The sequence below is a fragment of the Medicago sativa genome, chromosome 3 (assembly GCF_051527215.1).
Source record: "Medicago sativa cultivar Bolivia chromosome 3, Bolivia_mono, whole genome shotgun sequence".
NCBI classification, from domain to species: domain Eukaryota; kingdom Viridiplantae; phylum Streptophyta; class Magnoliopsida; order Fabales; family Fabaceae; genus Medicago; species Medicago sativa.
Window position 1 is genome coordinate 27,352,518 of NC_140751.1, and position 144,179 is coordinate 27,496,696.

Consider the following 144,179-nt stretch of genomic DNA (forward strand, 5'->3'; position numbering starts at 1 on the left):
TCTATTGGACATTGATATTGTGACCGCATGAATTCATGAGATCTCTAACTTCATATAATTCATTCCTAAATCATAGTGTGATTTGATTACAATATATTTTTATTCTTTAACTTTTTTTTTAATTTTATTATGTTGTTGATTTTGTGATATGGACAGAGATGCAGCCAATTGTAGTGGAAGACCTAGAGACAAGGACTTGTGATTCTTTAACAGAAGAATTTGACGGAGGGGGTAAATTAATTAACGTTGTGCAATTTTAGGGTAATTGAAATTTTGTTAATGTCAGTGGATAATTGATGAAACTTACAATTTCGGAGGTAATTGCTTATTTAGTCAATATCATTTTCATTATGTTTTAAGCATAGTTTTAAAAACCGGACCGGCCATCGACTCGGTGAGGGTTGTAGGTCACTGGGTCATTTGTCGAACCACTGAGTGATTGGTCGAACCGCTTGAAAGAAATGGATGACTCAGTCATTTCACTCTGTCTCAAAATATAGTTTTGATCTTTGTATTAAATAAGTTGACTCGGTCTAAACAAATACAAATAACACTAATAAATATTAAAGAAATCATCAAATAAATTAACATAATTTCTCAAATTTGTTCTTCAATTTTAAGTCCATCTGACTATAACATAATTATCTGATCAAACACATAAATTTATGAGTATAATAAATTAGAAACACTTGTTTTTACTATATATTATCAAGATAAAATTAAATTGAAAAAAAAGTGAGAAAATATACATGTTAAAATTTGAATTGAAGCATATATAATCATAAAGCCAGAAAAATAAAAAATAAAAAAGATGCATATATAATCAAAACTTTTAAGTGTTAGAAGTTAGTAGAACAATGGAGTTTCCAATGCTAACCCAGCTTGGTCTTGCCTATGGCGTACTTTCCCAATCGCATGGCATAAAATACATCGTCACATGACACTCCATATCTTTGTCCTCTCCCTCTTTTCTATTTTAAAACACTTCAAAACCTTCTCCCTTTCTCTCTCACATCTACGTGATTTCTTCTTCATCACATTTCATTCCATACTCTCTAGCATTTCATTCACTTCTGATTAAAGCATTTCAAGCAATGGATTTGGCTTCAAATATTGGTGGAAAGATTGAAAAGGATGATGTTCTCTCCGCCGTTGAAAAGTGCGTCTCTCTCTCTATATATATATATCCTTCGTTTTCTTCTTTCTTTCCTTTTTTTTAAATTATGGTCTCATTGTGATTTTTAGACTTTGATCCATGAGTCTATGTTTTGCTGATTAGTTTATGTTTTAGTTACATGAAGTAATTAACTTCTATACTCTATACACCATGTATGTATTTTATTTCTAAATTTTCTTTTTACTTTGTCATTAGACTTTAATTTTTTTAATAACTCAACTAGCTAGTTTGATATAAAGGAAGATGAGTTGGAGATCTTAGGTTGAAGATAAGTCGCATTTTTTGTAAGAGATTGCACGCTTGTTTGAACCACTTCAGTCATATCTTGCAAATATATCGTTTTTATTTGCTTGTTCCACCAATCTTAATTATTGGTGTCAAGACTTGGTAATTTGCCACCGAAACTTTTGCCAAGATTCTCCATAGAGCTTGTCATCTTCACTAAATGATCAAAGGATGAATGGACACTTAATCTCGAGTGGTATTATGTACCTGAGCTGAGAGCTTGAGTTTCCCAATACCGGTTGTTAGAATTTAGTAAATCACACACACACATACGAGAAAGAAAGAGAGAGAGCTGAAATTCTTGGAATGGTTATGGTTGTTATGCACTTTACTCCTTCATTCATTATCATAATGTGATTACTTATACATTTTATGATATGAATAAGGTTAGGCTTACAAAGTACTAGTGACGCCCAAGACATGAAAACCAACTTAGTAAGTTATTTGCACACCAAGTAACATAACTAACTTAACTAACATATGAATTGCACTATATATATACAATACTCTTAAAACCCTTGAATTACCTTTCAACATCACCAACCAATCATACCCATTGAGAAACCAAGTATTATTTGTAGCCTCTACAAACTTGTATCATTTTGACCAAGTCTCACCAGATCAATATTCTTTACTTTATTCAATATTTTTTACTCTTAATAATTCAATTAATTTTTCATTTAAATCTACATAATTTAATGAACTAATGCATTTAAATTGCACTATTCAATTAATTTTTTATTTTGTTAATACATATAAATTACGAACGATACGTTTTATGAAATTTTGATTTTGAAAAAAAAATAGATGTATAAATATTTTTCACTTTCATATTGTAACAAACCAACTTATATTTTTGAATGACATCAACAATATAGCAAACATAATATAAATTCTTATTTTTTTAATCACATGAACAATATAACAATCTTATAGATAAATTTGTTTAAGGGTATAATTGGAAGTGAAAAAGTCAGACCAAAATCATGAATTTGCATAAAATCTCAGGTTTTCTATTGCACTCCCTGAAAATACACTTTTTTTTTATATAACAAACTCTGAGAAAATTAAGGATTTCATTGATCGTTTTTCCACTAGTGAATAATAGAATTTATACATAACCAATTAGATCAAACATTTACAATAGACTCGTAGTAATTGCACCTAATCCCAACAACAGCGAGGTTTAGTTAAACATAACATTGCAATAAGAACAAGAAGAAAGAAAATCTGATGTTGAAGTCGATTCGTCGTTCTTCTCCGATGTATCTATCTCCTCTAAATCATTCCCTCTATCTATTTTGCTTTTGAACTCTTGGAAAATTGCAAAGAACCAATCCTTTTTGTTATGTAATGTAGCGTGATATCCCAAGTAGTTTTCAATTCTCATATATCTCTATGTTTATATGCAAGAAGAATGCCAAAAACAATATCTTTTGAACATTCTCTTTAATACTTAATCTTTTATTTAACTTGATCAATATATTTTCTACCATTTTATGTGATTTAACCCAAGTAGCTTGCTTTTACGTAGCTTTCTAGCCACTTAAACCATGGGATCAACCAAACAATTTGTACTTTTACGTTACAAATTTGATTTCTTCTTTGCTTTATCTTTATGGATGGATTGTTTGTTGCGACCACTTGCTTTTTAAGGTGGTTTTCATCATGATAATATCACTAGTTTTTATTAAGGTGTGTTTTAGCAAAGATATAACTAAAAAGTTGTTAAATACACCTTAAGGTGAATGTTGCTAAAACACTCATTCTAAAAAATAAGTGGGTGTACGTTATCAACTCCTATATGCATTTGCTATAATACACCCACTTATTTTTTAGAAGGTGTGTTTTAGCAAGTTATAACTAAAAAGTAGTTAAATACACCCTAAAGTGTAGCTTGCTAAAACACTCCCACATAAAAATTAGTGGGTGTGTTCTAGCAAATCCCATATATATATATATATATATATATATATATATATATATATATATATATATATATATATATATATATATATATATATATATATAACCAATAAAATGACAACCAATGAACGACTTATACCATTTTTATGGGCTATGTACACTCCTTGTCTTTAAATCCTGAGGTGTGTTAGAAGTTGGAAAGATATCATCACCGTATACTTACATACATTAAGAGGGTTTTATAAAAGGGTCCTGTTAACCGGTGCTCCCGGGGCACTGGTTAAGAAAACTAAAAAAGGAAATTTTAAAGTGAAAATAACACTTTTTTATCTTTTTTAGGAGTTGACAACACAAGTTTCAATGCAAAACTTTCTACATTTGATTCCTTAACCAGTGCCCCGGGGGCACCGGTTAACATTTCCCATATAAAAATACCACCACCACGTCCCGAGGCTTAAAGCTATATTTATACTGTGTATAAAGAAAATAAGGGGTTTTGGGGAGACTTTGGGCTGACTTTTTTGTTATTTAAATAAAATTCATAATCATGTCATATTGTTGGTGTTATTATAAAATATATGAATTTTTGTTATATTATTGTTGTCGTTGAAAAATATAAATATGATTTGTTGAGTTTGTTACATTTGAAAGTCACAAATATCTATACTTATAATTTTAATATATATCAAAAAAATTATATAAAATATCGTTTGTAATTTGCTCACAAAATTTCTATAAAATTCATAGATAATATACATGTGTTAGTGCAATAACAAAAGCGGAAACAAATTTAATGTGTTGTGAAAAGGGGTTTTATTTGAGATTGATCTAGCTTCATACAAGTTTCAATAGACAAAGTACACACAACAACAATGAAAAAGAAAGCAGACAATGAGAAAATAAGGAAAAGGAGAGGAAGATGATGGTGAGCGATCCAGAGAGATGAAGACAAAGAGGGAGAGAGAGAGAGAGAGAGAGAGGGAGAAAGAGAGAGAGAGAGACGAAGACAGACATATATAGATAAACGAAGATGGAGATACTTTAGAGCAAGGGAGAAAGGTTGAGCATAAAAGAGAGATAAGAAGGTTTCTAGTTGTGTTGTATCTTCGGTGTACGTAGAGGCGTTAAGGGAAAAAATAAGAAAAAAATGATAAAATAATTCTAACCTAACCTATACTCAGGATAAAAAATACAAATGCATGGCAGGATAAGATTAATAATATGATTAATGATTAATGGGTGTTATTAAAAAAAGATCAGAACCTCTCTCTAAACTTTCTCCAACCTCTCTCCAAACCTAGCTCCGTCGTTTCCCCTTTCTTCAAAAATCCCACCTGTAAATATGTAGCAGTAGAACTTTGGTGGTGTGACGATGGTGCAAAGAGTTGATGGTACATGATATGTTATGTGTTGAGAGTCGGTTCATTCGTCAACTTATATACTTGGTTGGTGCTCGCAAACATCATTTGTTAGAATTGACTAGGGTTGAGTCGAATGTGCTACTGTTATTGTTTGTATTTCCCGTTTGGGTTCATGCACTTGAATTCACTAGGCCAGGTTTTATGTCCCTCAGTTTTTATATAATTTTTTCCTTTTAATAATAATATATGCGAGCACTTGACAATTGTAAGCTTAGAGCATCCACAATGGAGACTCTCATCTTTGAGGACTTGAATGGGTCCCACGTTGACACATCACTTTATAATAATTTTTTAATAATAGTACCTAATAGGTACTCAACCACTCCAATGGAGACCCTCTAACAAAAGGTCCAATTGGGTCCCACCAATATTATTTATTTAATACTCTATCTATTTTAATACACTTTTTAATTATTATTTTAATAAAAAGGTGATGTGGGTCCATTTAAGAATGATATCTTAATTTAGACCTTGCATCTTTTAAGACCCTCACTTTTTTTCCACAATGGGGGTACCTATTAGGTACCAGGTCTTAAATGTTTAAGACTCTCCCATTGTGGATGCTCTTATAGTGAAATGTCAACTTCGTTAGGATGTCCTTATTCCATGTCATTTTGTTCTTGCTTCTAAAAAAAAAAATAGGATTAATGTATCATATCCAAATGATATATTAAATGAAACATATGAGTATGATATAAAGATTTATCATACCATATCTTCTTATCCTGACCATCAAATAGACAATAAGAGACATAATGTTACACCGTTCAATATCGTTTTATTTATTATATATTTTTTAAATTTGATCGTTGGATTATAATTTTATATCATATAGTCCATCTATGTAAAATTTCACACAAATCTAAAATCATTTGGTATGTTATTGAGACTCATCAAGATTAATAATGTTCAATAAAAATCCATAACTCCTTAATTTTGGTAAGTCTCAATAACATTAACATATGATTTTGGATTTGTGCAAAAATTTACCAAGATGCTCTATATTATATAAACTTATTTGACAATCAAACTTAAAAAATATGTAAAACAATATTGAACAGTGTAACATTATATAACGTCGTATTAGTTTGAGTATTTTTTTTTTTTTATTTGTAAGGGAATTAGTTTGAGTAACTTATTAACTGAGCTTAGTTGGCATAATTATTTTTAGTGTTAAAAAACAACTGGATTGTCGATGCCAACCCAACCAACGTGCTGATGGGGCGTACTTTCCCGATCGCAGACATAAAATACATCGTCACATGACACTCACTCCATATCTTTGTCCTCTTTCCTTTTTCTTCTTTTAAAACACCTCTAAACCTCTCTCTCTCTCTCTCTCTCTCTCTCTACATCCACGTGAGTTCACCATCTCTATCACATTTCATTCCATTTTCTCTCCCATTTCATTTTTTTTTCATCCTTTTTCTCTTTTGTGTGTAATTTAGATCGAAACGAGGTCGTTTTTGAGTTCTGCTTAAAACCTTTTCAACCAATGGATTTGGCTTCGAATCTCGGTGGAAAGATTGAAAAAGCTGAAGTTCTCTCCGCCGTCGATAAGTGCGTCTCTCTCTCTAAAATTACGTCCACATTGTGAATTTTGACTTTTATTGTGTTTTTTAATTTTAATATTTTCAATTTTCTCAACTCTATTTAGCTTATTTTAACTGTTTCAGCTTTAACTAGTTGTTAATCTTCAATTTTGAATTTTTCATATTTTTTGTTATTGGATTTTGAATGTCTTGGATTTTCTGTTCTAACCTGTTATTTTTTTTTTTACTGTAAAATGTTTGCATATTTTGTCATGAAAATGCAATTTTATTCAGAAAAATGATAATGAAAATATTGAAGAATTTATTTGATGCTTTTTTTTTTTTTACTCAAGAATCTCTATGATGCTGGGATCAATGAAATTATTGTAAAATGTTTTACTAACTTTCAATGAATTTATAAATTTTGATTGAAAATTATATGCAACTTTTCTGTAAAATTTTATTGAAAAGTATGCATATAGAAAAGCTACTAGTATTACTTTTCTGTAGAATTGACTTAAAAAATTTTGTATCCTTGGATCTAATCTAAGGGAGATTATTAGTGTATAGCTTTGAACTTTGGGGATAAATTTTATTTTATTTAGAATTATAATAGTGGAGATAAGTTATTTATATTTTTATTTAAGTTTATGTTCAGTATCATGGTGAGTATGTCATAATCACGATAATTTACAATGATTTTTCAAAAGCTACACCGTGTAGTTTCTGCAAAATCACAACAAGTGATTTTGGCATACCCACCATTATACAAAACATACACGAAGTACAAATGAAAAAATGAAGCAATAATCCTGTGGTAATTAATAGGTTCCAGTCTTTATCATCCTGCGTGGAAAGATTCTGATTTGAACAATGTCATGTTGGTCAATAAATGCACTATTATTCAAAACCACCGAGCTGGTCCAGTTTTGGATTTTGCTGCTGATAATACCTCACCTAACATCATATTGTTGACAGTTGTAAATGACAACCTAGATTTTGTTGGAGATGATATTTATGATGTTACACATTTGCTTTGTTGCGGATTTGGACCGTTTGATTTTGATCAGACGGGGTCCACGTTTTGGTTATGTAAAGTTGTTCATATGAGATGTTTTAGATTTTGTAGTAAGGAGAATAGATCAGATGAAGATAGTCACATCGGTAGAGGCATAGGAAGATCTAGAAAAACTATTAAAAATGATTTAGAGATTAATGAGTTGAATCAAAATATGGTGTATATTAAATTGGATTGGATTTTGCTTCTTCTCATAATACCTTACCTACCAACAAATTGTTGTCAGTTGTAAATGACATCCTAGACATTGTTTGAGATGATATTTATGATGTTACACATTTATGTTGTTGTGGATCTGGATCGTTCGATCTTGATCATATGGGGTCCATATTTTGACTTCACATTGTAAACTTGGGCCCTGTTTGGATAAATTTCTTTTTTGCATTTAATAGCACAAACCGTTTATCATGATAAATGCTTATGTATAAGTTTACACAAGCTATTTTTATCGCAAAAGATAAAATAAAATAAAATTATTTTTGTATGTTATAAACTATTTTCATAAGATATCTTGGAGAACCTATGAAGAGAATCTGAAAAAAGCTCAAATGTCATAAGCTATGAAACAGTCTCTGAAGACTCATGTTAGGTGATAAGCTCAAATAAGCCAATCCAAGCAGACCCCTGTTTTGTAACGTTGTTCATGTGAGATGCTTTATTGACATCGAACGAATTAGATTGTATGACTGTAAATGTGTGAGGTCAATTTCAATTAGCAGGGAGTTTTACCTTAAGTTAACCTGAACAGTGTCTTTGAAATTTCATCTTTGTAAGCTGTTGTAAGATGTCAAAAATTTTAATAAGTTAATGGAATTATTGTTTTTTATTATTGTTTTAAAAGCCTGATAAAATGTATTGATCATTTGATTTTCAGGTATGAGAAGTATCATGCATCCTATGGAGGTCAAGAGGATGAAAGGAAAGCTAATTATAGTGATATGGTGAGAGATATCAACATTTAGCAACCAAAATATTACTGATAATTAGCTAATTATAGTGATAACAGTGCTACACAGATATCAACAGTGTCTTTATATTACTGATAACTAATTATGTGTGTAGCACTATTATCAAAACAATACAATCTGTAGCAGTAACCTTTTCAGATTTGGATTTGGTGCGGTCGCAAAAACCACGCAGCTGCATCAGTCAACAAAACGCTGTTATTGGATGAAGATCAACGATTTATATTTTTATTTCACCAAATCAAATTTAGAATGTACTTTCGTAATATGAACAATCCAATCTTCATCTAACAATGGAGATTTATTGACCGTAGCTGCTTTGCAGTTTTTCAACCGCAGACAATCTAGGTCCTTGTCAGATGCATGCTACATTACACGCCTTTATGATATTTATGTTCACTCTTTTTCAATATGGGAAGCAATTTCCAATTGATATGGCATGGAAACAATATCATGGCTATTGTTTCTAGTTTATTTTTCAACAATTAATGAATATTGGCTCATTAAAGCTATCTTCCTTTTCTGATGTTGTATAACATGATTTGTATAGATGGGAATGCCATGTTTTAAGTTTTAATTATATTCAATTTGATTACTTGCAAAAGGAACATCATAAGATCTTCATATATTTTCAGGTTAATAAATACTATGATCTTGCGACAAGCTTTTATGAGTTTGGCTGGGGGGAATCTTTCCATTTTGCAACAAGGTGTCCATTTTATTCATTTTTGGACATAAATATTCACAATTTCAGTGTTAATTTGTTTGTGCTGATACTTTTCTTCCGCTGCAGATGGGTAGGGGAATCTCTTAGAGAGAGCATCAAGCGACATGAACACTTCCTTGCTTTACAACTTGGTCTTAAGCCCGGACAGAAGGTTTTCATCTTTCATGTTCAATAAAGCAAAATAGCATACTGATTTATCTTGTTTGCAGTATGTTCTTTCTTAATAATTCACGAGTCTTTTTCTTTATTTGTTTTTAGGTTTTGGATGTTGGTTGTGGTATTGGGGGACCATTAAGAGAAATTTCTCGATTCAGGTAAATTGAAAATCCATCTTACGAATTCTTGTCAATCCAATGCTGTCCAATAGTGATGCTACAATGCTATAGCATAGTGGAATTTGAACAAATCATTGTTGTTCCGCGATATGCTATTTATTACAAAAATATTGTCAGCGTTATAACACTGTAGTGTAACGTAATTTGAACAAATTGCTATTTTCTGTAATCCGCGATTGACGATAATACTGCATTCAAGCACTCACCTAGTTGCCAGTTTTGTTGTCCTAACAAGATCAGATGACTCGCGTTCTTACTTTGTATTTCGCACTTGATTTATCAAGTCGGAACATCAAGTGACAGCGTGATTCTCTGACTACAGGGAATTTGGATCCATCCTCTATGTTTCCTCGTCTTTTGCTCTTCCTTGTTTGTTTTACCTTTAGTTGCTTACAAAAATCATTAAGGGGTATTTTTGCAGCTCGACATCTGTTACAGGATTGAATAATAATGAGTACCAGATCACCAGGGGAAAGGTATGTGTTTTGAGATTAAATGCATTGACACAAATTTCTTAACCTTCTCATATTTAGTTTTTAAAGCTTTATAGGTGCTGGAACTGTTACTGTTTGTAATGTTCCATTTTTATCACACAACCATGATGCATTGTGTTTAGGCATGAAAAATGTACTTATACGACAATCCTCTGGCATAAATTTTATACACATAGTCCCTCTAGAATAAATTTAGCCTTATTGATGAAAAGACTATTAATTATTTTGCATGTTTTATGAAATGATTACAGTTCATAACTTTGAAATTTCTAAAATACTTTGTTCTAACTGGTTGATTTTTGCTGATTAACAGGCACTCAATCGCAAATCTGGAGTGGACAAGACTTGCAACTTCGTCAAGGTCGGCCTTTTATAAATCAATGATTTCTGTTTTTTAGGAGTGGGATGTCTTTTATTTCAACACATATTGTTCCAATATTTTTAAAATTGTTCTATTCCAGTTATAAATGTCACACCTGGATATTTTATTTAGACGTTGTTTGGATGAGCTTATTTTTTATTTTTTAAAGAAAAGCTTATTGTTGTGTGTGCCTTGCCTTAAAATCTCACAATGCAAAGTTTGGAAGTCTGGAATTTTGGTATGCCTCTGTCCCATCTGCGAGACGGGTTGAAAAAAGGGGTTTTAGGCATTTTGACACTGCGTCATTCGTGAGGCACCCGGAAGAACGTTGCAGCAGGCACCATATTTCAGCCGTATTCTCATTTTTTGTGTAATCTTGGGAGACCAAAAGTGGAAACTTTTGGGAAACTTAAAGGCTAAGGGTTGAGATTATTGGGTTGGGAAACACATTATATTCACCTTGGGTTGTGAGATCTCATTATAAGGAAGGACCTAAGTTTTTTCTCTTGATTTCTCTTAGGATCTTCTTGTGTGTTGAGAGAGACTTGAAAAAGGGGTAGAAATTAGGGTTTGCTTTTGGAGAGCTCCTGAAGCTAATTTCTTTGTATCTCTTATAATGACTCATTCATAGTGGACCGGAGAGCTGCTCTCTCCCCTAGACGTAGGTCAATTTGGGCTGAACTGGGTAAACAATCTTGGTGTGTTTGTTCCTCTACTCTCTTATCTTTGTTCTTTGGTTTGATTGTGGTTTTTCTATACACATAAGTTGCTAGATTTGTTCTAGGTTGAATATTGTTGTTTAGACTGTTTGGTTGTTGGTTGCCATTGTTATTTGCTCCACATTTTTGAGCTTGTTGGTTTTGACAAAGGGTTTGAATTCACAACACTTATAATTGAATTGTTGAAGAGAGAGCTTTTGGCTTAAAAGCTATTTCAAATTAAACATAAACAAAAATGTTATCATAACCTAATAATAAAACGATAATGATTAAGAATCATAATTGACATGGTTAATCTTATTTGATAATGCAGGCTGATTTCATGAAGATGCCATTCGAAGACAATAGCTTTGATGCAGTGTATGCTATTGAAGCCACCTGCCATGCACCAGATGCTGTATGTGAAATATTTCTAACTCTATTTAGTTTCACATCCCTACTTCTTATTTTTTCCATACTATAGGTTTCTATCTACACATGCACCCATGTATTGTTGTCAATTATTTTGGATCAGACTGTGATTCTGGCTGGTCCAGGTTTTTGATGTCTCCACAGCCTTAATTAGGCCTTCATACTTGACCGCAATATTAAATATTGCGGTGCAAGTGCATCCACTATTTAAAATCTTGGCATAACTACACATTTATCTGACACTAACTTTTTTTGTATTATGCATAGTATGGATGCTACAAAGAGATTTATAGGGTGTTAAAGCCTGGCCAATGTTTTGCTGCTTATGAATGGTGCATGACTGATTCTTTTGATCCCAATAATCAAGACCACCAAAAAATCAAGGTATGATATGAAGGTATAGAAAGAATTTTTAGGTTATCTTTTGATTCATTTTATTATACTTAAATGAAAAAATTCCTTGCTGCAGGCAGAAATTGAGATTGGCGATGGGCTTCCTGACATTAGATTGACCACAAAGTGTCTTGAAGCTCTAAAGCAAGCAGGTTTTGAGGTGAACATCAGTTTCTTATGAGTTATCACCTTTCACGAGTATTATATATTTATTTTTTTCGTTGAAGTTGTGGGATTTTATTAGATAAAATGACGAGAGAAAATAATAAGAACTTTGAATATTATAGGGAAACATAGACTCAATCCTAAACAAATAGTGAATAATCTAAGGTACGCTAAGATTATAAACTGATCCTAAGAGATAATCTAAGGTACACTAAGACTGTAAACTTACTCTAGGGGATAAACCAAGATATTCTAGAATAATATCAAGATAATATCAGATGCTATTTTATTTTCTGACAAATTTTCTTTGAATATTTAAGAGATCAGCCTAATTGGCTAAATGGGAGTTTCTTTTCTTTTTGTTTGTGAAGGTCATATGGGAGAAAGATCTAGCATCAGACTCTCCTCTTCCTTGGTACTTGCCTTTAGACAAGAGTCACTTCTCACTTAGCAGCTTCCGTCTAACGGCTGTTGGACGCCTTTTCACCAGAAATATGGTATTGCTTCTGAACATAACAGCTAATGTATATTTCACTTTACACAATTTCTTAGAATTATTTCCCTATTATGAATTACTTGCAACACACTTTTAAACATTCTTTCTGTAATACTTTGTTGCTGGGTGAAATGAATGTGGATCTGATTCCCATAGTGAGATCTACGTGAAATTCAAACGATAATCAAATGTGTTGGAAATAGGGTGTTAGATTGTGTCTCATGCATTTTTGTTTTTGCATTTTGGATGATGCACATAGCTGAGAATTTTCGGATTCGTAACTTATCGTGCTCAAAACTCAATGGTTGTTTGGTGTTATGAATTTACATTTGTAGGTGAAGGCTCTGGAGTTTGTTGGACTTGCTCCGAAGGGGAGTCAAAGGGTTCAAGATTTCCTTGAGAAGGCTGCAGAGGGTCTAGTTGAAGGTGGAAAGTAAGTTTCTCAATTCCCATTTGTCTCATGGAAATAACTTTTCAACTTAAATGAAAATACTCTTAGCAAAATATACAATTCTCATGAATAAGGCGATATTTTTACTGTTAGGTCTCTACTCTTGGTGCATCTGAGCCTTGAGTGAATTGCTAATAAATTAGGCTATGGCAAAAACTATATACATATTGAACAGTTAAATATTAACTGAAAATGATTAGATGAAAGCTAGTGAGGTAGATATCTTTATTTACCATAGTTTGGTCAAACAAATTTACAAGCTAGTCAAGTAAATTATAAGTTAAGATCAAGGAGCATACACTATCAGTGTACATCAGTTTTACATTAACATCAAATGAAAACATTAACATCAGTTTGACATGTCGAAATAATATATTCCAACTAGATGTATCATGCATGTATAAAGTTGTTTACATTGACGGTGCTTGATCTTTAAATCTCTTTTAAATTAACCTTAAATCATTAGCTAAACACACCCTAAATACTAAAATTGAAAAACGCTGGTGATTTTTTTTTTAACCGCATCTTCCCTAACACAACTTACTTATGTTATATTTTCAGGAGGGAGATCTTCACACCAATGTACTTCTTTTTGGCACGGAAGCCTGCTTCAGATAGCAACTGAACAAGTGGAACAAATAGGTTGCTGTTGTCACGAGTTACTGTGATTCTAGGAAAAAGAATTATAACTGTGTTTGGCTTTTCCACCATAAGTCTTGCTGTTTTAAGTTGCTTGATTGTTTAGGTTACCAAAACTTCACTTGTTACTTGTTTGCTGAAGCAATGTGCTTCCTGCATTAGTGGATAGTGTAGTACTTGCTTCCTTTTTTAACTATAAAAGCTGGCCAAGTTATTCAAAAGTTGAATCGAGTTTATTTTTTATTCAATATGTTAAAATTGGACCGGCCGTTAAATTGATAAATTCATTAGTTTACAATTTATTTAATCAACCATAGTTAATTCATGATTAAATTTGTGATATGCCTCAAATAAAGATTAAACTTGTGAAATGTGTACATTTGCACACATAGTATAATGGTCAATGGCGGGTGGTGTTAACTTGTGCTTTAAGAACACATTAAGGAATCTATAAATAATAATTATATCTTAAAAAAAATTCCTTATTTTTTTTTAAATGCAATGCGCACTTTCTAATATAAATTTTCTATCTTTAGTACGAATGAGATCTTGCTAAACAAGGTGAGTTTACATGACTTGAACAATCAAACCAATGTCGAGTTGGATCTTGTGAGCTAGTAAAGTGAGGATATTACAATCCACCAAACTTCAAGCATGTTATGTCCTAGATGTTTGTTATTCATTCGGTTGCCCTATACTAGTCTATAGTCCACAAAGAGTCAAACATGTTAAGGCGTAGACGCTTGTTTTTCATACAATCGACCTATACCAGTCCATAGTTCATCAAAGGTCAAGCATATTAAGGCGTAGACGTAAGTGTCAAGGCTGTTAAGGAGTAGACATTTGTTCTTCATCAAGATCGATCCATACCAATTCACTAGTAACTACTTTGTAACTGAGTTGCAAATGCTAGTTTGATTCATGTTTTCCTTCATGTCATCTTGTTGTGTCCCATCAATCGATAGTATTTACAACATCAATTTTTCTTCACACTCATAATTACTCAATTTTTCTTCACATAGTATTGGTGCTATAATTTCATAGACAACTTTTAATGTTTTATTTCCTTCCTCGGGTTCTCTCCACTAAGAATCATATTCAAATTCAATTAAACATGATTCAAATTCAATTAAATGTGGATATTTCTCTCAACCAAGATACGAACCTTAATTCTTCACGTTATGAAAGTTTAACATCTTATGTCAGACTCAACCACGGATCGGTTGCACAACTTTGGTATTATTAAGTCGATAATTGTCTCTCATACTACCAACACATTCACGCATCAATTTAAAAAGTTTTGAGCCATGTACAACATTCAAATCACACAAGAAATTAATAGCCACGAACATGATTTTCACCATGCAAGTTAAGTTTTCAGTCAGGACTTTCAACAAACACGTTGCGTGCCCATTTATCCTCAACAAGTTTAAACACAATCTCAAAATCAAAACACAATAAAATATCAAAATATCAAAATATCAATCCTCAATGCAAATTGAATCAGTCTTCAACAACAACCCTCTCCTCTGAAACACGAGAATCATCAATCACAACGTTATCATTTTGTTGCTGATTTTGTTGTTGTTGTTGTTCTTCAGCGTTCATGACATTTTGAAAGTCTCTTATACTGGTTCTCATCACATTCGCAATAAGAACTGCAACAAGAAAACAATAAATAATTAAGTAGTTTTTTTAGGAGAAAATAGAGATTTTTTTATTTAATAGAAGATGGAATGGAAGGAAAAGAAAAGTACTAGCAGCGGTTCCAAAAGTCCAAATCCAGAGGATCTTCAAACCAGGACTTTTCTCTCTCGGCTGTCGCATGATGAAGGGAATTCGAGTATGATATGCAAATGTAAGGAAAAGGATTATGTCTCTCCAACTAAGTCGTATGTAATTTAACAAACCTCTAATTAGATTTTATTTTTAATTTTCTTTGGCTACACTAATTATATTTTTTACTCAACCTCCGATTAAATCGTAAAATTGTTATTTTGAGTTTTGACACAATTCTTTTAGTGGTTTTTTTGGTTAATCCTCCTATTGGGACTAGTAATCTCTGGAGTTTGATTGTAAAGTAAATAAATATAATCTAAGCAAAAGAATTAAACTCAGTTTTTCTTGAATAATTTATACTTTAGTTGAGTTTATTAACCATTTGGATCATTCACTTAATTATTTACAGTTCATTCTTTATTATATGGGTAATATATAGTTTAAATTTATGTTTAGTAGATGATTAATGGATATCATATCCTTAAAAAAAACATTGTTTGTTTATTCATTAGATAGTTAATGTAGTTTAAATACTTGTTTAATAGAGAGACAAACAGATATGATTTCTAGTCCTCTTCTTTATCTCCATTTTTTTTTCATATTTTTAATTTAATAAAATTTATTGAATTATTTTTTAGGTTTTTAATGTTTTAATTTATTAATATTCATGTTGGCATCGTGACAGTGATGCCACGTAGTTAAGAATTTGCCAACTCAACATGAAATTGGGAAAATTGAGTGGGAGACTGAAATTAGAAAAGGTGGAAATGTGAGGGATACAAATGCCCCCAAAAAATTAGAAGGATTTAAATTGCACAATTGAAAAAGTTTGAAGTCAAAAATGCAAATTAAGCCTTCAAAAGTCCAGATTTTCCCTTCAAAAGAAATTACATAATTTTTTAAAAGGAAAATACATAAATTGTTCATGAATACATGCTTGCTCATCATGGAGAGTCTATAATGAGAAGTCATTCTTATGGAAATTCATTTTCTCTACTGATACAATCATAAATGCAACTTGAATTGCAGTTTCAAGAAGGGATGATGTTGTTCCTTTCTATAATCTCGATAGTGGTGTGATAAACGGTGATTCTTCAGCACGAATACCACAAAATCCTTGCAATGTTCTTTTTTTGTTGGTGGCCGGGGTTTGAACCCCTGACCTTGCATATATTATGCATTGTCCCCACCAACTGAGCTAAGTTCACGAGGACTGTCTTGCAATGTTCTTCCACAGAAGTTTGTGGTTATTGTCATATTTTCACGAGGACTGTCTTGCAATGTTCTTCCATAGAAGTTTGTGGTTATTGTCATATTAACATTGCTTGTAATTTTGGTTCAGCTCTTTGTTGGGGCTAGATACTACTTGAAAAAGAAAAATTTACCTGAATCTCTGAGAAGAAAAATTCTCAGAAAATTTAACTGGTATAAAGATATTAAGTTTTTAACGAATAACTTCTTTATGAAGCTAGGTCAAGGGTGTTTTGGGTCGGTACTCAGTACCTGATGAGACTCAATTGGCTGTGACGAAATTGGAAGGTATTATTGGTCAAGGGAAAAAAGAGTTCAGAGCTGAAGTTAGCATTATTGGTAGCATTCATCACCTTACCCTTTAAAATTTTGCAATAATACTAAAATTTTACAATAATTTCATTTTTCAAATTATTAGTCCTGTCTTACTTTGGTAAACAAAACTTTTATTTTGGCATAAAAGAAAAGTACTAGTGATATATAAACAACAAGTTTCCCATTTATATGAAAAGTTTATACTGGTCATTGCCAGCATAATATATTTTCATTTGAAGTTTGATCTTTATGAAAGCATGATTTAGTAGGATATACAAAGTTTGAGTTATGAGTCCTAAGGTTTACAATAAATTAATACAGTAAATTATGGTTGGGAGGAAGCAAAGGGTTTTGAAGCTTCTTAAGATACTTACCAATTGGGAAGCAAAGATTGTAGGATTTTTGAGGCATTGTTGATCAGAAAGGTTACTAAAGGGTCGATTTTTTTTTTTTTTTTGTGGTAAATAAACCAACCAACAAGAATATTTAACAGAGAAGAAGTCTCAAACTAAAAACTGCATTGTTGTGACTCTTGGAATTACTAGTTGCAGCAAAGACTAGTTGAAAAGCAAGTTGCCAATGTTTAGAACAAGAACAACATGGATTTTTATTGATCTACTTCAACTTATTCCATTTACCAACAAACAAAGAAGTCGAACCAAAGATTTCAAACGGTGAATGTTAATAGTATTGCAAACCATACTGTATTCTACTCTGTCTGACCGGCTCATACAGAATGCAGCAATATATACTGCAAGTTTACAAGAAGAATCGTGACAATATATATTTACTTTCTTCTTCAATTGGTAATTCCTTATACAGCAAGGAACAAACTTAAAAAAATAAAAAATTGGAGGCATTGTTTACGACAAAGGTAACAAAATTAAAGGGTAATTTGTTTTGTATACTTAAGACACTTTACCATCTCAGAAGACAAGTTTTGGCCTTAGCAGTGAAAAAAGATGACATATACAGCAAGGAAGTTGTTTAGCTTGTAAGGGTTTTGTCAATGAAGAGGAATGCAGATTCCTTAGCAGTGAAAGAACCAGTTATATAGAAGATCAAATATTCATTCAGATCATTCTTTCATGAAACATATATACGCTTTCCCGAAGAGAAATGAAATGAAACTGGATCTCAAACAGGATCAACTATATGATTTCGAAGAAATGGAACTGTTTATTTATGTTTTATATGTTGCAGAGAGGAAATTGCATTTACTTCCATAGCTGTGTATGAACACAAGTTTAATTACTTCAACAAATGTTTATAGGAATATAAATATTTAGAACCAATAACAACTATATTATTCAACAAATGCATGGTTTTATCAAATAAGCATTTTTCTTGAATTCATCAAGTGAGCTGATTATCATCCACATAGGCCTTTGATCTCCTGAAAAGATGAAATAAACATTTTTCTTTGATTAGCTCCAAAGACATGATTGTTAAATTTGTATTGTTGTAAGAAATGTTCTTTGATTACGGTTTACAAAACATAATAAGTTATTCCTGCTAATAACTGTAAAAGATTGATTTTTGCTATGATTTCTCAGTTACAGCTTTATTCAACAAATGTACTAAAATTTGATTATGTCCAAATATTATAGACCAAAGCCCAAAAATTAATAAGAAACCAGTTTTCCAACATGACTTATATAGTTCTATATCAATTGATTCTGGGAATTAAAAAACAAAACAAAAATTATCCATAGAGATTGATTATTGGAACAGAACCTACACCGAATGACATGATATGAAAATGTTTTGAGATATAGAAATGTTATCTTGACAACCTTTTAGTTGTCCAAAACCATGTATTTATATCGTATAAGTACTATTTCATTTTTTAGTTATTTATTTCTCTCTCTTATAGTCACATTGTTGGTTATAAATTGTGTATTTTTATACTAATTGTCAAATAGTTGCTGCTTTTGGATGTTCAAGTAACATTGCTCTTTGAGATATCTTGTGGAAAATAAAAAAGTACCTGAAAATGGGAACACAACTTGTCGATCATATTGTCACGTTGTTGTTTATTTTGATAACAGGGATGTGAGCAATTTTGGACCAATGTTCCTTCCTTTTATACCTTTCTTCTAACAATGGACAAGCCCTAATGGTCAATTGCTTAAGAGAGCAAGGGAGGTTTTCTTCTGGTAATGACTTGAGCTGTCGACAATCAGAAAAAGAGAGACGTTGGAGAGAGGATAGGTGTCGAAGCCCATTTGCAGCAAAGGATTTCATTTCATCGAGATCCCTGATATATAGAGACACAAGGGAGATGGGTAGCAACGACTCCTTCATCATGGTGTTAACTAAATCATCACCCTTTCCAATTTTAATATATGAAACAACGGTCAAATCTTGGAGACCCCATTCCGTAACTGGTGGTGTTGTTATTTGGGTAGTAATCGCAATTGATTGTAATTTGGGAGGTAGACAAACTACTTCACAAAATGACAGTTTTTGACATTTCATATCCAACTTTTCAAGAGCAGTGAGCATGTCCATCTTAAGCTTGACTTCAAATAATTCAATTGAATCATGGGATGTGATTCTAAGTGATTCGAGGCTCAATGACCGAGGTGAAGACCTTTCTAAAATATAAATGAAATCCAGACTCTTACACTTATATATTGCAAGTGTTTGGAGCGCAAGGAAACCATTAAGTGGAAAGGATGTAAGTGCATCACAACTACTCCGTAAATCAATACTCACAAGTGATGTGTAATTGCTCCATGTTTCATGAGGTAGGAAGGATAAATTCCGACACCTTGTAATACGAAGAGTTTGCAATGAATTGGGTAGACCACTTGAGGGAAATGCAGTGAGAGAAGAAAGAGAATGGAGTCTCAAGTGTGTAAGACAATTGCTTCTCATAATCAATTTTGGCACAGCTAATAGCTTTACATAGTCACCAATAACCAATTCTTGCATCATACACGGAGAATCACTCTCAAGCAATGACAATTGGGTCCTTTCACAAAGCCCATAGATTTGAATTTTTTTTATTGACGACAACCAATGAAAAGTGGGCCCTATTTCCAGTAGATGAGAACAACATTCTATTTCAATTTCTTCTATGCAAGGAAGGTTGCTAGGCAATTGTCCCCTTAGTTCAGGACAACTATGTAACTCCATAACTCTAAGTCGAGGAAAAGCAAATTTTATGCCTTGAAAGGAAAGCCATTCCTTCCAATTTGGCATGTTGTCGAATTTTATACGCTCAAGGGATGGAAATGGTTGGAAGGAAGAATTGGAGCCTTCTTCAATCTGGACATAATAGAACTCTGTGCCAATTGTCTCCAACATCTTCATACCACATATTTCTAGGTCCTTGAGAGAAGGTAACTGCCCTAAGGGTGGAAGTGTCACACAATATTCACAATTACTGATACAGAGGAATACCATGTTAGAAAACGAAGAATTTCCCAACCAACTCGGAAAGCTTGTCCCATCATACAAGCAAATACTCAGGCTCTTCAGATTTATTGATGGTTGCAACATATCGAGTACAACTTTCACTTTTTGCGACTCTTCACTTGGCTTTCCCCATATCAGCTCTAACTCCTCAATTTTCTCCTTGCTTTTCAGGTTGGCGTCGCGTGCCTCTCTGGCATCAACAACATTATCCAGGTTCTTGATGGTAAGTTTTCCCTGTAGGTTTGGGAATTTCCCTAGCTCTTTGATACTTAACCCTACTTGGCGCTTACCCACTAAAAAAAGGGTGAGAGTTTGAAGATTTTCTAGTCCCCCGATTTCCACAGGCAACTCATTTATGCTAGTGCCACTTATATCAAGGTGACGTAAATTGACTAAATTTCCAATATGTACTGGCAATTCAGTGAGACTCCCACAACTTGATAAATTCAAGGTCTGTAAGTTGTAAAGGTTACATGTTGTATTGGGCAAGCTTTTGATTTTAGTGAAGGAGATATCTAGATACCGCAACTGCTGCAAATTTCCAATTGAATCTGGTAGTTTGGTGATGTTTGAATACTTTGATAGTGATAACATACGCAACCTTTTGAGTGTTGGTATCAAATCATCAATCATCTTCAAGGATATGCTAGAGTGCCACTTAGGGTAAATGGGTAGGAAGCTTCGCAAGCATTTGAAGTTGTGTAATTTCTCAAATTTCCTGAAAGTGTCATAGAACTCTTGGTTATATGAGAAGTGACGAACATTTTCAGGGATGTCACCACATTCAAGCCTGCGACAACTTTTTCCTGATATGAATGTAGCTAAATCATTGACAAGGTCATGCATGACAAACTTTTCTCCACAAGCATCATTGCTTAATTGTTGAATTAACGATCTAGATAACAATTCAGCAAAACAATCATCACCTAATTCCTCAAACTCTTTTCCCCCTTGAGGACAATCAAGGAAGCCTTCTGCCATCCATAACAAAACCAATTTCTTCCTATCAAGTGGTTGATCCTTTGGAAAAATTGAACAATATGCAAAACATCTTTTCAAATGAGAGGGAAGATATTGATAACTCAAATGTAAAGCAGGAAGAATATTATCATTGGTTAAGTTCCATAAGTTGTTGTTCAAAATTGAAGTCCACTCTGTTTTGTCTTCCTTTGAACGTAGAAGTCCTCCTAGTGTTTTAGCAGCTATTGGCAATCCCCCACACTTTCTTGCAATTTTCCTTCCAATTTCTTCGAGGATTTTGTTTTTTCCATGGTGAAAGTCATCCCTTCCCAATGCATGCTTTGAGAGCAAAGACCAACAATCTTCATCTGATAGAGGGTCTAATTTATGTATGGGAAATGTGTGTGCCACCTCTGCAACTTTTTGTTGGCGCGTTGTTATAATCACCATGCTTCCAGGTTTTCCATGAATGAAGGGACTGACTATTTCACTCCAATCATTATAATTGTCATTCCATAGATCATCCAACACCAACAAAAATCGTTTCTCCCTCAAGTGTTTATTTAATTCAACTCGAAGGAGATCAAGATTATTGCTTTCCGAAGCTTTGGAAGTGACAGATTCAAGGAGAGTTTTGGTCACTCTCAAAATATCGAAATCCTCTGAAACACAAGCCCAGGCTTTGAGATCAAAGCACTCTTGAACTTTTTCATCATTGTAGACAAGTTGTGAAAGGGCCGTTTTACCGACACCTCCCATACCCAAAATTGCAACAACACCTAAGTTATTATTGCTAGTGCTGTTCTCTGATAGCAACATGTTCAGTATTGTTTCTTTATCATCTTTTCTACCAACCATGACAGATTCATTAACCATAGAACTTGAAGAAGTTCTATGAGAAACTCTAGAACTTTTAGTTTGTAAACCAAGGATATCTTTATGTTGTGCAAAAAGTTGCAAGCTTTCACACATAATCTTCATTTGAGAATTGATCTCTCTGTAGAAACTATTAAAAGGAGATGAAAGGAAGTTGAACACCTGATTAGTTTTGTTTTGAGCATGTGTATTCTCCACCTTGCATCGAAGGGAATCATAACTGATTTCGTTGAGCAGGTCCTCAGCATCAAAGACAGCATCTTTCAGGTCATCAAGCCATTGTTTGACAGCAGGATTGTTGATCTGCTTCTCTTCAGCATCATCCAGCACAACTTGAAGAGTGAGCAGTGTTGTTTTAAGCTGCCTCAAGAGTGAGACATTGAGCTTAGTGTTTTTGATGTAATCAAGAAACTCTTTTGAAGCAAGTTTCTCAACCAAGGTCTGAACAGTTGCAGAGAGAAAAGCACTTCCTATTGCAGCCATATCTTATATCGGATATTGTTAGAGAAAATTAGCAAGTAAGAAACTTGTAGCTAATAGCCGAATTTTGAAGGAAATTAAGAGCTATGAAGATTGGGGGATAGCAATAATTGCAAGTAAGGAGCAAAGAAAGAGTCATGAATGGTTAATATTTGTTTGTCTACATCTGACAATAACATACAAAGAAATGTTGCACACGTAAATTGCAACCTGCTGCATCTTCGAAGTTTCAACCATGTACCCTTTCAATATATTATTTCTGAAGTAGAAGAGTACAATTCCCTTTGTCGTTAATTGTGGTTATTTCATTCATTGAATTGACTACAATTTTGGTCGTGGATTTAATTAATCATCTAATCAACTAAATTAATCACAATTTTAAAACGATGATTGTTCAATAAGTCTTTCAAACTTCTTTCAAAAAAAAAAAAAGTTTGTGAATATGGTGTCCAATAGTCAAATACTCGTTGAGAGGCCTTTAAGCAATCCAAGGGACATATTTTTTTGGTGAATAATCCAAGGGACATATTGAACAACCATCCAATGACATAGTCAAATATGGTGTCCAATAATAATAATTTTGTGAATAATTATTTTAGTAGGGGCCACTTCTTTCAATTATTTGCGGTTAATATCTTTAAATGATCATATTTGAAAATTGAAAAAGTTTAGATCAATATTTTATTGGCAAATGTTAACTTGTGCCCTCAAGAGCACATGTTAAGGAACTCATTATACTAGAAATAGACGTATTAAAAGTCGTGCAGTCAACTTCTTAAAAGTTAAATTATCATGTTTTAAGTTCCTTAACATGTGCCCTTAGGATACAAGTTAACAGACCCTATTTTATTTTACAAAAACTTTAAAACAATATGTTAGTACATGTAACAAATAATTGATTAATTGTACGGATGTTAAGCAAGACATTTTGATGTGTAATTTGCTCTTGAAATTGTCCTTAATAGCTTACATCTTTAAAATTTACTAGCAAATTTTTTTTTTTTAAGGAAAGTAGGATATATTTCTGTTATCTACAAATTTTAAGTTATGAAGCAGCAAATGAAGCAAAGGGTTGTGAAGCTTCTTAAGATACTTACCAACAGGGAAGTATGATTGTAAGATTTTTTGAGGCATTTTTGATCAGGAAGGTTACTAAAGGGTAAACTAAATATAATGCAGACAAAAAAGAAATGAGTAAATATGATAGTTGCAGCTTCATTGTTGTGATTCTTGGAATTAATAGTTGCAGCTAAGACTTGTTGAAAAGTAGAATCAAGAGCATCAATCTTTATTATATTACAAATGATTTCAAACGATGAATGTCATGAGCATTCGCTTACAGATAGCTATGAATTAAGAATATTACAAACCCTACTGCACTCTACTCGGTCTGACTGGCTCATAAATACAGTCGATGATAAGGAAACACAAACTGAATATTAACAAAGTAAATTTGCAGCAATCAATGACGACCATTTGGCTTTTTTTTTTTTTTGACAAGAAAAAAAAAAAAAAAGAAGCCAAATCTAACACAAGTTTACAAGAAGAATCGTGACATTACAAGAAGAATCTCCTGAAAAGAAGACAAAAGAGAATTATATATTTACTTTCTTTTTCAATATTGGAATATATGTGTTATTGATGAACAAGGGAACAAACTTAAAATACAGAAAACTGATTCTATATCTAAAGGTAATAAATTTGTCTATGTGCGAGGAATGTGGTAAATTAAATAGGTCTATATGACATGCAGGTATAAATCTTTCTTCAGGCAATTCCATTCAGATTCTAGTTAGCAAAAAGAAATAATTGTCATTTATGTTCACAAGGACATTTCATAGAAGATTATATGAGTTATTCCAGCTGAATAACTGAATAAACGTGGCAGTGTAACTTTATTCAAGATATGACACTGTAACTTCATAGCAGATTTGATTTCTTGCAATCCTTACAATAATTTTTTAACAAATTATCGAACAGTCTACGATGTAAGTAAATGATGGGGAGTCCAGTTTTGATCAGTGTGTTAATCATCACATGAACATTAAAAACCTCATAGATCATCATTATGGAAGTGGACTATGTTAATTAAGATCTCTTTGAACTTTGCACACACAAATGACAAATCATTTTCGAGTAGACAGGTAAATGAGAATGCAACTCTTCTCTCTCGTCCGTACTTTAACATGGCTCATATTGTGACTTGGCCATCTATTTCTATGACAGGAATGAGAGAAATTTTGGACCAATGTTCCTTCATTTTCTAACTTTCTTCTAACAAAGGGCAAAATACGATGCTCAGACGCTTAAGAGAGTCAGGGAGGCAGTCTTCTGGTAATGACTCAAGTCTTTCACAACTCCAAATTTCAAGTGATTTCAGCGAGGAAGGAAGGCAATTTTCAGGCAATGACTCAAGTTGTTGACAATTACGAAAGTGAAGATTTTCGAGAGAGGAGAGGTGTTGAAGCCCATTTCCATCAAAGGTCTTCATGTTATAGAGATCACCAATATTCAGAGACACAAGGGAGATGGGTAGCAACGGCTCTTTTACCAAGGTGTTAACTATATCACCATCCTTTTCAATTACCAATCCTGAAAGAGTGGTTAGCCCTTGGAGACCCCATATTCCATTACAGACGGCGTTGTTCTTTGGGATGAAATCTCAATTGACTGTAATTTGGGAGGTAGACAAACTCCTTCACAAAATGACAACTCTCCACAATTCATAGTCAACTGTTCAAGATCAGTGAGCCTGTCCATCTTAAGCTTGACTTTAAACAATCCAATTGATTTATGGGATTTGATTTTAGGTGACTGGAGGCTTGACGACCGACATGAAGGACTTTCTAAAATAAAAATGGAATCCAGACACCTACAATCACGTATGTCAAGTGTTTGGAGCATAGGGAAACCATCAAGTGGAAAGGATGTAAGTGAATCACAACTACTTCGTAACCACAAATTCACAAGTGACTTGTAATTGCTCCATGTTTCAAGAGGCATGAATGATAACTTAGCACACATTCGAATACTAAGTGACTGCAATGAAATGGGTAGACCATCTGTTGGAAATGCAATCAGAGACGTTATTTGATAGAGATCCAAGTATTGAAGACATGTGCTGCTCAGAATCAAATTTGGCACAGATAATAGTGTAACACACTAGAAATGACAATTGAGTACTTCCAGCAAGCCCATCAATATTAATTTTTTTTATTGACGACAACCAATGCAGAGTAGATGGTGTTTCTAATAGATAAGGACACCTTCTATTACAATTTCTTCTATGCAAGATAGGTTGCTGGGCAATTGTCCCCTTAGTTCTGGACAATTACGTAACTCCATAGTCTTAAGTCGAGGAAAAGCAAACTTGTTTCCTTCAAAAGGAAGCCATTCCTTCCAATTTGGCATGCTGTCAAATTTTATATGCTTAAGGGCTGGAAAAGGTTGGAAGGAAGACTTGAAACCTTCTTCTCCTTGGACATAATAGAACTCTGTGCCAATTGTCTCCAACATCTTCATACCATGTATTTCTAGGTACTTGAGAGAAGGTAGCTGCCCTAGGGGTGGAAGTGTCATGCAAAATTCACAATTATTGATGTGCAGGGACACTAGTTTAGAAAATGACGAGTATCCCAACCAACTCGGAAAACTTGTCCCGCCATACAAGTCAATTTAAAGGACCTTCAGGTTTATTGGTGTATGCAACATATCAAGAACAACTTTCACTTTTAGTGAGTCTTCACTTTGTCTTCCCCATAGCAGCTCTCTAACTCCTCAATTTTCTCTTTTCTTTTCAGATTGACATCTTTTGCCTCCGTGGCATCAACGAGATTGTGCAGGTTCTTGATGACAAGTTTTCCTTGTAGATTTGGAAATTTCCTTACCTCTTTGATACTTAACCCTACGTGTTGCTTACCCACTACAAAAAGGGTCAAAGTTTGAAGGTTTTCTAGTCCAACAATTTCCACAGGCAACACATTTATGTCGGTCCCACTTATATCAAGGTGACGTAAACTGATTAAATTTCCCATATGCACTGGCAATTCAGTGAGATCACCACAACCAAATAAATTCAAGGTTTGCAAATTGTAAAGCTTGCAGACTGCATCAGGCAATATTTTTATTCTAGTGGAAGAGAGATCTAGATACCGCAATTGCACCAAATTGCCAATTGAATCCGGTAGCTTGGTGATGTTTGCATACTTTGAAAGCAATAACACACGCAGCCATTTTAGTGTTGGTATCAAATCATCAACCACCTTGATGGATAAACTATGGTGTAAACTCAAAAAGTAAATGGGTAGGAAGCTTCACAAGCATTTGAAATTGTAGAAAGGCTTGAATTTCATGAAAATGTCATACCCTTCTTGAATATATGACAAATGACGAACCTTTTCAGAGATATCACCACATTCAAACCTGTAACAACTTTTTCCAGATACGACAGTAGCTAAGTCATTTAAGGTCATGCATGAAAAACAGTTTTCCACAGACATTATTATTTGATTGTTGAATTAATGATCTGGACAACAATTCAACAAAGTAGACGTCACCAAATTCCTCCGCCGATTTCCCCCCTTGAGAACAATCAAGGAAGCCTTCTGCCATCCACAACAAAACCAAATTCTTCCTATCAAGTGGGGAATCCTTTGGAAAAATTGAACAATATGCAAAACATCTTTTCAAAGTAGAGGGAAGATATTGGTAACTCAAATGCAAGGCAGGCATAATATTATCATTTGGTAAGTCCCATACATTTCTATTCAAAATTGTAGTCCACTGCCTTTTGTCTACCCGTGAACGTAGAATACCTCTTAGTGTTTTAGCAGCTATTGGCAATCCGCCACACTTTCTTGCGATCTTCCTGCCAATTTCTTCAAGGGCTGTGTTTTTATTATCGTTAAATTCATCACTTTTGAATGCATTCCTTGAGAGTAAAGACCAACATTCTTCATTTGACAGAGGATTTAATTTATGAATACGAAATGTGTGTGCCACCATCTTTGCAACTTTTTGTTGGCGCGTTGTTATAATCACAGAACTTCCAGGTTTTCCATCAATGAGGGGACTTACTAGCTCACCCCATTCATTGTAATTGTCATTCCAAAGATCATCCAACACAAGCAAAAATCTTTTTTCCCGTAAGTTTTTCTTTAATTCAACTTGAAGGATGTCAAGATTATCACTTTCCCAGATCTTTGAAGCAGCATATGTTGTTTTTCTAACAACAGATTCAAGGAGAGACTTTGTTACTCTCACAACATCGAAATCTTCTGATACACAAACCCATGATTTGAGATCAAAATATTGTTCAACCTTTTCATCATTATAAACAAGTTGTGCAAGGGTCGTTTTGCCGACGCCTCCCATGCCCAAAATTCCAACAACACCTAAATGTTTATCTCTGCTTGTGCTACGGTCTGATATCAGCATACTGATGAGTCTATCTTTATCATCATTCCTACCCACCATGACAGATTCATTTACTAATTAACTTGAAGTAGTTCTACGAGAAACTCTACCACTTACAGTTCTTTGCAAGCCAAGTGTATCTTTCTGCCTGACAAAAGTTTGCAGCCTTTTACAAATCTTCTCCATTTCAGAATTGATCTCTCCATTTGAGTTTGTAGTTGAAAGCAAGTTCCGAAACTTATCTTTAACGTGTTCCTCCACTTGTTTTTCCTCCACCTTGCATCAAAGATTGCATCTTTAAACCGATCCAACCATTGTTTGATTTTTGGTTTGAGGATCTGCTTGTCCTCTGCATCATCCAGTACAACCTCAAGAGCAAGTATAGTTGTTTCCATCTCTTCCATCAATGATTCATTCAAATTTGAGTTTGTGATATAATCATGAAATTCGGTTGAAGTTAGTTTGTCCATTAAGGTTTGAACAGAAGCAGACAGAAATGCACCTCCAACCAAAGCTGCAGCCATCACTGATTGATAGAGTAAAGCAGCAAGGAAAAAATTTGTAAACAAAATTTTGAAGGAAATTAAGAGCTATGAAGATTGAAGGATAGAAATTTTGAAGCAAAGACTCATATGTGAATGAATTGATAACAGTACTGCTATTGGATGGTTGGCAGTGCTCATTAATGGTTTATGGACCCACATATATGACAAAATAATAGATATACAAAGAGAAGTTCCAAAGTTTAAAGACAGTTGACATCTTTGAAATTTGAATGATAAATTATAATGTGGACCGTTTCGATATGTAGTCAATTGTGGACTATTATTTGAAAACTGTCCACGTCTTCATTGCTAAGATAGTGTCTTGATCGGTGTTAGTTCGACCAAAAAAGAGAAGGAATTTAGTCCTTTAAATTTATGTTCCCCTTTTGACACTTGATAAGGAATTGGACTGCTTGAGCCAATTTGTCATCGCCAACATATATCCACTCAAATTGCTCGAGCTCATTTACTACCTTATATGAATGATTTGATAATTTGATACAATACAACCACACAGTCAAATATGGTGTACAAGAATATTAATGTTATGAACAGTTAATTAAGGGCCACTTCTTTCAATTATTTCCTGTTAATATCTTTTTAGGATATTTGAAAACTGAAAAGGTTTAGAACAATATGTTAGCATAAGTAACAAATAATTGATGAAAAGTGTGGTTGTACACATAAGAAATTTCAGTTTAGCTTCAAGCATCTATATAAAAACAAATATTAGGGAAAAGTCTTCGTTGAGGATTCTATATAATATTTGAAAACTAATGAAACATAGCATATAATGTATAAATGTTCAACCATTATATGTCAAGTCATAGCTGAGATGAGCGGAAGATTCAACCATCCGTGCCAATTACAGTTGGCTAACAACTTTCATTTCTTCTAAATGTAATGTTCACTTACAGGTATGATTTGAGAATATTACAATGCGTAGTACATTCTAATCTTGCTTGTGCAGATTATGTAGGATATACAGACATACAAATGATAAGAAAATACAGATCGAGTAACTAAGTAAGTCTTCTCTTGTGGCAATGACAACCATTTCACTCCTCTCAAACATTTTTACAGGAAGAATCATTACAATAACATGGCTCACTTTTGTTTTCAATTCATCAAGTGAGCTTATTTTCATCACTTTGGCCTCTCCTGAAAAGGAGAAAATCTGTACACGTTCGTTAAGATAATTCAACAGTTGGATCGATAAAATAAACATCTATAGAGTAACGTAATGGAGTATTTACAAGACTTACAGAGTGAGTGGAGGATCGCGGCCATCCGCACCTACATTCTTACAGGATTTATGATTACCTTCAAAGCGAACATTCCGAAGAGAGAGGATCCTATAAGGGCATGCTCAACAATTGATCATTCTGGTTTCATTATTTTGATATATAAGGACACCTAGATTGTGTGGTGTGTGACAAGTTGCCAACAGTAAAGGATAAGTAACAAGTTATTTCAAATCAAACTGTTCTCTGTCTCACTTTAAATTCAATCCTTTGATCTTTATGAAAATACAAACTTCTTATGCTTTAAGCACAGTTTAGTAGGATATATTTCTGGTCATTCATACAAATTATGAGCTATTAATCAAAATGTTTACAGTACTATAATACAGTAGATTAAGCTAATGAAGAAAAGGGTTGTGAAGCATCTTAACACACTTATTATTACTAAGAGGGCTGCAGAGGTTGTAAGAATTTCGGAGGCATTTTTCTACTCAGAAGAAATGACAAAGGAAACTTTACAATCTCAAGATTTTGTCAATGAAGAGAAATGCAGATTTCTTAGCAGTGAAAGGTCCATTTACTTAGAAGATCAAATATTCATTCAGATCATTCTTTCAGATGGAACACATACACTTTCTCGTGCATAGAGAAATGAAATGAAACTGAATCTTAAGGATCAACTATATGATTTTGAAGAAATGAAACTGTTTATGTTCTATATGTTGCAGAGAGGAAGTTGCATTTACTTCCATAGTTGTGTATGAACAAATGTTTACTTCAGCAAATGTTTATAGAATATGAATATTTAGAACCAACAACAACTATATTAATTCAACAAATGCATGGTTTAATAATATGAGCATTCTCTTAAAGTTACAAATTACAAATATTACATACCCTGCTGCATTTTACTTTGTCCGACCGGATCATGCAGGTTATTAGGAAACATTCAAATTATAATAAAATACAAACTGACTATTATCAGCTAAGTAAATTAAATCTGGTGGCAATCAATGGCAACCATGCATTTGGCTTCAATTCCCCATAAAAAATCAAAGAAGCATTTTTCATCAATTCATCAAGTGAGCTGATTATCATCCACATAAGCCTTTGATCTCCTGAAAAGATGAAATTAGCTCCAAAGACATGATTGTTCAATTTTTATTGTTGTAGAAAATGTTCTTTAGATTATTACAATTTACAAAACATAATGAGTTATTCCCGCTGAATTTCTCAGTTGTAATATCCCAAATATAACAGTAAAAGATTGATTTTTGCTATGATTCAACAAATGTGCATAAGATTTGATATTACAGACCAAAGATAGTTTTATAAGCCCAGAAATTAAAAAGAAACCAGTTTTCCAACACGACTTATGCCCAAAAAAGTTGTAGTTCTATATCAAACTAACCGAAGCTACATTAATTGATTCAGGGAATAAAAAAATATTATGTGCAAAAAGTATACAAAATATTGAATTATGAGAAATCGCCAATTAAAAATTCAACCACGAGAATTTGTCCTTAAAAAAACAAATACGTAGCAGAGATTAATCAGTTGCCAATATGAAAATATTTTGAGATGTCTTTGGATTGTTATCACAATTAATGACTAGAGAGGTAAAATAAAAACGTACCTGACAGGGATGTGAGCAATTTTGTCTATCATATTGTGAGTTGGTCATTTATTCTTATGACAGGGATGTGAGCAATTTTGGACCAATGTTCCTTCCTTTTATACCTTTCTTCTAACAATGGACATCTTGAAATGCGGAGTTCCTTAAGAGAGTCAGGGAGGCTGTCTTCTGGTAATGACTCAAGCTGATAACAATAGTGAAATGAAAGTGATTTCAGCGAGGAAGGGAGGCAGTTTTCTGGCAATGACTGAAGCTTGTTCCACCATACAAGCAAACATTCAGGCTCTTCAGATTTATTGGTGGTTGCAACATACCAAGAACAACTTTCACTTTTTGCGACTCTTCACTTTGTTTTCCCCATATCAGCTCTAACTTCTCAATCTTCTCTTTGCTTTTCAGGTTGGCATCTTGTGCCTCTCTGGCATCAACAACATTATCCAGGTTCTTGATGGTAAGTTTTCCCTGTAGGTTTGGGAATTTCCTTAGCTCTTTGATACTTAACCCTACATGTCTCTTACCAACTAAAAAAAGGGTGAGAGTTTGAAGGTTTTCTAGTCCCCCAATTTCCACAGGAAACTCACTTATTTTAGTCCCTCTTATATCAAGGTGACGTAAACTAACTAAATTTCCAACATGTAATGGCAATTCAGTGAGTCTCCAACAACCTGATAAATTCAAGGTATGTAAATTGTAAAGGTTACATGTTGTATCCGGCAAGCTTTTGATTTCAGTGAAAGAGAGATCTAGATACCGCAACTGCACCAAATTTCCAATTGAATCTGGCAGCTTGGTGATGTTTGTATACCTTGATAGTGACAAAACACGCAACCTTTTTTGTGATGGTAGCAAATCATCAACCACCTTGAAGGATAAGTAACTGTCATTGTACGTCGTGGAGTAAGTGGGTAGGAAGCTTCACAAGCATTTGAAGTTGTATAACTTCTCAAACTTCATGAAAATGTCATAGATTTCTTGGTTATATGAGAAGTGACGGACATTTTCAGAGATGTCACCACATTCAAGCCTGCAACAACTTTTTCCTAATACGAATGTAGCTAAATCACTAACAAGGTCATGCATGACAAACTTTTCTCCACGAGCATCATCGCTTAATTGTTGAATTAACGATCTCGATAACAATTCAGCAAAACAATCATCACCTAATTCCTCCAACTCTTTTCCCCCTTGAGAACAATCAAGGAAGCCTTCTGACATCCACAACAAAACCAATGTCTTCCTATTAAGTGGGTAATCCTTTGGAAAAATTGAACAATATGCAAAACATCTTTTCAAATGAGAGGGAAGATATTGATAACTCAAATTCAATGCAGGAAGAATATCATCATTTCGCAAGTTCCATGTGTTGCTGTTCAAAATTGAAGTCCACTCTGTTATGTCTACCTTTGAACGTAGAAGTCCTCCTATTGTTTTAGCAGCTATTGGCAATCCTCCACACTTTGTTGCAATCTTCCTGCCTGTTTCTTCAAGGGCTGTATTTGTACTATGGTGAAACTCATCACTTCCCAATGCATGCTTTGACAGTAAAGACCAACAATCTTCATTTGATAGAAGTTCTAATTTATGTATAGGAAATGTACGTGCCACCTCTGCAACTTTTTGTTGGCGCGTTGTTATAATCACCATGCTTCCAGGTTTTCCATCAATGAAGGGACTCACTAGTTCACCCCAATCATTATAATTGTCATTCCACAGATCATCCAACACAAACAAAAATCTTTTCTCCCTCGAGAGTTTCTTTAACTCAACTTGAAGGACATCAAGATTATTGTTATCCCAAGTTCTGGAAGTGACCGATTCAAGAAGAGACTTGGTTACTCTCAAAATATCAAAATCCTCTGACACACAAGCCCACGCCTTCAAATCAAAATGTTGTTGGACTTCTTTATCATTGTAAACAAGTTGGGCAAGGGTAGTTTTTCCTAAACCTCCCATGCCCAAAATTGCAACGACACCTATATTATTATCGGATGCGTCTCTCTGTGATAGCAACATGTTCATTATTGTCTCTTTGTCATCCTTCCTACCCACCATGACAGATTCATTGACAACAGAACTTGAAGGTGTTCTACGTGAAACCCTTGCGCTTTTAGTTTGCAAACCAAGTATATCTTTATCCTGTGCAAACAATTGCAACCTTTCACACATGATCTTCATTTGAGAATTGATCTCTCCGTAGAAGCTATTAAAAGGAGATGAAAGGAAGTTCAACACCTGATTAGTTTTGTTTTGAGCATGTGTATTCTTCACCTTGCATCGAAGGGAATCATAACTGATTTCGTTGAGCAAATCCTCAGCATCAAAGACAGCATCTTTCAAGTCATCAAGCCATAGTTTGACAGCAGGATTGTTGATCTGCTTCTCCTCTGAATCATCCAGCACAACTTGAAGGGTGAGCAGTGTTGTTTTTAACTGCCTCAAAAGTGAGACATTCAACTTGGTGTTTTTGATGTAATCAAGAAACTCTTTTGAAGCAAGTTTCTCAACTAAGGTCTGAACTGTTGCAGAGAGAAAAGCACCTCCTATCATAGTTGCAGCCATCTTCTGTTGATATTGTTAAGGTATGGAATTTTGATGGAAATTAAGAGCTTTGAAGATTAAGGGATTGTAGTAAGGAGCAAAGACTCAAAGAAGACTCGCTTGTGAATGAATGGATAACACTAATAGTGCTGTTTTTGAGTGGCTGGAAGTGCATATAGTAAAGGTAAACTCAAGAAGACATATATGTATGTGAATTAATTGATAACAGTACTGTTTTTCAATGGTTAGGTAAGAAACAAAATTTGAAAGCTGGAAAGCAAAGCTCAGCAGTGGTTAATATTGAACCCACACATCCTACCAAATAATTGATACAATGAAAAGGAAAAATTGGTCACTCATTAAAACCATCGGAATCTTTAAATAGCATATACTTTATATACATTTTTACTTTAGGAAAGTGGTTCAAATATGCAATTTCTAGTCAATTAAAGTCCTCTCATATAGTAAAAATAAATGTATCATATGTCATTTTTCTTATCACCTGTTGTTAAAAATTAAAAATAACCCTTTCTTATCTATAATATGTTGATAACCCCTTTCTAAATGTGAGAGTATATCATTGCTGAAAAGTATAGCATTTACTAAATGAAGGTTTGAACGTAAATGATATTTCAAAACACACTTTCTAAAAAAATATGATATTATTGCATGGGCCCAAAACAAAGACATGACACATCCTCAGTAAAATATAGTTTCAGAGAGAAATAATGTTGTGAATTGTTATTATTTGAGGCCACTTCTTTCAATTATTTCCTATAATATCTTTTAAATATTTTTATATGATATTTATTAAAGATATTTGAAAATATGTTACCACAAGTAACAGATAAGTGATGATTTATAAAATAAAGCAGGGAAAGGAAAAAAAAAAACTGTAAATGAAATTGCATGTAAGGAGGAAAGAAAGTTAAGAGCAGTGAAGATTCAAGGATATAAGAGTAATTGCAATTATGGAGTTAAGACTCGAGAAGTCTTAGCTTGTGCATATAGTTAAGAGTCAAGAAAACTCACATGTAAATGAACCGTAATAGTAATAACTAATAATAGTTTGTTGTCTCAATAATGGTTTATGGAATTACTCCCTCCGATCACATTTATAAGCAAAAAATAACTTTTTAGATACATTGAATAAATAATGTATTCGGTCATATTTATATGTCAGATGCATTAATTATTGAATGTATTTAAAAAGTTATTTTTTGTTTATAAATATGTCCGGAGGAAGTACATCCAACAAAATAATAAATATAAAAAAAAAAATGCAACTTGCATCTTTGAAGTTTCAACCATGTACTATTTTGGTATATTTTTTTTTAAAAAAGTACAATTCTCCTTATCCTCTCTGTTAAAGTAAAACATATTTATAGATCATTTTGATACATGGTTCATAGTAGACCGTTGGTCTTTTATTTTAAAACCATTTGAAACTCTAATGACTATTGTCTTATTTGTCATTAATTGTGGTTAATTCATTCACTGAATTAACCACGATTTTGGTGTGAATTTAATTATTCGTCTAATCAACTGAATTAATCACAATTTTTAAACGTGTTTAACCGTATATCATGTGGTTGTGGGCGTATGAAAAATGATCTCCATTTGTCAGTATTGTGATTGATATTAATGCACGAGTCCAAGATAACACAACTACCACAATGACACAATGATTATTCAATAAACCCTTCAAACTATTCACATTTTCTAGAGAGAAAATAAACCAATCGGGCGCTATGACTCGATCGGATTTTGCACACAAAAAAAAAACACGGTCGGAGGTCATGACTGAATCGATTTTGTATGGTACAGTGTTAGGCGGTTAAGAGCCAACATGAAAATCAAGTAAGTGTAGAGGAGATGAGGATGTTGCGCTGGATGAGTGGTAAGGCTAGAAGGGATAAGATTAGAAATGACATCATTAGAGAGAGAGAGTGGAGGTAGCACCTATAGTAGAAAAGTTTGTAGAAAATAGATTTAGATGGTTTTGACATGTAGAGAGAAGACCCGTAGATGCCGTCGTAAGAAGAGTAGATCAAATGGAGGAGAGTCAGGTTAAAAGAGGTAGAGGGAGACCTAGGAAAACTATTAGAGAAACCATTAGAAAGGATTTAGAGGTAGAATTCTGCTATTTACCCAAATGGTTTTGCTCATTCCCAAAGTAAAAGTCCAAAATGCCCCTACACAACTTAACATGTGCTAGTGTATTATGCACTTATGTTAAGTCACACTACGTGACTTAACATGCGTTAGTGTATTATGATCGTGACTTAAGTCACGCACCACTGAGCACTAGCGCGAGTTAACTCACGCTAGTTGGTCTGGACTAATTACAGCACGTAGCGTGAGTTAAGTCACGCTGCGTGACTTAAGTTACATTTCTCTTATAACTAGCGCATGTTAACTCAAGCTACGCATGTTAAGATGCGTAGGGGTATTTTGGACTTTTACTTTGAGAATGCAAAACCATTTGGGTAAAGAGCAGAATTCTTAGAGGTAAACGAGTTGGATCCAAATATGATGTATGATAGAACACTATGACGTAATTTGATACATGTAGCCGACCCCATTTAGTGGGATAAGGCTTGGTTGTTGTTGTTGTAGTACAATTCTCCTTGTCCTCTAATGGTTCATAGGAGACCATTATTTTAAAACCATTTGAAACTCTAAACACTAATGTCTTCTTTGTCGTATTAATTGTGGTTAATTTATTCATTATTAATCGTCTAATCAACTGAATTAATCACAATTTTGAAACGTGATTAACCATATATCATGTGGGCGTACGAAAAATGATCTCCATTTGTCATTATTGTAATTGATATTAATGGATGAGCCCAAAACAAAGACTTGACATAACTACCACATTGACACGGAGATTGTTCAATAAACCCTTCAAATTATTCACATTTTCTAGAGAGAAAATAAACCAATCAGACACTGACTTGATCGGATTTTACACACACAAAAAAAACATAAAAAAAACACAGTCAGAGGTTACGACCTAATCGGTTGAGAGACCTTTGAGCGATCTAAGAGACCTATTGAACAACCATCCAATGACAGAGCCAAATAGGGTGTCCAATAATAATCATAATTTTGTGAATAGTTATTTGAGTAAGGCCACTTCTTTCAATTATTTCCTGTAATATCTTTTAAATATTTTTTTTTATGATAGTTTTTAAAGATATTTGAACAACCATCCGATGATCAAAATTATTATTGGAGACATATTTGACAAAATAATAATCAAAATTATTATTATTGGAGACCATATTTGACTATGTCATCGGATGGTTTTTAAAGATATTTGAACAAGTACCACACAAGTGATGATCGGTAAAGTAAAGCAGGTAAAGGAAAAAAAAAATTGTCAATGAAATTGCATGTAAGGAGGAAAGAAAGTTAAGAGCAATGAAGATTCAAGGATATAGTAGTCATTGCAATTAAGGAGTTAAGACTCAAGAAGACTTAGCTTGTGCATATAGTTAAGAGTCAAGAAGACTCACATGTTAATGAATAGTAATAGTAATAGTAATAACTAATAATAGTACTTGTTTGTTGGCTCAGTAATGGTCTATGGAACTACTTCTGACAAAATAATAAATATACAAAATAATGTTGCACACATAAATTGCAACTTGCATCTTTGAAGTTTCTTTGAAGTACCATGTCGATAGATATTTTCTGAAGCTGAAGAGTACAATTCCTCTTATCCTTGCTGTTAAAATCAAGTATATTTTTCTGAAGCCTTAACACAACCACCACAATCACACGATGATTGTTCAATTAACTCTTCAAACTATTCACATTTTTTGAAGAGAAAATAAACCAATCGGAACTACGACCCGAAAGGATTTTAACAGCTATCAAAGGTTACGACCTGATCGGTTAAGAGACCTTTGAGCAATCCAAGGGACCTATTGAACAACCATCCGATAACATAGTCAAATATGGTCTCCAATAATAATAATTTTGTGAATAGTAGTTATTTGAGTATGGCCACTTCTTTCGATTATTTGCGGTGCATATCTTTAAATGATCATATTTGAAAATTGAAAAAGTTTAGAACAGTATTCTTTTTTTTTTTTTACAAAAAGTTTAAAACAATATGTTAGTACATGTAACAAATAATTGATTAATTGTCGGATGTTCACATAAGAAAAGAACATGAAATTCTGCTGTGGAAGCAAGACATTAATATTTTGATGTGTAATTTGCTCTTGAAATTTCAATTTTTGTTTCAACCATCTAAAGAAAAAAGGGTTAATAGGCCTTTACCCACCTGTAATATAGGCGACTTTTGGGTTTGGCCCCTGTAATTTTTTTTTTTAGATTCCGTCCTCGTAAAATGAAGATTCTTCAGGTTTGCCCCCTGACCCTAATGAGTCAGCAGAATCTCCTACGTGGCACGCTGCGTCACCTTTTTCTGATGACGTGGCGCGCTGACTGTATAATAATTTTATTTTTTATTTTTTATTAAGGTACACGTGGCATTTTTGTTTTTTTTTAAAATTAAAAAAATATTAAAAAATTCTGAAAAATGAAAAAATTAATAAAAAAATTCTTGAAAAATTAATAAAAAAATTGAAAAAAAATATTAAAAGTTCTGGAAATTGAAAAATTAATAAAAATGAAAAAATACGGAAAAAATTTAAAAATTCTGGAAAAATTAATAAAAATAAAAAATGATTAAAAAATAAAATAATCTAGTAAAATGAAAAATCATGAAAAAATTCTGAAAAAAATAAAAAATATTCTGGAAAAAATTCTTGAAAATATTTAAAAAAAAATTGAAATTTTCGAAAAAAATTAAAAAGATTAATCATTTTTAAAAAAATGAAATTTTTGAAATTTTCATTAGTATTTTTCGGAATTTCAAAATTTAGATTAGTATATATGTCGAGCTTAGGTTTTTTCAGTGTATTTTTTCCCTTATTCTCGGTTTATAAATACATAAAAGTTCCCGGTTTATAAATACACAAAAATTCCTGGAAATTTTTTTGGAAACAAATACACTGAAAAAACCTAAGCTCGACATATATACTAATGAAAATTTCAAAATTTCGAGAAATATTAATGAAAATTTCCAAAATTTCATTTTTTTAAAAATGATTAATCTTTTTAATTTTTTCGAAATTTTCAATTTTTTTTAAATATTTTCCAGAATTTTTATTTTTAATTAGAATTTTTCCAAAATTTTTATTAAAATTTTGAAAATTTTTATTAAAATTTTGAAAATTTTTATTTAAAATTTCATTTTTCTAGAATTTTAATTTTTTTTAGAAAATTTTGAAATTTTATTTTTTCAGAATTTTTTAAGCTTTTTTATTTTTTTTCATAATTTATCATTATTTTTCATTTTATTAGATTATTTTATTCTTTTAATCATTTTTTATTTTTATTAATTTTTCCAGAATTTTTAAATTTTTTCCGTATTTTTTCAATTTTTTTCATTTTTATTAATTTTTCAATTTCCAGAATTTTTAAATATTTATTTTCAATTTTTTTTATTAATTTTTCATTTTTCCAGAATTTTTTAATATTTTTTATTAATTTTTTCATTTTTCCAGATTTTTTTAATATTTTTTTAATTTAAAAAAAAAACAAAAATGCCACATGTACCCCAATAAAAAAATAAAAAGTAAAAATAATTATACAGTCAGCGCGCCACGTCATTAGTAAAAGGTGACGCAGTGTAACATCCCGCTCATCAGCTAAAGGAAACTTTATCTGTTAAATGTATCAGAGGACTCAGGTTCATGGAAAGTGATTATGGTGAAGAATGATAAGTATGACGGATGATATTTTTATGTAATATTAGTCAAGCACAGACTTATGTGTCAGTGTCAGGCAAACACGCGTTAAGACGAATGGCATTTAAGTATTTGCACGCAAGGAAGTATATAAGTGTTTTTGGGGCCAAAATAATCATTTTCCACTTCTCTTTCTCTCTCTAGGATTTGAGAGAAAGAATTCTCTCCTCCTTCTCTCTAAGATGTCGCCCCATCTCTCCCTCTCCAATCCATCCAAGGCTTTCCAAATCATGCAATTGGTAACCAAACAAGAATCATATAAGCTTCAAGGACAAGAAACAACAAAGAGAAAGGATTGAGCAAGGATTCTTGGCTTAGGGTTTGAACTTGGGAAAGCTTGGAACTTGAGGAATCACAAGGAATATGTTAGGTGAGTTCTTAGATAGAACCCTCCTTTGGGGATTATGTGCTTATTTTGCAAGAAAACATGAATTATGTTAAGATTAGGAAGAATGAGAATTTTATACCCTTGCCTTGATCTTGTCCTGTACATGTTAATATTGCTATGAAAGATGTTTTATAATGTATATATATGTTGCTGGATGTTTTGGTGCATTGCAGGAACCATTAGGATGAGTGTTGGGTCAAAAATTGCAAAATTTATACCTCAGACCCGAAGAACCACGCCATTAGCGAAATTTATGCTAATAGCAAAATTCTTCAGCAAGGGCTGCGCCCCAGGTGCGCTATTAGCGTGGCCTTCTGGATGGGCCAGCATGCTTTGGGATGTTGGTCCATTCTAGGGTCCGTGGTGCATTCCGAAGCATTTCTTTCAACGTTTTATAACTTTGTAACCCCAAAACCACATCTAATCAATGCACATAATATCAAGCAATCATAGAATCAAGAATCATGGTAATCTTAACATGTACATCAAGATAGGCACAAGAGAGTTTAAGCCGATTTATTTGGGTAGTAAGCACTAAGAAAGGGGAAAACTAGAGCCTCGATATAGTAGTCGAGAACTAGCAAGTTTAGCAAGAATTCCTAGGATGTTAAGACGCGAAGTATATTATATTCGCATATGATCAAGAATGATAGAACAAGTATGTTAAGTTGTGGATAGGATAGTTTATCTCTCCACCATGATTAAGATAGTACAAGCATGACCTAGAATGATATTTACCGCTAATCGGATCGATCAAGGTTCTGAGGTAAACATGTAAGTATGATTAAGTTTAACTTATATGCACGACAAGAGCATGACTAATAAGTGTAGGTGGCATGTCTCTTGCTATCCACATCAGGGGGATACAAGGGGTTCTCATAATGAGAATGATTCAAGCCGTAAGGGACCCGCATGTCACTGAGTAAACAAGACGTAGGTGCTCGTGTCTCTTGTTATCCACGCCAGGGGGATACGGGAGGTTCTCGACCTAAGGGGAATGGTTCAAGCCGCAAGGGACCCACACGATACCGAGGGAGTTCGATGTACGTACATCAGTCATGTATGGGATTGTTCTCGGGGTTACTCCACCCGGGGCTCTCCGTAAAATGAATCAAGATAATAATGTTTGTTCAACGCTAACATAAATGAACTTATGTACGACATGTATGTTATGATTAGGTTTCTATGCACGATTATGTTTATGCTCATGAACGAGCCCATGTATGATTATGTTTAAGAACAAGAACAAGAGCATGAAATGCTATTAGACAAGAGCAAGATATGTATAGAACCAGTAAAGAAAGCTATGCCTGTGACGACCTTAGATTTCCTTAATCGTCCGGTTTAGAATCATGTCATGAATATGCTATGTTATTTTATGTTTAGGCCTTGTTACGTAAAGCGTACACTTGCGGTTTAGGTTCCCTCAACCGCCATGACATGTATAGATGAGAAGCCTATAACAAGTAAGATAAGAGTATGACGGCCCTAGTATGCACGACCGTCTAAGTATGCAAGTCCCCACACACGTATAATCAACCGTCAGGTTGTAATGTAGACACGTGGTGACCGTAGGTTTCCCCTTGAGGTTGCCTATAGCCTAGGATTTAGAGGAACTCACTCAGACATTATGTCTCATCCCAATCCTTATTTGTTTCCGATAAACAGGTTGGATTAGCAAGTTAGTAGCCGAATGGATGATGCGACAAGTGTTCGTTTGTACCGCTGCAGGATGTATGGATAATCAAGGTTGCATATAGTATATTTATGAAAAGTTGAGTTGTATTTATGTTGTACAAACACATTTGTTGTATAAAATTATTCATTCGAAGTTTTAATGTTGTAAATTTTAATGTATCCAGTACTAAACTAATACACATGCTAGACTTTCTAGATACGTCTAGTATGAGTGTTACAATTGGTATCAGAGCAGGTCGATTCAGACCGTGCCTTGGGTCATTAAATTACAACTAAGGTAGTGGGACCATTGGGTTCGGGCTAAATGTTCTATTTGTTGGTATTAGTTGAGCCTGATCAACTCAGTTTAACATTCGACGATTAGAACGGATGCCTGAGACTGAATAGGACCCAGAAGGAACGAAGTATGTGATGAAGAAGTTTGATCGTGCCAAAAGGTGGCCGGTGAACTAATCAAGTAGAAGTGTGAATCCTCCGGGAATATAAGGTCATGTTAAAAAGGAACGTTTCGACAATGTCGGGTAAGATGTTAGCCATACTTCATGTACCCATAAGTGAAGAAGTTGGATATATGTATCTAATCATGACCGAAAGATTAAGTAAGGGTTGTTGTTGGAACAGGTTTATGATATTCTGGAATGTCAGTACAAGGTTACAAGATAGTGAGAAGTCGACGTATGTTGACGGAATTAGCAGGCTCTCAGGAATAGCAATATGTGAATGAAGTTAAGGACATGTATGTTCGGAAAGTTGCGTAAGTGCCAACATAATGAGTTAAGCCGTTCTTAGCGGATGAAGTTAAGGTTTATGTGGAAGTTTTATGTTAAGAGACATGATGAACAAGACATTGTTTTCTAATGTGCCTTGAATTGAACCGAATGATGTTAATGCTTGCCATGCAAAGGTTATAGAATTGTTTTAAGATGTTTGGAAGGAATGATATGCATTGGGATACTTGAGGAAATAAAATTTTTATGTAAAATATGATTTTTGGAAAACTGAGCTAAAGAAAACACGCCAATAGCGAAAATTTCGCTAATAGCGAAATTACTCCAGAGGATTTCGCTAATAGCGAACCTGGAGCGAAATTTTCAGTTTTTCCGAAAACTGTCATTTCGTCTCTAGGGTTAGTAGTAGCTATTGGGGGTTGTTTTCACAATCTTTTATGTAACAAACACTCTCTATAACATCAAGTATCAAATGCACATCACATCCTATGATTTCTAAGGAAGAAAATGCATGGACAAGTATTAACGGAATCAATCCGGTTTAAGGTAGCTTTGGAAGTTAATGTGTCAAGAGCCAAGATCAAGAGTACAAAAGTTCCGGCATTTAGAAGGAAAGTCACCGATGTATATACATGAGGTATGAAGTAAGAAGTTAAAGCGGTGCAAAGTTATAAGAAATCACAAGATTCACAGATTATGTGGAAATATGACGTATCTCTCGAACCTATGTTTTGCTTAATAGACTTGCTAAGGCTCGATATGATGTTGAAACATAGAGTAAATAAATTTAGAAAGATTTACGCGTATGGGTGATTGAAGTTGACATTTTGGAAATTCACGAGATTTTTAGGAGCCGGTTTGCTACGACACTCGTAGACCGAGCTAGACTCATTAGAATCTAGAATTGATGACACGTATGTGTTATCAACTCGTTCTATGATTTTAGAGCAACGGCCGGGGCCTAAACTCAATATATTTATAAAGTAGAAAAATTATCAACGTCAATGACCCGTGCGCTAGTTTACGAAGTTTTCTTAAAAAGAAAAATCAACGAGCAAGCATTGGTATGATTAAGCAAAATATAGTATGCGAGAATGCGAAGGTACAAGAATTAGATATTCAAGAAAGTCATGTTCAAGTGCTAGATGGGTTTGTTAACGGATTTTGAGTTTACCCGAAAACAAGTTCAAATATGATATGTATGGTAAATGCAACCAGCAAGAACGTAAGGTTTATCCCCAAGTCAAGTATTATGAGCATAAGATAAATTATCATGAGTTTTGAATTTACAAGACAAGTGTAAGGTTGGGACGGTGGTTGCAACAGGGGAAATCTTGAGAGCAGTTCAAGAAGTTAATATTCAAGAGGTAAGCAGAAATGTGAAGTCTCAATCACTCTAACAGATTAGAGTAATGGTTTAAGTCAGCCGGTGGGAATCAGAGTAGCGCCGCGGAAGTTAATCAGTAATCACAGAACATGGAATTTTAGTAAGTATGAATCATCATGAAGATGTCCGGTTGGTAACACAAGTTTAACAAGACGCATTATAGGGCAAACGATGAGTTCTCGATGTGATAAGTATGTATGGATGTTTATATAGTCAGCATTGGCTAAGGTAAAAGTTTTAAGTATGTGTCGTTACCTAAGTAAGATGAAAATGACAAGAATTGGTCGGGATGCACGAAAGATGATAATGGGAAGTATGTAAGGTTCAGAAGGTACCTTTTGTGACTCAAGTAAAGAATTAACGCATCAAGAATGATGACCGGTTTCCGGAAAAGGTATTAACGCTCAAGCAATAACCGAATAAGATGATGTGGAGAATCAAGTTTAATGTTCCGAGGAAGATGAACAAGTTAATGTTAAGAGGACCAAGGATTTCCTATGGATATGTAAGCGGTATGGCAAGTATGTATATCGGTTAAACAAGGGAAGAGTTTATCTTTGAAGTTAAGCATGTTATCAAGAAAGGAGATGCAACTCTTAAGCTTTATGTAATGAGATTCATACTCTTGTATGCAATACTTGTTAAGTGGAAACGATACCTGTTAAGACATGCCAAACCATGATTTTATAACTTTTAAAGCTAAGATCGGTATTATGGAACTTGGGAACGATGTTTTATTTAAACTCATGGAATTATACATTTTCGAAACTGATGAGATACGTCGTAAGTGAACTCACTTAAGACATACAAACTTCAGGACCAACTTGTCACGGACAAGTTTAGGGCGAGTTGTTAAATCTTTTTCAAAATATAGAAACTCGTCCGGTGGTTCTGTGGTGCTATTACAAATTCAGTTTTGGAAATGATAAAATATTTTTAGTCATGTATATATATTCGTTCCAAGAACCCGAATACCAGAGTTTAAGAGAATTTCTTCAAAGAACGATTTTAGAACATGTATCGTTATCATTTAACAAGAGGCGGCACTTGAAAGTATACACATGTTATGGGGACGACAATGTTCGTATGAAGCCAATATTCTATAGGATACACGGAAATGTTTCAAGAATGTTTGATGTATGTGCAAGTAGATTTGCTAGAAAGTTTCAAGAACATGTTAACCACATCATTGGTTATTAGATTGTCAGATGAAGTGGCAAGATGATTTACATTCTCATGTCAAGCTATGTAAGTACCCATTGATTCGGGTGCAAAGAAATCGCATGAAGTCGGAATATTTCTTAAGACTTGGAAAGATATAAGTGATTCGTGGAAATTGTCTATATGAGTAAGGCAAATAAGAGGCAAGTGTCTCAAGGTACAGTAAGTAAACTAATGTAAGGATTATATGTTTACCCAATAAGATTATGTATGCATGAAAAGATGTTTCAAAGTTGCAAGTAAACACTACAGGGCAAACCTGGTTTCCGTAGGATCCCAGTTAAAAGGCAAATCATGAGTGTACATGTTTATGTCAAGTTATTTACAAGAATGTTTTATGTTAAGCGGGTAAGATACAGTTCAAAACAATGAGTCTATGTTAGCATGGAATGTCCCAAATCATGGTGTACTAAGATAACTTTAAAGTTTAAGTGATATTAAGATCAAGAAGGTTATGTTCAATTGCATGTGGGTTAAGAAATAAGATGAGGACATGATACGACTAACTCTATGAATAAGTGTGTATAGAATATGTATGGCTCAGACCATGGATGAAAAGTTTTTGTCACAAAAATATGGTAGTCGATCTTTAAATTTCGAGGACGAAATTTTTTTAAGGGGGGTAGAATGTAACATCCCGCTCATCAGCTAAAGGAAACTTTATCTGTTAAATGTATCAGAGGACTCAGGTTCATGGAAAGTGATTATGGTGAAGAATCATAAGTATGACGGATGATATTTTTATGTAATATTAGTCAAGCACGGACTTATGTGTCAGTGTCAGGCAAACTCGCGTTAAGACGAATGGCATTTAAGTATTTGCGCGCAAGGAAGTATATAAGTGTTTTTGGGGCCAAAATAATCATTTTCCACTTCTCTTTCTCTCTCTAGGATTTGAGAGAAAGAATTCTCTCCTCCTTCTCTCTAAGATGTCGCCCCATCTCTCCCTCTCCAATCCATCCAAGGCTTTCCAAATCATGCAATTGGTAACCAAACAAGAATCATAGAAGCTTCAAGGACAAGAAACAACAAAGAGAAAGGATTGAGCAAGGATTCTTGGCTTAGGGTTTGAACTTGGGAAAGCTTGGAACTTGAGGAATCACAAGGAATATGTTAGGTGAGTTCTTAGATAGAACCCTCCTTTGGGGATTATGTGCTTATTTTGCAAGAAAACATGAATTATGTTAAGATTAGGAAGAATGAGAATTTTATACCCTTGCCTTGATCTTTTCGTGTACATGTTAATATTGCTATGAAAGATGTTTTATAATGTATATATATGTTGCTGGATGTTTTGGTGCATTGCAGGAACCATTAGGATGAGTTTTGGGGTCAAAAATTGCAAAATTTGTACCTCAGACCCGAAGAACCACGTCATTAGCGAAATTTACGCTAATAGCGAAATTCTTCAGCAAGGGCTGCACCCCAGGTGCACTATTAGCATGGCCATCTGGATGAGCCAGCATGCTTTGGCATGTTGGTCCATTCTAGGGTCTGTGGTGCATTCCGAAGCTTTTCTTTCAACGTTTTATAACTTTGTAACCCCAAAACAACATCTAATCAATGCACATAACATCAAGCAATCATCGAATCAAGAAGCATGGTAATCTTAACATGTACATCAAGATAGGCACAAGCGAGTTTAAGCCGATTTATTCGGGTAGTAAGCACTAAGAAAGGGGAAAACTAGAGCCTCGATATAGTAGTCGAGAACTAGCAAGTTTAGCAAGAATTCCTAGGATGTTAAGACGCGAAGTATATTATATTCGCATATGATCAAGAATGATAGAAAAAGTATGTTAAGTTGTGGATAGGATAGTTTATCTCTCCACCATGATTAAGATAGTACAAGCATGACCTAGAATGATATTTACCGCTAATCGGATCGATCAAGGTTCCGAGGTAAACATGTAAGTATGATTAAGTTTAACTTATATGCACGACAAGACCATGACTAATAAGTGTAGGTGGCATGTCTCTTGCTATCCACATCAGGGGGATACAAGGGGTTCTCATAATGATAACGATTCAATCCGTAAGGGACCCACATGTCACTGAGTAAACAAGACGTAGGTGCTCGTGTCTCTTGTTATCCACGCCAGGGGGATACGGGAGGTTCTCGACCTAAGGGGAACAGTTCAAGCCGCAAGGGACCCGCACGACACCGAGGGAGTCTGATGTACGTACATCGGTCATGTATGGGATTGTTCTCGGGGTTACTCCACCTGGGGCTCTCCGTAAAATGAATCAAGATAATAATGTTTGTTCAACGCTAACATAAATGAACTTATGTACGACATGTATGTTATGATTAGGTTTCTATGCACGATTATGTTTATGCTCATGAACGAGCCCATGTATGATTATGTTTAAGAACAAGAACAAGATCATGAAATGCTATTAGACAAGAGCAAGATATGTATAGAACCAGTAAAGAAAGCTATGCCCGTGACGACCTTAGGTTTCCTTAATCGTCCGGTTTAGAATCATGTCATGAATATGCTATGTTATTTTATGTTTAGGCCTTGTTACGTAAAGCGTACACTTGGCAATGCGGTTTAGGTTCCCTCAACCGCCATGACATGTATAGATGAGAAGCCTATAACAAGTAAGATAAGACTATGACGGCTCTAGTATGCACGACCGTCTAAGTATGCAAGTCCCCACACACGTATAATCAACCGTCAGGTTGTAATGTAGACACGTGGTGACCGTAGGTTTCCCCTTGAGGTTGCCTATAGCCTAGGATTTATAGGAACTCACTCAGACATTATGTCTCATCCCAATCCTTATTTGTTTCAGATAAATAGGTTGGATTAGCAAGCTAGTAGCCGAATGGATGATGCGATTAGTGTTCGTTTGTACCGCTGCAGGATCCATTACCTCCTCCAACAAAGTTTACTCTTTAGTGGCTCAAGAAGAGAGTCATGAAGGTATTGATATGGTTGATGATAGTAAAGTCTTGGTTAATGCTGTTGAGTCCAAGAAACCATATGTTAAAGGAAAGGGATCCAATTCTCAGGGAGGGAAAGGTGGTAGACAGTGTAGTTTCTATGGCAAATCAGGTCACACTATTGAGACTTGTTACAGGAAACATGGTTTTCCTCCCAATTATGGTAATGGTAAATTCAATTCCAATGCAAATTTTGTGCAAGCTGAAGATCCTGATGATAGTTGCAAAGGATCTGGTGAGATGACTGCTAGTGGTTCATTGCCTGCATTTACTAAAGAACAGTATGACAGCATTCTGGCCTTAATTCAGTCCTCTAAGGTTCAATCTTCTCAGCCTATGGTTAACCAGGTCAGCACTTCAGTTTCAACTGGTCATACATCAGTTGAAGCTTCTACCTCAGGTAATGCTTATTGTTCCCTACCTGTTTCACATTGTCTGGCATGTGTTAAATCCAACTCCTGGATATTAGATTCAGGAGCAAGTGACCATGTATGTTCTTCTTTGAACTGGTTTACTACTTATTATCATATTGAACCTACAAATGTTAAACTTCCAAATAATAGCATTGTTGTCACTGATATAGCAGGCACTGTCACTCTCACTCCTCATTTGGTTTTACACAGAGTTTTATTTCTCAAAGCTTTTTCTTTTGATTTGATTTCCGTATCAAAACTATGTTCCAATTCAAATTGTTCTTTGCATTTTTTTGATAAGTATTGTGAATTGCAGGATATGACCTCTCACAAGAAGATTGGTTTGGCTGATCTATGTGATGGATTGTACAAACTGAAGCTTGAAGATAGCATTCCAAGAGTCATGTCTGTCTCTATTGCTGATCCAAATGTTATTCCTTTTACTGCCCTTTGGCACTATAGGCTAGGGCACTTATCTCATTCTAGGTTAGCTATTATGAATAAGCAGTTTCCTTTCTTACAAACTGATCCCAACTTAGTGTGTGAAACTTGTCATTTTGCTAAGCAAAAGAAACTTCCCTTTTGTATTAGTCCCAAAAGAGCTATCAATAAAATGGATAATTTGCATTTTGATATTTGGGGTCCTTTATCCATTAAATCTATTCATGGTCATAGTTATTTCTTAACTGTTGTGGATAACTATAGCAGATTTGTATGGATCATTTTGTTGAAATCAAAATCAGAAGTTCAATTATAAGTTCAAAACTTTATCCTTTTTGCTGAAAATCAATTTGATTGCAAAGTTAAGATTGTCAGAAGTGACAATGATCCTGAGTTTGATTTACAACACTTTTATGCTTCCAAAGGCATTTTACATCAAAATTCTTGTGTTGAGACTCCCCAACAAAATGGGAGAGTAGAAAGAAAGCACCAACATATTTTAAATGTTGGGAGAGCCCTTTTTTTCCAATCTAAACTTCCTAAACATTTTTGGTCTTATGCTCTTATGCATGCTACTTACATTATCAATAGAGTTTCTTCTTCAATTTGGAAGGACAAATCTCCTCGTCAACTTCTTTTTGATCAAAAACCTGATTTTGACAGTTTTAAAGTTTTTGGCTCTTTATGTTTTGCATCCACTCTTTCTTCTCATAGAACCAAACTTGCTTCTAGAGCAAGAAAGTGTGTTTTTCTTGGCTACAGAACTGGTGTCAAAGGTTTTGTTCTTTTTGATTTTCTTTCTAAACAAATTTTTATTTCCAGGCATGTTGTTTTCTATGAGCATGTTTTACCTTATAAAAATGATTCTGCAAATTCATTTTCTCCTTCTTCTGATTCTCAGTTTTCTTCTGATACATTACCTGTATCTTTCCCTCATGTAGAGTCCCTTAATCATGATTATATTTCTGATTCTTCTTTCATCCTTCCTGATACTCACAATGATTGTTCTCTTTCCAATCAAAGTCCTCATATACCTATTATACCTGCTCCTATAGCAGAAGTTGAACCTGTCATACCTGATCCTATAGATGTTGTTGAGCCTGTCATTAGAAGATCAGAAAGAGTTAAAAATGTTCCTGCTAAGCTTCAAGATTATGTTTGTAACTCCTTCACAGATCAACCAACTACATCTTCTTCAGGTAGTCTATATCCCTTGTCCAATTTTACTTCCTCTCATTTTCTTTCTTCTTCACAATCACACTTCACACACTGAGCCAAACTTATATGAAGAGGCTATGTTATCTGAACACTGGGTTGAGGCTATGAATGCTGAAATATTGGCTTTAGTAAAGAATGGTAAATGGACATTAGTTGATTCTCCTCCCAAAGTTAAGCCTATAGGGAGCAAATGGGTGTTCAAAATTAAATACCATTCTGATGGATCCATTGAAAGGTACAAAGCCAGATTGGTGGCAAAAGGGTACAGTCAGATTGAAGGCCTTGACTATTTTGAAACCTTTTCACCTGTAGCAAAGATCACTACTGTCAGAATGTTGCTTGCTTTGGCCTCCATCAATAATTGGTTTTTGCATCAACTTGATGTGAATAATGCTTTTCTACATGGAGATTTACATGAGGATGTGTATATGCAAATCCCACAGGGTGTTCATTCTCCCAAACCAAATCAAGTTTGCAAGTTAAACAAGTCTCTTTATGGGTTGAAGCAAGCCAGCAGATCATGGTATGAGAAGTTAACCCTTTTTCTTACTCAGCAAGGTTATTCTCAAGCTTCTGCAGATCACACTCTCTTTGTGAATACTTCAAATGATACATTCACTGCATTGCTAGTGTATGTTGATGGCATTATCTTGACTGGCAACTCTTTACCAGAGATCCAAAGAGTCAAGCATTTACTTGTTACATCTTTCAAGATCAAAGTTTTGGGTAAATTGAAATACTTTCTTGGTCTTGAAGTTGCATATTCCAATCTTGGTATTTCTGTCTCTCAGAGGAAATACTGCTTGGATTTGCTCAATGATTCTGGCTTATTAGGCTCTAAACCGGTTTCCACACCTATGGATCCTTTTATCAAGCTGCACCATGATGGGGGGAAACCCTATAAGGACATCTATTCATATAGAAGACTTGTAGGCAGATTAATATATCTGACAAACACCAGACCAGATATTTGTTTTGCTGTTCAGCAACTGAGCCAATTCTTATCTGCACCAACCAAAATTCATTACAATGCAGCATGTAGGGTGATTAGATACTTGAAGAATTCACCAGGCAAAGGCTTATTTTTCCCTAAGTCATCACATATACATCTTTTAGGGTTTACTGATGCAGACTGGGCAGGCTGTGTTGACACAAGGAGATCCATAACAGGTTCATGCTTCTTTCTTGGCTCCTCTCTAATATCACGGCGCACCAAAAAGCAAAGCACAATGTCTAGATCTTCTAGTGAAGCAGAGTACAGAGCACTTTCTGCTGCAGCTTGTGAAATGCAGTGGCTGATTTATCATCTCAAGGATTTAAAGATTCACAATGACAAGCTTCCTGTATTGTATTGTGACAACAGAAGTGCCTTACATATAGCAGCAAATCCAGTATTTCACGAAAGAACTAAACACTTGGAGATAGATTGTCATTTTGTTAGGGACAAAGTGCAAGATGGAACCATGAAGCTTCTTCCAGTTTCAAGTTCAGAACAAGCTGCTGATTTCTTCACTAAACCGTTGCATCCTAAGCTTTTTCTTACTCTATTGTCCAAGCTTGGCATGGTAGATATATACCAAACTCTAGCTTGTGGGAGGCTCTCAGAATATAAAGAGGAAGAAGAAGTTACTTGCGATGCAAGTAAACTTAACAAAGCTTGAATAAACCCTAACTGCCAGCTGTAGCTTCTGTTGAGACAGTTAGAGGAGTAGTGTTAGTATGTAGCTAGTACATGATAGATGTTATACACTCTCATTAGCTTATAAATAGATGCTAGCACATTGTAAACTGATTCATTCATTCAATGATAATTTTCTCTCTTTTCATTCAGTTTTATTCTCTTTGAGTTTCTTATTAATATAGAATGTTATTTCTCGTGATGGTGGAGAATAATATCCTTACCAATTGCTTCGACCAGACGCAGAACCATCTTTCCGGTGTGAACTCCTTTGACACAGCTTGACCAATAGACTCTGTATGCTTAAACACAGCCCTAAAATGATATATATAATAAGTCAAATAATATGACGCTAGCTATATTATTTCACCAATACTTATCAGAAAACAATCTTAAGCAAAAGTAAAATTATCACTAAGGGGATTTAATAACTGAAATAAGAAAAATCAATTCACAGTTCATATCATTATTAAGAAGTCACTAGTAATAGGAATGAATGCATGTTAAAATTTAACATTACCTTTTGACTTGAAAACTGTGTGTGAAATTGTCACTCTCATGTAACTACAAAATTTTCATGTGATTTTAACAAAGCTTTGCTAGGAAAGCATTGTTGGAGGCTCTCCAATGGAGATGATTCCCTTCTAGAAAAGGTGTTAAAGAGCAGATACGTTCTTAGAGGCAAAGGGCAGATATCAACCAAGCTATGGGTGGAGAAGCATTATCAGCGCAAGAGAGGTGCTTGAGAAAGGTGGGAGATGGATAGTCAGTGATGGTAAAAGCATCAGAATTTGGAAGGATGCCTGGATGTCAAACCTCGAAATTTTGACATCAAAGAGCGATAACTGTACTTTGAGGGAGGAAGCCTTGGTGGAAGAACTTCTGGATCGAGATACTGGACAATGGAATAGGACCTTAATTTATAACGTTTGCAATCAGCACGAAGCGCTAAAAATTGTAAGTATTCCTATATCCCAATCCCTTCCAAAAGACAAGATTTGCTGGCACTGAGAGAAAAATGGTTGCTACACTGTCAGATCAGCATACCACTTGTTGAGCAAAATCAGAGAAAATCTCCCGCCCGGACCATCCCATCACAGGAACGAAAGACTATGGAAAGAAATTCGGAAAGCACCAATCCCCAACTAGATCAAAAACTTCATGTAGCGCTTGGCAAAGAACATTCTCCCAACTAGACACAACCTACGGAGGAAAGGTATTGTTCTAGACACCTCCTGTCCTTTATGCCAATCTGAAGCTGAGACTGTGGAACATTTATTCATGAACTGTAATTTGTCCAAACTAGCTCTGTTTGCATTGCCTTTGGGTTTCCATGCTCCCAACTAGCTGGTTGTTAGAACCTTTAATATGGATCTGCATAGCAAGTGCAAATTGGAATCGGTGGAGGTAGACTCTTGCTTGGCCGAAGCACTAGGAGTGAGATGGGTGCTTCAAGAGACAGTGAGGTTAGGCATCCAAAGATTGAAGCTCTCCTGTGATGCTCTCATTGTGGTGAATTGTGTCAACAGAGCTGGTGTAGTAGCATCCATTGAACCTGTCATTGTTGATTGTTGGAATTTAATAGATCAAATCCCATTTGTAACGGTTACTCATGTTAGTAGAGAGCTTAATATAGAAGCTCACAATTTAGCCTCTTTGTCAAAGATTGTAGGAACTAGATACTGTAGTTTTAACATGAGAGAACTCATTCCCATGTTGACTTACCATGTGATTCAAGGGTTGAATTTGTGTTGTGGAATCAGTAACATGCAAATGCAATACAAAACTACCGACTATAGAGTACAGACTAACAAAATGGGTTTGGTAGTTTTCATATAAGATAAAAGTTGTTTTCATAAGCCATCTTAGAGAGCTTATAGAAATAACTTGAAAATAGCTTATATACATGTCATAAGTTGTTCCCATCTGCTCTCTCCAATAGTCTGACAAATGCATAAGCCAGTAGATAATGACCTAATCCAAACAAGCCTTTCTGATCTTTTATAAAAGGTGTTGAGAAACTAGGCATACATGTAGAAAGCTGAGGATTGCAAAGAAATGAAAGTCAAAAACGACCTGATCACACGATCAAAAAGCTTTTAATCAGAAAATGGAGTAGATCATTTTGTTTAGAACTAGAATAATGAAGATGAAAAAATCTAGTTCATATCATAAAAAAAAAAAAAAAAAAGTGAGTTACTCATGTTCCAAAATACTTTGATCAGAGTGAACTCAATTGGCATAAAGTCTTATAAAAATTTGGATATGGTAACGAATAAATTTTTAGTTGAAATATTTGTATAGCAATGCCGTTAAGAAAAGCTTTGTACTTGAATAAACTACAGAAGTTAAAGTCAAATGTGAAAGTTCTTTTTATTAATCCTAATTATTATAAATTGTATTTATTTATAATAATTAGGATTAAGACAATCCATTTATTTATTCTTGTCAAATCAGCAAAGTTTCTGTTCTGATAATTAACTTCAATCAAACACAATCTATAACACTAAGACATAAAGTAGCTAACTGTTGTATATTTTCACATAGCTAACAGTTTCTCCAAAAGGTCTACAGCACAACCAATTCTTTGATGGGATTGGGGATATACTTTATTATAGGCCTTCTTACCACATTCTTTGATGAATCAACTATATCAAATAATGTATCCAATTTCAGAAAACTGGTGACATTAGTGTATAAGCAATTATATTACTAGTATCTGTTAATAACAGTAAAGGATCTTTATGAAAATACCAAGCTTCATACAAATTCTGGATTTTATGAACTGGAACTATATGTTGCAGAGATGAAGTTGCATTTACTTCCATAGCTGTGTATGCACACAGGTTTTATCAAAGGAGATACTGTATGTAACAACTATATTATTTCAACAAATGTTTATAGGAATATGAATATTTAGAATCAATATTAATTCAACAAATGCATGGTTTTATCATATGAGCATTCACTCAAACTTGCAAATTAAGAATCAAGTCGCAAAAAAAAAAAATTACAAATTAAGAATATTACAAACCCTACTGCATTGTACTTTGTCTGACTGGATCATGAAGGTTATTAGGAAACATTCAAATGATAATAAAATACAAACTCACTATTAGCTAAGTAAATTAAATCTTGTGGCAATCAATGGAAACCATGCATTTGGCTCCTCTCAAATAAGTGAGCTGATTATCATCCACATATGCCTTTGATCTCCTGAAAAGATGAAATAAGCATTTTCTTTTTATTAGCTCCAAAGACATGATTGTTCAATTTTTATTGTTGTAGAAAATGTTCTTTAGACTATTCCATTTAGATTACAGTTTTCAAAAACATAATGAGTTATTCCTGCCGATAACAGTAAAAGATTGGTTTTTGCTATGATTTCTCGGTTACGGCTTTATTCAACAAATGTACATTGAATTTGATTCTATGCAAAACGTATACAAAAATTGGTCTTTAAAAAAAAACATACGTAGCAGAGGACCCATGAGATGATGTGAAAATATTAAGAGATTTCTTATTAACGTGAACAAACTACTAGAGGTAAAAGAAAAACGTACCTGAAAACGGGAACACAACTTGTCCTCATATTGTGACTTGGTAGTTTATATCTATGACAGGGATGTGAGAAATTTTGGACCAATGTTCCTTCCTTTTATACCTTTCTTCTAACAATGGAAATCTTGAAATGCGGAGTTCCTTAAGAGAGTCAGGGAGGCTGTCTTCTGGTAATGACTTGAGCTGTTTTCAGCGATCCAAGTGATTTCAGCGAGGAAGGGAGGCAATTTTCTGGCAATGACTGAAGCTGTTTACAATCCCAAAAATAGAGATGTTGGAGAGAGGAGAGGTGTCGAAGCCCATTTCCATCAAACGACTTCGTTTCAGAGAGATACCTGATATATAGAGACACAAGGGAGATGGGTAGCAACGACTCCTTCATCAAGGTGTTAAATATATCATCACCCTTTCCAAACGTCAATGTTGAGAGAGCTGTCAAATATTGGAGACCCCATTCCATAACCGGCGGTGTTGTTTTTTGGGTATAAACCTCAATTGATTGTAATTTGGGAGGTAGACAAACTCCTTCGCAAAATGACAACTTTTGACATCTCATTTCCAACTTTTCAAGATCGGCGAACATGTCCATCTTAAGCTTTACTTCAAATAATTCAATTGAATCATGGGATTCGATTCTAAGTGATTCAAGGCTCGACAACCGAGGTGAAGACCTTTCTAAAATATAAATGGAATCCAGACTCCTGCAATCACGTATGGTAAGTGTTTGAAGCGCAGGGAAACCATTAAGTGGAAAGGATGTGAGTGTGTTACAACTACTCCATAACCAAAGACTCACTAGTGATGTGTAATTGCTCCACGTTTCAGGAGGTAGGAAAGATAAATTATTACATTTTTCAATTCGAAGTGATTGCAATGAAGTGGGTAGACCACTTGAGGGAAATGCACTGAGAGACGAAAGAGAAAAAAGTGACAGGTGTGTAAGACAAGTGCTTCTCAAAATCAATTTTGGCACAGATGACAGCATAACACACTTTTGAATCACTACATTTTGCATCCTACACAGAGAATCACTCGCAAGCAATGACAATTGGGTCTTTTCACCAAGCCCATTGATATTCAACTTTTTAATTGAAGACAACCAATGTAAAGTAGATGGTGTTTCCAATAGATGAGAACAACCTTTTATTACAATTTTTTCTATGCAAGGAAGCTTGCCAGGCAAATGTCCCCTTAGTTCAGGACAATTATGCAACTCCATAGTTCTAAGTTGAGGAAAAGCAAATTTTATGCCTTCAAAGGAAATCCATTCATTCCAATTTGGTAAATTGTTGAATTTTATACGCTCAAGGGATGGAAATGGTTGGAAGGAAGAATTGGAACCTTCTTCAATCTGCACATAATAGAACTCCAGGCCAATTGTCTCCAATATCTCCATACCACGTATTTCTAGGTCCTTAAGAGAAGGTAACTGCCCTACGGGTGGAAGTGTCACACAATATTCACAATTACTGATACGGAGGGATACCATGTTAGAAAACGAAGAATTTCCCAACCAACTCGGAAAGCTTGTCCCACCATAGAAGCAAATATTCAAACTCTTTAGATTTATTGGTGGTTGCAACATATCGAGCACAGCTTTCACTTTTTGCGACTCTTCACTTGGTTTTCCCCATATCAGCTCTAACTCCTCAATTTTCTCCTTGCTTTTCAGGTTGGCGTCGTGTGCCTCTCTGGCATCAACAACATTATCCAGGTTCTTGATGGTAAGTTTTCCCTGTAGGTTTGGGAATTTCCCTAGCTCTTTGATACTTAACCCTACTTGGTGCTTACCAACTAAAAAACAGGTGAGAGTTTGAAGATTTTCTAGTCCCCCGATTTCCACAGGAAACTCATTTATGTTAGTCCCTCTTATATCAAGGTGGCGTAAACTGACTAAATTTCCAATATGTACTGGCAATTCAGTGAGACTCCCACAACTTGATAAATTCAAGGTCTGTAAGTTGTAAAGGTTACATGTTGTATCAGGCAAACTTTTTATTAGAGATGTATAGTTTAGTTACAAGTAGTTATTAGTCCAATTAGTATATATACATGTAATAACCCCATTAGTGGGATAACTTTCTCATATTGTGATATTCATTTTCCATCAATACAAAGAACTTTGAGCTATTTCTTTCTTTCCTTCCATGGATGCCATGTTTCCTAACATGGTATCAGAGCAAATTTGGTATCCTCCTTGAAGGATTTTCCGCTGCATTTTCTTGAGAAAATTTAATTTTCTCACGTTAGTTTCATTTTCCTTTTCTTTCTTATTCTATTTTTTTTCCTTTCTCACTTTCTCGAGAAAATTTTCTCAATTTTCTCTTTCAATCTCGTTCCTCTTTTCTCATGGTTCATTTCTTTCTCAATCCATTTTCTTCGTCATTCCATTTTCTGTGATTTTCCTTCACTTTCTTGAGAAACCTAACTACTATTTCGTTAGTGAAATTGTTAATGTTGTTTCATCTATTGATTCCATACCTTTGTTTATGATTCCATTTCTCATCTCTTTGTTGAATTTGCTTTCCACTTTGTCCTGATTTTCCTTCTCATCGCCTTTGTTTCTTGCCTTCGATCGAATATGCTTGTTTTTGGATACGATTCATGCAATTCCAATTGCAATTCATGTTCGATTCGAATCTGTCTTGTGATTCCGCTTTATCACAATTTTCGTTTTTGTCTTTATCCCCAAATCTTAGGGTCTACAAATAATTTTCTTGTTGAGATTGATTCCTTTTACTCTGATTTTTAGTTCGGCTCTCCTTGCTTGTTCTTAATTCTAACGATTTCAATTTCCAGTCTTCGATTCGAGTCGGTGTCGTCGTTTTACATTGATTCTCTTTGTCGTCGTTTCAGAAAGGAGTTGTGTTGTAATTGAAGTCTGTTACTCTATTGTGCTCACAAGGTGTTTGTTGAAAGTCCTCATTGGAAAACAGATTGGTATTGTGTTTGGTTATGAGATTTGTTGTTGTTGAAGCCTTTTCTCATCTTGTTTGATATCGATTAGTTCGTTGTCCAACTATTGGTTTTCAACAATCTTTGTGTAAGGAGCAGCTCTTACTATGGTACTCATATGATGATTGAATGCAATTTTGAGATTTTGTTTGGATGTTGTTATCACTGCCAGATATTTGGATATGATTTGTAGTTAGTTGGATGTTGATTGATGTGTGGTAAATTGTACGGTTTCATCATCACTGTCATTAGTTCTGTTTTGAGCAGCCAGATTTGTTGGTTAACATTGCTTTGGATACTTAGAAGTTACTTCATTTTACATGAGAGTGTTCATGCGTCTTGACTGCCACTGATTGAGTAACCTTGCTGGTTCTGGTATGCCTCTTTTTCATGTCCCAGCAACTTATTTTTCTCTCTGATATAATGTTGGCTCTGGTGTTGTATTGTGATATAATGCATTGGAAGATTTGGCATGAAGAAACTAGTGATGGAATAAGTTGGCTTCTTTGTTGAAAGCTTTTGATTGTTGTTTTGGTCCTGAAGCGTTGCTGAATTTTTCTCCAATTTAGTTAGTGTTGAATGTCATTCCAACACAGTACAATCCTTTTTCCTACTAGTGCACCTTTGATCATTGGTTATGGATTAGTGGATATGATTTGCTACTTTGTTGGTCTTCATAGTTTGGAGTGGTTTGCTTTCTGAAGCTTGTGATTTGGCCTATTATCTACTTCTGGTTTGCCCATTATTGTGACAATTGAAGACTATTTTTGGATTTGGTTTAGCTTCATTATTGGAAGCATTGGTTTTGGCCTATGGTTTGAATGCATCAACATGGATTTGTTTTCTATGGTTTGAAGACACATCACATGGCTATGCATCTCTATTGGTTTGCTTTTGGTTTTTCTTGTCTCGGCTCGGCATAGGAGGGCATCACTTTTATCTTTGGAAGCTTGGTCTTGTTGCTTCATGGTACTTTTGGTGTGAAGTTTGTTCAACATATGACCTCCTTCCATTGTTGACTATGGCTCTTCCTTGCATTTGGTTTTTCTTGTCTCGGCTCGGCAATGGGGGGCATCACTTTTTATCTTTGGAACCTTGGTCTTGTATATGACCTCCTTCCATTGTAGACTATGGCTCTTCCTTGCACTTCTTTTCTTGTCTTGTGCTTCTATCTTGAGTGATTGAACACTCTTAATGGTTAAGCGTTGTGCCTTTTAAGGCTTTGTTGATATTGGCTTCTACCGGATGGTGGTTAAGCGTTGCTTTGATGCTTCTTCCTTCAATTGGTTCAACCTTGAGTTGTGGTTGCTTCTTGTTGGATAAGCACTTGTTTGATGACTTTGTTTTTTAGCCGATGTGTTTCCGGCATCTTTCCTTGTATTTTCATTTGCTTGATGCATTTCCTTGTATTTTTTCATTTCAAGTTCGAAGTGTTTTGAACACCTTCCAACTTGAGGGGGACTATTAGAGATGTATAGTTTAGTTACAAGTAGTTATTAGTCCAATTAGTATATATACATGTAATAACCCCATTAGTGGGATAACTTTCTCATATTGTGATATTCATTTTCCATCAATACAAAGAACTTTGAGCTATTTCTTTCTTTCCTTCCATGGATGCCATGTTTCCTAACACTTTTGATTTTAGTGAAGGAGATATCTAGATACCGCAACTGCACCAAATTTCCAATTGAATCTGGCAGATTGGTGATGTTTGTATACCTTGATAGTGACAAAACACGCAACCTTTTTTGTGATGGTAGCAAATCATCAACCACCTTGAAGGATAAGTAATTGAAATTGTATGTCGTGGAGTTAGTGGATAGGAAGCTTCGCAAGCATTTGAAGTTGTATAACTTCTCAAACTTCATGAAAATGTCATAGTATTCTTGGTTATATGAGAAGTGACGGACATTTTCAGAGATGTCACCACATTCAAGCCTGCAACAACTTTTTCCCGATACGAATGTAGCTAAATCATTGACAAGGTCATGCATGACAAACTTTTCTCCACGAGCATCATCGCTTAATTGTTGAATTAACGATCTCGATAACAATTCAGCAAAACAATCATCACCTAATTCCTCCAACTCTTTTCCCCCTTGAGAACAATCAAGGAAGCCTTCTGCCATCCACAACAAAACCAATGTTTTCCTATTAAGTGGGTCATCCTTTGGAAAAATTGAACAATATGCAAAACATCTTTTCAAATGAGAGGGAAGATACTGATAACTCAAATGCAAAGCAGGAAGAATTTTATCATTTGGTAAGTTCCATACATTGCTGTTCAAAATTGATGTCCACTCTGTTACATCTACCTTTGAACGTAGAAGTCCTCCTATGGTTTTAGCAGCTATTGGCAATCCTACACACTTTTTTGCAATCTTCAAGCCTATTTCTTCAAGGGTTCTGTTAGTACTATGGTGAAACTTATCACTTCCCAGTGCATGCTTTGAGAGTAAAGACCAACAATCTTCATTTGATAGAGGTTCTAATTTATGTATAGGAAATGCGTGTGCCACCTCTGCAACTTTTTGTTGGCGCGTTGTTATAATCACCATGCTTCCAGGTTTTCCATTAATGAAGGGACTTACTAGTTCATCCCAATCATCATAATTGTCATTCCACAGATCATCCAACACAAACAAAAATCTTTTCTCCCTCGAGATTTTCTTTAACTCAACTCGAAGAACATCAAGATTATTGCTATCCCAAGTTCTTGAAGTGACAGATTCAAGGAGAGACTTGGTTACTCTCATAATATCAAAATCCTCAGAAACACAAACCCACGCCCTCAAGTCAAAATGTTGTTGAACTTCTTTATCATTGTAAACAAGCTGGGCAAGGGTAGTTTTTCCTAAACCTCCCATGCCCAAAATTGCAACAACACCTATATTAGTATGGGCTGTGTCTCTTTGTGATAGCAACATGTTCACTATTGTGACTTTGTCATCCTTCCGACCCACCATGACAGATTCATTTACCACTGAACTTGAAGGTGTTCTACGTGAAACTCTACCACTTACAGTGTGTTGCAAGCCAATGGTGGTGCTCTGCTGGACAAAAGTTTGCAGCCTTTTACAAATCTTCTCCATTTCAGAATTGATCTCTCCATTTGAGTTTGTAGTTGAAAGCAAGTTCCGAAACTTATCTGTAATGTGTTCCTCAGCTTGTTTATTCTCCACCTTGCATTGCAATGCATTGTAATTGATTTGATTAAGCAAATCCTCAGCATCATAGATTGCATCTTTTAACCGATCCAACCATTGTTTGATTCTGGGTTTGAGGATCTGCTTCTCCTCTGCATCATCTAGTACAACCTCAAGAGTAAGTAGACTTGTTTCCATCTCATCCATCAATGATTCATTCAACTCTGTTTTTGTGATATAATCACGAAACTCGGTTGAAGTTAGTTTGTCCATTAAGGTTTGAAGAGTAGCAGACAGAAATGCACCACCAACCAAAGCTGCAGCCATCTCTGATTGGTATAGTAAAGTAAAGCAACAAGGAAAAAAGTTTTAGATGAAATTTTGAAGGAAATTAAGAACTAAGAAGATTGAATGATAGAAATAATTGCAAGTAAGGAGCAATGACTCGCATGTGAATGAATGGTTGATATTATTTCAAAACACAGACCTGCTAAGAAAATGTGATATTATTGCATGGGTCCAAAACAAAGACTTGGTAAAGTATGGAGGAAAGAAAGCTAGTGCTATGGTAAAGACTCAAGAGGACTTAGCATGTGGTAAAGACTCAATAGGCAAAGAAAGCTAGTTCTATGTCAGAAAAGCAATTATCAAGAAAGTTAGGAGGTATGGTAAAGGAGTTAAGACTGAAGAGGACATAGCATGGGAATGAACCTACAACAGTGTACTGTTTTTGGATGGTTGGCAGTGCATATATATGGTAAAGCTCACATGGGAATCGACTCAAGAAAACTCACATGTGAATGGTTTGTTGGCAAAGCTGGTTAATGGTTTAGGACTCTAATCATCATGTTCCTTAGGGTGTGTTTGGGAAGAGGGTTTAGGAGGGGAAGGGAGGGGAGGGCTTACATTCCTTTTTTAATTTAAAGACATTATAAAATGATTTTTAAAAAATTGAATTAACAACATGATAAATGATCATATAATACTTCAAAAACACTTAATTTATCTTAAAAAGACATTTTACATTGTTCGTAATTTAAAAAATAAAAGTGAGCCCTCCCCTCCCTTCCCCTCCTAAACCCTCTTCCCAAACACACCCTTAGAAATAAAACCTCACTGTCCTCCTTGTCAATATGGCTAGTAACAAGATCGGGGTTGGTTCGGCAAAAATAAATATTAGTTTGGTTTTGAGCCATGTGACTATATGAAGACCGTAAACTTCTATAATCCAAAGAAGATATCGGTCCACGCGAGATTTTTTTCTGCCTAAAAAAATATTAGTTTACATATCAACTCACTATGGTTTTTTCACTATACTCTAATATCTAGAATGTTCTTTCTCATGATGGTGGAGAATAATATTCTTACCAGTTGCTTCAACCAGACGCATAACCATCTTTGTGGTGTGAACTCCTTTGACACAGCTTGACCAATAAACTTTGTATGAATTATCAATGACACTAGCTGTATTATTTCAACAATACTTATCAGAAAACCATCTTAAGCAAAAGTAAAATTATCACAAAGGGGATTTAATAACAGAAAATAAGAAAAATCAATTCACAGTTCATATCATTATTAATAAGTCACTAGTAATAGGAATGAATGCTCTCATGTTAAAATTTTACATTACCTTTTCACTTGAAAATTGTGTGTGTGAAATTGTCACTCTCATGAAAGATAAAAGTTTTCATATAAGATAAAAGTTGTTTTCATAAGCCCTCTTAGAGAGCTTATAGAAATAACTTGAAAATAGCTTATATACATGTCATAAATTGTTCCCATCAGCTCTTTACAATAGTCTGACAAATGCATATGCCAGTAGATAATGACATAATCCAAACAAGCCCTTGATCTTTCTATGGTAACATAACAACAACAGTATAGCACCTTTCTGATCCTTTATTAAAGGTGTTGAGAAACTAGGCATACATTTAGAAAGCAGAGGTGTGAGCCAGCCCAGCAAGGAGTGCAAAGAAACGAAAGTCGAAAAACGACCTGATCACACAATCAAAAAGCTTTTAATCAGAAAACGGAGTAGATCGTTTGTTTAGAATAATGAAGTTAGAAAAATCTAGTTCATATCATAAAGAAAAAATGTGAGTTACTCATGTTCCAAAATACTTTGATCACTGTGAACTCAATTTGCGTCAGTGTAAGTCTTTTATTAAAAATTTGGTTATGATAACAGATAAATTTTTAGTGGAAATATTTTCATAACACTATTTTGCCGTTAAGAAAAGATCTGTACTTGAATAAGCTTCAGAATTTAAAGTCAAATGTGAAAGTTCTTTTTATTAATCCTAATTATTATAAATTGTATCATACTTAATCTACTTATTTATTCTTGTTAAATCACCAAAGTTTCTGTTTTGATAATTAACTTCAATCAAACACAATCTATAACATTAAGACATAAAGTATATTTCGGTAAACTCACTATGCTTATAGATTTTCACATAGCAACCAATCCTTCAGTTTCTCCAAAGGTCTGCAGCACAAGGAGGAGTAATAAAGTATATACAGTTTTCAATTTGTTAGATACTAACTCAAAAAGATTATGATAAGGTAATTAATTTGTAGGGGTTTGCTAGGATACACCCACTAGTTTTTATTAAGGTGTGTTTTAGCAAAGATATAACTAAAAAGTTGTTAAATACACCTTAAGGTGAATGTTGCTAAAACACACCTTCTAAAAAATAAGTGGGTGTATGTTAGCAACTTCTATAGGCATTTGCTAGGATACACCCACTTATTTTTTAGAAGGTGTGTTTTAGCAAGTTATAACTAAAAAGTAGTTAAATACACCTTAAGGTGTAGCTTGCTAAAACACTCCCACATAAAAACTAGTGGGTGTGTTCTAGCAAATCCCTAATTTGTAATGTCAATTCATATAGTTTATAAGTAAAATATAGTTTATAAGTAATACTTTCTTACATATATTTCACATATATTTTTGGAAAATTTGTCAACATGTGAGCATGAAGTCAAACATAGAATTTCTAGGCTGGAGGGATCGTTGGAAGAAATTAAAGAGGCAATAGGGAACTACATGGGCCAACAAGTTGTGGTATCTGATGTCATTGCCGCTACCCTATGAAGCTCGGATACGAGATACGATACGGATACGATACTGCATCGATACGTCGATACGGAAAAATTTCAAAAATCAAGATACGATACGGCTGAGATACGTTAATTAAAAAAATTATATAATTAAATATACAATATAATTATAGCAATTTTTTTAATATGCAAATATATTAACAAACAAAATAAACCAGTCATAGGCTGGTAGCACATCAACATAAATATAAATAACATCGACGATTAAGAGAGTGATGATTGGTCAATTCCATACACAATATATCCCAAAAAGAGCATCATCAGTGCTATATTATATCCAAAAGGAACATTGTTAATGTTATACTATATCGATCCAAAAAAAGAAGCACTATATCCAAAAAAGAACACATCAATACTCAAGAATTAAGTTATTTTAGTTAACATTAATCGGGAAGTATCAGTGTAGGATAATTATCGGATACTCTCCTGATACGTATCGGGAAGTATCGGATAATTATTTTTTTTAAAAATAAATTTAATCTTTGGATACTCTCCTGATACTGATAGAGCCAAACCGCAAGTGCACGGTCTATCGAAGTAATAGTAGTAAAAGAGTATCGTTCCGCTAGGGAGTTATGAATTCGATTAACTTTTAGAGAATGATTAGAAAAGAAGAAAGATTATAAAAAGGGAGGTTTAGTTGCTGAAGGTAAATAACAATAATAATAAAAGAGCCTTGGGATTATTGGTTTGTCATAATAACAAATCTTTCACTAGACAAGACTTTAACTTCTAATTCCATGATTTACACCTTAATTTCTAAAGACCGGTTTCCCTTTAGCCACTCACCTTTCTGATGAAAGTCCGGTGAGAGTTTACTTCTAGTAACCAAGCCTATTTCGCTGACTTAATTACTAGAAGATGCTTATAAGGATTGAAACTACTTGTGTCTCAATAATTGCAAAGACTATTTCGCTGCCTTTGCAATTATTGTCTAGATTCACTTGTTCCAACATCAAAACTCCGCTCTCGCTTTATGAATTGATGTTTGGGATGATGGATTAACAATTATCAAACCCTCCACTTTCGCTTCTACAGTTTGATAATGGTTAATCCATGTTAAAACGGTGAATCTAAATTAGAAATTAGGGTTACATAGAATTAAGGTTAAAGCTTGGTTCGTTAGGATTATGTCATTAGACTTTCCCGACAATCCCAAGACAAAGAAGTGTCTACTCACTAACGTTCATTGTAGACATAGAGAAGAAGGAGAAGAAGAAGAATAAAAACAATAAAGTGAACTTTTATTCCAAGAACAAAAGATGAATGTTTATGATGGAGTGCTACTCTATTTATAGCTTTACAATTGACTTAAAATCTAAGCAACTATAAGGGCTAATCGGTAAAACTACAACAGAGTAACTTGGGCCCGAAGAAAAAGCAGCAAAAGGCCTTCTGTGAGGTGGCACGGCCGTGCCACATATTGGCACGGGCCGTGCCAAGCTTCTGACTTGGGGGCTTTATATTTTTGTTCTGAATCTTTCGTATTTTTGCTCCAAATCAGCTCCAGACTCCTTTCTTTTGCTCCAAGACACCTTCCATCATATATTCGTTCCTAAAATATAAAATATGCAATTGTAGTAAAAAAGATTCAAAAAGGAAATATTATTTAAATAAAATAAAACTAAATCTAATTAGAACAAAACTAAATAATGCATAAAAATAGACTAAATAAAGACTCATCAGATACGTATCCGGAAGTATCAGACAGGTATCAGTGCAGGATACGCAGGGGATACAATACGTCGTTCATTTTGAAGTATCGGGGCTTCACAGCAACTACCCCTACTATGGAAAATCTATTACAAACCAATTGGTGCATAACAATATTCCCGTTGAAAAAATGTAATTTCAAAGGAAATGTTGTTATGCGACAATTGGATTATAATAGATTATCCACAATACGGGTAGCGGCATTGGCATTAGCCACAACTGGGCGCATGTAGTTCGCTATAGTCTTTTTAATTTCATCCAAAGACCTCTCTGACATAGAAACACTACAAGAAAATATAAGATATGCTAGGATAACTGTGCTATGGAACATAATGGTAGCAAATATCAAAATAATCAGCTACCATTTAACTGAAATTAGTTTTATTTAGATTTTTCATATTTAAATTAATTTTCTGTCAAAATCTTTTTTGTTAAAAAAAAAAACACATTCTCACATAACACATTTGTGAACCGTTTCACGATCTAAACACAAATTCTCTCACCGTCACCGATCTCAACCGTAGCACCACCGGAGCGCCGATCTCCACCGCAGCACCACCATAGCGCCGATCTCCACCCATCTCTCCAATCTCCCATCTCCGATCCATCACCATCATCGATTTATTCACAATTTCTTCATCATCAAATCTCGGATTCAACATTGCATGCACCATCACGGATTCATTCCTGGTTCACCGAATCCTTGATTCAGCACTGAATCTTTGGTTCTCACTTTTCCTCGATCTCACATCAAAAGCGTTTTCCGTTTTGCAACCGAGGCCGCCGCATTTTCTCTGATTTGTCGTTGATTTGAGGTATCTAAAACTATGCTTAACTCGTATTTTATGATTATTTAACTCAATTTTTTGTTCTGAATATTGCAACATTATATGTGAGTGATTGATTATGAATATTACAACATTATATGTGAGTGATTGATTATGAATAACGAGATTATGATTGTGGATGAGTTGAAGCTTTTTCCTAGATTTGATTTTCAGTTGCAATTGCTATGTTTGATTTGATTTTGCAATTTAACATGTGTGTGAATACGGATTTAGGCATTCAAAATGACAATAAGTTATAAGTTATAACAAACTGCTGTCAAAAGGTTTGTAGATAAGCTATAAGTTATTTTCAAAAGCTATCTCAAAGAGCTTATGTAAATAAGCTAAAAAAACAACACATGGAAACATCATAAGTTGATTCTTTAAGTCTTACAAACGGTCTCATAAGTGCTTATTTCTGTAAATAAGTTCACTTAAGTCAATCTAAACAGGCTATTAATTTGTGAAGTAAGCTTGAAATAAGTGCTTATTTCAACATTAATTAGTTTTGTGCTTAATAGATGAAATAATTATGTAATTCTAGTCTTGCTTTATGTTTTTGTCTCTGATTTGTGATCTTAAGTTTTGAATCCATTCACTTCACATAGATTTGAAGTTCTGATGGTTTGTGTTTGTGTCTAAATTATATTTTACAATGTTTTGTGTTGAGAAGTAGTGGCGAATATAGTGTGCGACATGTCGGTTTTTAAATGGATAAAAAGTAGACGTAAGATCTGCCATTGTTTTTGGTAAAGAAAGACAGATGTAGGATTTGTTCATATATTTCAGTATTGCATTTTAGTTATAGAATATACTGATTTCGACATACTCGACTTGTTCTCTACTTCTTTCTCAATTAAATGTAGGTAGTTCTATTGTTGTGAACCTTTCATATGTTGTTCATATTAGAGATTTGTGTAAAGGTTTGCAAATCCAATTGCATGTGCCTCATTGTGCTGCAATACTATTGTGCTGCAATATCAAAGTTTTACTTCTGTAATTTTAAAATTTCATGCATTCACATATTGGATATGGCATCATCCGTGACTGTCTTTGCAGGTGTCTAACACGCCTCAAGGAAATAAAGATGTAGAAACTATATTAACAATGGGGAATCCTGGAAGATGTTAGCATTTTTCCCAACCAGCAGGTAATTTATACATGCAGAAAATTGGCTTTAAATTTAAGCCAGATAACTGGATATTATTCACTATTTGAAAATGTATGTACCTTTCTTTTGCAGGGTTCACTAGTGCTAAACAGGACTTGGTCAAGTAAGGTATGCTCTACCTCTATCAGTGTCAATACAATTTACTAGATAGATAGATTAGTAATTTAATTTAACATACATCATACTCATATTGCCGTGTTATCTTTGTGTTAACTTATAATAATAATGATATGATCATTTTCTTATCTCCCCGTTCCTTTAGAAAGTGTAATTGATACTTGGGAAGATGAAGTGGATGACTACTTTGCTCATGCAGTTTATGAGCATATGCATCAAGATTAAAAGTTTTACTAGCCTAGCTCTATATTAAAAGTGGATGACTTTATTTTATTCTCGATAGATCTTTTCTTGTTTTGAAGTTTTGACTGTCGGACTAAAATAAACATTATGCTTCAAGATCTAACTTCTATATACGTGCAGCCTTATGAAGAGTTTTAATGCTAGAATGATGAGGTCATACCTTGGATGATCCAGAAAATAAACTATGGTAAGAATATCTTTTATCGGATATTCTTTGAAATTTGGAGCTGCAAATGTTGTAATTGTTGGAACATGTGTGGAAATTGAGTTAAAAAGACTAAACACAAATTCTCATGTTGGGTAGAACTAGTGTTGTGTGAATTGAAAAAAGTGGAAGTCCCACATCGGATGGAACACACACATTAGTAGTGTTTATATAGTGGGGGTGTACCTCTAATTAATGGGGGTACATAAGCACTAGAGAAAAATATATATTGATATATATTTTATTATTTGGAAAATGATAAATTAAATAATTAATTTAATCATTATTAGAAAGTGCTTTCTTAGTCCCCAAGTTTTGCAAGTTTTGCTAAAATATTTTTGTACTAAATATAATATATTTTGGTACTCAATTAAGATATTTTTGTACTAGATCTAATATGTGAATTACTTAATGACAAAGTAATGTATTACTTGTTCCCAAAGTTTTCTCACTTATTAGTTGTGAATTTTTTCTATAAATAGAGAGCTCACACAGTACATTCCACACACCAAAGAGTTTCATTGAGTTGTCTGGAACTCTTTCTCTCTTCTCCCTTTTTTGACTTGTGTTGACGAGTCTTTCATCTCTTCTCCCTCCTTCGACTTGTTTAACAAGTCCTTCTCCTTTTTCTACTCCTTTCTGTCCCTTCGGAATTAAGAGTGTTCTTAAGACCATAGTCCCTTTTCGATTTAATGTCCCTTAGGAATTAAGAATGGTCTTAAGTTCATAGTCCCTTTCGATAATATATGTCCCTTCGGAATAAAGAGTACTATTAAGATCATAGTCCCTTTCGTAATAATAATGTCCCGTCGAAATTATGAATGATCTTAACAGTATATAAATTATTTAAATATTTTTCTATTTGAGGAGAAATGGTGGTATCACCATATTTGAGTGGTCGTAGTACCATATTGAAAGTTTGGAGAACTTAAAAGTTAGAATGGTGGAAACACCATATTTGAGTGGTCTTAGCACCATATAGAATGGTAATAATACCATATTAAAGTGGTTTCAGTATTAAAGAGTGGTCTTAGTACCATATTTGAAGGTGTAATTCTCGAACGGTTTTCTACAGTGCAGTAGTTAACCGCACAGTTGTAGCTGGGCTTGTTTTATCCTGGAGGCGGCGTGGTTGATAGTCTACCTTGCACAATTTTGGGTAGTGCCACGAAACGTCTTAAAGAGAGCGACCTGGTCGTGACTCAACCTAGTAACAACTTCGGTAGATAATAAAATTTGGAAATTCAAATACAACAGTTTGAAAATCCAAAAACAACAGTAATTCATTGCTGTTTCTAATTGAATGAATACCGCTGTTTCAGGAAGCTTTTGGTCAATACTTAGACACGCATGCGTTATACCACCAATACGCCAATTCTAAGTTTGGAGAGCCAATTGAGTATTCTGCTTACCTTGATATTTTTTCTGAGACAAATAAGATTCCTTGCAAATTGAAAACAACCAGGTGAGTTGCATTCTCTATCCATATATCTTGTCTTTTGATTTTTAAAATCTTTGATATATAATTATGTACTCGATTAACTAGGACAACTAGTTTTGTCCTTCAAAGTTTGACTTGAGATGCTCGAATTGAAGTTTCTGGCACATACATTGTTGTTTAGTAGGGATAGTAGCAAGCTTCAACTTGCTTCCATTGTCTGGCCGTGTATGCTTTACGATTTTAGTTAGATACCATTGTAAATTAAGAACTGTATGCGAGTTCAAATTTGAATTGGGCACATCTCTGTTAAGCTTAAAGCCAGTCATAACATTTAATTTTATGCATTCTAAGAGTTTCTGAATGGAACCATATTGCTCTGTTTTATTAGATGCAAAGCGGCCGACGACACAACCTCTGAGAGGGAACATAAACAATTTAGTTTCTTACCCTCTGAGATTGAGTAGTTGTCATGTTTTCTAAATGTATTACTGTTTGTTGTGCTCTTGCAGTAAAATCATGTTTATTTGTTTGGTTTCTATGAGAGTAGCACATGAAAAACCAAGTGTTTGCATGCACCTCTCCTGCCTCCTTGTGCAGTATAAGTAATTGTCAACCTCTCATGTTAATTTTGTTCAATACTAGCCTCATTTGTAAGTTTTTATTATCTCGTATTTAGTTTTGAATTTGATGAATGAGGTAGTATCATTGCAGATGCCGATCGAGAGGTATTTGGTGATAAGCTACCACAATTATCCGTTAAAAGGTATCTTTTGTGGCCCTGCAATATCTGTCAGAGATGCAGCGTTGGAACTTGTTGATAGGCATATTGCTTTACATCTATACGTGGGTTTTAAGGTATATGTTCAAAGGACCTTCCCTTAATTGTAAATATTATCATGCCTTAAAAACTTGTTGGTAGGCATATTATGCATTGTGTATTTTATTGCTTGAATTAGTGTTGTGCCTATGGTGGATGTCAATTTAAACTAGTAAGCAATTCCTGGGTGGATGTCAATTTTACATCTGTATGTGAGTTTTAAGGTATATGTTCAAAGGACCTTCCCTTAATGGTGGATGTCAATTTTATTGAGTTTTTATAGCATCTAAAGTTGAAATCGTGCGTCTATAGTTGTTTGTGGTAGTTGTTTTGCACATGATAAGCTTTGAATTCATGGGTTTATTATATTGCTTAGGTTGAATCTTTATATTCCTGAGTTAAATTTAAGCCTCAAAGAATCGTAAATAAAGGTATATTGATTGTTAAATAGCTTTGTTGCCTTGTGTCTTAAATGTGCGCTCACTACTTATATTCCTCAATGCTACAGGTTTGGACTGAACGGTGGTCATGTATTGGAAATGTTGCTTATGCTAGAATGTATACCACTGATAATCACTTACATCATCTTGTGCTTGAAGCAGCTTCAATGATGGTGGAAACAAGGTGTGATTTAAACTATCATACATTGATCTATCATTTTACTCAAGTTAATATATATGTATTCATTTTGATTCCAATCTACCTAAAGTTATTGAAGTGTGACTAGCTTCTAACAAATGAAACTATTATGATCATTGGCAGGAGCATAACTCTTCGGTTGCATACATTGGGACTTGTCTTACAGAGGCCGTTGAGAAATGTGATACAACGACATGGAATATGTGAGCTTCAGATGATTGTGTCGTCTCTACATGTCTAAGTACAATAATGGAGAGGAACTCTATCAAGGAGAGGAGATTCTGGCCTCTGCACAATAGATCTGCTGGAATCACAGACGAGATTGGTAATCTTTGTCTCTCTTTCCCTGTGATATGTCCTTTATTTTTCCTGCATAATTGTTCTTAACAAATTGAATTGTGGTCTAATATGAATAATCTCATGTATATAAGCTCAACTCTTGTTATAATATGAAGAATCTCTTTTTGGTTACAAATGAAGAATCTCTTGTATAACTTCATATTTGATTAATATTGTATGACCAAACTTATTTTGCAATACTTGTTTTTGATTTCTCGTGGTGTGTTCATTTAAAGTTGCTTATTAATTGATTGGCAGTGCGTTAAATATATTAATTTATTTAAAAATAATCACGAAAAGAAAAAAAAAAACTGAAAAGAAAGTTTAGCTGGGGATTTGTAGTGTAATTGTATTGTAATACTTAGCTATGGATTTGCTGTGAAATTGCTATGTTAAATTGTAGTTATGTTGCTATGGAAAATTCATTTTTACTACTAGCTTGCTGTTTTATCTTGGTTTTCGGGTGTCAAACATTGATTACGTTTGAACCTTTTAAACCGGTGATATCTTATTTTTTCTTGGGAAGGGAAAAAGTAAGCAAAACCCTTGAGAATCGAGGTCCGGGAGTTGTTTTCGCTATGGGAAGGTGTTAGGCACCCATAACGACTATAGTATCCTATAGGAACCGTCTTTTAATTTCTACGCGCGCGCTTTATTTTTAAATGCTATTTTGAAAGTGTTTATTTAAACCTAAGAGTTTCTAAGTGAAGAATTGGAGGGAGAAGAATGTTTTTGGAGTTTTATTTTAGTTGAATTGAAGGAATTTTGTTCCTTGCCTACGTACCCGTTTAAGGGATCAAATCCACCGTAGTTCTCTCTCAAAAATGTTTTTGTTTTTTGTTGTTTGATTTTAAGTTTGAAAATGGGATTTTGAAGAATAGAAAGAGGCCTCAAGGGCATGAGATTGTAAAAAGTGGGGTTGGATTAGTCATTTGCAAAAGGAGTCAAAGTTTGATTACTTTCATTGAATTTTGATTAAGAAAATGAAAAAGAAAATACAATGGGATTTTGGATCCCAAGGTTTATTTGGGAAAGGTTTGAGTGAAGTTGTTCACATTTGTTTGGAAAATTGGTTTTTCTAAATATAAATCCTAGACATTCATCTAAACATACAATCCTAAACATACATCTAAACATGCATATTCTAGCTATATCTAAAGTGATGTGTGTGCATGTGTCGGTGCTTGTGTCGGTGTACATCATTAGAGTCCATTGTCCTTTACATCATACCCTAGATACATTCTATGACCTCTTTGCCAAGAAATTAAAAAGTGCATAAAGGAAAAATATTACAAAACTCCTAAGTGTTTACATTCTAACTTTGGTACAAATTAAGTTGCAAGAAAGAAATAGAGATGAATATGGGATGAAATGAAGATGCTTATGAAATGATGAAACATGAAATGAAAGGAGTTAGTAGCACATGACAATATCAAAGGAAATGAAGTAAGAGAAGTACTAGAATATAAAGGATAGAAAATGAGTGCAAACATGGCTAAAATTTATTCATAGAATGCAAGGACCATATGACCTATAATCCCCCACATTCCAATGCATTTTTAAGGGTTTAGAAACAAGTCTTGGAATGGGAATTAAGGCAACATGATTTACTTAGCATTTTAAAACAAATTTTAAGCATATTTACATTATTTATTTACACAAGTAACTTGTAAGCTAAGTAACTAACTAAATTTCACACACAAGTATCAAAATCATGTTCAAACAGTGGCTAAAAATTATAGGCACTCATATTATGTATCACAAGCATGCACCAAGGACAAGAAACAAAGTTGAACCAATTTTCACCACTTTTTAACATAAAATTCAAGAAAATAACACTAAAATTGTCTATATATTTTTTATCAAAATTTCCAGTGTAAAAGTATTAGAAAAACACCAAGAAAATATCAAGAAAGCATGGAAAAATGGTTTGGAATTTTTAACTAAGTTTTTGAGCATGAAGGTGTGCAAATAGCAAGAAACAGTGACAAAAATAGCAAAAAAACAAGGAAACACGCAGTAAGACTAGGCCCAAACCCAAGCCCAAGGGAGGAACGGATCCTGGATCCTTCAGGAATCACAGAAGGCCGTTGGATTGATCCAACTGGATCAACCCCTAGATCTAACGGCCAGGACGCAAAGCCAGTGGTCCAAGACTGAACCAAACCGGTTCAGTCTGCTTATAAAAAGTCTTGAAGACCGGTTCATTTCATTTTCCCATTCGTTTCTCTCTCTTCTCTCAGATTTCTCTCGTTCTCTCTTCTTCTCACCCTAACCCTAGCGGCGCCGTTCATGGCATTCACACATCAAACATGATTTTGGACTATGAACTATGAATCAACACTCAAATCAAACATAGAATGGACACGAAACACTTCGATCTTGCTATTTTTCTGAAGAAAGTTGTTCGAACCGTTCGATTTTGACTTTTTTGGAGAACAAGAGTTCGAAACGTTTCGATCTACAAGTTCTTTGAAGACGAGCGTTCAAAACGTTTCGATCTACATGTTTCTACAGGTTTGATTTTGGATCCTTACGTTTTTTAGGGTTTCAACTTTCTTTTCAAATTTTTCTGAATCAAAACCCTAATTCGAACTACTTTCTTCATTAATCATGGATTTGAACCTCAATTGATGAAATAAACGGTGAATCTTGGACGAATCATACTTCTAGGGTTTCGTTCGAACTTCTTCGAAACTTTTTTCAGAATTTTCCTTCGATTCACCGTTTATTCTTGATTTCAACCTTCGATGATGAATATGAGCAAAAACGAGAAGGTTTTTCTTGAATATACCTGAAATTGTTTGGAGATTCGAACAAAAGATCCTGGAGCAAGCTTCGGGACCGAAAATAAATCGGTGTTTTGGTCTTTCTCTTCTTCGAACTGTGATCTTGCTTCAATTTCCCCTTTCTTCTCTTCTCAGACCTTCGTCTTGTGATCGCCTACGGGCTTGAATTGCAAGAGGAAGAAGAAAACGTTCGATGATGAGGTTTTTCGCAGAAAAATCGCTGAGAACTTGATGCGAAAAATTTTGAAAGAAAACTTCGAATTGAATGGTTTTGATTATGTTCTTGTAATATTCATGCTGAATTTGCGTAATTGTTGATGAATCTGGCAAGAATCCGTGATGAATTTGTGGATTTTTGTTGTGAATTGATGAGTTTGAGAATCTTTGTGGCGGTGATTGATTTTGATTGCGGTGGTTTTAGTTTGTTACGGTGTTTTTGGATTCTGTTGTGGTGGCGCGTAGTGCGCGTGAAAATGAGTTGGTGATTCTGTTTTTTTGATGAGTTGGCGATGATTGTGTGGTGTATTCTGACCCTTTGACCTGAGTTGGCACCATTTTATAGGTGCCAAGTGTTCCTCTTGCCCAATGAAGTGCTGACACGTACCCTGGACTAAGTTTGGACTAAAAAATGGACTCTGGACCAATTTGCAAATTGTTGAAGTTAAAGGACTGGACTGCAATTGAAAAAAGGACTTAAAACGCAAAAAAAAAAATGACTTAAAGGGTTTAAAGGACTCAAAGGACTAAAAAAATAAAACCTAAAAAGAAATAAAATGATATAAAGGGCTAAAATGCAATATTAGAAACTTTAGGACTTAGAAAAAAACTAAAAAATAAAATGGGAATAAAAAAAAATAGTAATTTGACTAAACGTAAAGTGAAACGTCTAAAATTTGACAAAACGGACTAAAACGAACCAATGGCCTAAATGAGGTACTTTAAAGTAACCTCTCTCTGCCAAAATTTCGTGTGAAATGACCAAAACGCCCCTGGGGCTAAAACGACCAAAAATGACTCAGATGCGAATTAAAATGGATTTTTAACAAGAATTGAAACAAAAATTATTTAGACCAACTGGAAAGACTCAGAGACAATTTTTAGGATTTAAACAGTGCTTTGACACTTGAAAAGACTAAAATGCCCCTAGGGGCAAAACTGACCTAAAATGACTTCAAATGCAATTTTTAAAATGGATTTTGACATAGAATGAAATAGAGACTTATTCAAACTACTTGAAAGGACTCAAACAAAATTTTAAAAGACTGAGAGACATTTGACATAGGAAATGACTAAAATACCCTTACATGTAAATTTTGCAAAGAATATTGAAATAAAATGCAGAGAAAGATGTCATTGATCAGAGACATATCAAATGACTTAAAATGCAAGAAAAGAAGAATTGAATTGGTATTTTTAGGTCCAAAATTAGGGTATAACAGCTGCCCCTATTTAAGTTTCTTTGTCCGGAGAGTCAAGAGACGAAGTCTTAGAGTTGACAGGACGAAGATACTTAAATATTAACATTTGCACTGCTTTTGGACATAAAAATACGTTTTCAGATTTTCAGAAATATGAATGCCATGCAACATTTTGGTTATGAATGCAGGACAAGCAACTGGAGTCTATGGAACCTATCATGTCACCGGGGATTCAGATAGACATGGACAGGGTAGACAAACCAGGGAGTAGAGAATAAGGTGCAAGTTGTTCTTTGGGTCGAACTAGCCACTTGACCAAGGAATACAAACAAGAGATAGGTGCAAGTTGCTCTTGGGATTGAACTTGGCACTTGACCGGAGACATAGACGTATAGGCAGATACAAGCGGTTCTTTGGATCGAACTCGACACTTGATTGGAGATACAAACAGATAGGCAGACACAAACTGTTCTTTTAGATTGAACTGGCTGTTTGGCTGGAGACATAGACAAAAGGGTTGATACAAGCTGTTTCTTTGGATCGAACTTGCTTGTGAGATTATCACCACATCACGTGGGAAGGTGCAAACTGTTCTTTTTCAAATCGAACTTGCCGTTTGACCGATAACAAAGCATAAGCTGGGTACAAACTGTTCCCCAGATCGAACTTGCTGTTTGACCGATAACAAAGCATAAGCTAGGTACAAACTGTTCTCTGGACTGAACTTGTCGTTTGACCGATAACAAAGCATAAGCTGGGTACAAACTGTTCTTCACATCGAACTTGCCGTTTGTCCGGAAGCATAGGTATATAAACTGGTACAAGTGGTTCTTTTTTTTGGATCGAACCTGGCACTTGACCAGTAACAAGATACAAATTGAGAGTCTGGTTTAACAAGATACCATTTGAGGGTAAATTGTCATTGACCTGATTTGCAAATAGACATGACCATTTTTGTTGGCCCAAGGGTAAATTGACATTGATTTGGATTGAATTGAAAGTTGACATTGAAAAAGAGATTGAGAATTGAGATTGAGCAGAGACATAGACGTAGACATTGGATTGGAGAGTTGCAATTGACATTGAATTTGGATTGGAATTGGATTGAAAGTTGAAATTGACATTGACATTGGCTTGGAAAGTTGAAATTGACATTGACATTTGACATTGACATTGACATTGGCATTGGAAATTGACATTTGACATTGACATTTGACATTGACATTGGAATTGAAATTGGAGATTGACATTGAAATTGGAATTGACTTTGGATATTGACATTGGAGATTGTCATAGAAATTGGAATTGAAATTGGATATTGACATTGGAGGTTGTCATTGAAATTGGAATTGAAATTGGAGATTGGAAATTGCTTCGAATTTGACAGTTGGAATTGGAATTGAAATTGAGATTGAGTTTGGCAGTTGAAATTTGGATTGAATTTTGGCAGTTGAGAGTTGGATATGCAACATGTATGCATGGTATAGCAAGATTATTAGATGCATGAGCACATAAAATGCATGATTATGCATGTAGGAATGCTTGAAATGCATGATTGATTTGTAGCTTGACAGAGAAGTTTCACAAAGGCAGACGCAACATTGGAAGATTGGGCACGTAGTGGCTCGTGCTGCAACATATTCACAGGGGGAAACCTCTTTGGAGAGACCGTCGTTTGAGAGACGTATCGGAACCATGGCTGAGGGCAATAAAACTTGTAAAGGAGGACCCTTGGAAGGTTCTTGGATACAGGTCGCCGTTGCTAGGCGTGTCAGTGCTGGGTAAATATTGGATGTTCGCACCTGTGGTCAATGCTTTTTCAATATTTCATTCTTTCATTTTTCATTTTCAAACCCCATTTTTGCCTGAACCGCCCTTTCGGGTTTTCGATTCACCGGGGAATAAATTCTTTTCATTGCCCCATTTTTGCCTGAATTGCCTTCATAGGTTGTCAATCAGCGGGGTGCTCATTTTTGCCTAGGCCGCCCTTTCGGGTTTTCAACTTAGCGAGCTTTTCATTTGTACTTTTTCATTTTTTTTTTGTTTTTTCATTCTTGCCATTGACCACAGATCATCCTGGGGAGTAACCTGCTTGTAACATGTATTGAAATAGACATTGACACTCATTTATTCATGCATGTTTCAATAAAATGTACCCTGTTGCTCAGGTTTACTTTCAAAATAGACAAAAAAAGGTTTTTTAATTTTCAAAGATGTTTGTTCCAGACATTGACATTATCAAATAGAAAGAAAATGTTTTGTATATAGCATTGAAAATAGAAAGAAAATAGAATTTCAAACAATAGAAAGGCTCAAATTAATGTAAAAGAGTGAGAGTCAGCCAATGGCGTGACTTCACGGATTTACAAAGCTTGGAAAATGGTAATTTTATTGGTTGGTGACACATTGAACACGATGACCGCTACATTTCATAGAAACTTTGAATTCACAAGTACAGAAGCCTCTGATGAAGACGATCATTGACAGTTGCAGATGCCCCAAGGGGTGATGGTGATTTGCCAGATATAGTTACTTGTCTTTTATTGTCAACCTCATTCTTGCATGAACCGCCCTTTCGGGTTTTCGGCTCATCGAGGCGCTCATTCTTGCCTGAGTTGCGTACAATCTCAGCGAGCTTTTTCATATTCATTTTTTTGTCCCTAACTTTTGCCTGGATCGCCCTTTCGGGTTTTCGATCCACCGGGAAGCGCTTTTTTGCCTAGGCCGCCCTTTCGGGTTTTCGACCTACCACGCTGTTCTTTTCTTTCTAGACAAAGTATTTCTTGACTATATCGGCATTAACAGGGTTTGGAAGCTCAACACCATCCATGTGTGTAAGAATCAAAGCACCACCAGAGAAGGCCTTTTTGACAACATAAGGACCTTCATAGTTAGGTGTCCACTTGCCCCTTGGGTCGGGTTGCTGACTTATCCTTCTTTTCAATACAAGTTCGCCTTCCTTGAATTCTCGAGGTCGGACTTTCTTGTCAAAAGCATTCTTCATTCGCACTTGATACAACTGTCCATGAGTCATAGCATCCATACGTTTCTCTTCAATCAGATTCAACTGGTCATACCGACTTTGACACCATTCAGCCTCAGTTAACTTTGCTTCCATGATTACCCGAAGAGATGGAATCTCCACTTCCAGAGGGAGAACTGCTTCCATACCATATACAAGAGAGAAAGGAGTTGCCCCGGTCGAACTGCGCACTGTAGTACGATAACCATGCAAGGCAAAAGGTAGCATCTCATGCCAGTCTTTGTAAGTAGTGACCATCTTCTGAACAATCTTCTTGATGTTCTTGTTAGCGGCCTCAACTGCACCATTCATTTGAGGTCTATAAGGAGAAGAGTTGTGATGTTCAATTTTGAATTCTTCACATAAAGCTTGCATCATACTATTGTTCAGATTGGAACCATTGTCAGTGATGATCTTGTTAGGAACACCGTATCGACAGATAATGTTATTCTTGATAAACTTGACAACCACTTGCTTGGTCACATTTGCATAGGAAGCGGCTTCAACCCACTTGGTGAAATAATCAATTGCCACCAGAATGAAACGATGTCCATTGGAAGCTTTTGGCTCAATTCTTCCGATCATATCAATGCCCCACATAGAGAAAGGCCATGGGGAAGATATAACATTGAGGGCATGCGGAGGCACATGAATCTTATCAGCATAAATTTGACACTTGTGGCATCTCTTAGCATGTTTGTGGCAGTCACGCTCCATGGTTATCCAGTAATAGCCGGCTCTTAACAGTTTTCTTGACATGGTGTGACCCGAAGCATGGGTCCCAAAGGTACCATCATGTACATCATGCATCAATTTCTCAGCTTCTTGTTTGTCAACACATCTCAACAAGACCATGTCATAGTTCCTTTTGTATAGGATTTCTCCGTCCAGAAGGAATCTGCTAGCCCATCGTCTCAAAGTCTTTTTATCTCTGTTGGAAGCACCAGGTGGATATTCACGATTCTGCAAGAATTGTTTGATGTTGTAATACCAAGGCTTTTTATCATTCACATCTTTATCAGCTTGATCTGGCATATTTTCAATAGTAAACACATGAGCGGGTCTATCAAGACGCTGTACTTTGATTACGGGCACATCATTCCAATGATTCACACGAAACATGGAAGACAAAGTGGCCAGAGCATCAGCCATCTGATTTTCATCTCGAGGGATGTGGTGCAGCTCAACCTTTGTAAAGTATGTCAACAGACGTCTTGCATAGTCACGGTATGGGATCAACTTCTCATGATGAGTCTCCCATTCGCCCTTTATCTGATTAATAACAAGTGCAGAGTCTCCATAGATGTCAAGGTGTTTGATTCTCAGGTCAAGGGCTTCTTCAATGCCCAAGATGCATGCTTCATACTCAGCTATGTTGTTTGTGCATTCAAAAGTTATTCGAGCGGTGAAAGGAATGTGGTGCCCCTGTGGAGTTACAATGATGGCTCCAATTCCTTTACCATAAGCATTAACGGCACCATCAAACACCAGTCCCCACTTGCTATTGGGATCTGGCCCTTCATTGATCAGTGGCTCTTCACAGTCTTTTGCTTTCAGATACATAACCTCTTCATCAGGGAAATCAAACTTAATTGGCTGGTAATCATCAAGAAGTTGACAGGCAAGATGCTCAGCAAGGACACTTCCTTTGATTGCTTTCTGAGCTTTGTACACAATATCATATTCAGACAACAACATTTGCCAACGTGCGATCTTTCCAGTAACAGCAGGCTTTTCAAAGATGTACTTGATCGGATCCATTCGGGATATCAACCAAGTTGTATGATTCACCATATAATGACGCAGGCGTTTGGCAGCCCAAGCTAAAGCACAACAGGTTTTTTCAAGCATTGTGTACCGAGTCTCACAGTCGGTGAATTTCTTGCTCAGATAGTAGATGGCATGCTCTTTCTTACCAGTCTCGTCTTGTTGACCGAGAACACAACCCACTGAATCGTCTAACACTGATAGATACATAATCAAAGGCCTTCCTTCCACTGGCGGGACAAGGATAGGTGGTTCCAACAGGTATTCTTTAATGCTATCAAAAGCTTCCTGACATTCGTCATTCCATACAACAGGCTGGTTCTTTCTGAGCAATTTGAAAATTGGTCCACAGGTAGTAGTCATGTGAGATATGAATCTTGAAATATAATTCAGACGTCCGAGGAAACCTCTGACTTGCTTCTCAGTTTGAGGGGCCGGCATCTCTCTGATGGCTCGGACTTTGTCAGGGTCAACTTCAATGCCTCTCTGGCTGACAATGAAGCCTAGCAACTTTCCAGATCTTACACCAAATGTGCACTTGTTAGGATTCAACCGCAGCTTGTACTTTCTCAGTCTTTCAAACATCTTTTTCAAATATACCACATGCTGCTCTTCATCACTTGACTTCACAATCATGTCATCAACATATACTTCAATCTCTTTGTGAATCATATCATGAAACAGAGTGGTCATACCCCTTTGATAGGTAGCACCAGCGTTTATCAAGCCAAACGGCATCACTTTGTAACAGAATGTTCCCCATGGAGTAATGAAGGACGTCTTTTCTCTATCTTCGGGAGACATTCGTATCTGATTATAACCAGAGAAACCATCCATGAAGGAGAACACTTTGGATTGAGCAGTACTGTCAACAAGCACATCAATATGAGGCAATGGGAAGTTATCTTTCGGACTGGCTTTGTTCAGATCTCTGTAATCAACACACATTCGAACTTTCCCATCTTTCTTTGGTACTGGTACGATGTTGGCAATCCACTCAGGATATTCAGCTGTCATGAGGAAACCCGCATCAATTTGCTTCTGCACCTCAGCCTTGATCTTAAGAGCCATGTCTGGGCGAGACCTTCTCAATTTCTGTTTGACAGGAGGACATTCAGGTCTTGTCGGTATCCGATGTTCCACAATCTTGGGATCTAGACCCGGCATATCTCCATAGGACCATGCAAAGACATCTGGATAATCATGGAGAAGCTGAGTGATCTTCTTTTTCACTTCTGGCTCAAGTGCAGCACCAATCTTGATCTCTCGCTTGTTCTCTTCAGTACCCAGGTTGATGAGTTCAATCTCCTCCTGGTGAGGCTGAATGGCTCTTCTTTCTTGCTCAAGCAGTCGGGTGATCTCATACGGTATCTCTTCATCATCATCATCCTCATCTTCAGCTTCATATACAGGGAATTCAAAATTTGGAGGAACCATAGGGTCACTGTGTTCAACGGGTTTATTGTGGTTCAATCTGCATAATATGATTGGGATGATTTTAGAAAAAGTTTTTCATGCAGATTTTTGAAATTAATAAGAAAATAACAAATGTTTTGGTTTTTTCTGGCATTACCATTATTTCCAAGAAAAAGGCACTAAAAAGTAAAAAACAAAGAGTCGTGAGAAAGACGACAACTTTTTATTGATTAACGGCAATGCCGAAACAAACACGCCCTTACAAAGATATCACTTTCGCCTTGGGCAGAGCGAAAGGATTGTTATTTTGAAAACAAAAGACATGAGCAACAAAACACATTACATGGAAGCATGCATGAGTAGAGGAATCTCAATGGCCTCCAAATTTCTCACAGTGCCTCCTGGTATAACAAATGTGGGCACATAACTACTTCCAGCAGCATCTTCAGTAATAGCATTGATGTACCCAGCACTGTAAAAGGTTCCCTTTGAAACACCAGAGGTTGGAGAGAATCCAAGGCCCTCTTTACGCTTGTTTTCCAAGATCTGAATCACTTTGCCCCAGCCAGCAGCTTGTCCTTCCCGAACAGCCTTCTGGGCATCCTTCAGTGAGGCCATGCTAGTACCAGCCCTCCGGGGCTCTGCACCCTCAACAGTCAATCCTTGAAACGACGTCCCTTCAGCGGACCCTGCTTCAACACAAGAGAAAGATGATATTTGGCTAACTAGGTATGCTTCCTCACCATGCACAGTAACAATCTTACCATTCCTCATGAACTTAAGCTTCTGATGCAAAGTGGAAGTGACTGCTCCAGCGTCGTGGATCCACGGTCTTCCGAGGAGACAACTGTAAGAAGCATTGATGTCCATGACTTGGAAGGTAATCTGAAATGTCTCAGGACCAATGGTAATTGGCAAGTCCACTTCCCCGAGAACATCCTTGCGGGATCCATCAAAAGCTTTAACCAGATAGCTGCTACCCCTCAGGGAAATTCCATGATGACTCAATTGCCTTAGTGTGGACTCAGGCATTACATTCAAAGACGATCCAGTGTCTACCAACACATTGGATATCATGTCAGATCCACAATGTACTGAGATATGTAGAGCCAAGTTGTGGTGTTTCCCTGCTTCGGGGAGTTCATCATCACCGAATCCCAAGTTGTTGCAGGCGGTAATATTACCCACTATCCCATTGAATTGCTCCACAGAGACCTCATGATCAACGTAGGCTTGCTTAAGTATCTTCATCAACACCTTCCTGTGAGCTTCCGAGCTCATGAGCAGGGACAAGATGGATATCTTCGATGGGGTTTGCAGCAGCTGGTCGACAATCTTATAGTCACTTTTCTTGATAAGCCTCAGGATTTCGTCCAGATTGGACTCTTCAATAGACTGGCCTGTTGGGCCGGGGCTCTTGTCAGCAGGAGGAGCAACTGGTGGAGTTACCGCGGCAATAGGCGTCACCACCTTCTTTTGAAACAAGGGCGGACGGATTTTTCCACTCCTCAGAGTTGTAATTTCACCGGCAACATTGTCAACTGTGGCTGGGGATACCAGAGGCACCTCCACCCCGTTCTCAATCATGGTTGCATTATACTTGTAGGGAATCGCTTTGGTAGAGGTATAAGATACCGGACCAGGTAACCTGATCACCAAAGGCTCAACATTCTTTGCACTTTCAACAGGAAAATCATGAAACACTGGGACAATCACACATACATCACTGGCAATCAAGTGTTTGTCATCCATCAGGCTCTGGATATCACCCTGCACCACACAACAGCCCATTGGGTTCTGAAGACATCCTAAACAGGAAGCATGATCATGATTGAACAGAGAAGCCTGGCAGAGCTTGACATGTAACGGGACCAAGGGAGTAACAACATTGCGGACATCCAACATAGGATCTTCTTGAGGAACGGGGACCCCTTCAAAAGCCTCAATCATATTGACAGCAGCGTGGTTTGGAAGCGGGTTGTCAAGAACATGCGGGACACTATTCTCAAAAGTCAACCGTCCCTTTTCTATCAGGTCTTTCACAATATACTTCAGAGCAAAGCAACCTTCAATATCATGGCCTTGAGCGCCCTGATGAAATTCACATGTCAGATCCTGTCGGAACCTGGGAGGCAATGGATTAGGCGGAGGCTTGCCTGGTCTAGTAACACAGTGTCCCTTAGCCAGTAGAGTTGGGAGCAGCTCACCATACCACATCGGTATTGGTGGGAAAGAAGGCTTGGGTCGGGGACCCTGTTGTTGCTGCCGTTGCTGTTGAGCAGGAGGCTGTTGTTGTACTTGCTGAGGAATGGCATTGACGGGCATTGGTGGTTGACCCGGTGGCAGAGGATATTGCTGGTAGAATGGTGGGAAAAAAGGATGTTGAGAGTATTGCATGTAGTGATAAGGCAAAGGAAATTGTGCAGCTGCTGCAGACGGGTTACCAGATACCATCCCTACGTCAGATTCTTTTCTCTTGTGATGACCGTTACCGTACTTCTTTGGTGCACCGGTTGAAGATTCACCCTTCTTAAGGACAATAATACCATCACGGACGGCCTCCTCTAGACGAGTGCCCATTGTAACCATATCAGAGAAGTTGTTTGGGGCAGAGACTATCATTCTCTCCTTGTATTCCTTCTTCAGAGTCTTCAAGAATGTTTGTGTTAACTCTTCCTCATCAAGTCGAGGAGAAACACGGGCAGCTGCCCCTCTCCACCTTTGAGCATATTCTCGGAAGGTTTCATCTGATTTCTGAGATAGGGCCTTGAGAGAGTCCCTGTTTGGCCTCAGACGGGTATTGAATTCATATTGTCCTTCAAAGGCAGCAGCAAGTTCCTCAAAAGTGTGGATGTTGTCTTTGCTCAGACTAGTGTACCAATCTGCTGCATCATCTGTCAAGCTACTCTGGAAACAATGGATCATCAGTGCATCATTGTCTGCATAGTTAGCCATCTTTCGGACATACCGGATAACATGGTTGTGTGGGCAAGAAGTCCCATTGTACTTGTCAAATTCTGGCTCTTTGAATTTCTTAGGAACCTCAAATCGGGATACCAAGCATAGATCACGAGCTTTAGCAGAAGCACCATTGTTTCCTCGGCTAGCCTTGACCTCACGGAGTTCTCCAGCCAACTCCTTTAATTGTCTCTTCATAGCTTCCATTGCGGGATCTTGTCCACGAGGAGTGTCAACATCAATCACCTGTTGCACAGTGTGTATAATAGGGTCGGTAACAACGGTAGTCACCTGAGGCATAGCAGTGGACACAGGAATCTGTCCTTCACCAGCAAAACCAGAAGTACCAGCAGCAGTATTAGGGGAATAGAAAGGTGGGAGTCCATAAGGACGGCCATTGGGCATAACAAACCGAGCATCAGTAGCCACAGTAGATAGTGGGATAGAGGGAATCACCTCAGCAGTAACTGGAACAGAAGTGGCTGGTTGTTCCTGTGCAGCCATCATAGTGGACATAGCGTCATGAGCCTTAGCCAGATCTTCCTTCATTGCAGCCAATTCGGCACGGAGCTGAGCATTTTCTTCTTCAAAGTTAGCCATAATCCTTCTCTTGTGAAATCTTGTCTGATGAATTCTGTCTGGTTGGTAGACTTTGCGAGTACGAGCCACCTTTCAGACTGCGGCGGACAAAACCAGGAGGCAATGAGCACGAGAGAAGTTTTTTGTGACCAATGAATGCATATGATGCATGAAATGTGTAAATGCATATGCAAAAAGACTCTTTTTGTGTTATCGAAGGGTTTTAGACGAATTAGAAACTTGTAAACATTACTAAACAACAATTAACATAAACGGGAAACAAACAATCAACATATAGTTTTACAAGACAATTTCAACATAAACCAATGGAAATAACAACAGAAAATGGAAATCCTCAAGCATAGGAAGTGGAAGCGTCGTCCTCAGACTCAGACTCATAGTCGCAGTATCGTGCATAGAAGTCACGGGCACCCCTAGCCCTCTTGGAGTCCCTCATAAGCAATCTATCTTTCTCCTCAATCTCCCTCTTAGCCTTAGCTAACTCTTTCTTCAGTGTCAAGACCTCGTGAGTCTGCTGCTCATCCTTCCCATCCAAAGTCATGATCAAGTTCTCAGCCTCATAGTATCTAGCCCTCCACTGATGCTTCTCCCGACTCTCCATAGCTAGATGCTCCTGATACATCTCCTGGGTAGGTGGGAGTAGAGGCAAAGGCATGGTAGGAACAGATGCAGATACATATCTCATAGGAGGGTAAGGCATACCAATCTCCTCAGCTTGGTTTATCACCCACTGTGTGTAGGCCTCATGAGCAATACCGGACCTTACACCCATATGCTTCACCTCTTTCTTCCGAAGCTTAGTCCAAGCTTCCATGAAATCTTCTCTAATTCTCGTGGGAGCATTAGAGTAATGAAAGAAGTAAGGAGCCGTAGCAAGATTGATGGGCTTATCTCTCATCGGGAAACCAAATTGTCGCAAAGCAAGCTCTGGGTTATAGTTGATTCCTCCCCGGGTACCAAGAAGAGGTACATTAAGAAACTTTCCACCACCAAAGATAATTTCCTTAACCCTAGAAGCGGGAGTGAGCCAAATCACCTCATTAGGAGTGAGAGCCATGATCCTCTGTGAAATAGACCAATTCTCCGGATTGTCGTGGAAAGACTTCGGAAGGTGCGAAATAAACCACCTATAGAGGAGAGGCACACAACAAAGAATGTATCCACGACCTTTGCCGGAACGATCGTGAATAGCATGATATGTGTCAGCTAGCAAAGTAGGAACCGGATTCTTGGAGTGGAAGATCATAATAGCATTCATGTCCACGAAGTCATCAAGATTCGGAAAGAGAATAAGCCCATAGATGAGAAGTGCAAGAATAGCCTCAAGAGTGTTCTGACAAGTGGTATTGAGGTTGGCTTTCCCAAGAAGATACTCTGAAGTGAACCCTCGGATGCGAGCCTTAGTGACAAGATTCTTGGAGACATCGGAGGTCGTAAGATGGAGATCCTTAGCAATAACCAGAGAAGTAGGAGGATGCTCAAGCCCCGCAAAGGGTACCTCCTTAGCAATAGACAGATCCATCAAGTGAGAGTAGGCCTCTAGAGTAGGCATCAACTGAAAGTCTGGAAAAGTAAAGCACCGATTCTTCGGATCATAGAATTGCACTAGAGTGTGCACAAGCTTCTCATCCACATTAGTATGAAGAATAGGAAGTAAAGCCCCGTAACGACGTCGGAAACCAGTCGGATCCTCAACCTTGAGTGCCAAATCTCTCAAACTAGCCAAATCCACTTCCTTGAACTTGTAGGACTTAGTCATCTTCATCCTACAATGTTTACAAATTCAACTTGTCTAAGCCCTTCGATAACAATGCATGACAAAAGTTTATGCATGTATGCATGTATGCATGAATGCATGATTATGTTCAAGTTCGGTGAAAACATGGTGGGTTGAAGTTCAAAGTCGAGGAGTCATGGGTGGACACGGTGTCCGGTGAAACTAGGGCTTTAGGATATAGTAACCGGGTTCTAAAAAGGTTCCCAAGTTGCAACCTCTCCGACGTATATCATGGTGTCACGAGACAACACTCGCTCCGTGATTATCCGTGGAAGGTCTAACTTGAGTGTAGTATCGCGTGACGACTAAAATTCGAGACAACACTCGGTTTAGCCTCCGCACTACATCCTAGAAAATGGCCATGGATGGGTTTGGTTATCTACGGTTCATAGCGTCATAGAACAATTAGAAGTAAAGTGCCTAAACGCGACAACACGCGCCGACAACATCACCCCCAAAATGCCTCAGCTATGTGGGATTGATCGCATAATCCAAAACACGAGGCAACCCCCGGAATGAATTGTCGATTATATCCCTCCTAAATCCTAAGTTCACTCAGCCCGGGTGCAGGACTTTTGATATTCTTACCCCACTCGTTTGCAAGAAATTAAACATTTATTCACATAAGAAAGCAAGTAAAAGAAACAAAAAAATACAAGCGCAAGCGTGGAAATAAAGACTAGGCGTAACTCTCGAATCTCCCCAGTGAAGTCGCCAGCTGTTTTATCTTGGTTTTCGGGTGTCAAACATTGATTACGTTTGAACCTTTTAAACCGGTGATATCTTATTTTTTCTTGGGAAGGGAAAAAGTAAGCAAAACCCTTGAGAATCGAGGTCCGGGAGTTGTTTTCGCTATGGGAAAGTGTTAGGCACCCATAACGACTATAGTATCCTATAGGAACCGTCTTTTAATTTCTACGCGCGCGCTTTATTTTTAAATGCTATTTTGAAAGTGTTTATTTAAACCTAAGAGTTTCTAAGTGAAGAATTGGAGGGAGAAGAATGTTTTTGGAGTTTTATTTTAGTTGAATTGAAGGAATTTTGTTCCTTGCCTACGTACCCGTTTAAGGGATCAAATCCACCGTAGTTCTCTCTCAAAAATGTTTTTGTTTTTTGTTGTTTGATTTTAAGTTTGAAAATGGGATTTTGAAGAATAGAAAGAGGCCTCAAGGGCATGAGATTGTAAAAAGTGGGGTTGGATTAGTCATTTGCAAAAGGAGTCAAAGTTTGATCACTTTCATTGAATTTTGATTAAGAAAATGAAAAAGAAAATACAATGGGATTTTGGATCCCAAGGTTTATTTGGGAAAGGTTTGAGTGAAGTTGTTCACATTTGTTTGGAAAATTGGTTTTTCTAAATATAAATCCTAGACATTCATCTAAACATACAATCCTAAACATACATCTAAACATGCATATTCTAGCTATATCTAAAGTGATGTGTGTGCATGTGTCGGTGCTTGTGTCGGTGTACATCATTAGAGTCCATTGTCCTTTACATCATACCCTAGATACATTCTATGGCCTCTTTGCCAAGAAATTAAAAAGTGCATAAAGGAAAAATATTACAAAACTCCTAAGTGTTTACATTCTAACTTTGGTACAAATTAAGTTGCAAGAAAGAAATAGAGATGAATATGGGATGAAATGAAGATGCTTATGAAATGATGAAACATGAAATGAAAGGAGTTAGTAGCACATGACAATATCAAAGGAAATGAAGTAAGAGAAGTACTAGAATATAAAGGATAGAAAATGAGTGCAAACATGGCTAAAATTTATTCATAGAATGCAAGGACCATATGACCTATAATCCCCCACATTCCAATGCATTTTTAAGGGTTTAGAAACAAGTCTTGGAATGGGAATTAAGGCAACATGATTTACTTAGCATTTTAAAACAAATTTTAAGCATATTTACATTATTTATTTACACAAGTAACTTGTAAGCTAAGTAACTAACTAAATTTCACACACAAGTATCAAAATCATGTTCAAACAGTGGCTAAAAATTATAGGCACTCATATTATGTATCACAAGCATGCACCAAGGACAAGAAACAAAGTTGAACCAATTTTCACCACTTTTTAACATAAAATTCAAGAAAATAACACTAAAATTGTCTATATATTTTTTATCAAAATTTCCAGTGTAAAAGTATTAGAAAAACACCAAGAAAATATCAAGAAAGCATGGAAAAATGGTTTGGAATTTTTAACTAAGTTTTTGAGCATGAAGGTGTGCAAATAGCAAGAAACAGTGACAAAAATAGCAAAAAAACAAGGAAACACGCAGTAAGACTAGGCCCAAACCCAAGCCCAAGGGAGGAACGGATCCTGGATCCTTCAGGAATCACAGAAGGCCGTTGGATTGATCCAACTGGATCAACCCCTAGATCTAACGGCCAGGACGCAAAGCCAGTGGTCCAAGACTGAACCAAACCGGTTCAGTCTGCTTATAAAAAGTCTTGAAGACCGGTTCATTTCATTTTCCCATTCGTTTCTCTCTCTTCTCTCAGATTTCTCTCGTTCTCTCTTCTTCTCACCCTAACCCTAGCGGCGCCGTTCATGGCATTCACACATCAAACATGATTTTGGACTATGAACTATGAATCAACACTCAAATCAAACATAGAATGGACACGAAACACTTCGATCTTGCTATTTTTCTGAAGAAAGTTGTTCGAACCGTTCGATTTTGACTTTTTTGGAGAACAAGAGTTCGAAACGTTTCGATCTACAAGTTCTTTGAAGACGAGCGTTCAAAACGTTTCGATCTACATGTTTCTACAGGTTTGATTTTGGATCCTTACGTTTTTTAGGGTTTCAACTTTCTTTTCAAATTTTTCTGAATCAAAACCCTAATTCGAACTACTTTCTTCATTAATCATGGATTTGAACCTCAATTGATGAAATAAACGGTGAATCTTGGACGAATCATACTTCTAGGGTTTCGTTCGAACTTCTTCGAAACTTTTTTCAGAATTTTCCTTCGATTCACCGTTTATTCTTGATTTCAACCTTCGATGATGAATATGAGCAAAAACGAGAAGGTTTTTCTTGAATATACCTGAAATTGTTTGGAGATTCGAACAAAAGATCCTGGAGCAAGCTTCGGGACCGAAAATAAATCGGTGTTTTGGTCTTTCTCTTCTTCGAACTGTGATCTTGCTTCAATTTCCCCTTTCTTCTCTTCTCAGACCTTCGTCTTGTGATCGCCTACGGGCTTGAATTGCAAGAGGAAGAAGAAAACGTTCGATGATGAGGTTTTTCGCAGAAAAATCGCTGAGAACTTGATGCGAAAAATTTTGAAAGAAAACTTCGAATTGAATGGTTTTGATTATGTTCTTGTAATATTCATGCTGAATTTGCGTAATTGTTGATGAATCTGGCAAGAATCCGTGATGAATTTGTGGATTTTTGTTGTGAATTGATGAGTTTGAGAATCTTTGTGGCGGTGATTGATTTTGATTGCGGTGGTTTTAGTTTGTTACGGTGTTTTTGGATTCTGTTGTGGTGGCGCGTAGTGCGCGTGAAAATGAGTTGGTGATTCTGTTTTTTTGATGAGTTGGTGATGATTGTGTGGTGTATTCTGACCCTTTGACCTGAGTTGGCACCATTTTATAGGTGCCAAGTGTTCCTCTTGCCCAATGAAGTGCTGACACGTACCCTGGACTAAGTTTGGACTAAAAAATGGACTCTGGACCAATTTGCAAATTGTTGAAGTTAAAGGACTGGACTGCAATTGAAAAAAGGACTTAAAACGCAAAAAAAAAATGACTTAAAGGGTTTAAAGGACTCAAAGGACTAAAAAAATAAAACCTAAAAAGAAATAAAATGATATAAAGGGCTAAAATGCAATATTAGAAACTTTAGGACTTAGAAAAAAACTAAAAAATAAAATGGGAATAAAAAAAAATAGTAATTTGACTAAACGTAAAGTGAAACGTCTAAAATTTGACAAAACGGACTAAAACGAACCAATGACCTAAATGAGGTACTTTAAAGTAACCTCTCTCTGCCAAAATTTCGTGTGAAATGACCAAAACGCCCCTGGGGCTAAAACGACCAAAAATGACTCAGATGCGAATTAAAATGGATTTTTAACAAGAATTGAAACAAAAATTATTTAGACCAACTGGAAAGACTCAGAGACAATTTTTAGGATTTAAACAGTGCTTTGACACTTGAAAAGACTAAAATGCCCCTAGGGGCAAAACTGACCTAAAATGACTTCAAATGCAATTTTTAAAATGGATTTTGACATAGAATGAAATAGAGACTTATTCAAACTACTTGAAAGGACTCAAACAAAATTTTAAAAGACTGAGAGACATTTGACATAGGAAATGACTAAAATACCCTTACATGTAAATTTTGCAAAGAATATTGAAATAAAATGCAGAGAAAGATGTCATTGATCAGAGACATATCAAATGACTTAAAATGCAAGAAAAGAAGAATTGAATTGGTATTTTTAGGTCCAAAATTAGGGTATAACACTTGCTATGGAATAACTAAATATTTGCTAGGGTTTCTTTTCCACTAACTGCGGATTTACTAAGAAATATTTCCCTAGCAAATTAGTCTCTCAATCCATGCTACGGCCTATTCAATAGGTATTCTGTAGCTTATCTCTAGCTAAACTCGTTTACTAGGAATTAGCTGCGAATTAACTGCGAAAATAGGCGTAGCAAATCACATATTTTTTTGTAGTGAAATTCTTTGGTTGACTTCCTGCTCACATGTTGACGAATTTTCAAAAACTACATGTGAAATATATGTAAGAAAGTATTACTTATAAACTATATTTTACTTATAAACTATATGAATTGACATTACAAATTAATTACCTTATCATAATCTTTTTTTTTTGTGTGGAATAGAATAGATCAATGATTCCAACCGTCAAAGTTTTCTTGATTAGGACCACAATCATCAAAAGTTTCTTATCCCTTATTCAAATTCAAATTTGTGTCTTGTTGTCTACAAGTTCATTCAATCAAATTACATGCTTAGTTTTGTAGAACTTGCAATTTTTTTGAAAAAGAAGCATAATAAAACATCCAAAAATTTTAACCATGATTTTACAAATTAAAAAGTTTTACACAGCGGGAAAATCTATTTAAATGAATGAAAAATTAAATATTGAAATCAAAATCAAATCATTTACTACCTCTCTTAGATGGAAATAATAGTAGTATGAACACATGTTTACTTCAACAAATGTATATAGGAATATGAATATTTAGAACCAATACTAGTATGGACACCCGTGCCAAGCACGGGCTAGAATATCGTCATACTTAATGGAGATAATATTAAGATGAAGAAAATGTCAGTTAAAGTCTAACATTGGATAAAAGAGTTCAGGTTGAACAACAAATAAGTAAAAAAAAAATCATACTTAAGCCTTTCAGATGAAGATGTATCATTCTCACTTATCTGATTTCTATTTTTTAAAACGTGTGGATCCACATCAGTGTTGGCTCGCTCAAAATGCACAACAGTTGCATTATATCCTATTTCAACATTTTGGTGGAGTAGGAGTGGTATCATTCTCACTTATTTTGGGGGAGTGGTATCATTCTCACTTATTTCGGTGATCGATCACGGGCACATAGAGTCTGACACTTAATGGAGAGATGTTAATGTGTCAAATTCGAGTTAAAGTTTCACATTTTATGTAAGAGTAGATGTTGAGAGAGATGTTAATGTGTCATGTGTGAGTGAAACTTCTACTTTTGATATTGAACAACATATATGTGAGATGGCCAATATAACTAATGTCTTTAGGTTTCGGATGGAGATGTGGTTTTCATCTTACATATGAGGTTTCTCATATTCAAATGTGACAATCCAATCCATTGTAGGATTTATCTGAAATCCAAACACTATAATGATATTTTTTTGTTTTGGGATGTCATTTGCTTAATTTTAATATATTAAATTTAAGTTTTCTGATGTCATTCACCTTAATGCAATGTCTTTGTCTAACTTTAATTATTTTAAATTCTTTCATTTTGGTCTTCGGTGGGTCACAGTATAAACAATTGTAGAAGCATTATGTTGAGTCGACAAAATACATACTTATTAGACAATTTGAGTGAACATGCGGTGTCAATATCACCTTTGTGGTTGCTCTTAGTCTAATACAGTGATCCAACCTAATTTAGGCTCCATCTATCATTCTAACATTAAGATGAATTACTTTGCTGGTGTTTGAATGTCATTTATTAATTATTTTATCTAAAAAATTAGTATTTAGATGTCATTCGCTTTCATGCTATTTTTATTCAACCTCTATCATTTCAAACTCATTCACGCCTGGTCTTTTGAATGATTTGAAAATAGAAGAATCTTTATAACGATTATGATTTGACAAAATACATGTTTACTAAACTCATTTTAAAATGCTAATTTTTTACCCAAAAACCTTCAACTCCTTCAAGAAACCACTTCCAGCCCACGTTTTTGAACATGTTGTGTCTTTGTTTGACATTAATTGACTATGTCACATAATTACATGCACAGATGGTCGCACACTTGATTAAGATATGTTAATATGTCAAGTGTGATTGTACATTCTACATTGGATGAAAGAGTAAATTTTCAACAACATATAAGTGAGATGCTCCATGTACCTAATGCCTTATGGTTTTGTGTTAAAATGCGGTATCAATCTCACTTGTATGGTTGATATTGGCCTAATATAAATATTCATATCAGTGTAGGTAGGCTTACCAGGAATCTCAATATTATCCCAACATTATGATAAACATTTTTGTTAGTTTTTGGATGTCATTTGCTTGATTTTTTTTATCTCAAATTTTATTTATTGGAAGTCATTCGCTTTCAGGTTATATTTTTTATTCCACTTCTATTATTTTAAAATCCTTCACTTTTGGTCTTTGGTGAGATTACAAAGAAAAACTGGATACTGTTCTGCTGAGTTGACAAAATACACGCTTGTTAGAGTTTTTAAAATAATGTAATTTTTTTATTTTAATTTTTTGTTAAAAAATTTGTCCAAAAATATACAACTCCTTCAACAAACACGTCCAACAACTACTTTATTCTCTATATTCACTGACAACACATAAACCCTTTTTTTCTTATTATTTCTTTCATTTCAAATTCCTTTTATGTCTTCTCAATTTTTCTAGTTTATTTTTTCTCTTCTTTTCTCCATTTTCAGGAAAGGAACAAAAATCTTCCTTCATTAAATCACCACCAACCCACTTTTTTTTTACTATGTTACACCTTCTCTAGTCTTATTTAGCTGTGCTACCAGATCATATGCAGAGAGTCTCAAACTTAAGGGATAATTATTATTTTTTAAATGGGTAGTGTTAACTTGTGCCCTTAGGGCACAAGTTAAGATTCTAAAAAGGGAATTAAATAATAAATAATGTCTTGAAAAGAGGAGATTTTAAATTTCTAGAACATTAAATGCACAATTTCCAACAAAAAGTTTCTATCTTTGATTTCTTAACTTGTGCCCAACATTTTCCTTTTTAAATAAGCTAAATTAGCCCAGCCAATTTAGCATTGGGTCCCAAGTCAATACCACCAGACTTACCCAAGTTGGTTAAATGATAGATATTAATATGTCATATCTAAGTTAAAGTTGCACATTAGATTGAAGAGCATAAGGTGATGAACATATAAGTAAGATGACCCCATATACTTAATACCTTGAGAATTTGGATGTGGTGTCAATCTTACTTTTGTGGTTGCTCTTAGCATAATGTGATTATCCTATCCTGTTTAGGCCCATACATAAGTCCCAACATTATAATGATCATTTTTTTTTTGTCATTTTCTTGATTCTTTTATTTTAAAATTTAGTTTTTTTTTATATCATTTGCTTTAATTCTATTTTTTTAATCCAACCTTCATTATTTCCATTTCCTTCACTTATGGTCTTTGATGAGATCTGACAATAGCAAAACATAGATGTGTTATGTGAAGTTAACAAAATACATGCTTATTATACATTCTAAGTAAAGATGTGTTATCAACCTTAATTGTCTGGTTGCTCTTATACTAATTTAATGATTAAATCCAGTATAGACTCCTCCTTGGAGTATCAACATTATGATTAACTATTTTGAAAGTATTTGGATGTCATTTTTTAAAAAAAAATATCTTAAAATTTACTTTTTTTATTTTATTTGCTTTCATAATATTTTTTAGGCTTAATTGCAGTTTAACCCCCTAACTTTTATAAAATTGCAATTTTGGCCTCCTAATAAAAAAACTACAAAACAGCCCCCTAAGTTCTGCATCTGTAGCAGTTTTTGCCCCCCAAGACAAAAATAAAAAATAAAAAAAATAACACGGGGCACCTCACTTAGGGTGCCACGTCAGCGTAGACCGAGTCAAAGTTGGCATTGGGGGCTAAAACTGCCACAGATGCAAAACTTAGGGGGCCGTTTTGTAGTTTTTTTTCTTTTTAGGGGGCCAAAATCGTAACTTTGTGAAAGTTAGGGAGTTAAAACTGCAATTAAGCCGATTTTTTATTCAACCTTTGTCATTTCAAAATCCTACATATTTGGTCTTTGGTTGAAATGCAGATGTGTTATTCTAACTTGACAAAATACATTCTTATAATGATAGTAATGTTTGAAAATATATATATTCGTTACTATAATTATATACATGTCAGTTTTACAATATTTAATTAATTGTGAGATTAATTTTTTTATATAATTATAATGATATTTTGTTATCATGTACGCATCAAACACATGATAAGATTTTTGTTATCATGTCTATATCATATCATGTCTCTATCGAATTTCATATTCAATCATATCTCTATCCTATACCGACCATCAAAGAGGGTTTAGTCTAGCAGTGTAAAGACATACTTTAAATTTAAAGGTTACAGGTTTTGAGCCCTTCTAGTATCTTTGGAGGTATGCAAATGTAAATACTAAATAACTTAGTGAGTGCTCTTTTATCTCTAAGATTTTTTCTACCTTATACAAAATTAACATTCATTCACCATAAAAAAAATTTACCAACAAAAAATTCACTATATGACTTTTATTTTTTTTAATAATGGCATTAAATGTCATACCCAAGAATCATTATGGTCCATTGATCATTATGAAGTTTTTTGTGTTAAAAGATATTTATGATCATTATTATTATACTATTAAAAGACGTTTTTATGTCAAGCACGTGAGAATTTTCTTCTTTTTAATTATTATTTATTTGTTTATTTTTTATTAGTGAATGAAATGTTTTTTTTGGAAATTATGAGATTAAATGATATACACTATCAATGTTTGTTTTACACTAACATCCAGTCACACAATCAATTATCAGACACAATAAAAATAAATTTAATATAATTTTCGTTATAGACTTAAAATTATTAGCCTTTAAGTTTTTTATTTTTCAAAATATTTATTATATTAATTAGTTTGATTTTATTGGGGTATATTTTAGGCTTTCATGAAATATATATGTTGTTTTTATTGTAATTGGATTTTTTTTAAAAAACCTGTTTTAAAATACTTAAAATTTTCCTTAAAAAATACTTAAAATTTACTGAAAATGAATTTAATAATGTTAAAAGTAATGCGGTAATTTATGGAATTGTGATTCAATTTGATTGTCTCTAAGAATAAAAAGACTCATCATTTGATCAGATTAATTATCCATTCTATGATCAATTTGGCTTCACCAAAATAAAGGGAGGTGGTTAATAATGTTAAAATAATCTTATGGGCATGGTTTGATTTGATGAAGGATAAAAAAACGGTTATATAATTTTTTATTTAAAAAATGGATGAATTGGTATAATAAGGGTTGGAGTACTTATTGTAGTCTCTAATTATATATCATTTTTCTTATTAAAATTCAAACATTTAAATATCTAATTGTCGTTCATTTTTATTTTGATAAAACATCTTCTTTAATTTTGATTTAATGCACATGATGATTATAAAAATCGATTAATTTTTTTAGATGATTTCCTTAATAAAATAATCCTTGATAAAAATACCAAAAATAGAATCTCATACAAATAAAAATATATAATAATCATTTCTTAAAAAGATAATACACCAAAAATGGAAATTCTAGTAAATAAAAGTATGTAATAATCATTTATAATTATAATAGAAATTCCCACAACGATTCTTTAGAAAAAAGAAATTTTCACGACGATCAGCTTGTCATTAATTTCCACTTATAATTGGAGGTTCACCATAAATTTTATTTATTTTTTGTTCAATTTTAAATTAGTAACCACATAACATAAAAAAGTGAAAATTACCTTTAATTCCCAAGTTTTCTATAAAGATGAAGTCCATACTTTGATTGATTCTATTCTAAAATTTTTGGTTGGGATACTTTGTTGCAAGTTTTGCTAAAAAGAACAACAATGAAATTAGGTCATGTTTCGACATCTTATTGGATAAAGTCAACCCAAAATTGCAACTTTAAAAAAATCATGAAAGAAACATGAGTAGAAGAGCAAAGATTGATATATCAAACATAATAGAAAGTCAATCCCATGATTTTTATAGGATTAATTCCCTATGAAGTTAAAAACCGTTAATTTAGCGTCGGTATTTCCAAAAGTTTAATGCATTTCTTTTTGACCAAGGGTGTGTACGCTTGTGCGAAGTTTTACGTTAAGCTAACAATTTTTTTCTAGAGATATCATCTCTCAGTTGTGTGCTTGACGATACTTAATTTGAAAAACATCCACAAATATATTTTTTTAAACCTTTGTTGCACTAAATATCCATAACTTTATTTTTACACAGATGCAGAAAGTCATTGAAGAAACATGGAACAATGTTACAAATAATGAGAGAACTAACAGAACACAAATCATTGGGTTATTCAACATCATAAAATATACTCCCTTCATTTACTATTATAAGAGGAAGACGAAAACCAAAGGATCATATCATATAAGAAAAGAAAAAGAAAAAAAAAATAGTGGCTCGTCATTCTAGGGTTTGCCGTGCGGTTTCGATCAATTTGAGGTAAAAAAAATCGAATAATCAAATCAAAGTATGATCTAATGCGAAAGGTTTTCACAAAGGACATTCAAACATATGCAACGATATTAGATTTTGTGATTTTCAGTTTTTGTACCAATTTATGATTTTCTTTTGAATCGGTTTATATTCGAACACTCATAACTCGTCATTAGTGTGATTAGTTAGACACTTGCAACAATATCAATATTACTGCTAGCATTTTTACAATCTCAATGCAAATAAAACTACTTACAATTCATTTAACATCAGACACTTTAATCAAATTTGTAATATATACAACTCTTAAAATATAAAGCTTGATTAAAATATTCTACTCTCTCCAAATTCTTTCTTTTGTTGAGAGGAACTCTACAAATCCATGTAGTCAAACTTCAATTATTGCATCCTTGCGCTTCATCTTTAATTGTATCCACATAACTGAAAAAATAGAACAAATCAATAAAATCCCGTTAAAACCAAAGAACAATTGGTCGAAGAGCTAAAGAAGAAAAGTTGAACAAAACATTAGGTAAAAAAACTATAAAAATATAGAGAGATAGAAAGAGGATTAAAATATAAAATAATAGATTTAAATAAATTGCAAACCCAAAGTAGTCAAGAACCAAAAACAAATATGTAATATTTAGAGAATAAGGATGAAACACTATTTATGGGCACTATGAAGAAAAATAATACAATTTTTTTTAATAAAAAATGGATACAAACTATAAATGAACAAACATGATTTTGAAATAATTTTAAATTCTATAACTGAATGTTAAAATGATGTGAGGAATGGTGATGGTTGAAGTAATATTTATAAGGAAAAATTCAAAGCATGGTGAGATCCGAGAAGTAATGTTGAAATTATAAACAAATATCTATTAAATAGTGGTTAAAAGTATGTTTGAACTTTTTGTACACAAATACTAATGGAAGAACGATTAGCACACATCTATGAACATTAGACAAATACAGGCATCAAACCAGCACTAACATGTTGACATCGTCAATAATCTAAGAAAATAAAATATTTGAATCCACTTACCTTGTTACACTTGAGACTATGATTTTCATCTAATTGATTTTTACTATATCATATCTTCGTGATTGAAAATATGATCGTGAATTAAAATATGCTACCTAACAACCGGAAGAGGAAAAAAAATGGTGTTAAAGCTTGGAAGAAACGTATGGAAAAGAAGAAGGATAAAAAAATATGTTCATTTTTTCAAGTTTGACTATGAAACAAATTAAAAAAATGTAATGAAAGTTAATAGCATTTACACGCCATTAAATCATCCATTTTTTAGTCAACATTTATGTTTTAATCACATAAAAATAAGAAGGAATATTCTTTGATGAGAGAGATGAAAAATGCTAGATGAATAACATTAAATGCTAGATGAAAAATATGATGCCAAGTGTACTATGGCTCATAGATGTATCCTTTTGTATTATATAGAGATTAATTCAACAAATGCTTTTATCAAATGAGCATTCGCTTAAAGTTACAAATTAAGAAAGATGAGAAATAGGAAAGAAAAAAAAAAAAAAAAACAAACAAATCAGAGAGAGAAACAGAATCATGATAGAGTGATATATGGAAGAGAGGGAGACTGACATAATTGAGATGTCAAGGAAGAGTTTTCAATGGGAATCAAGGTTGCAATGACCATTAATAAAAGTCAAAGAAATTAACTTAAACATGTCGGAGTATATCTTCCAACACCAATAATTTCATATGGCCAATTATATGTTGCAATTTCAAGAGTGATATCAATAAAAGGTTTGAAGATATTGATAACCAATGAAGATGGTGAAGATGATACTGTTACATCAATTGTAGTTTACAAAGAAGTTTTTAGAAATATGTAATAATTTGTATCTACTTTTAGATTTTAAATGTTTTTTGTTGTTTTTGTTTCTCATCGACTATAAGTTCAATATGAACAACAACATAAATATTTTTATGAATAGTGAATCACGACATAGTATTAGGCATTACATACCCGTGCGTCGCACGGGTGTAGGTCTAGTTATACTAACACACTATTAAACCCTAATCCCTCCAAAACGCCACATTAATTGTCCATTATTTGTAATAAATGTTGAGAAATTTTTTAGTGATTTAATGCTGATTTATTAGTGATTATTCGTTGATGGAATAGAGTGACGGCTTATTTTGTCACTGACAAAATATGTGAAAGGGTCGAATGAGTCCTTGACAAATAAAAAAACTCTATTCAGTTCCTTTCAAAATTAAACAAGACAATCTCCGTCAATATTTCTTTTCAATCAGTTTATTTCTTCCTATTTTTAAACTATGATTGGACATATTATCTGGTCGTTAGGTTGTCTTACTGACGGTCACTGGTCACTGTGTCACCTTGTTTAAAAAAATTAAGGAACATTTATGTTGATACTAACAAAAGTTGGGGCAATTTCTTCCCCAAAAACTTTTAAAAAAAAAAGAGTGATGTTAGTCATTATTTTTGGTTTTTTTCATAACAAAAAATAAATAAAAAATGTAGTTTATTAAATTTTAAGGAACAAAATGGGTACTTTATTTTTCTCTCAGTTATCTTCCTCGGTCGTAACAGTTGATGTCGTTGTTGATACTTGTTGGAAACAAAAAGGTATAATAGAAAGGGAAAAAAACTCCAAAAATCCACTTTCTTAATTGGAGACTACTTTTCTAAAATGACACTGAAAAATGAACTGATTGAGTATTTAAGTCGATAGAGATCATTATATTAAGAATTTTTCTAGTTAGAGCCCATATATTGCTGGTTACACCTAAATTTACTTAAAATTTATCAATAATACCAAAATTTTACAATAATTTCATTTTTCAAATTATTAGTCCTGTCTTACTTTGGTAAACAAAACTTTTATTTTGGCATAAAATAAAAGTACTAGTGATATATAGACAACAAGTTTCCCATTTATATGAAAAATTTTACAATAGCATAATATATTTTCATTTGAAGTTTGATCTTTATGAAAGCATGATTTAGTAGGATATAAAATTTTTGAGTTATGAGTCCTAAGGTATACAATAAATTAATACAGTAGATTATGGTTGAGAGGAAGCAAAGGGTTTTGAAGCTTCTTAAGATCCTTATCAATTGGGAAGCAGAGATCGTAGGATTTTTTGAGGCACTGTTGATCAGAAAGGTTCCTAAAGGGTCGATTTTTTTTTTTTTTTTTTGTGGTAAATAAACCAGCCAACAAAAATATTTATCAGAGAAAAACTCTCAAACTAAAAACTGCATTGTTGTGACTATTGGAATTAATAGTTGCAGCAAAGACTAGTTGAAAAGCAAGTTGCCAATATTAGGATCAAGAGCATCAATCTTTATTATGTTACTTAAGCAAGTTGCCAATATTTAGAACAAGAACAACATGGATTTTTATTAATCTACTTCAACTTATTCCATTTACCAACAAACAAAGAAGTGGAACAAAAGATTTCAAACGGTGAATGTTAATAGTATTTCAAACCCTACTGCATTCTACTCTGTCTGACAAGCTCATACAGATTGCAGCAATATATACTGCAAATTTACAAGAAGAATCGTGACAATATATATTTACTTTCTTCTTCAATTGATAATTCCTTATACAGCAAGGAACAAACTTAAAAAAAAAAAAATTGGAGGCATTGTTTATGACAAAGGTAACAAAAGGGTAATTTGTTTTGTATACTAAGACACTTTACCATCTCAGAAGACAAGTTTTGGCCTTAGCAGTGAAACTTAAAAAGATGACATATGCAGCAAGGAAGAAAAATGAAATGAAAGAACCAATTACTTAGAAGATCAAATATTCATTCAAATCATTCTTTCATGAAACATATATACGCTTTCTCGAAGAGAAATGAAATGAAACTAGATCTCAACCATATTTGAAAACTGAAAAATGAAATGAAAGAACCAATTACTTATGATATTTGAAAACTGAAAAGGTTTAGAACAATATGTTAGCATAAGTAACAAATAATTGATAAAAATTAAGTGTGGATGTACACATCAGAAATTTCAGTTTAGCTTCAAGCATCTATATAAAAAAAAATATTAGGGAAAAGTCTTCGTTGAGGATTCTATATAATATTTGAAAACTAATGAAACATAGCATATAATGTATAAATGTTCAACCATTATATGTCTAAGTCATAGCTGAGATGAGCGGAAGGTTCAACCATCCGTGCCAATTACAGTTGGCTAACAACTTTCATTTCTTCTAAATGTAATGTTCATTTAGAGGTATGATTTGAGAATATTACAATGCATAGTACATTCTAATCTTGCTTGTGCAGATTATGTAGGATATACATACAGACATACAAATGATAAGAAAATACAGATCGAGTAACTAAGTAAGTCTTCTCTTGTGGCAATGACAACCATTTCACTCCTCTCAAACATTTTTACAGGAAGAATCATTACAATAACATGGCCCACTTTTGTTTTCAATTCATCAAGTGAGCTTATTTTCATCACTTTGGCCTCTCCTGAAAACGAGAAAATCTGTACACGTTCGTTAAGATAATTCAACAGTTGGATCGATAAAATAAACATATATAGAGTAACGTAATGGAGTATTTACAAGACTTACAGAGTGAGTGGAGGATCGCGGCCATCCGCACCTACATTCTTACAGGATTTATGATTACCGTCAAAGCGAACATTCCGAAGAGAGAGGATCCTTTAAGGGCATCTCAACAATTGATCATTCTGGTTTCATTATTTTGATATATAAGGACACCTAGATTGTGTGGTGTGTGACAAGTTGCCAACAGTAAAGGATAAGTAACAAGTTACTTCAAATCAAACTGTTCTCTGTCTCACTTTAAATTCAATCCTTTGATCTTTATGAAAATACAAACTTCTTATGCTTTAAGCACAGTTTAGTAGAATATATTTCTGGTCATTCATACAAATTATGAGCTATTAATCAAAATGTTTACAGTACTATAATACAGTAGATTAAGCTAATGAAGAAAAGGGTTGTGAAGCATCTTAACACACTTATTATTACTTTGAGGGCTGCAGAGGTTGTAAGGTCCATTTACTTAGAAGATCAAATATTCATTCAGATCATTCTTTCAGATGGAACATATACACTTTCTCGTGCATAGAGAAATGAAATGAAACTGAATCTTAAGGATCAACTATATGATTTTGAAGAAATGAAACTGTTTATTTATGTTCTATATGTTGCAGAGAGGAAGTTGCATTTACTTCCATAGTTGTGTAGGAACACATGTTTACTTCAGCAAATGTTTATAGAATATGAATATTTAGAACCGATGTTGATAGAATATGAATACTTCAGCAAATGTTTATAGAATATTTAGAACCGAAGCTACATTAATTGATTCAGGGAATAAAAAAATATTATGTGCAAAAAGTATACAAAATATTGAATTATGAGAAATCGCCAATTAAAAACTCAACCACAAGAATTTGTCCTTAAAAAAAATAAATACGTAGCAGAGATTAATCAGTTGCCAATATGAAAATATTTTGAGATGTCTTTGGATTGTTATCACAATTAATGACTAGAGAGGTAAAATAAAAACCTACCTGAAACGGAACACAACTTGTCTATCATATTGTGACTTGGCAATCTATCCATATGACAGGGATGTGAGCAATTTTGGAGCAATGTTCCTTCCTTTTATACCTTTCTTCTAACAATGGACATTTCAAAATGAACAGTTGCTTAAGAGAGTCAGGGAGGTTGTCTTCTGGTAATGATTTAAGCTTTTCACAACCCACAAATTGAAGTGATTTCAGCGAGGAAGGGAGGCAATTTTCTGGCAATGGCTGAAGCTGTTTACAACCCCAAACACAGAAATCTTGGAGAGAGGTGAGATGTCGAAGCCCATTTCCATCAAAAGACTTCATTTCATAGAGATCATAGATGTATAGAGTCACAAGGGAGATGGGTAGCAATGACTCCTTCATCAACGTGTTAAATATATCATCACCACCCTTTCCAATTACCAATTTTGAAAGAGCTGTCAGATCTTGGAGACCCCATTCCGTAACCGACGGTGTTGTTTTTTCGGTAGAAATCCTAATGAATTGTAATTTGGGAGGTAGACAAACTCCTTCACAAAATGACAACTCTTTTTGACAACCCAGACCCAATTCTTCAAGAGCGGTGAGCATGTCCATCTTAAGCTTGACTTCAAATAATTCAATTGAATCATGGGAACTGATCTCAAGTGATTGGAGGCTCGACGACCGAGGCGAAGACCTTTCTAAAATATAAATGGAATCCAGACTCCTACACTTAAGTATGGTAAGTGTTTGGAGCACAGGGAAACCATCAAGTGGGAAGGATGTAAGTGCATCACAACTACTCCTTAAATAAAGACGCACAAGTGATGTGTAATTGCTCCACGTTTCAGGAGGAAGGAAGGATAAATTCTCACATTGTTCAATATAAAGTGATTGCAATGAAGTGGGTAGACCACTTGAGGGAAATGCACTGAGAGACGAAAGAGAATAAAGTGACAACTGTGTAAGACAAGTGCTTCTCAAAATCAATTTTGGCACAGATGACAGCATAACACACTTTTCAATCACTACATTTTCCATCCTACACAGAGAATCACTCTCAAGTAATGACAATTGTGTCCTTTCACCAAGCCCATTGATATTCAACTTTTTTATTGAAGACAACCAATGCAAAGTAGATGATGTTTCCAATAGAGGAGAACAATCTGATATTGCAATTTCTTCTATGCAAGGAAGATGTCTAGGCAAATGTCCCCTTAGTTCTGGACAATTATGTAACTCCATTGTTCTAAGTCGAGGAAAATCAAATTCTATGCTTTCAAAGGGAAGCCATTGATTCCAATTTGGCATGTTGTTGAATTTTATACGCTCAAGGGATGGAAATGGTTGGAAGGAAGAATTGGAGCCTTCTTCAATCTGCACATAATAGAACTCCAGGCCAATTGTCTCCAACATCTCCATACCACGTATTTCTAGGTCCTTGAGAGAAGGTAACTGCCCTAGGGGTGGAAGTGTCACACAATATTCACAATTACTTATACAAAGGGATACCATGTTAGAAAACGAAGAATTTCCCAACCAACTCGGAAAGCTTGTCCCACCATACAAACAAATATTCAGGCTCTTCAGATTTATTGGTGGTTGCAACATATCAAGCACAACTTTCACTTTTTGCGACTCCTCACTTTGTTTTCCCCATATCAGCTCTAACTCCTCAATGTTCTCTTTACTTTTCAGGTTGGCATCATGTGCCTCTCTGGCATCAACAACATTATCCAGGTTCTTGATGGTAAGTTTCCCCTGTAGGTTTGGGAATTTCCTTAGCTCTTTGATACTTAACCCTACATGGCGCTTACCCACTAAAAAAAGGGTGAGAGTTTGAAGGTTTTCTAGTCCCCCAATTTCAACAGGCAACTCACTTATGTTCGTCCCACTTATATCAAGGTGACGTAAACTAACTAAATTTCCAATATGTACTGGCAATTCAGTGAGACTCCCACAACTTGATAAATTCAAGGTATGTAAATTGTAAAGGTTACATGTTGTATCAGGCAAACTTTTGATTTTAGTGAACGAGATATCTAGATACCTCAACTGCACCAAATTTCCAATTGAATCTGGTAGCTTGGTGATGTTTGTATACATTGATAGTGACAAAACACGCAACCTTTTTTGTGATGGTAGCAAATCATCAACCACCTTTAAGGATAAGTGATTGGAATGGTATGCCGTGGAGTTAGTGGACAGGAAGCTTCGCAAGCATTTGAAGTTGTATAACTTCTCAAACTTCATGAAAATGTCATAGTATTCTTGGTTATATGAGAAGTGACGGACATTTTTAGAGATGTCACCACATTCAAACCTGCAACAACTTTTTCCTGATACGAATGTAGCTAAATCATTGACAAGGTCATGCATGACAAACTTTTCTCCACGAGCATCATCGCTTAATTGTTGAATTAACGATCTCGATAACAATTCAGCAAAACAATCATCACCTAATTCCTCCAGCTCTTTTCCCCCTTGAGAACAATCAAGGAAGCCTTCTGCCATCCACAACAAAACCAATGTCTTCCTATTAAATGGGTAATCCTTTGGAAAAATTGAACAATATGCAAAACATCTTTTCAAATGAGAGGGAAGATATTGATAACTCAAATTCAATGCAGGAAGAATATTATCATTTCGCAAGTTCCATATGTTGCTGTTCAAAATTGAAGTCCACTCTGTTATGTCTACCTTTGAACGTAGAAGTCCTCCTAGTGTTTTAGCAGCTATTGGCAATCCTCCACACTTCCTAGAAATCTTCCTGCCAATTGCTTCAAGGGTTGTGTTTATACTATGGTGAAACTCATCACCACCCAATGCATGCTTTGAGAGTAAAGACCAACAGTCTTCATTCGATAGAAGTTTTAGTTCATGTATAGGAAATGTGCGTGCCACCTCAGCAACTTTTTGTTGGCGCGTTGTTATAATCACCATGCTTCCAGGTTTTCCATCAATGAAGGGACTCACTAGTTCACCCCAATCATTATAATTGTCATTCCACAAATCATCCAACACAAACAAAAATCTTTTCTCCCTCGAGTTTTTCTTTAACTCAACTCGAAGGACATCAAGATTATTGCCATCCCAAGTTTTGGAAGTGACCGATTCAAGGAGAGACTTGGTTACTCTCAAAATATCAAAATCCTCAGACACACAAGCCCAAGCCTTCAAATCAAAATGTTGTTGAACTTTTTCATCATTGTAAACAAGTTGGGCAAGGGTAGTTTTTCCTAAACCTCCCATGCCCAAAATTGCAACAACACCTATATTATTATGGGTTGTGTCTCTCTGTGAGAGCAACATGTTCATTATTGTCTCTTTGTCATCCTTCCTACCCACCATGACAGATTCATTTACCACTGAACTTGAAGGTGTTCTACGTGAAACTCTAGCAGTTTTAGTTTTCAAACCAAGTATATCTTTATTCTGTGCAAAAAGTTGCAGGTTTTCGCACATGATCTTCATTTGAGAATTGATCTCTCTGTAGAAGCTATTAAAAGGAGATGAAAGGAAGTTCCACACCTGATTAGTTTTGTTTTGAACTCGTGTATTCTCCACCTTGCATCGAAGGGAATCATAGCTGATTTCATTGAGCAAGTCCTCAGCATCAAAGACAGCATCTTTCAAGTCGTCAAGCCATTGTTTGACAGCAGGATTGTTGATCTGCTTCTCCTCAGCATCATCCAGCACAACTTGAAGAGTGAGCAGTGTTGTTTTTAATTGCCTCAAGAGTGAGTCATTCAGCTTGGTGTTTTTTATGTAATCACGAAACTCTGTCGAAGCAAGTTTCTCAACCAAGGTCTGAACCGTTGCAGAGAGAAAAGCACTTCCTATTGCAGCCATATCTTCTATCGGATATTGTTAGAGCAAATTAGCTAGTAAGAAACTAGTAGCTAATAGCAGAATTTTGAAGGAAATTAAGAGCTATGAAGATTGGGGTATAGCAATAATTGCAAGTAATTAGCAAGGACTCTAATAGTTTGTGGATCAGATCAAATTGCAAGCAAGGAGCAAAGAAAGAGTCATTAATTGTTTATAGATCTACATTTGACAAAATAATAAATATACAAAGAAATGTTGCACACGTAAAATGCAACTTGCATATTTGAAGTTTCAACGATGTGCCATTTCGATATATTTTTTCTGAGGTATAAGAGAACAATTCCCCTTATCCTCGCTGTTAAAATAAAATATATTTATAGTAGGCCATTATTTATAGTAGACCATTCTAGTAAATCAATTCTTCAAAAGTGTAAAAAAATATTGTTTCAACTTAAAACATTTTTTTTTTACTTCCTTAACCATTGCTCCCAGGGCATCGGTTAGCATGAATTTTAAAACCATTTGAAACTGTAATGACTAATGTGGTTAATTCATTCAATGAATTGACCACAATTTTTGTCATGGATTTAATTAATCATTTAATCAACTGAATTAATCACAACTTTGAAACGATGATGGTTCAAAGAATCTTTCAAGCTTCTTTAAAAAAAATAAGTCTTTCAAACTATTCTCATGACAGTCAAATATGGTGTCCAATAGTCAAATACTCGTTGAGAGGCCTTTGAGCAATCCAAGGGACATATTGAACAACCATCCAATGACATAGTCAAATATGGTGTCCAATAATAATAATAATAATAATTTTGTGAATAATTATTATTTGAGTAGGGGCCACTTCTTTCAATTATTCGTGGTTAATATCTTTAAATGATCATATCTTTTTTTTTAGGGATTTAAATGATCATATTTGAAAATTGAAAAGGAAAATGCTACATAACGCGAGAGAATTTATCCCGACATGTTCCCGAAACAATCTAATTGGCTAATTACCACCACTAACCGCCTGATTTCCACAAAATCAGGAACTTGATGACGTCACCTGATTTACTCATTTCTTCATAAACGCGTTATATTGCATGGTCGTGAAATTCCGCGAAATCAGTTTTCGCTGGATATAGCAATGCTCGATTGAAAAAGTTTAGAGCAATATTTTATTTTACAAAAAGTTTAAAACAACATTTTAGTACAATATTAAGCAAATCACTAAAGGGTCAATTTTTTTCTTTTTCTGTGGTAAATAATGCAGCCAACAAGAATATTTAACAGAGACAAAAAAGAAATGAGTAAATCTGATAGGACTTCATTGCTGTGATTCTTGGAATTAATAGTTGCAGCTAAGACTAGTTGAAAAGCAGTATATTTATGCAATAAAATAGAATCAAGAGCATCAATCTTTATTATATTCCTAAAGCAAGTTGCCAATATTTAGAACAGGTACAACATGGATTTCTATTGATCTACTTCAACTTATTCCATTTACCAACAACATACAAAGAAGTCGAACCAAAGATTTCAAACGGTGAATGTTAATAGTATTGCAAACCCTACTGTATTCTACTCTGTCTGACCGGCTCATGCAGTCGATGATATGGAAACACAAACCGAATATTAACTAAGTAAATTTGCATCAATCAATGACAACCATTTGGATTCTCTGACACAAGTTTACAAGAAGAATCATGATAATAATATGCCTTACTTTTGTCTTCCATTTAGGCCTCGATCTCCTGAAAAGAAGACAAAAGAGAATTATGTATTTACTTTCTTTTTCAATAATGAAATATATGTGAGTGACTGTGACAGTTCAATTAGTAAAATTGATATTGGCTAACAGCTTGCACATGATGTACCAGGAAGTGAAGAAAGTAGTTAGACAGTTTCAGCAAGGAAATTGTTTGGCAGAGAATGTACACAAATCAAAAGATGGTGATTTAGAAGAAAAAAAATATTTAGACGGTATCAGCAAAGGACTAGTTAGTAACTGGTAGATAGGAGTTTATTGATGAACAAGGGAACAAACTTAAAAAAATAAAGAAAATTGATTCTATATCTAAAGGTAATAAATTTGCCTATGTGCGAGGAATGTGGTAAATTAAATAGGTCTTTATGACATGCAGGTATAAATCTTTCTTTAGGCAATTCCATTCAGATTCTAGTTAGCAAAAACAAATAATTGTCATTTATGTTCACAAGGACATTTCATAGCAGATTATATGAGTTATTCCAGCTGAATAATTATTCGGCTGGAATAACTGAATAAACGAAGCAGTGTAACTTTATTCAAGATATGTGAATAAAAAAAATGGAGGCATTGTTTATGACAAAGGTAACAAAAGGGTAATTTGTTTTGTATACTTAAGACACTTTACCATCTCAGAAGACAAGTTTTGGCCTTAGCAGTGAAACATAAAAAGATGACATATGCAGCAAGGAAGAAAAATGAAATGAAAGAATCAATTACTTAGAAGATCAAATATTCATTCATATCATTCTTTCACGAAACATATATACCCTTTCTCGAAGAGAAATGAAATGAAACTAGATCTCAACCATATTTGAAAACTGAAAACTGAAAAATGAAATGAAAGAACCAATTACTTAGGATATTTGAAAACTGAAAAGGTTTAGAACAATATGTTAGCATAAGTAACAAATAATTGATGTAAATTAAGTGTGGATGTACACATAAGAAATTTCAGTTTAGCTTCAAGCATCTATATAAAAAAAATATTAGGGAAAAGTTATTATGAATGAAGTAAAAATGATTCTCATTATTCAATGTTAGAGAGTACAAGCATATATATACATGAAATGATAGCGCATAATAGCTATGGTACACTAGCTCATATGGAATACAAACTGAAACTAGGGTTAGCTAGGTAACTTGCTGCGCAAGTTATCTTCTATACTAGTATCATCCAATATCCCCCCACAAGATGGAGCTTGGTAGAGGTCTAGCAAACCCATCTTGGACAATAAAACACCAAAAGGCTGAGGTAAAAGTGACTTGGTGAAGAAATCTGCAAGTTGCTCTTTGGAGGAAACTGGGAGAAGTTTGAAAATGCCTGCATGAAGCTTCTCTCTGACAATATGGCAGTCAATGTCCAAATGCTTGGTTCTTTCATGGAACACAGGGTTGGAAGCTATGTGAATGGCACTCTGATTGTCACAGAAGAGAACAGGAAGCTTAGGACATTGAATGTGGAGATCTCTAAGCAAGTAAAGGAGCCATTGAAGCTCACATGTGGCTGAAGCAAGAGCCCTGTACTCTGCCTCAGAGGAGGATCTGGAAACAGTTAGTTGTTTCTTAGTTCTCCAAGATATCAATGAGTTTCCTAGAAAGAAACATTGGCCACTGATAGATCTTCTAGTATCATAACACCCTGCCCAATCAGCATCAGAAAAACCTTGTAACTGTAAAGATGAGCTTCTGGGAAAGTGCAGACCCTTGCCAGGACATCCCTTGAGGTACTTGAGCACCCTTAAAGCAGCTTGATGATGGATTTGAGTTGGTTTAGATAGAAATTGACTCAGCTGCTGTGTAATGAAGGTAATATCAGGCCTGGTAGTGGTAAGATAAAGTAACCTGCCAATCAACCTTCTATAAGAAGAAATGTCTTCATAAAGAGGTGAAGTATCAGCATGAAGCTTGATAGAAGGGTCTGAGGGTGTGGAAACAGGCTTGGAATCAATAAAACCTGAATCTGAAAGTAAATCTAGACAGTATTTTCTCTGGCATAAAGAGATGCCCTTGTGAGAATGAGCAACTTCAAGACCAAGATTTTTAATCTTGAAAGATGTATGCAGAATGGATTTGATATGATCAAATTCAGATAAAGAGTCACCAGCCAATATAATATCATCCACATACACAAGAAGGAGAGTGAAGGATGAATCAGTTTGTTTGATGAACAAAGAATGGTCAGAAGCTGCTTGAACAAAGTGATGTTGTATTAAGATGGAAGTCAACTTCTCATACCATTGTCTGCTTGCCTGCTTAAGACCATATAAAGACTTCATCAGTTTACAAACTTGATTTGGCTTAGGGGATGAAACACCAGGTGGAAGAGTCATATAGACATCTTCCTGCAGATCTCCATGCAGGAAGGCATTGTTCACATCTAACTGATGTAAATGCCAATGCTTAATAGATGCCAAGGCAAGAACTAATCTGACAGTTGTCATTTTGGCCACTGGAGAGTATGTTTCAAAGAAATCAAGACCTTCAACTTGGTTATAACCCTTGGCTACCAATCTGGCCTTATATCTTTCAATAGTTCCATCTGCATTGTGTTTCACTTTATAGATCCATCTGCATCCAATAGGTTTTGCATGATCTGGCAAATCAACTAATTTCCATGTACCAGTTGACTCAAGAGCAGAAATTTCAGCTTGCATAGCTTGCCTCCAACACTCAAATTTGGTTGCCTCAGTATATGATTTTGGTTCAGGGTTGGAATGTAAAGAGAGGATATAAGAAGAATGATGGTTAGACAATTTATGATGAGAAACATAATCAGAAATAGGATATGCAGAAGTATTAAAACTATTACAAACATAGTCATGGAGATAAGAGGGAGTAGTAGTTTGTCTGGAAGAATGTCTAACAGGAATAGGTAAGGAAGGAGATGGAGAGGAGCTAGGAGGTAATGACTCAATAGGAGGGTCATCAATGATGATAGGGGGATGAACAAGAGATTCATCAGTGTTGGAAGGAGATGATGAAGAGGAAGCAGAAGAAAAATACTCCCAATTAGAGGTAATGGATTCAGAGGTGGTTGGGTAAGGTAAAATATGTTCATGAAATATGACATGTCTGGATACAAAGATGTCTCTAGTGTGCATGTCTAAAAGATTGAAACCTTTGTATCCTGATTGATATCCTAGAAAGACAGATTTTCTGGATTTGGATTGGAGCTTGGTTCTATGAGCTTGCAAGGATGAAGCATAACACAAACAACCAAACACCTTAAGTGAAGTGACATCAGGGAGTTTATTGTATAAAACTTGAAAGGGTGATTGATTTTTGAGGACAGGAGTGGTAATCCTATTAATAAGAAAGACAGCATGTAAAATAGCATAAGACCAATATGAGGAAGGTAATTTGGATTGAAAAAGAAGTGCCCTGCCAACATTGAGAATATGTTGGTGTTTTCTTTCTACTCTAGCATTTTGTTGGGGAGTCTCAACACATGATTTTTGGTGTATTATACCATGAGATGCATAGAAAGTAGAAAGCATGAACTCAGGACCATTGTCAGACCTAACAACTTTAGGAGTGACATGAAATTGGTTTTTAATCATGGTAATGAAAGACTGGACATGATGAGCTACTTCAGCTTTGGATTTAAGTAAAATAACCCATAAAAACCTACTATGATCATCAACAATAGTTAAGAAAAATTTGTGACCATGTATGGAGGAAACAGATAGAGGTCCCCATATATCAAGGTGAAGTAGTTCAAAATTGCAAGATGCATGAGATAAACTGGTATTGAAAGGTATATGTTTTTGTTTAGCAAAGTGACAAATGTCACAAACAGCTTTATTATCATTGGTAATCATAGGATACAAAGATGACATTTTATTCAATCTTTGATGGGATAAATGTCCCAATCTAAAGTGCCATAAGGCTTGAACAGGAATGGAAATACTTGAATTACAAATAACAGAAGAAATTGAAGTACAAGGTGCATTTATTTTGCTAACAACTGAATCAAAAGAAGCTAAATTGGAAACATGAAACTTGTATAGTCCATCTTGTTGACTAGCCAAACCAATCATCTTCAATGATTTCATGTCCTGTATAAGACATTGATTATCAGAGAAATGAAAAACACAAGATAAACTTTGACACACTTTAGCAACAGACATGAGATTCAGTTTGAATGTGGGAGAATAAAGCACATTGGTCAAGTAAAACTGAGGGCTGAAAATAATAGTACCAGCTTGATTAATAACAACAGAAGAACCATTAGGTAGATTGACATATACAGGTGGAATGGAATGTATAGAAGTAAACAAAGATAAAGTAGTGCATATATGTTCATTTGCACCAGAGTCAAGAATCCAAAAAGAATTAGAAACTGAAGAGCATGAATTAGCAATGGTTATACCTGCAGATGAAGAAGAAGCAGAATAACCAGAAGTGATATTGGGAGAGACATTTATGTGGTTAGTAGTGGGGCCAGGGGAAGGGTTAGGAACTGAGGAAACCAAATTTGCTTGCTGAAGAAGCAACACAAGTTGATCAATCTTCTCCTGAGCCAAACCAATACTACCAGATGCATTGCTTGCATCAGAAGATTCAACTGAAGATGCATTAGCTTGAGAATTCATAGAAGCTTGAGAATTCTCATTGGCTTGAGGATTAGGTTTGTTAGGAAAACCATGCTTCAGATAGCAATACTCAATAGTATGATTATATCTATTGCAAAAGCTGCAATATCTGCCAGAAGATTTGTTAGAAGATCCCCTTCCACGCCCTTGAGGTCTTCTAGCATCTGAAGCATTTACAAGCACAGAACCTTCTTCTAGAGAAGATAGAGAAGGAGTATATACATTGTTACTCTCCTCCTGAACAACAAGAGAAAATACCTTGTTCAATGAAGGTAAAGGATCAAGTAAAAGCACTTGAGTTTTCACAACTGAAAACTGATCATTGAGACCAGTTAAAAACTGAATTATTTGATCTTCAATCCTATATTCCTTGTTAACTCTCATAGCAGCACATCTACACTGATGAGGACAAGTGCAAGTTGGAATTGGACGGTGAGAATGAAGTTCTTCCCATAGTGCATTCATTTCAGTGAAGTATTCCAACACAGATTTGGAACCTTGCTTAAGATTGTTAATGGAGGAACGTAGATTTGCAATGCGAATACGATCAACCTTGGAAAATCTCTCCTTGAGATCTTGCCAAACTTCAAAAGCAGTGTTGTGAAAGACAACTGTTTGTGCAATTGAATCAGAGAGTGAAGCAATGAGCCAAGATTGAACGAGGTGATTACACCTTTCCCAAGCATTTTTGTTAAGATCATCATCATCAGGAACAGGAAGAGATCCATTGATGAATGAAAGTTTGTTCTTCGCGCCAAGAGCGCGTTGCATTGATCTACTCCATGCAAGATAGTTGGAACCATTGAACTTTGGAGAAATCACCACAGAATGTGGACCTTCGCTAGGATGAACATAGAAAGGAGATTCAGTATCTTGATTGGATGGTTGAGAACAAACCATAGTGAATCAATCAGAAATGAACCAAAAAACAGAGGATTGAAGAACAACGAAGAAACTAGTGCACAAAAAATGAGGAAGTGAGAAAAGAGAATCTCAACAAGAAATTGAGATCAAAGAAGAAGAATAATCGGTGAAACAAAGAAGATTCACGCGAAAAAGGATGAAAAATCAGAGAAAAACGAAGCTTGAGAATCAAGCTTCCATGGCGGAAACGGTTAGAAAGGAGAAAAGGATCGTAACTAACTTCTCTCTCTTGAGAGAGTCTCGTGATACCATATTATGAATGAAGTAAAAATGATTCTCATTATTCAATGTTAGAGAGTACAAGCATATATATACATGAAATGATAGCGCATAATAGCTATGGTACACTAGCTCATATGGAATACAAACTGAAACTAGGGTTAGCTAGGTAACTTGCTGCGCAAGTTATCTTCTATACTAGTATCATCCAATAAAAGTCTTCGTTGGGGATTCTATATAATATTTGAAAACTAATGAAACATTGCATATAATGTATAAATGTTCAACCATTATATGTCAAGTCATAGCTGAGATGAGCGGAAGGTTCAACCATCCGTGCCAATTACAGTTGGCTAACAACTTTCATTTCTTCTAAATGTAATGTTCACTTACATGTATGATTTGGGAATATTACAATGCGTAGTACATTCTAATCTTGCTTGGGAAGATTATGTAGGATATACAGACGTACAAATGATAAGAAAATACAGATCGAGTAACTAAGTAAGTCTTCTCTTGTGGCAATGACAACCATTTCACTCCTCTCAACATTTTTACAGGAAGAATCATTACAATAACATGGCCCACTTTTGTTTTCAATTCATCAAGTGAGCTTATTTTCATCACTTTGGCCTCTCCTGAAAAGGAGAAAATCTGTACACGTTCGTTAAGATAATTCAACAGTTGGATCGATAAAATAAACATATATAGAGTAACGTAATGGAGTATTTACAAGACTTACAGAGTGAGTGGAGGATCGGGGCCATCCGCACCTACATTCTTACAGGATTTATGATTACCTTCAAAGCGAACATTCCGAAGAGAGAGGATCCTTTAAGGCCATGCTCAACAATTGATCATTCTGGTTTCATTATTTTGATATATAAGGACACCTAGATTGTGTGGTGTGTGACAAGTTGCCAACAGTAAAGGATAAGTAACAAGTTACTTCAAATCAAACTGTTCTCTGTCTCACTTTAAATTCAATCCTTTGATCTTTATGAAAATACAAACTTCTTATGCTTTAAGCACAGTTTAGTAGGATATATTTCTGGTCATTCATACAAATTATGAGCTATTAATCAAAATGTTTACAGTACTATACTACAGTAGATTAAGCTAATGAAGAAAAGGGTTGTAAAGCATCTTAACACACTCATTATTACTAAGAGGGCTGCAGAGGTTGTAAGAATTTTGGAGGCATTTTTCTACTAAGAAGAAATGACAAAGGAAACTTTACAATCTCAAGAGTTTGTCAATGAAGAGAAATGCAGATTTCTTAGCAGTGAAAGGTCCATTTAATTAGAAGATCAAATATTCATTCAGATCATTCTTTCAGATGGAACATATACACTTTCTCGTGTGCATAGAGAAATGAAATGAAACTGAATCTTAAGGATCAACTATATGATTTTGAAGAAATGAAACTGTTTATTTATGTTCTATATGTTGCAGAGAGGAAGTTGCATTTACATCCATAGTTGTGTATGAACACATGTTTACTTCAGCAAATGTTTATAGAATATGAATATTTAGAACCAATAACAACTATATTAATTCAACAAATGCATGGTTTAATAATATGAGCAAATGACTGATATTGGTGGTGATAACAGGAAGGTAACATTAATCACCTTCAAAAATGATACTTGACAAATTGTCAAGAAAAGTAAAAGTATGCTCAAATGTAATTTGCAGGTAGAAATCTGCCATTTCATTCAATATGTGTAGAAACTTGACCATCTCAATGTCCTTCAAGAGGATTTTATCATTGTGAATATGTCTAAGATTTGTTTCCATCCTATTCTCTTCAGGAAGATTGTGTCCTGCTGTTTAAGCTTGTTACATAGTGTGTTCTTCCGGTTTAGTTTATCTTTTGTCATGCTATACAAGTCTTGTCATCTCACAAAAGGTGTATTTATTGGTTATCTCTTTGTAAAATCATCTCTTGAATAAAATTTAAACATACATTTTTTTATTGCACTAATCATAAAGTAGACAATATGGTAAATATTTTGTGAACAAAAAGTATAACGTGATTATGTGGGAGATGTTTTTTTTTTTTATTTTTTTTTTTTTAACAATTAACAGTATTCTGCAGTGTGGCTAACAATGAAGAAATGCTTGAAAAGTGGATAAGTTCATCTTTAAGCTCGACTTCACAAGTATAAATAAATGGAACTACTAAGTGAATCTGCAGTGTGGTATAATGATTAAATGCAGATTTCTTTCAATTTTTTTCTTCATTCATGTCTACATAGACCCAAGACAAAAATATTCAGGCCACAATATATAACTTTTAACGACTTTGAAGAAGCTTTTGGTCTTATATGCATGTTCCTCTCTGATCAAATTTCATGTCAACATTAAATAGTGAAAGCTGTATCCTTTCCTTTACAACTCTATACCCAAAAAGCTTATGAATTTTATCCCCTTCTTCATCTCCAAATCCAGAAACTTAAAAGGACCGTGTGATACATTTGAAACTTTTCAAAACAAAAAACAAACAAAAAAAAAAAAACATAAACCGTCACAAATTCAAACATCTCCATTAACACATCACCTGGTTGATTTTTAACTCAATTCATGTAGTCTCCATCTTGGATTATATTAACTCGCATCTTAATTGATATTTCTTTCTTCTTCCTGCTCAATCATTCTTCAAATATATATGATCACTTTTGTTATATTTATAATCTTCACCACAACTTATTCAAATAAAGTTACGGAGGTTGTTGTTGCAACCATGATCTTTTGTAGTTTGGTTAGTGAAAATGGTCTCGTATCACATGATATGCCCTTTTTTATCTAAACTCCAGTTATTCTTTCAATATGTGTATAGTTGAATAGGTCATTCGTGCCTTTTGCGTTCATTACCATATCTAAAATCATGAATGTGATATCTTTCACCACTGTATGGTGATATCTGTCCACAACCGTTCTGCCCAGACTAGGCAAGGACCGGATCAACTTGATTTTGTGACTTCTTTTCCGGTCTAATAACACGTCGAATCCGATAGCTTGGCCTAACCAGATATGAGTCCAGTTGTTGGGTGAACTAGTAAGACCGACTATTCCGGTCCAATTTTTTAAACACACCATTCTTTTACTAAAATATCCGGTTATACCCTAAAATATCTTTCACCTTTGTAAGATTTTATCTAGTAACACCCCTTAAATATATGGTTATACCCTAAAATTGCTAAAATATCCCTATTGTAAAATTAAATTTTCAAAATCAAACCATTTTGCATTTCCCTTTTCACGTTATCTTCCTCTTCACATTCTCCTCTGATCTTTTCATTCTCTTCCTGCATTGCTTCCAAAAAAAAAAAAAATAAATCCAATTACTTTTTCTTAGTTATCCATGCCATTACTATAATTTACAAATGAATTTAGAAATTTATCTGAAATTAGGATTTCTCCACTTGGGGATTGAGTTTGCTAAAAAGCAGGGGCGGATGCTTGCGTATGAAAGGGGTAGCTGTGGCTACCTCAAAAAAAAAAATAATATGGAATGAGTAGGTATGTTTTTTATATATAGTTACTCCTAATAATATATCTTTGGCTACCCAGAGTTCGATTTTATGTGAGATAATTTTTTGTCAGACTTAGCATACTTTAGCTTCAGATTACTTGATCCTGTCCCAAAAACTAAAGGATTAACACCCCAAAAACAATAGTATTATTTTTTGATACAATCCTCAATATTGTTCTTGTTTTTGTGGTACTATATGTTGTCGCTTTTTTGGTATAATTATTTTTGTTGCTTTTGGTAGAGGAGAATTAGGGGAGAGAGAAGTTGAGGCGAGAGAGATAGAAGAGAAGTTTGCAATTTCTCTTGTTTGGCACAAAAGAAATAGGGGAGAGAGAGTTAAAACACGTGGGACCCACATGTTTTTATTTCTCTCCACATGAGCGAAGAAAGGCAGAGAAGGGGTTTTTTTTCTTTTCAAATTTCCATATTTGCCCTTGTCTTCCTCATGTTTCAAACTCTGCAGAAATTTTAAAGACTGGGGGCTACATCCCCTTGTCTTCTCCGATTTAATTACCAGATTTTTATCTTATTTAGTTTCTTGAATTGCTCTGCTTTAATTACAGGAAAAAAGATAAGGGAGTAGATTTTTGGTAATAAAACAAGCTTACGAGGGTGTGAGTGTTTTTTTCTTCCTTTTCTTTACCTGTGAGTTCATTTTTTTATTAAAACATTACATTTGTCAAACTGATTGATAATTAAAATAAATAAATTATCTTTAAAAAAATAATATAATAACGTGTATTAATTAAATTATTTTTATGAGTTTTTAATCTCAAGGGTATTTTTGGACTTTTTGATATAATCAAAACTTCTCTCTTCTCTATTTCTTTTATCTTTCTCTTATATCAAACAACCCCTCAAATCTACTCTATTTCTCACCTTTTTCTCTCTTATCATACTCTCTCTTACCTATTTCTCTCTTCACAACTTCTCTTCTATACCAAACATACTCTAATTAAGTGTATTTCATAAAGTACATTTTGTATAAATAATAGTTATTGTGATTTTGTTATTGGTTAAATCTACTATTAATTTTAAATAAAAAAATTATATATGATTGCTAGCTTACCACTGCTAAAAAGTCTTCGTACCATAAAAACAAATCTAAAACGTCTTACTAGTTACCATTAAAAAAGTTTCTAAAAAGTCTTCGTACGATAAACTTTTTAAATATTAGTATATTACCCGCCATAGTATGCGTGTTGAATGCCATTGTTGACCGAACAAGCAAGTAAACGTGTTGAGGACTTGACCGAACAAGCGAGTAAACGTGTTGAGGACGTAATTGACTTCAACCCTTTAGGTTCATTCTTTCTTTGATGAATTCTGAAGGAAGGATAGTTTATTCCCTTTCATCTTATCAAATCCATCCATACATGTCTTCCTCCAGTTACTTTCCCCAATCTGCGATAATTTCGGGTTACGAACTAACAAGAAGAAGAAGAAGAATCTTTGTCAAAAAAAAAAAAAAAAGAAGAAGAAGAATTAACGCTCATATAAATCGGTTGCCAACAAAGAATAATTTGGCAGCCCGTGGTATTTTGGTTAATGATGCGCATCTTTGTGTTTCTGGTTGTGGGGAAGTGGAGACAGTTCAACATTTATTTGTCTCCTGTCCTATATTCAGAGACTTATGGCAGTATGTTCATGCTTGGATTGGAGTTAGTGGGGTCGATCCCTTTGACACTGCTCATCACTTTGTTCAGTTTTCTTATTTGTTAGGATATGCAGCTAAAAACCGCTCTTTTATGCAACTGTTATGGTTGGTTTGTGTGTGGGTGCTGTGGACTAAACGTTGTTGGAACAAAATGTGTTTAACAATGAACCTTAAAGAGTTTTGATGATAACAAGGTATTAAAAATTGTAAATTGGACTAGCTAATATTTGTTCAAGTGTACAGGACCACAGTTAAAAAGTTACATCATTAATTGGTTCTGAATGAGCAAATAAAGAGCAAAAGAAAATGAAGCTTAGACGATTCTGAAGGCAATACGCTCCTGAAAGTGGAAAGCGCTCCTGAAGTCAAGCTGCTCCTGAAGATAGTAAAGCACTCCTGAAGAAATAGTGCTCCTGAAGAATAGTGCTCCTGAAGACAAGAGGTCCAGAAGCCACATTATCAGAAGCTGCATCATCAGAAGCTGCATCATCAGAAGCTGAAGAAGCTGCACCATCAGAAGCTGCATCATCAGAAGCTGCCTCATCAGAAGTCATTTCACCAGAAGCTAAAGATCAACTGGATTTGCAGAAGATTCAAAGATTGAAGAATCTACATTGCAAAAGCTGTCTATTGGATTCGAAAACATAGCAGAAAATTAGTGGAACATTGCAACGGTCATTTCAAAGTGTTTGAAGGCATGTGCTTGCAATTTGGACGAAAGCGTTGACATTGTACTTTGTACGAATTGTACAACCACGTTCTCCACTACTCTGTTTTGTGTCCACGCTACAAGACAAGAAAACAGCTCCAGAATACGGCTTCGCCTGCATAGATGTTCCTTTGGATAAGGAATGGATTTCAAATTGGTTCTTCATAGGACAACAACCAAATCAGGCAAAAGATCATTGGTGAAAGATCAAGCTTCAACAACGACTCTTTGGTGTGCTGGCAATTTCACAACGTCTCTTTCACACCTCTATATAAAGGAGTGAAGACCTAGAGATTTGGTAATGCAAGAACGCTGAACAAAAGACTCACAACATTTTTACAAGTGCCAAACCTCTGCTGAAATTGTTCTGCATTCACTTAGAATTTCTGTGTCTCAAAGTCATATCTTAGAAATTCTTAAGTTCATTGAGTCTGTATCTGATTTATATTGTGAAGCACCTCTGATTGTATATCAAGTGTTCAACCTTAAACAATTTTCTGTGTAATTTTGTTTAGTTAGGAAGTCTCTTGCAGTTGTGCTTGAGCAGGAAGTCTCTTGATTGTGTTCTTGAGCAAAGGAAGTCTCTAGCTTGTGTGCTTGAGCAAAGGAAGTCTCTTGCTTGTGTGCTTGAGCATTTGTAATCAGATATTACTCATAGTGAAATCTCCTTGGAAGTGCAAGGGGGACTGGACTACTTCCGGATTGTGGAAGGAACCAGGATAACTGCTTTGTGTCGTTCTTCTTCTCTCTCTCTGTTTTATTCCGCTGCATATAGATTCTGATAATCACTTCAGAAGCTGTTTCACTTAGCTTCTGATCAGTGTTTTCAGTTTGTAGGAGAAACGAAGAATTTTCCAAAACACAATTCAACCCCCCTTCTTGTGTTTTTCTCACCTTCAATTGATATCAGAGCCTTGGTCTGTTGTGAAACACTTAACCGTGTAACAGTCAAAGATCTGAGAAAAACATGTCTGACGAATCTGTTTCTGGAAATGGATCTGGCAACAACAACAAAAGTGTTGCATATGATTACAATGTTGACAAGAAATCCAGTGTTGGAAAGATTCCAAAGTTCAACGGAGATGCTGAAGAATTTTCTTGGTGGAAAACCAACTTCTATAGCTATATCATGAGCCTAGATGAAGAACTATGGGATATACTAGAAGATGGTGTTGGTGACTTAGTCCTTGATGAAGAAGGAGCTGCTGTGGATAGAAAGAAACATACTCCTGAGCTGAAGAAACTCTACAAGAAGCATCATATTATCAGAGGAGCTCTTGTCACTGCCATTCCCAAAGCAGAGTACATGAAGATGAGTGACAAATCCACTGCTAAAGCTATGTTTGCTTCTCTCTGTTCAAACTACGAAGGCAGCAAGAAGGTCAAAGAAGCTAAAGCTCTCATGCTTGTACATCAGTACGAGTTATTCAAGATGAAGGATGATGAAACTATTGAGGAGATGTACTCAAGGTTTCAAACCTTAGTCTCTGGGCTACAAATTCTGAAGAAGAGCTATGTTGCTTCTGACCATGTGAGCAAGATACTCAGAAGCTTGCCTGCAAGATGGAGACCAAAGGTGACTGCCATTGAGGAAGCTAAAGATTTAAACACTTTAAGTGTCGAAGATCTTGTTAGTTCTCTCAAAGTTCATGAGTTAATTCTTAATGAACATGAGTCTACTAAGAAGAGTAAATCAATAGCTCTTCCATCCAAAGGCAAGTCATCAAAAGCTCTCAAAGTGGTTGAATCTGAAGAGGAAGAACAGTCAAGTTCAGATTCTGAACCAGATGCTGCTGAAATGGCTATGCTCTCAAACAGACTTCAATATCTGGCCAAGAAGAACAGAAAGTTTCTCGCCAAAAGGGGTAACTCTAGAAGCTCAAGGAAAGAAGATCAGAAGGGATGCTTCAACTGTAAGAAGCCGGGACACTTCATTACTGAATGCCCTGATCTTCAAAGAGAAAAGTCAAAGGACAAATCAAAGAGGTCTACATTCAAACCAAGCAAATTCAAGAAGCAGATTAAGCAGAGTTTAATGGCAACCTGGGATGATTTGGGTAGTGAATCTGGATCTGATAAAGAGGAAGCTGATAAAGATGCAAAGGTAGCTGTTGGGTTGGTAGCAACAGCAACTTCGGAAGCTGGATCAGATTCAGACTCAGAAGATGAAAACGAGGTATATTCCAAAATTCCCAGAGATGAACTTGTTGAGTCACTTAAAGAACTTCTTACACATTTTGAAGTAAGAACCAATGAGTTGAAGGATTTAAAAGAAAAATATGCTGATTTGGTAAAACAGCAAAAATCAACTCTATTGGATCTGAAAGCTTCTGAACAAGGACTTAGGGGCTTTGACTTCATGTGTAAAACATATGAAGATCAGCTCAGGTTCTTATGTCAGAAGCTACAAGAAAAGTGTAATGAAAAACCTTTAAGTAACCATGAAATTGCTCTTGAAGATTTTATCATATCTGGCATTGACAGAAGCAGAGTGGCTTCTATGATTTATAGCATTTACAAGAACAATGGCAGAGGAATTGGTTTTCCAGAAGTGAAACTTGAGAAAACCAATCTAAAATCTTGTTGTGAATGCATCAAGGAAGGTCTGAAAACCTTCTTCGTACCAGAAGGTGCTGAGTTGGAAACTGTTGTTCAATCAGAACCTGAAGCTTCTGGTTCTAAGGCTGAGATTACTTCAAGGCCAAAGAACTCTAAGTCAAAGGCTATGATCAAATCTGATTCCAAGACTTCAAAGGTTAGGATCCTAAAAAGATCAGAACCTATTCCTCAGAGTCTGGTGAAACCAAAACCTGAGGTTCTGAAGTCTAAGTTTCAGAAGAAAACAGTTACTGCTTCTGAAGTACCAAAACCTAAGGTGATGGTTAATCAGAAGCAACCCAACTCACAGCACAAGGTACAAGAAGTGAAGAGTAAAGCCTTAAGTACTAACCTTCCAAGACCCATAGGACAATGGGTACCTAAATCAAAAAATGTCAATAATGCATGTATGTCTAAGAGCAGTTCCAAAACAAAAATCTTGGTACCTAGACAGCGGTTGCTCAAGACACATGACAGGAGAGAAGTCCATGTTCCTCAGCCTAACAATGAAAGAGGGAGGAAATGTGAAGTTTGGAGGCAACCAGTCAGGCAAGATCATAGGTACAGGAACTATTGGTAATTCCTCTACCTCAATTAATAATGTATGGTTGGTAGATGGTCTTGAACATAACCTTTTGAGCATTAGTCAATTTTGTGATAATGGTTATGATGTGCTTTTTGAGAAAACCAACTGTACAGTAATCAACAAGGAAGACAAATTCATTGTGTTCAAGGGAAAGAGAGTTGACAATGTCTATAAAATCAATTTTTCTAAACTGGCTGATCAGAAGGTGATTTGTCTTCTATCAGTGAATGATAAGAAATGATGTGGCACAGAAGGTTGGGACATGCTAACTGGAGGTTAATCTCTAAGCTTAGTAAGTTACAACTTGTCAAAGGGCTACCAGACATTGACTATCACTCAGATGCACTCTGTGGTGCATGTCAGAGAGGGAAAATTGTGAAATCATCTTTTAAAACCAAAGACATTGTTTCAACCTCCAGACCCTTAGAATTACTCCATATTGATTTATTTGGACCAGTGAATACTGCATCCTTATATGGAAGTAAATATGGATTAGTCATTGTTGATGATTACAGCAGATGGACTTGGGAGAAATTCCTGAAAAGTAAAGATCATGCATATGAGGTATTCAGTAACTTCTGCACACAAATTCAAACTGAAAAAGAGTCAAAGATTTTGAAAATCAGAAGTGATCATGGTGGAGAATTTGAAAATGAGCCATTTGAAGCTTTTTGTGAAAAACATGGAATCATCCATGAATTCTCTTCTCCTAGAACTCCACAACAAAATGGGGTTGTAGAGAGAAAGAATAGAACTTTACAAGAAATGGCAGAACCATGATCCATGAAAACAATTTGGCTAAACATTTTTGGGCAGAAGCAGTGAATACAACATGTTATGTTCAAAACAGGATCTATATTAGACCTATTTTGGAGAAAACAGCATATGAACTCTTTAAAGGAAGAAAACCCAATATCTCTTACTTTCATCAATTTGGATGTACATGTTACATTCTGAACAACAAGCTCTACCTAAAGAAATTTGATGCCAAGGCCCAAAGAGGAATCTTCTTAGGTTACTCTGAAAGGTCAAAGGCATACAGAGTGTATAATTCAGAGACACTCTGTGTTGAAGAATCTATGCACGTTAGATTTGATGACAAAGAGCTTGAAGACAAAACTTCAAAGCAAGATGAAAGTTTTGCAGAGATACAGGTTCCTGAAGTTACTCCAGAACCTGATCAGATAGCTGAATCTGAAGATAGTCCAGAAGCTGAACCCACATCAGAAGCGCAAGATGAAGCTGCTTCTGATGAAGCACAAGATGGCTCACATCAAGCAGATCCTCCCATAAACACTTTCAAGCACAAATCTTCACATCCTGAGGAACTAATCATTGGAAACAAAGACAGTCCAAGGAGAACAAGATCATACTTCAGACAAGAAGAATCAATGATTGGACTGATCTCAATGATTGAACCTACAAAAGTTGAAGAAGCATTTTCAGATGATGGATGGATCTTAGCTATGCAAGAAGAGTTGAATCAATTTCAAAGAAATGATGTGTGGGATCTGGTACCCAAACCTCAGCACAAGAACATTATTGGAACAAAATGGGTATTCAGAAACAAGCTGAATGAGCAAGGTGAAGTAACAAGAAACAAAGCCAGGCTTGTTGCACAAGGGTATAGTCAACAAGAAGACATTGATTACACTGAAACGTTTGCTCCAGTTGCATGATTGGAAGCAATCAGGTTACTTCTTTCCTATGCAGTTAATCATGGCATAATATTATATCAAATGGATGTCAAGAGTGCATTTCTAAATGGTGTCATAGAAGAAGAAGTGTATGTCAAGCAACCTCCTGGATTTGAGGATATTAAATATCCTGACCATGTTTTTAAACTGAAGAAATCACTATATGGCTTGAAACAAGCTCCCAGAGCTTGGTATGATAGACTAAGTAATTTCTTAATCAAGAATGATTTTAAAAGAGGACAGGTTGATACTACACTCTTCAGAAGGACCCTTGGGAAAGATATTCTTGTTGTGCAAATATATGTTGATGATATAATATTTGGTTCTACTAATGCATCTCTTTGCAAGGAATTTTCTGAGTTAATGCAGGATGAATTTGAAATGAGCATGATGGGAGAGCTGAAGTTCTTCCTTGGCATTCAAATCAATCAATGCAAAGATGGAGTCTATGTTCATCAATCAAAGTACACAAAGGAGCTTCTGAAGAAGTTCAAACTTGAAGATTGTAAAGTGATAAACACTTCAATGCACCCTACGTGCACCTTAAGCAAAGAAGATGAAGGAGCTAAAGTAGATCAGAAGCTGTATAGAGGTATGATTGGTTCTTTGTTATACCTTACTGCATCTAGGCCAGATATTTTATTCAGTGTGTGCTTGTGTGCAAGATTCCAATCAGATCCTAGAGAATCTCATATGACTGCTGTCAAGAGAATCTTCAGGTATTTGAAAGGAACAACTAATCTTGGACTCCTTTATAGGAAATCCTTAGATTATAAGCTAATTGGATTCTGTGATGCTGATTATGCTGGTGATATGATTGAAAGAAAGTCAACCAGTGGCAATTGTCAATTTCTGGGTGATAATCTTATATCCTGGGCTAGCAAAAGACAAACAACTATTGCTATGTATACAGCAGAAGCAGAATACATTTCAGCTGCAAGTTGTTGTACACAACTACTTTGGATGAAACATCAGTTGGAAGATTATCAGATAACTGCTAACAGTATTCCCATTTATTGTGATAATACTGCTGCTATTTGTTTGTCTAAAAATCCAATTTTGCATTCAAGAGCTAAGCACATTGAGATCAAACACCATTTTATCAGAGATTATGTTCAAAAAGGAATTTTAGATATACAATTCATTGATACTGAAAATCAATGGGCTGATATATTTACTAAGCCTTTAACTGTTGAAAGATTTGATTTTATAAAGAAAAATTTGAACATGCACTACGTGTCTGATTAAATGTTTGCTTGCTCCTGAATAGGATTTTAGGTTCTGAAGTTAGTTCAGAAGCAGTAGTCCATCAGAAGCTCTTTATTAAGGTTCTGAGGAAAACTCGCTTCTGATGATGACGTCAGCATCTGAAGTCCAGAAGCTGGATTTATTGCTTTCGAATAGTTGAATTAGTGGAATCGTTGGGAGTTACTTTTTAAAGTAACTTCTGGCCCACTAACTTGGTAGTTACTCTGTGAACTTCTTACGTGGCCTGTATGTGTTGGTGTATAACTAAAAGGGCAATGATGATTTAATAGCTTTGAAAGTACTTTTCACGCGCCCCCAATTTTGTCATTAATGTTATGTTTGTTTGTCTCTTTTGAATTGCAAACGTTTTTACTCTTAAACACTTTTTCAATTCACACACTACTCACTCACAACAAACACATTTTGCTCTCAAACCTCTTGCGAAGTAAGCGCAAAAACCTTAGAACCCTAAATTCTCTAAATCTTCTTCAATCATCATCTAATGGCATCATCTAGCTCGCAACAAGAAGTTTCAGTATCTACTTCACGGATGGTCCCTGAATATGACTACAAAGGAAGAAGCATGAAATTGGAAGAATGGGAACTACAGGTTCAAATAGAAAATCCGGTGGATTTTGAATCACTCGCCTTCCATGAGTGTTGGATCAGAAGTTACTATGAAAAGCAGGAACTTATGCATTACTTCAAGATGTTGAATGGACCAACATACGAAGCATTGGTCAGACACTTCTGGGTGAGAGCTAAGGTTTATGACAAAGCTGCGTTTATAACTGAAGAAAGTCAAATGGTGTTGATTTATCCAGAACTGGAAGGGAAATCAAGAGAAGAAATGGGTCTTGCGCCATTTGTTGAAGATGAAATCAGGTCTAGCATCTGTGGTATTCCAGTAAGAATTGCACAATGGCACATAGAGTATGTTCTTAAGGTTGCAGCTTCTGGATACTACTCTGGAATTGATCTTTCAGATGCTGCTGAAAAACGCATTTGGAAAAAGCAAGCTAACTTGGTAATATACAATTCTGAGAAGGAGAAGAAATATGCTGAATTGAGCATGGAAACTAAGATGCTTCTGAAGATTCAGAATGAGAACCTGTTTCCATGTGGTGACAGTGTGAAACCCAATTTGGCACAGAAGGTCTTTCTCCAGCACTTCATTAAGAAGAAGAAAGTGAACGTGCCAAAATATATGTTCAAGTACTTGATAGAGTGTCTGAAACAGAGTCAGCTGCAGAATAGAACCTGGGTACCTTATGGAAGACTCTTGTCAGAAATATTCTATCAGGGAGGAGTCTTGGACAAGCTAAGCAGTGCTGAAGCCTTCACAGATGAGCTGCTTGATACTAAAACTGGAAAGTTCATAAATGCACAAACCCTCAAGAATATGAAGTTGATCCCTGTTGTCACCAAGCTCCAAACAGATTTGAGTGAATCACTTGTTAAGTCTGATCTTTTGAAGGACTTTCCACCCATCTGCAAGAAGGATCCCCTTAAAGTGCAGATGTACTTTATCAAGGATCACTATGAGGCAACCAACAAGATCATCAGGTTGGATGAAGTACCTGAAGAAATGTTTGGTGGAGCTGTGCCTCTAGCAAAAGGCAGAAGGTCTAAAAGAAAAATGACTGCGGAAGAATATCTGGAGGTTGAAAAGACTGTCAAGAAGGCAAGAGTTGCTTCTGACAAGCTCAAGATTGGTGGTTCATCAGTACCATCAATTGAAGACATTGAAGACATGGATTCTAGGTTGATCATGGATGTTGGCATTGCTGGTGATCAGCCTGTAGTACCAAAGAAGAAGAGGAAGCCAGCAGTAAGGAGAACCAAGAACTTTCCTCATGTTTCTGAGAAGGGTGAAGCTACTACTAATGTGTCAGAAGCCATTGGAAAAGCCATGGAGATTGCTTCTGAACTTCAAGAGAGGGTAATGACAGAAGCATCACAACTTCTTGAAAGTTCTGGCATTGCTGAAGATAATCAAATGAAGTCAGCTGATTGTTCAGAACCCTCTACAACAGGTAATATTTTCACACACTCAGAACCTGTAGTACATGAGATATCCAGTGACTCTCCTTCACCTTCTTCAAAATCCTCATCATCATCTTCAGATTCTGATGATGATATACCCATAGCTCAACTTTATCAAAAACCAGTAAAACGCCAGTCAACATCAACCAATACCAACACAAAGCCATCTCAGTCAAACACTTATGAACCAGTTGGTCATATAATTAATGAGAAGTTGACTGAATTGGCTGTGCAGAGAGATAGAGTCATCAATAATATCTTTCGCCTTAACCCTCAACCTCTTAACATTCAACCTCTTAACATGATTGTACCAGAATATGTTGATTCAACCTCAGAAATGGCCTCTGAGATAACTCCAGAAGCAGCTGCTTCTGATAAAGTTGTTTCAGAAAACCCCCCATAACAAAAACCTTCACCAGAAAAAGCCTTTTCGCCCCCTCAATCTCAACCTACAATTTCATCACCCCCACAACAACAACCAACTGTTCCTGAACCATCTGTTCCTGAACAAGTCACTCCTCAAAAGACCGTTCCTGAACATACTGTTCCTGAACAACCAGTTACTAAACTCACTTCTGAACCTGAATCCATACCAGAACCTGCATCTGAAACTGCCACTCCTGAACACATTGTTCCTGAGCCAACTCCTGCTTCCATAACTTCTTCACCAGTACATGTTATCAAGATCACCCATCATACTGGTGTATGTGATATGGACACAGACTCTGAGGATGATCAAAATGATCATGCCTCTGATATGGTAGTTGACCCCACTCCTGACCAACCATCAACTAGCCAATCCTTAACTACAAATGACCAATCATCATCAAACCTACCCATTATACACTTAGCCCCTCCAAAACCCACTAAACAACCTTCACCTCCCACCATTTTCCTGGATTCCCAAGTAATACAAGATGTGTGGGAAGATATTGCTTCTGAAGTTCTCAGACTGATAGCAGGAAGAAATGACTTGGGTCATACAATAAGCTATCAGAAGCAATGGAAGAGGATCAAAGAAAGGGTCGTCAACTTAATTTCAGCTCTGCATGATTCCTGCATTGAGGCTCAAGAGCAAGCCAAGCAGAAGCTGGAAGATTGGTTGAATGGAATAGAAGAGAATACTGGAGATGTTGAAGTTCTTGGTACTTGGGTGAAGAATCCACTCAGTATCAGAGGCAGAGAACCTGATGAATTCCTGCCTAAGGAGCTGCATCTGATTATTCCTTCTGAGATCCTGGAGAAGATTGATGCACCTAACCTGGCTCTAGCTCAGGAGAACAAGGTGCTCAAAGAAGAAAATGAAAGGCTTGAAACAGAGCTACTAGAGCAGAAGCTGAAGATATCTAAACTGGAAGCTGATATGCAAGAAGCCAAGATCAGAGAAGACGCCTACAGAACAGAGATGGACAAGAAATATGCTGATGTTCAAGAGCTTCTGAAGAAGATTTTAGAAAAATAAGTCAAACCCATAGTTGCACACCTTTAGCTTATTTTTTTTAGGCTTTTGATATTCTTGGTTCATTTCTGCTTCTGATTCTTTTTCGCTTCTGATATCATCTGCTTCTGAATTCTTCTTGCTTCTGAATATCATTAACTGTTTATACCTTGTGTGTTATTATTTGCTTTGATAATAATGCTTGCTATAACTGTTTATTTAATCTTTGAAGATGGTTAAAATGCTTTAAATTTATTTGAATTATGCTCTGAACCTTTAATCTTATGTTTTTCTCATCTCTTCTTTTTGTTTATGTCTTTTTGCTAATGACAAAAGGGGGAGTATATGTGATAGTATTTAAAGGCTCTGAGCCCCATTAATTAATATTTGAAAATTTTGAAAATTTCTATCCTTTTTTATCGGTGTATCAAAAAAGGGGGAGTATCAAATTTCAAATAAAAATTAATTGAACCATTCTTCTTATCTATAAGTCAATTCTTTCAATTTTTTTTAAGCTCTGATATTATTGTGCGAAAAATAAATTTAATTAACCTGGATAGAACATAGGGGGAGCTTACAAACCTCACCTTAAAGACTATCAGACTCAGGGGGAGTTAGAGCTTACAAACCTCAGACTCTGAGCTTACAAACCTCAGAACCCCAAGGTCAACTTGTTAATTAGATTAACAACAATTGATCAATTTTAAATACTATTGTTTGTCATCATCAAAAAGGGGGAGATTGTTGGAACAAAATGTGTTTAACAATGAACCTTAAAGAGTTTTGATGATAACAAGGTATTAAAAATTGTAAATTGGACTAGCTAATATTTGTTCAAGTGTACAGGACCACAGTTAAAAAGTTACATCATTAATTGGTTCTGAATGAGCAAATAAAGAGCATAAGAAAATGAAGCTTAGACGATTCTGAAGGCAATACGCTCCTGAAAGTGGAAAGCGCTCCTGAAGTCAAGCTGCTCCTGAAGATAGTAAAGCACTCCTGAAGAAATAGTGCTCCTGAAGAATAGTGCTCCTGAAGACAAGAGGTCCAGAAGCCACATTATCAGAAGCTGCATCATCAGAAGCTGCATCATCAGAAGCTGAAGAAGCTGCACCATCAGAAGCTGCATCATCAGAAGCTGCCTCATCAGAAGTCATTTCACCAGAAGCTAAAGATCAACTGGATTTGCAGAAGATTCAAAGATTGAAGAATCTACATTGCAAAAGCTGTCTATTGGATTCGAAAACATAGCAGAAAATTAGTGGAACATTGCAACGGTCATTTCAAAGTGTTTGAAGGCATGTGCTTGCAATTTGGACGAAAGCGTTGACATTGTACTTTGTACGAATTGTACAACCACGTTCTCCACTACTCTGTTTTGTGTCCACGCTACAAGACAAGAAAACAGCTCCAGAATACGGCTTCGCCTGCATAGATGTTCCTTTGGATAAGGAATGGATTTCAAATTGGTTCTTCATAGGACAACAACCAAATCAGGCAAAAGATCATTGGTGAAAGATCAAGCTTCAACAACGACTCTTTGGTGTGCTGGCAATTTCACAACGTCTCTTTCACACCTCTATATAAAGGAGTGAAGACCTAGAGATTTGGTAATGCAAGAACGCTGAACAAAAGACTCACAACATTTTTACAAGTGCCAAACCTCTGCTGAAATTGTTCTGCATTCACTTAGAATTTCTGTGTCTCAAAGTCATATCTTAGAAATTCTTAAGTTCATTGAGTCTGTATCTGATTTATATTGTGAAGCACCTCTGATTGTATATCAAGTGTTCAACCTTAAACAATTTTCTGTGTAATTTTGTTTAGTTAGGAAGTCTCTTGCAGTTGTGCTTGAGCAGGAAGTCTCTTGATTGTGTTCTTGAGCAAAGGAAGTCTCTAGCTTGTGTGCTTGAGCAAAGGAAGTCTCTTGCTTGTGTGCTTGAGCATTTGTAATCAGATATTACTCATAGTGAAATCTCCTTGGAAGTGCAAGGGGGACTGGACTACTTCCGGATTGTGGAAGGAACCAGGATAACTGCTTTGTGTCGTTCTTCTTCTCTCTCTCTGTTTTATTCCGCTGCATATAGATTCTGATAATCACTTCAGAAGCTGTTTCACTTAGCTTCTGATCAGTGTTTTCAGTTTGTAGGAGAAACGAAGAATTTTCCAAAACACAATTCAACCCCCCCTTCTTGTGTTTTTCTCACCTTCAAACGTAATAATAGGCAGTTCAACAATACAGATAATACTATTCACCAGTTGTTGGAAAAGGTTCAGATTCATTCATTCTGGTGGATGAAGGCAGCTAATGTTGGGCATGAATTTGGGATTCATAATTGGTTTGTATCCCCTTTACCTTGTCTGGGTATTGGTTAGCTGTGTTTAGTTTTATTGGTATCATAGTCTACGGACAAAACTCATTGTAATTATGCTTGTTTCCTTCTAGCACTCGTTGTGCGGAAGGAACAAAGCTTTTGTTGTTAATATAAGTTTCATTTTTGCCTCTTCAAAAAAAAAAACGCTCATATAAATGTACAGGGCTGCGAGTGGCATGACTAAGGTATACTTCGGATTGCCTGAAAAAACAAACAACCTTCATTAACACTAGCAAAAAGACGGGCACTCAAGTGTCTGTCTTTTCGCTCTTTTTATTGCACTAATGTTTGAAAACTATGAACGGTGTTTTTTTTTATGAAATTTTGATTTTTATTAAAACTAAAAATATAAATGTTTGTTGCTTTCAAGTTATAACAAACCAAACTAACCATAAGAAAAAATATAATCTAAATTCTTTTTTTTAATGACATCAACAACAATTTTTATTTTTTATTATACAAAAAATGACGTAACTTTTAAGTTGTACTTATTATTTAAATGACTTTTTTACATCTCATTTAATGATTATCCTTTTAATATTAGTGAATGTATTCAATGTTTCACATCTTTCTACAAAGGGATATTTTTAAAAATATTTCAAAAATTACAACAATTAATAATTGCAATGATTTTGATGTTTTTTGGTTTTTCTTATTATAAAAAAGATTGAGCGAGTATTTAATAGAAACGCTACGTTAGTTTTGATTTTTTCAAAATTTTATCAGCAAATAAAATTCACTACTAGTGTGATTCAATTATTTAACAGATTTTGTATTTATAAGACATTATATCAATACTTATAATTTTTATTTAATATTTGTAAATATTTTTTTATATAATTATCACAATATTATGTAATCCATGCAAAACACGGATTTTTGTTAGTATTTGTAATAATAAAATAATTTTTTTCAAAGTAATAATGTTAGGCTTTATTTATATGTTTATATTAAATTAAGGAAAGCGCATGAGATCCACGGATACATATAAAAGTAATATTTTATGGCAAGTGGAGTTGAACAACGACTAAACCAGAGTCGTTGTGAACCTTAGCTTGACTTCATCCCCTGCTCACTTGTTTGGCTTTTCATTCTTTCTTTGTTGAATCCCTGCTTCACATTCTTCTAACTTTCGTTCATCCATTCATGTCTTCTGCAAGAACCGACACAAGGATGCATGAAGTGTTCTTAAGTTTTAGAGGCGAAGATACTCGAGGATCCTTCACTTCACATCTCTATGCTTCTCTTCAAAACGCCGGAATTCGCGTTTTCAGAGACGACGATTCGCTTCAAAGAGGAGATCACATCTCAACATCACTAATGCAAGCAATTGAAGGGTCTCGAATTTCTGTAATCGTTTTTTCAACAAATTACTCCGAATCGCGATGGTGTCTTCAAGAGTTGGTGAAGATAATGGAGTGTTACAGAACTATAGGTCAAATTGTTCTACCGGTGTTTTATGGTGTAGATCCATCTCAAGTACGACATCAAACCGGTGAGTTTGGAAAAGCCTTTCAAAGTCTCTTGAATAAGATTTCAAAGGTGGAGAATGAGGAAGACGAGTCATTGAAATGGAGAGACGCACTTCGTGAGGCTGCTGACCTTGCTGGATTTGTAGTTTTAAATTCCAGGTAATTAAAGTTAGGGTTAAATATATTTTGTCTCTACAAATATACAAAATTTTCATTTTAGTCCCTCTAAAATTTTCCTTCAACTCTTAGTCTCAATGAAATTTTGAATCACTACTTTTGATCCTTATTTTTAATTTAATTTTTGTATTTCTTTAATAAAATAGTGCGGAAATGTGAAGAATATTGTAACAAAACATGAATTAAATATTAATTATTAACCGTCAAAAATACTATTTGAGGGGTAACCTTGGCGCAACTGGTAAAGTTGTTGTCATGTGACTGAAAAGTCACGGGTTCAAGTCCTGGAAACAACCTCTTGTGTAAAACAGGGTAAGACTGCGCACAATACTGCGTACGCGTACAATACACCAAATGGTGGGACCCCTTCCCGCAGGGGCGGAGCTACTCAGGTGTGAGGGTGTGCACCTGCACACCCTGAGCTCTTGCAATTTATGCCTGCTATTGTATAGTATTTCAATTTTGCACACCCTGAATTCCTTAATTTGCACCAATGACCAGAAAATCTCTCTCTCACGAGCGCGTTTTTGTTGCACAAACAAACTAACATGCTTTTGCTCCACTGGCTTTCTCTTTAAATTCACAGATTGACTTGGTTTTTTAATCAAATCAAATAATTTTGTCACTTGCTTGTATTTCTATGATATTTTACTTGCTTTTAATTTACTTGCTTTTAATTTTCCTAAAGATAAAAAATGTCTCCCTATAGAATGAACTCATAACCTGAGTTTATTTACTCCAAATTTATCAATTCTCTTCCTTCCTTCTTCTTCTGTATCTATTTTTTTTATCACTAAATACTATGACTATGATTAATTAGTTTTTATTGATAATGTTCCTCCTTTAGTTTCCCTTATATAAAATATATTTATAAAATTTGATGTTGTTGTCCCCGTGAGTTTAGTTCGGTTGGTAAGGACGTTATATAATATATTCAAAGTCAGGGTTTAAACCCCGACACCTACTTATTCAACTTAAAAAGATGAATTTCTAACCAATAAACTATATGACCAAAAAAAAAATTGATGTCATTACTCAAATTAAAATTTATAGTTTGATATTTATAGTTTTATTTTATAATTATTAATATAATTAAAAGTTTGCACCCCCTGACTCGAGGTCCTGGATACGCCACTGCCTTCCCGGACCCTGCATATGCGGGAGCTCTAGTGCGCGGAAACTCTAGTGCACCGGGTTGCCCCTTTTTTTTGCACCGGGTTGCCCTTTTTTTTTAACCGTCAACCCGGACCCTGCATATGCAGGAGCTCTAGTGCACCGGATACCGGATTGCCTTTTTTTTTTAACCGTCAAAAATATAAAAAAAAACTCATTAAATTCATGTTTTGTTAAAGGGTTGTGTTAACCGGTGCCTTGTTAAAGGGTTGTGTTAACCGGTGCCTCCGGCGCACTGGTTAAGGAAACCAAAAAAAGAAAGTTTTAGTTTAAAAGTAATATTTTTTTAAACCTTTAAAGAGTTGACTTCACAAGTTCCAATGCATTATTACTATATATGCTTCCTAAACCAGTGCCCCGGGGGCACTGGTTAACATTTCCCTTTGTTAAAAAATTCTTATTTTTTTTTGGGAGATTATTATAATATTATGAATTTTCTGAATTCTCCATGTGAGTTTACTCTAAATGAGGGGCCAAAAGTGAAGATGGATAATTTTTGATTGTGCATTATTATACTTTTGATTGTGCATGTAGAGAGAAGACTTGGGAATTTTGTAGTTAGGAGAGTAGATGAGATAAAGATGAGGTGAATTATTAGATCTAGACATAAATGAGTTGAATAAAAATATGGTTTTAGATAGAACACCATGATGTCTTTTGATTTATGCTCCCGACCATACTCAATGAGATCAATTTGTCACCCTAATGCATATACATGCATGTACCTATATCCCTCTATGCATGCATGTCTGTCATATGTAAAAGCACATGTTCTTGGGTTTGTTTTTAATAGGAATGAAACTAAGGACATCAAGGATATTACTGAAAAAATTACTCATTTGCTTGACAAGAAAGACATGTTCATTGCTGATAAGCCAGTGGGAGTTGATTCTCGAATGCAAGATGTTATTCAGCGGCTAGACATCCAACAATCAAATGGTGTAATACTACTTGGGATGTGGGGTATGGGGGGAATCGGAAAAACAACTATTGCAAAAGCCATTTATAATGAAATTGGCCGCAAGTTTGAAGGGAGGAGTTTCCTTGCTAATGTTAGGGAAGTTTGGGAGCAACCAACCAAACAAGTGGATTTACAGGAACAACTTCTATCTGATATCTTCAGAGGAACGACGACCAAGATACAAAGTATTGATTCTGGGAAAATTATATTAAAGGACAGGCTTTGTCATAAAAGAGTACTTATTGTACTTGACGATGTGAATGAGTTGGAACAGTTGGATGCTTTGTGTGGAAGTCGTAATTGGTTTGGTTCAGGGAGTAGAATAATTATCACAACCAGAAACATGCATATACTCAGAGGGGATAGAGTTGACGAAATATACTCAAATAAAAAAATGGATGACAGTGAATCACTTGAGCTTTTTAAATGGCATGCATTCAAGCAAGTGAGTCCCAAAGCAGAATTTGTTGAAATTTCTAGAAATGCCGTTATGTATTCCAGGGGATTGCCGCTAGCTCTAGAAGTTCTTGGGCGATATTTGTATGAGAGGGATGTAACAGAATGGAAATGTGTACTGGAGAAACTCAAAACAATTCCCAATAATAAAGTGCTAAATAAGTTAAAAATAAGTTATGATGGTTTAGACGATAAATCCCAGAAAGCAATATTCCTTGACATAGCTTGTTTCTTCATTGGTAAGGACCGAAATGATGTTATACATATACTAAATGGCTGTCGATTGTTTGCTGAAGATGGAATAAGAGTCCTTGTTGAGCGAAGCTTAGTATATATTGATGATGATAACAAGCTTGGAATGCATGATTTGTTGCGGGATATGGGAAGAGAAATCATTTGTAATGATCCACAAAAGGATCCTGAGGAGTATAGCAGGTTGTGGCTTCCTGAGGATGTTGATGATGTATTAGCAAGACAAACTGTAAGAACTTCATATACCTTTATTTTATTCTTTTATCTAAAATATGCAAATCTTAAAGAAGAAAAACTAACATATATTCATCTATGATTAAAATCCATTTGTTTTGTTGATTATCACAAGAACATCAATAATTTGGCTATGTACCATTTTGTGCTTCATGGTTTCTGGTTTCTCACAAGGAAGCTTAAGATAGTTTTCATCGCAAGATTTTTTTAACTGCCTTGTATCTATTAGTTGTGCATGCTTGAATTTCTGGTCGTATCTATTGCATAGGGAACAAAAGCTATTGAGGGATTGACTTTGAAGTTGCCAAGAGATAGTGCAAAATGTTATAGTACTGATGCATTTAAGAAGATGAAGAAACTCAGATTGCTTGAACTTGCTGGTGTGCAGCTTGCTGGGAATTTTGAACATCTTTCAAGAAATCTGAGATGGCTTTCTTGGAATGGATTTCCTTTTTCATGCATACCTACAAACTTTTATCAAGCAAATTTAGTTTCCATCGAGTTAGAAAACAGTAATGTCAAAGATTTGTGGAAAGAGACCCAGGTATTAGTTTTGATTTTATGTTTTTGCATGTCATGAGTTATTTTTACTTTTCAAATTTATGGTAAGATTTAATGAATAGTAGTATGAATTGCGATACTAATATAAGAATAGTCCTTTTTTTTTTTTAACAAGGCAAAATAATAAACGAATAGTCTTGAATTGTAATTCTAATTTAAATAAATCTAATTGTGCAAGAAAGTTTATGTAGTTTTGTCCAAGAACTTTGAATGTAGTTGCATAATTGGAAAGAAAATACCTCCAATATTGACTATTTGATTAAAGAAACTTAAAATTTAAATTTCAAAACTATGAACTAGTACTACCTTTGTCCCTAATTATAAGCCTCATCATTTGAAAGGAAAAAAAAAATTAACTTTTCTTAATATATGTGAGAAGTACTAAAGGAGCTTATAAATAGGAAAGGATGTAGTATCATTTTAAATCTTTGAACTACATCAGCAAAATTTTCAGACATGGCTTTCATAATTTCTACGACAATATTACACGAAAACATCTCCTTGTTCGAAGTTATTTCCCGAAAGTAATACTACACCAATGTATATTGTTGGTATACCCCCTCCGTTTTCAATTATAAGCAAATTTGACTATTTAGGTTCATTCAATTAATGATGTATATGGTCCACAATATGAACCGCATACATCATTAATTGAATGAACATAAAAAGTCAAATTTGCTTATAATTAAAAATGGAGGGAGTAAGAAATAATGATGTGCTACATGTCCCAATAACTTTTCTCACGATAACCGTAAGTGTAACTGCAGCAGGGTTTTTTTCATTTCCATCTACTCATGTATTCCAACAATTCCAAGATCTAACGCTTATCCTTCATATGTGATACCTTCATGATGTGTTTTTTAGGGATAAATAGAACCACTATAGAAATAAATAAATACAAATCTAATGTAAATGTCTTACTTTAAGGTTAGTGATATAGTAGTTGCTTTCGTTTATTATTTAATGCTACTTCCCTATGTCTTCTCTTTTATTTTTGTGTTCTTGCAGAGAATGGAGAAGTTAAAAATTCTTAATCTTAGTCACTGTCATTATCTGACACAAACACCAGACTTTTCAAACTTGCCTAATCTTGAAAAGTTAGTACTCACAGATTGTCCAAGTCTTTCTGAGATTTCTCCTAGCATTGGCCAGCTCAATAAAATTCTTCTGATAAATTTGGAAGATTGTATTGGCCTATGTAACCTCCCAAGAAGCATATATAAGTTGAAATCTTTGAAAACTCTCATCCTTACTGGCTGTTTAAAGATTGACAATTTGGAAGATGACTTGGAACATATGGAATCTTTAACCACTCTGATTGCAAATAACACTGCAATAAAAAGAGTGCCTCTTTCAGTACTGAGATCAAAAAGCATTGGATATATCTCTTTGTGCGGTTATGAAGGATTCTCACACGATTTATTTCCATTTATCATTCAGTCTTGGATGTCACCAACAAATAATCTCATATCCCCAGATCAAACATCTTTTGATTCGATGCCACCTTTTAATTCGATGCCATCTTCTGATTCTTTATTAAAACCACGGAGTCCTCGATATTTTCAGTGTTCATCTTTTAGTGAATCTGGATCGTTTACAATTTGGGATGAACGTGCGATGTCACCTCGTAGTGAATCTAGATCTTTTACACTTTCGGATAAACTTAGTTCAGATGAAGTTGGTTCAGATGAAGTTTGTAGTTCACATGAACTGTCGTTTATTTCCAACCAGCTTTCAGGGCTTCAAAGTCTATGGATAGAGTGTAGGTCAGAATTTCAACTTTCTGAAGATGCAAAAATAATTTTGGATGCCTTACATGCCACAAACTCTAAAGAATCCGTATCTAAAGAATCTGTACCGACTACAACTACATCACAAGTATCAAACATGACTACTTCTGCATTGGTTCAAAGCTGCAGTGAAGTGCACGTTTTAGGATCAAAACATTCCTTCCACTCTCTTTTAATTCAAATGAGAATGAATTGCAAACTCACCAACATTCTCAAAGACATCATTTTACAGGTTTGAAATGCTCTCTCTATCCCCTTATTTTATGTCTGCTTTGTGTGTATCTCATCATATATTTGAATTCTATAGCGTGTGCATGTTATATATATATATATATATATATATATATATATATATATATATATATATATATATATATATATATATATGTCTTTTAGCAAGTCACACCTCAAGGTGTGATTTTCACTTTTTAGTTATAACTTTGCTAAAAGACACCTTCATAAAAGTAAGTTGGTGTCTTTTCGCAAATGCTCATAGAGTAACTTGCTAAAAGACACCTTCACAAAAGGTGTCTTCTAGCAAAACCCTATATATATATATATATACATGCAAGTCTATACAATTATTTTTTATAGGTGACCAATACTTCAGCAATTAAAATAATGGCCAAATTCTAACAAATTTTGCTATCAGTCATTGACAAGCTTACATGACACACATATGAGCGTGTGGGAGAATCATGATTAATTACTTTATGAGAAAATTTGTGTCTTTAGTTGTTGAACAAATGACAACGTGATATTAATATACTTGTCGATTAAATTTTGAGCTTATATCTGCTTTCACAGAATATGGATGTCAATGGGAGTGATGGTCGTTTTCTCCCCGGTGATAGTTATCCAAATTGGTTAACCTTTAATTCTGAAGGTTCTTCTGTAACTTTTCAAGTCCCTCAAGTGGAAGGGCGTAATTTGATGTCATTGATGTGCATTGTCTATTCCTCAACTCCAGATAACATAACATCAGATACCCTTAAAAATGTATTGGTGATAAATCACACAAAGGCCACCATTCAGCTCTATAAGAGTGAGTCTTTAGTCTCTTTTGAAGATGAGGAGGAGCAGAGGTTAAAATCAAGTATAGAACCTGGTAACAAAGTGGAGGTCGTTTTTGTTTTCAAGAATGATTTCATTGCCAAAAAGACAGCAGCTTATCTCGTATATGATGCACAAAATTTGAATGCCGTTGCTAGTAGATGTGATGAAAATGAACGCCCTGCTAAGAGATTCTCTACTGGAGAGGAGCCCACTGATGACTTCAATCAGAACAGAAAGAAGAAAAATCGAATGGAATGAAAAATGGTAAATTCACGAGGAAGGGATATTTATTTGGATTAGGACCAAAAATATCTCACTTTCTTCTTTCTTTTCTCTCTCTAGGTTTTGGCAAGAGCTTTCTCTCCCTTCTCTCTTCTACCATCGATCTCTTTCTTCTCTCCCCACCTCATTAATTCATCAAATCTTCTCCTAATCATGGCAAGCTTCTAGTTTATGATTCCTCATGATCTTTTAAGCCTAAGGGAACCATGTATTTTGTTGATTTCTCTTCTTCTCCTCTCAAGAATGGATTCAAGAAATTAGGGTTTGATTGGTGTTGAGTGAGGGTTATGTTTAAAGCTTGGGTTAGTATATGTTATGGGCTTAACAAGTTCAAGGAGGTAGTATGAGGTTGGAATGGATGATTTCACTACTCCTTCTCACAAAGAGTTTCTCTTGAGTTCAAGGTTTGAATATGTGATTTGAGGGTGATGTATGGAGCATGGTTTTGAGCTTGATAAGGTGTCTTGATTTGTAAGCAAAGGGATGACAAGTTTGAATGGCATGGGCTAAGTTTTCAAGAGAATCAAGTTAGGGTTTTGATGCTTGGGCTTGGAAGCATGGAAATGTCTCAAGAAACTTGCTAGGTGAGTTCCATAGTTAGTTTTCCCACCCTTTGGGATTATGTTTATGCCATGCTAGGATGTTATGAAAATTATGAAATTCTAGGGTTTTTATCTAGTGTTATGTTGCCCTTTTCTTTGTTATGCTTGCTATGCTTGTGAATGCTTGCTTCCAGACTGTTTTTCAGGTTTCCTATGACCACTAGAGATGTCATATGCCTTGGGACACTTAGTGATGATGATTTTTGGCTTAAAACTACTTTTGTGCAGGTTCTGAACTGCACTAACTCGCCACTGCGAGTACAGAGCTCGCGAGGCGAGCATGAAAAGTCGAATGGGGGTGGTTACTCGCCTCAAGCTCGCCACTGCGAGTAGCTACTCGCCACTGCGAGTAAGCTTGCTCGCGAGGCGAGTGAATGGTGGCTGCTGCCCTGTTCGCTCGTCTCGCCTGTTTGTCATGCTCCGGTTCGACTTTCTCTCACGTAAACTTTTATAAATGTAAAACCTTCATAACTAAACCCCAAGGCATAGGTTTTTCAAGTAAATCTCTTGTAAGGGTAAGTATTTAACAAGGTAGTAAAACATAACATATGAGAGATATATGTCAGGAATCGGGCAGTAAGTTATTCATTAAGCAAGGGAAAACTAGAGCCTCGACATAGTCGTCGAGAACTAGTTAGTTAGTAAGAATCCCTAGATGATAAGACGTGAAGCATGTTATCTTCGCACATGATTAAGGATAAGATAGTAAGCATGTTAAGATGTGGTTTGATTAGTTAATCACTCCACCATGTTTAAGAATGTGCAAGCATGATCAAGTATGAACATTTACCATTAATCGGATCGATTCAAGGATCTGAGGTAAACATGAATGAATGATTAGGTTTAACCTAAATGAATGTCAAGACTATGATTAATGAATATGTAGGTGCCATGTCTCTTGCAATCCATGAAGGTATGGATTCAAGGGGTTCTCATGATGAGAACGGGGAAGGCTCCGTAAGGGGATCACATGGTACTGAGTAATTAAGGATGTAGGTGTTCGTGTCTCTTGCAATCCATGAAGGTATGGATTCAAGGGGTTTTCATGATGAGAACGGGGAAAGCTCCGTAAGGGGATCGCACGACACTGAGGGAGTCCGATGTACGTACATCGGTTATGATGGGATTGCTCTCGGGGTTACTCCACCCGGGACTTTCCGTAAAATGAACCAAGATGATAATGTTTGTTCAACGCTAACATAATAAATGAACTTATGTACGACATGTATGTTATGAGTATGTATATATATGTGATGATGTTATGCTCGTGAAGAGTCCATGTATGATTATGTAAGAATGAATCCAT

General features: G+C 35.1%; 2 protein-coding genes, 2 long non-coding RNA genes and 5 pseudogenes across 16 annotated transcripts in view; 3 read left to right on the forward strand and 6 right to left on the reverse strand.

The window, feature by feature from the left end:
• The first annotated feature begins 6,085 nt into the window (after positions 1 to 6,085).
• Positions 6,086 to 13,823, forward strand: SMT1 (sterol methyltransferase 1). Its single transcript, XM_085751429.1, has 14 exons — positions 6,086 to 6,168; positions 6,258 to 6,369; positions 8,294 to 8,360; positions 9,020 to 9,093; positions 9,178 to 9,262; positions 9,370 to 9,425; positions 9,868 to 9,922; positions 10,254 to 10,301; positions 11,334 to 11,417; positions 11,699 to 11,815; positions 11,901 to 11,984; positions 12,361 to 12,486; positions 12,821 to 12,918; positions 13,498 to 13,823. Exons 2-14 carry the CDS (start codon positions 6,305 to 6,307, stop codon positions 13,559 to 13,561), a joined length of 1,023 nt encoding a protein of 340 aa, XP_085607555.1. The 5' UTR covers positions 6,086 to 6,168; positions 6,258 to 6,304; the 3' UTR covers positions 13,562 to 13,823.
• A 4,253-nt stretch (positions 13,824 to 18,076) lies between these two features.
• Positions 18,077 to 22,780, reverse strand: LOC146936838 (putative disease resistance RPP13-like protein 1 pseudogene; annotated as a pseudogene). Its single transcript, XR_015030732.1, has 2 exons — positions 18,911 to 22,780; positions 18,077 to 18,316 (listed from the first exon to the last, which is right to left on the reverse strand). The product of XR_015030732.1 is annotated as a putative disease resistance RPP13-like protein 1 pseudogene (transcript).
• A 1,789-nt stretch (positions 22,781 to 24,569) lies between these two features.
• Positions 24,570 to 28,715, reverse strand: LOC146936839 (putative disease resistance RPP13-like protein 1; annotated as a pseudogene).
• Positions 28,716 to 29,477: 762 nt separating this feature from the next.
• On the reverse strand, positions 29,478 to 34,373 carry LOC146936841 (putative disease resistance RPP13-like protein 1 pseudogene; annotated as a pseudogene). 2 transcript variants are annotated; one of them, XR_015030740.1, is made up of 2 exons: positions 31,503 to 34,373; positions 29,478 to 30,984 (listed from the first exon to the last, which is right to left on the reverse strand). The product of XR_015030740.1 is annotated as a putative disease resistance RPP13-like protein 1 pseudogene, transcript variant X1 (transcript). The 2 variants fall into 2 exon arrangements; XR_015030741.1 differs by having other exon boundaries at positions 29,478 to 30,974; positions 31,503 to 34,308.
• LOC146936840 (putative disease resistance RPP13-like protein 1 pseudogene) lies at positions 29,478 to 108,643 on the reverse strand (annotated as a pseudogene). Of its 7 annotated transcripts, none has more exons than XR_015030735.1 (3): positions 104,650 to 108,638; positions 29,888 to 30,984; positions 29,478 to 29,783 (listed from the first exon to the last, which is right to left on the reverse strand). The product of XR_015030735.1 is annotated as a putative disease resistance RPP13-like protein 1 pseudogene, transcript variant X3 (transcript). The 7 variants fall into 7 exon arrangements; XR_015030734.1 differs by having other exon boundaries at positions 29,478 to 29,799; XR_015030736.1 differs by lacking the exons at positions 29,478 to 29,783; positions 29,888 to 30,984 and adding exons at positions 103,193 to 103,574; positions 103,679 to 103,828 and having other exon boundaries at positions 104,650 to 108,643.
• LOC146936842 (putative disease resistance RPP13-like protein 1) lies at positions 54,894 to 62,491 on the reverse strand (annotated as a pseudogene). The gene is made up of 3 exons (XR_015030742.1): positions 60,157 to 62,491; positions 55,560 to 57,557; positions 54,894 to 55,212 (listed from the first exon to the last, which is right to left on the reverse strand). The product of XR_015030742.1 is annotated as a putative disease resistance RPP13-like protein 1 (transcript).
• Positions 71,831 to 72,435, forward strand: LOC146936843 (uncharacterized). The gene is made up of 2 exons (XR_015033211.1): positions 71,831 to 71,945; positions 72,084 to 72,435. It is a non-coding gene; the product is annotated as an uncharacterized LOC146936843 (long non-coding RNA).
• On the reverse strand, positions 99,228 to 100,202 carry LOC146936844 (uncharacterized). The gene is made up of 2 exons (XR_015033212.1): positions 100,107 to 100,202; positions 99,228 to 99,496 (listed from the first exon to the last, which is right to left on the reverse strand). It is a non-coding gene; the product is annotated as an uncharacterized LOC146936844 (long non-coding RNA).
• A 26,232-nt stretch (positions 108,644 to 134,875) lies between the features above and the next one.
• The window catches only part of LOC146936845 (disease resistance protein RPV1-like), an 11,230-nt gene continuing 1,926 nt past the window's right edge, over positions 134,876 to 144,179 (forward strand). Inside the window, exons 1-5 of one of the 2 annotated variants that reach the window (XM_085751433.1) lie at positions 134,876 to 135,488; positions 137,473 to 138,577; positions 138,851 to 139,126; positions 140,152 to 141,165; positions 141,741 to 142,855. In XM_085751433.1, coding sequence (XP_085607559.1) covers positions 135,004 to 135,488; positions 137,473 to 138,577; positions 138,851 to 139,126; positions 140,152 to 141,165; positions 141,741 to 142,247 — 3,387 coding nt within the window. In that variant the 5' untranslated portion in view covers positions 134,876 to 135,003 and the 3' untranslated portion in view covers positions 142,248 to 142,855. The remainder of the gene's footprint in view (positions 135,489 to 137,472; positions 138,578 to 138,850; positions 139,127 to 140,151; positions 141,166 to 141,740; positions 142,856 to 144,179) is intronic. The other variant, XM_085751434.1, reaches the window with a different exon arrangement.

Excerpts from the sequence above, each read along its gene's own strand:
- SMT1 (XM_085751429.1), top strand. The coding sequence starts at position 6,305 with ATGGATTTGGCTTCGAATCTCGGTGGAAAGATTGAAAAAGCTGAAGTT. Across the intron at positions 8,361-9,019 it reads AAGCTAATTATAGTGATATG|GTTAATAAATACTATGATCT; the intron begins GTGAGAGATATC and ends ATATATTTTCAG. Across the intron at positions 9,923-10,253 it reads ACCAGATCACCAGGGGAAAG|GCACTCAATCGCAAATCTGG; the intron begins GTATGTGTTTTG and ends GCTGATTAACAG.